This window comes from Pezoporus flaviventris, unplaced genomic scaffold (assembly GCF_033815535.1).
Source record: "Pezoporus flaviventris isolate CSIRO_AGI_PZ_B2104156 unplaced genomic scaffold, CSIRO_AGI_Pfla_v1 ptg000035l, whole genome shotgun sequence".
Taxonomy (NCBI): Eukaryota; Metazoa; Chordata; class Aves; order Psittaciformes; family Psittacidae; genus Pezoporus; species Pezoporus flaviventris.
The window spans coordinates 3,000,005-3,118,132 of NW_026892583.1; the positions used below are offsets into that span (position 1 = coordinate 3,000,005).

The 118,128-nt window shown below is 43.3% G+C and overlaps 7 protein-coding genes across 21 annotated transcripts; 4 read left to right on the top strand and 3 right to left on the bottom strand.

The window, feature by feature from the left end:
• Window positions 1–496: 496 nt before the first annotated feature.
• On the bottom strand, window positions 497–5,692 carry NDUFS3 (NADH:ubiquinone oxidoreductase core subunit S3). Its single transcript, XM_061462210.1, has 7 exons — window positions 5,615–5,692; window positions 5,465–5,530; window positions 4,235–4,332; window positions 3,818–3,967; window positions 2,063–2,188; window positions 1,659–1,778; window positions 497–742 (listed from the first exon to the last, which is right to left on the bottom strand). Exons 1-7 carry the CDS (start codon window positions 5,661–5,663, stop codon window positions 575–577), a joined length of 777 nt encoding a protein of 258 aa, XP_061318194.1. The 5' UTR covers window positions 5,664–5,692; the 3' UTR covers window positions 497–574.
• Window positions 5,693–5,726: 34 nt separating this feature from the next.
• On the top strand, window positions 5,727–13,175 carry KBTBD4 (kelch repeat and BTB domain containing 4). Its single transcript, XM_061462163.1, has 4 exons — window positions 5,727–5,836; window positions 8,101–8,721; window positions 11,243–11,349; window positions 11,931–13,175. The coding sequence occupies exons 1-4, from the start codon at window positions 5,818–5,820 to the stop codon at window positions 12,789–12,791; spliced, it is 1,608 nt and encodes a 535-aa protein (XP_061318147.1). The 5' UTR covers window positions 5,727–5,817; the 3' UTR covers window positions 12,792–13,175.
• Window positions 13,176–13,189: 14 nt separating this feature from the next.
• Window positions 13,190–16,180, bottom strand: PTPMT1 (protein tyrosine phosphatase mitochondrial 1). Its single transcript, XM_061462205.1, has 4 exons — window positions 15,915–16,180; window positions 15,763–15,843; window positions 15,054–15,245; window positions 13,190–13,952 (listed from the first exon to the last, which is right to left on the bottom strand). Exons 1-4 carry the CDS (start codon window positions 16,083–16,085, stop codon window positions 13,821–13,823), a joined length of 576 nt encoding a protein of 191 aa, XP_061318189.1. The 5' UTR covers window positions 16,086–16,180; the 3' UTR covers window positions 13,190–13,820.
• Window positions 16,181–16,307: 127 nt separating this feature from the next.
• Window positions 16,308–82,461, top strand: CELF1 (CUGBP Elav-like family member 1). Of its 13 annotated transcripts, none has more exons than XM_061462176.1 (15): window positions 16,327–16,458; window positions 34,333–34,373; window positions 52,398–52,585; window positions 53,328–53,410; window positions 53,807–53,855; window positions 57,129–57,263; window positions 57,429–57,508; window positions 57,917–58,078; window positions 59,406–59,487; window positions 61,860–61,988; window positions 69,492–69,605; window positions 69,779–69,964; window positions 70,836–70,979; window positions 71,733–71,901; window positions 77,893–80,942. In XM_061462176.1, exons 3-14 carry the CDS (start codon window positions 52,408–52,410, stop codon window positions 71,858–71,860), a joined length of 1,470 nt encoding a protein of 489 aa, XP_061318160.1. In that variant the 5' UTR covers window positions 16,327–16,458; window positions 34,333–34,373; window positions 52,398–52,407; the 3' UTR covers window positions 71,861–71,901; window positions 77,893–80,942. The 13 variants fall into 13 exon arrangements, with proteins under 13 accessions (XP_061318162.1, XP_061318160.1, XP_061318163.1 ...); XM_061462179.1 differs by lacking the exon at window positions 16,327–16,458 and adding an exon at window positions 28,859–28,945; XM_061462178.1 differs by lacking the exon at window positions 34,333–34,373 and having other exon boundaries at window positions 16,308–16,458.
• RAPSN (receptor associated protein of the synapse) lies at window positions 82,338–95,354 on the top strand. Of its 3 annotated transcripts, XM_061462187.1 has the most exons (9): window positions 82,338–82,476; window positions 85,729–85,952; window positions 88,400–88,738; window positions 89,954–90,112; window positions 90,409–90,507; window positions 90,603–90,725; window positions 93,494–93,547; window positions 94,158–94,357; window positions 95,156–95,354. In XM_061462187.1, the coding sequence occupies exons 2-9, from the start codon at window positions 85,737–85,739 to the stop codon at window positions 95,226–95,228; spliced, it is 1,263 nt and encodes a 420-aa protein (XP_061318171.1). In that variant the 5' UTR covers window positions 82,338–82,476; window positions 85,729–85,736; the 3' UTR covers window positions 95,229–95,354. The 3 variants fall into 3 exon arrangements, with proteins under 3 accessions (XP_061318171.1, XP_061318173.1, XP_061318172.1); XM_061462188.1 differs by lacking the exon at window positions 82,338–82,476 and having other exon boundaries at window positions 83,609–85,952; XM_061462189.1 differs by lacking the exons at window positions 93,494–93,547; window positions 94,158–94,357; window positions 95,156–95,354 and adding an exon at window positions 91,691–91,784.
• A 336-nt stretch (window positions 95,355–95,690) lies between these two features.
• PSMC3 (proteasome 26S subunit, ATPase 3) lies at window positions 95,691–104,153 on the top strand. Its single transcript, XM_061462185.1, has 12 exons — window positions 95,691–95,826; window positions 95,978–96,058; window positions 99,085–99,210; window positions 99,334–99,438; window positions 99,526–99,588; window positions 100,604–100,741; window positions 102,181–102,324; window positions 102,545–102,693; window positions 103,178–103,274; window positions 103,422–103,567; window positions 103,738–103,819; window positions 103,934–104,153. The coding sequence occupies exons 1-12, from the start codon at window positions 95,800–95,802 to the stop codon at window positions 104,042–104,044; spliced, it is 1,269 nt and encodes a 422-aa protein (XP_061318169.1). The 5' UTR covers window positions 95,691–95,799; the 3' UTR covers window positions 104,045–104,153.
• Window positions 104,154–104,584: 431 nt separating this feature from the next.
• On the bottom strand, window positions 104,585–115,890 carry LOC133273728 (transmembrane protein 178B-like). The gene is made up of 4 exons (XM_061462206.1): window positions 115,326–115,890; window positions 108,927–109,040; window positions 107,583–107,720; window positions 104,585–106,231 (listed from the first exon to the last, which is right to left on the bottom strand). The coding sequence occupies exons 1-4, from the start codon at window positions 115,705–115,707 to the stop codon at window positions 105,987–105,989; spliced, it is 879 nt and encodes a 292-aa protein (XP_061318190.1). The 5' UTR covers window positions 115,708–115,890; the 3' UTR covers window positions 104,585–105,986.
• Between the last annotated feature and the right edge of the window lie 2,238 nt (window positions 115,891–118,128).

The following is a 118,128-nucleotide window of genomic DNA, read 5'->3' on the forward strand; positions in this document are numbered from 1 at the left end:
ATGTGAGAAGTTACCTGCAACTCTTCCTTCTGCCAGAACAAGCACTGACCTTATTCCCATGGAAACAACACAGATTTCCACAATTGTTTTGCTCTGTATCCAGGTACATCTTGTGTTGTCCTAATAACTGTATTAGAATCACTTACAAAAGCTTTGCCTGTTTGGTATATTATTAGCTTCTTCCCAACACCCATCTTGGAGCTGAGATACTGCTGTCCCACTGCTTAAGCTAAACAGCTGCTTTCAGTACAGAGCTCAGGTTATGATTTATGCCTGCAGGGACAGTTAGCAGAAGCAGTGCACAGAAAGCATTTAGCCACAGGGAATTCCTGGACTCCACTCAATTTGCAAACCAAAAGAGACAAACCCAGTGTCTTACAGCTTGAAGCAGCAGATAAACATCTACCAGCTGGATTATCAGGATTGTAAATTAGCATCCCTCACCCTGTGCTTTTCATTGAAGACAACATTATTCATGTGACCACAACAGCAGGACTCTCATATCAATTTTTATTATTATAAATACTATGTAAGAACAGAAAGGATGGTGCCGTGCACCCGCTCCATTCTGCTGCTATTTTGCATCTTCTTTCTTGGCTCCTGCTTCTATTTTCAGGGTTTCTGGGGCTGGACGATAGGCAGGAAATGCCTCCCAAGGACTATTCAGATCAAATTTGCGAAACTCCTGAGCTAGCTCCACAGGCTCTGCCACCACCCGTTTCACTTCATCGTCATACCGCACCTAGAACAGTGCAAAGGACACAGACCAGTCATTTTCACACAGTCCCCACAGCATCCCTGCTATTAGCTGTATACAGTAACAATCCACACCACCCTCCAGTAAAGGGAATCCTACTTCTTATGCCATGGATAGGCCACAGGCCCCTGCCACAGACCTCTGGACTCTCCAGGAAAACCCTTCTCTTTGCTACCACATAGCTCAGGTGTCCTGACTAATGACCCTGAGTGCCCAGCCTACAGTCCATATGAAGTCCACATAGAATAACACATTCAGTTTGTGACAAAGGAATTTCTCCTGAGTCACTGAAATAAGGTGGCCCATCCACCTGGCATAGCTGGGGACTACGCTCATGAATCTTTATAATAGAGGTGTTGGGTTTCAGTTGTACTTCTTATTGTAACACTCAGAACATGGGACAAAAAGACAAACAGGGTGAAACTCAGGTGAGTACCAACACTAATGACTGGCTTGCTTTATCAGTGAGCATACCTCAACTAGTTTTGTAATCTGGGCCTACAAAAACTCAACAAAGTGGAGTTCAAAACTGCATTAAAACCAGTTCAGTCCTTTATTCCTCTGGGAATCTCCAGTTTTGCAGTAGAAAGTTTAATCTTTCAGAAGACGTGCTAAAAGCAGAAGCACTTCCCCTTCCTGACAATTGTCTTTGGTACACATTACATGAAATCTGCTCAATGTCTCTGGCTTTAGGCTGAGACAGATGATACAGATAATTATAGATGATACTTTGTGATGACTTCAAATCTGCATGCAAGACATCTATACAACTTTTATGGAATACACACAAGTGAAATATCCCTAGTGCTTTTTGGAAAAGGATTTTATATTACTATGGTCAGTAATAGAGAGCACAGTATTGAAGAGATCTGATAAATTTAGACATGGGCATTTCTCCTACCTCCACGTAACCAGAGAGTGGAAAGTCCTTCCGGAAAGGATGGCCCTCAAACCCATAGTCTGTGAGGATTCGCCTTAGGTCAGGGTGGTTGGCAAAGAAAACACCAAACATGTCCCACACCTAAATGGAAGAGAGCCAAGTAAATTAATTAGATTAGAGAAAAAACACACCCAAAACATCATGTATTACGTCTATAAAACTTCAGTTACACGCCTGGCTTTGTGTAGGGCCAGCAAAACTGATGCAGGAACTCATTCCAAAGCAAATCAAACACCCTTTTATCTCCTATTCTGAAAACGCAGCCAGGGAAACACTTCTCTCTTTATTCATCAGGGCCCTGGTAGTCAGTTTAATCAGGAAAAAATCTCCACAAAGACTCTGCTCCCAAGCACAATGGCACTCACCTCTCTTTCATACCAGTTTGCTGCCTTGTGCACAGACACTGCTGAGTCAATGGGTGTCAGCTCATCAGTGTATGTCTTCACCCGGATCCGACTGTTGAACCGCAGAGACAGGAGATTGTACACAATCTGAAGCAGAGTAAGAGAATACACTGGTCTTGTACGGCTTTTATGGCTCTCTTTGCAGCACAGAATTGGCTAAGAAAAGGCACACAAAGACTATTTCAAATATTCTTTATCAGCCGAAACACATTCAGTGCTGGGCACTAAAAGACAGTATTACCATTGAGCTTACACTTTGGTTCTGAGAAGCGCAACAAAAATCATGTGAGACTTAGTAAACATGACCCATGAAGAGCTGAAGAGAGACACGAAATCTTAAAGAGAATACTGAAGGGAGGGAGACACTTGACAAAGAAAACAGACGAAAATTACTCTCAGCATCCAGTGGGGAAAGCTAAGAAGAAACACCCTTAACTTTCAGTAGATAAATTGGATACAAAGGAAAATTTCTACATCTTCTGGTGATGAAGTACTAATAAAAAGGCTGCTTAGGAAGATTACTAGAACTTCCAGGGTAGGGGGCAGGAATACTTACTACAAGCAGACTGAAAAAAAAACCAAACCTTTGTAAGAAGTTGTGTAGCCCTTTGATACTGCCTCTGTGAAGAGGCCTCTGAGTTAAAGAAACTCTCTCTACAACTCTCAAGATTTTTGCCTAATCACAAAATATGTTACCAAAAGTCAAAGCTGTTATTAGCAAAGCAAGAAGGAGCTACATCTGAAAACAAAAGCCATCTGGTTAGCTAATATAGCTAAGGCAAACCTGTCACCCCTCACTTTCTGAGCAGCTGTAAACGATTTAATCCCACAAGATAAACCCAAGGAGGGAAACAAATCAGCTACTTTTCATTACCCTTGTTATTTTCTGGAAACTAAAAGTCTACCAGTTTACTACTCTTGCCCAAAAGACAGTCTACCCACATCAGACACAGTAAGTCAGACCGTCTCTTCATCCATAAGGCTACCTAAACCATAGCCAGCACGAGTCCCAGGTGTTTTGTGCCACTGCTTTTTTAAAGATCTTCCTAAGTTAAACTACAGTAATGTGAACAAAGCTTTCTAATAGTGTGAGACAATATGCTAAGTCAGAAGAATCTGCAGCTGCAATTCTTTTGCAGCTTAAAAGCAGAGATATTCAAAAGCATTTGGGGGAACCAAATCTCCAATATCCATTGAAAGGCACTGAACTGGAAGTTCAGTGCCCAAAGTCTTCTGATAGGTTCCTGAAAATCTGCCTCATGTCCTGTATGGTACCAACTTTCAGGGAAAGTTTTTTTTTAAAAAAAAAACCCAAAAAAGTATTTAGTTGTTTAAGATTAAAACAGTAACAGCAGCTGAGATGCCTAACTGGAAGAAGGATGAGCACCAGTTCACATCTGGCCAGAAAGAAGTCTATAGACAATTTGGTAAAACCAAAACGGAAGACAGAACAAACAAACCAAATAAAAAAAAAAAACAAACCAAAGCAAGAAACTTTCAGCAGAGCAGAAAAGGAAAACCAGACTAAGAACCCAGGCAGTTATCAGTTCTGCTACTGCTTCCACAATCCACAGATCAAACAAAACCCAGCATTTCAGAATGGATTTTTTTCCTCCATTGTCAGGAAGCAAAAAATGTGATCAGCATTGCAAGGGCACCCACAGCCATCAGCATTTGTGAAACTCTCCAAATCCTGTACCTATGAGCAGTTCTTACCTCAAAGCGATACTGCCGAGATGGGACATCAACTGCAGTCAAGTCAGCCAAGGATTTGAACTGGGCGTTAGTGTGGTCTCGAAGGAAGGTCAGAACTGGAATGATCCCATCTGGATGGATCAGAAGTTCCAGCTCATTGAAACTGGTCACCTGTTGAAAGGGTGAAAAGAACATGCATACAAACACCAACAGGATTGAGCATTATGCTGAATCCAGCAAAATACCCAAAGAAAGATAGTATATGGTACAGCAGACACACAATGACAGCACATAAAGGGGCTTAATAACAGCAGTAACTTTATGCAATTCTGACAGTTTTTCTTCCCCAGAACACCTTCTGAAAACAGCTAACAAAAAAGTAGTATGTTCACCAAGATCTGCCCCCCCTATAAAAAGAACTTCTCGAACAGCACTTACCTGTGCTTGCTGGATATACTTGGGCATAATCTCAGCCACATACTCCCCAAAAGCACACAGCTGCTTCTGTTCTACTTCATTTTTTGGTCTGACAGTAGCTAAGGAGAAAAATAAAGGTCCCAAGATTATGGCATGGAATACAGAAAGCTACAGAAAGAAGAGCAGCAACTCCTATCCCTGACTTACAAATCCCTTGTAGCAGTCTAGCTGTCTGTCAGTAGTTCTGGCAGAAACCAGGCAGCTTCAGGTTTAGGTACCCTGCAATGTTTATTTATGGTAAATCTGAAGTTAAAGACAACATACAGTAAAATATACAGGATGCTGCAAGAGACAAGACTACAGCTACATATATGTGTTGTGGTACACAGAGCATGGAACTAGAGACTTTAAGGAAGGAAGCTTGTGCTAGGGCTAAACAATTTTGCCTTGGGCACTTTACAGCAGAAGGAACAGCACATAAGATGATGGATTTATGGTAACTGCAAAATAAGTTTTCAGAGTGAAGACCTACTAAAATCAAAACTTTTCAAGAGGATAACAGAAGATAGCACAGTACCTAACGGGAAGATTGCGGTCTTTTAGTCATTTAAAAATGCAGATTTTATCAAGTGTTCCAGTTCACCACTTACGGCTGGCAAAAGTTGTAGAATTACAAACAAGACAGAGACTCCCTTTTTATAGGGAGTCACATGGAAAAGACAAGGGGCGATGGGCACAAGTTATTCCTGGGGAGATTCTAACTGAACACAAGAGGAGTCACAGAACAGTTTAGGCTGGAAGGGACTTTCAAAGGTCATCCAGTCCAACACCCTACAATGAGCAGGGACACCTTCATCTAGATCAGGTTGCCCAGAACCACATCCAGCCTGGCCCTGAATGTCTCCAGGGATGGTGCATCCACCACCTCTCTGGGCAACCTGTGCCAGTGTTTTACCACCCTCATTGTAAACAATTTCTTCCTCATGTCCATCCTGACTCTCCTCCCTTTTAAAACCTTTATCCCTCATCCTGTCACAACAGACTCCGTTAAAAAGCTTTTCCCAGGCCCTCATTCTTCCCAACGAGAACAACCAAAAAGGTTCCACCACACAAGAACGTCCTGAGCGCAGACAAGCGCCCCAAGCCCGAGCAGCCGGGAGATGACAGGGCCATGACACGGTCTCTTTCATTGCTCCCAACCCAACCAACGGCTCCAACCGCAAGGCCCTCGCCTCGCTCCCCCTCACTCACGGCGAGTGTCTGCGGCGGAGCTCCCCGTCAGCCGGGCCTGGACCGCCGCCGCCGGGCCTGCGCCAGCTGCAGACAGAAACGGACACGTCTCACTCACCGACCGACCCACCGACCGACCCAGCCCCGCAGCTAACCCCCGGGAGCCCTCACCTCGCAGCGCGGCCCGCGCCAGGCCCCGCGCCGCTGCCGCCACCAGCATCCCGCCGTGACACGGACAGGCAAGGGCACGGACCGGAAGCGGAAAGCGCGCCTGGAACTTCTCGGGGACGCTTCCGGCTCGGTGGGCGGAAGCAGCGGGCGGCTGGCGGCGCGGAGCGGAGCGGAGCTCGGAGCAGGCTCCCCGTGTCGGCGGCATGAAGGGAGGCGCCGCAGGTGGGTGAGGGCGGGAGGCGGGGAGCGCTGAGGAGGTGCGTCCGCCGGAGGGTGCGAATGGCCCCGGGTTGGAGCGGGGCTGCGGGTTCGAGGCGGCTCGCCGGCGGTTTCCATAGCGTTAATGTGGCCATAACGGGGGGGGGGTGTGTTTGCTTTCCTGGGAACTGGCTTTTCAAGCAGACCCCCCTCGCCCCAGTCTCCGAAGCGCGAAGCCGCTGTCGGTTGTGTGCGTGGGTTCGCTGATCCCGGGCGCTGTTAGGAGCGAGGGGGAAAAGCAGTAGGTGTGCCTGGTGTTGGTTACACCGTCATTATCCCACTGCTGTGCTCTTGTCAGGCCACATCTGGAAGACTGTGGTCAGTTTTGGTCTCCCCTGTGAGAAAAAGATGTGGACAGGCTGGAGAGGGTCACAGAGATGATCCAAGGACTGGGAAGCCACATGAGGAAGAGCTGGGCTTGTCAGCCTAGAGAAAAGAAGGCTTAGGAGAGACCTTGCCACCATGTCCCAGTGTTTAGAAGATGGAGACTTGCTTTTTACAAGGAGTTAAATGGAATAAGACAAGGAGTGATGGGCACAATTTACTCCTGGGGAGATTCCGGTTGGGCACGAGGAAAATTATTCATATTATGATAATAATCAGCCATTGGAATAATCTCCCTGGGGAAGTGGTGACTCCCGATGGAGTGTAAGATTTTGCTTTATGGGACACTTTACTGTTCCTGCACCTCTTTCTTTATAGTGGAGATGCCATGGATGCGAAGGGGAGCTTTGTGTTTACAAAGAAGGGTGTGAGGTTTACAGTAGTCTTTGTTGCTGGCATTTCCTTAGTGACTTGGCACCAGCCCTCTGTAAATTGCACAGGGCGGTGGAGGCAGCTGGCTCTGCTATGTCAAGAGGAAAGAGTGGTTCATCCATCCATATCCTGATGCTCTGAGTGGTTCCTTTGGCATGCTAGGCTGCAAAGCACCTTGACTTATTGGGATCGAGAGTCCTAACCGAAGTGGGAGCCCATCTGCAGCATAGACTTGTACTTAGTACCTGTGTGTTCTGTGCTAATTGCAGTTCCTCAGTCTCTTACAGACTAATGTACAGGTACTTTTCAGACAGACCAGAACTGTTGTAAATTCACACTAAAGGTATAATTAAGGCAGGCCATCATCAGGGATGGGATAGACTTCTAGGGATGTAGACTTCTGTGAACAGAATTCAAGCAAAGAAGGAGGAGCCTTCCTGTATTAAGTAGAGCTATTGTAAAAAGCCGCATGTTTGACAAATAAAGCATGGAAGAGTAACTGTGAATCTCCTGGAGAAGAATCCCATCTTTGGGAATCACTGTACTGGAAATCATGTTCAGTATTAATTGAAGAAGTTTGTGATATGAGTCACCATGATTGACAGTTGAGGTGTGAAAATAAGATTAAAGTGGATGAAGGCAGGCACGTATTTGCTCGTAATACTTTCAAGAGCCACGTGAAAAAGGAGCTCTTTACAGCAGTCCTTCTCTGGTTCAGAAGGTTTTTCAACCCACAGTCTTCTTGGAACTCTGCAAACAATCTCAGGTACCTACTAAGAGGTGTTACCTTTTAAATTGAGTTCTCCTTGCCCCTCGGGAAAAAGGGGCTAAGAACATCTGACAGGTTATTTTGCATGCTAAAGGTGTCTGGCACATTAACAAAATGGGTGTAACCATCAGTTATCTCCTTTGGTTAGCTTGAAGGATTGGTGGTTATGTCCGGCAGACTTCTCATGCATTGTTTGGGTAAAACCAAGTTCACCTTACTTAATACCACTGGATTGTGTTGGTTCTGGATGGTAGTTGACTCCTCCTGATGATATGAACTTCTGTCTGTGCTGTTAGTGTGATGCTGTAATCCTTTTTCCATCTAGCCCAGCTATGGTGCTGCCACTTTTTTTTTGGCTTCCCAAGTTGCCTAGGGTGGTTGCTGGTCTTTCCACTTGAATAACCATTGCTGCATTTCTTTGTGTTAGTGAAATGGGTTGTGAAAAACTATGCACATCTCCCAGTTCTGCTGGGACATGATGCTCACTGTACTGGAAGTTTCGTATATATTATAATTTTAATCATGCCAACTTCTCTTTTGTTGTTTGAGATTCTCAAGTTCAAGCAGAAGTTTCTGCCTGCACTATTTATATTCAGCATAAATATGCTGGCTTCTTACCAATATGTGTGATTTTCCCCTGTACCCTGAAGTACTGCATAATCTTGTTAGTGGAGAAAGACACGTAATTATTGTGATTTTACAGATTGCTGGAGGTCTGATCTGTGCAGCACCATGGATTCATCAGAAGAGACTGGAGGCTCCTCTGCAGAAGAAAACTACTTTGTGAACTACACCTTCACCGACCGCTCCCACTCAGGCCGTGTGGCCCAGGGTATTATGAAATTATGCTTGGAGGATGAGCTCTTTGCTGATGTTACAATATCAGTGGAAGGCAAAGAATTCCAGCTGCACCGCTTGGTCCTCTCAGCTCAGAGCTGCTTTTTTCGTTCTATGTTCACTTCCAACTTAAAGGAGGCCCACAACCGGGTGATTGAGCTGCAGGATGTTAGTGAGAGTGTCTTTCAGCTCCTTGTGGACTATATTTACCATGGGACTGTAAAGCTGAGGGCAGAGGAGTTGCAGGAAACCTACGAAGTGGCAGACATGTACCAACTGACTGCCCTTTTTGAAGAGTGTTCCCGTTTTCTGGCCCGTACGGTGCAGGTTAGGAACTGTCTGCAGGTCATGTGGTTGGCAGATCAACACAGTGACATGGAGCTCTACACAGCTGCCAAACACTGTGCAAAGTCACATTTGTCTCAACTGCAAGACACAGAAGAGTTCCTACACCTGCCTCTCCGCCTACTGACAGACATCCTTACAGGTAAGGAGTGCTTGGGACTAGCCAGGATGTGGATGTAGAAAGAGAGTCTATTAGGGGTTGAACAAAATAGATGGAAAGATCCAAGCTTTTAAATCACTGTCTATTCAGAGGCTTGGCTAAGCTAAGCAAAGCAAAACATTCTGGATAACCTGATGAGAAAAAAAACCCTATTCATGTCTATAGCATCTAAGCTATAGAAAAGGGGCACAGAGGATGCTGGTAATTCCCAGCAGTTCCTGAGTCAACAGGTCAGATGAATTACAGGCTTTTTAAACATAACTTAGTGACTTTCAACAATTTGTTGTATTTTGGTTTGCATTAAAAGTAAACCAGAGAAGCATTACCAGAAATGGACATTTTATTAAAGTATTCTTTAGTTTGTAATCATTTAACATAACAATGCAACAACTCAGCATTTGTAAGAAGGCTCGAGGACAAGCTATATTTTGAAGACTATGTTAGTGTTGTTAGCAATTGTATATAATTGTTAGGATTCTTCAGGCTAGGCAGTCAGCTGCCTGAAATTGAGGCATTGTAACATCTTAGGTAATACAGTAATTACCTTTCTTGTCAAGGTAATAGCCTTCCCCAGTAATGATGCAGTGACTCAGTGCTGTGAAGGATGCGTTAATACATCAAAAACTTAGTCCAGCTGCCACCAATCCTTAAAGTTTCTCTGCTGCCACAGAAGGTACAGCAAGTGCTTGAAAAACTCTTTATGATGCTGCAGTCACAACTTCATTTTTGTGCATTTATGTATCATTGTTACATGGGAGGAAGCAAGAATGTAGAAGCAGCTCAGACTTTCAAATGTGCTGGACTTGGGAACAGAGAGGTTGCCCCTTTCTTGCTTAAATTAAATAACTTTGTAAATGAGTAAACAGTTTGTGTATCATGTGTTTTGTATGTTGTTATGACAATAACAACAATATGACAATAACCTGCCATGACTGGCTGCTTTGGAATACTGGCAAATATGTCTGCAAGACTTAAAGTAGCCTGTAAAGTTTATGCTGTGCATATGAGAGTCTTTACAGATGTAGCATTGTATTATCTCTATTGCATTTAAAGAAATTCACAGTCAGAAGCCTACTGAGAACATGTACTGATAGCTCAAACTATTATAAAATATGAGTAATTTGATGACTAGCTGAATTTTTTAAGCAATATTGTGAGTTTATTAAGGAAAACTAAATTCCTAAAATAATGAAATAAAGCTATAGTGGTCAGTCACCTTTAACTTCTTAGGAATTCCATGTAGCAACCATAGCTTTTAGGACTATGGCCTTTAGTTTTTGTGGTCCTAACTTAAAGTAATTGCTCAATAAAACTTTTTTCTGCATCAGCTATTTCCACATATAGAATAACATTACTCACTATTTATGCCGAAACTTAGCTCATAAAAGGGATTGAAATCTGAAATATAATCCTACTGCTGGTAGGGAAAATTTTTCTTTCACAGTTCCTGCATCTTTATTTAGTTAATGGTGAACTAAATAGAGGAAGCTATTAGTGGCAAGGATTAAAATTAAGGAAGTAGTAATTTATTAAGCTTTTGTTGCACTCTAGGACCTATTTCAAAATCAGAGTTTTTCCGTTTGGCCGCTACGTGTAATGGATAGCTTATGGAAATCCCCTTTACTAATAGAGTTGAAATACCTGCTTTTGTTCCACACTCTGTTCTCTTCCCTGACAGTATAAAGAAAAGTGTTGGAATTTATCTGATGCCTTCAGCATCATTGAATTCAAGGTTTGTTGTGAGAGCAGATTGCAAAATCAGAAAGCCTTCATAAGGAAACCTTTCAATGAATAAAAAGTAATTGCTGACTTTCAAGATGGAAGTAAATACCTGAAATGTTCTAGGTAACATACTGATGACAATGATGCAATAGTTTGTGGCGTGACCAAAGCTTCCAGTTATGTCTGGAAACACTGAAATGTGATGCAGTCTGTTGAGTGTTTCCTACAGTCATGCTGCTAAGGAAAGCTACAGTAGCTCATTGGGGATTTCCAAACGTTAAGAGGATAGCAGCAACAGCAGATGGTCAGTCTTGAGGGTCAGCTGTCTGACTGCTCAGAGAAGGAAAATTTCTGCAGATGACTTGCTAGTTAGGTTTCTAGGACCAGCCAGAAAGGAAGGCGGCTGCTGAGATTCTCAAATAAGAGAATCTTTTTGCCTAAATGCTTAAATAAGAAGATATTTTTCATTATCCCAAAGCATTTAAGTTCTCTTTCCTGCTCTTCTTCTTGGACACAGGTTCTTTTTTTGAAACTCATCCAAAGTGCTTAAGATCTGGCAGCTCTGTCTTCTGATACTTATCCAAACTAATTTCATGTAGACGTCAGGCTAGCAGTGCAGATCATGCTTGCCAAAATCTATAGGTCTCTATATCCTTTTTCCCTCTCTAGAAAGCAGGGTTTGGGGTGGGAGTGGGGGAAGGGAGTCACAGGAAAAGGATGTTCCTGAGTACATACACCTTTGTCTAGATACCATAAATGCCTTTCTGTCCCCAAACCGCAGATGGCGTTCCATGTTCTCAGAATCCAACAGTTGCCATAGAAACCTGGATCAACTTCAACAAGGAGGAACGAGCGGGCTTTTCGGAGACACTGCGGTCGAGTCTGAAGGTATAAAAAGCTCTTCTGTACCGGGGTTGGTGCAGCACTTGCTGGTTTCACACTTCCCAAGGCAGGGTATTCTGCTCACAGGTGTGACTTGAAAGTCCCAAAACACAAATGCCATTGAAATCTGTGGTGCTGTGTGAGGAATACTTTCATTGTCGCAGATAGTAACCCCACTGACAGCTTTTTTTAATATAACCTGAGGTTGCTTTCAGTAGTGATTGGAGCAATGCCACAAATAACTTATTTCACGAGATGCTCAGTTACCAGAGAGACCATTCAGAAATCCTAATTGAGCATTCCCCTCATAACTCTACTCCCTCACTGATGTAATCGGCCCTTACCTAAACCACAGACGCTTGAGTTCCAGTGAAGTCTGTTGCTGTTTTGCTATGTCAGATATGACTGGTGTATTGAAAAGACTTTGAGGCTCTGAATCCCAAAGCTGTTGGGTGGCAGGACTTGGGAAGCAGATCACACACCTCAGGCCCACAGGTGGGTCCTAAGCTGAAAAATTGTGTCTTGGGCATCGCTGCTGTTTGTGTAAACAGGTCAAGTTTTGCTGACGCACTCCTTCTTTCTCTCAGGTGATAGGAGAAAATGTTCACATCTACCTGATTGGAAAGGAGTCATCACGTACACATTCACTGGCTGTCTCTCTGCATTGTGCTGATGATGACTCCATAAGCGTGAGTGGCCAGAACAGCCTGTGTCACCAGATCACCGCAGCCTGCAAACACGGCAGTGACCTGTATGTTGTCGGTGGCTCCATTCCACGACGCATGTGGAAATGCAACAATGCAACCATAGACTGGGAATGGTGTGCTCCTCTACCCCGTGACAGGCTCCAGCACACCCTCGTCTCTGTGCCAAGCAAGGATGCAATATATTCACTGGGGGGGAAAACTCTGCAGGACACTCTCTCTAATGCTGTCATATATTACAGAGTACGAGACAATGTCTGGACAGAGACCAGCCAGTTGGAAGTGGCAGTTTCTGGAGCTGCAGGTGTAAACCTTAATGGTGTCATTTACCTGCTGGGTGGGGAGGAAAATGACTTGGACTTCTTCACCAAGCCCTCTCGGCTAATTCAGTGCTATGACACCAACACAGAGAAATGCCATGTGAAGCCATATGTACTGCCTTTTGCAGGCCGCATGCATGCTGCTGTACACAAGGATGTGGTGTTCATTGTAGCTGAGGGGGATTCACTGCTGTGCTATAATCCCCTTCTGGATAGCTTTACCCGGCTATGCCTGCCAGATGCCTGGAGCTCAGTACCATCCCTCTGGAAAATCGCCAGCTGCAATGGCAGCATCTATGTCTTTCGTGATCGTTATAAAAAGGGTGACGCAAATACTTTTAAACTCAACCCAGCCACCTCTGTTGTAACAGTCACAAGTGGCATCAAAGTGCTGCTCACTAACCTGCAGTTTGTCTTGGCCTGAGCAGGAAAAACAGGCCCAGTGATAGAAAGGGCAGCAATGGTATTCTGCTGGGCAGCTCAGAGGCACCTACCACACTCGGCACCAGTCCCAATTACTATGAGTTCACAACATCCAGTAAAGACCCCATCCTCTATAGTGTGCAGAGGAAGTACAGGCTTTCTGGTTGTGGGCCTCTTCTGTTACATAGCACTGTTAAAGTTGAACGGCTGCATCTTAGATTTCAGATGGACTAAATGCTATTACTTTGATCCTTTGATGATAAGCTGCTTGTGTTTGAGGCCCAAACGGCAGCAAGCAGCCTTTTTAGCCAGGAACCAATCTGCCAATAACAAATCCTATGGCATGTGGACAATGTCTTCCTTGGCCTAGACTGCTGGTTTTAACTGCCTGTGTGCTGCCATGTCAGTCACAGACGCCCACTGTGTCCTCCAGGGATGTCCCCATTTAAGCATTCCTCCCTATTTCAGAAGGAGGGACTGCAGAAATATTTACAGCAGATACCAGAGCTGACTCCAGGTAGGTTTCATTATTCAGCACTTCTCCTAGAGGAGTGGTAACAAACTGGTAACTTGCTTACTGCTCTGTCATCACCTAGCATAAAGACAAATGTTTTTTATGATCACTGGTGTCCTTTATTGTACAGGGAATCCCAACCTCTAATGATAATGTAGTGTTGATTAAAGACAGAATTAAGACCACTTCCTCATACCCCTCTGTTGGCACTGTAACCCTTTGGGTAGGAATCTGAATAAAGTCTCTGCTGAGACAAAGTTTCCTATTCCTTTGCTGCAAATACAGAACTTCCTGTGGATTGCAGGTCAGCTCAGCACTGACACTGTGTGTGGGAGAGAACTGTGGGGCTCCAAGAGAATGAAGGTATTTGCCATAAGGAAAGAAGGCTTTCATGAAACTTTACTGTAATATATGTAAAAACTTTATTGGTGGTCAAGAAGTTCAATGCATAAATCATTAAAACGTAAGTTTCTTTTAAAGCAATCAAACCAGAGATTTTGGTAGATCTTACTGACACTATGAAGTTGTCCCAGCAATCACATTCCTGTGAAATGCCTCCAGGACCTGGACTTGCTTGTGCCGAATGAGGATGTGGGGACGGATCTTGGCAATAGCCTCTACTGCTTCCTGAGGGCTCCAGTGATGCAGCTGAAAAGGCAGAAACCCTGCAAGTGAAAATACACTCCCTCCCTGCATAAGTTAATGGAGCTTTTCTGGAGGCTACAGGCAACACTAGAGTTGTTTGAAAAGTTGCTGCTTTGACCCTTCTGTTTACTTCATGTTCCTCACAGAGGGGACTGAACATCAATGCAAGTTCATGAAATAAGTCAGTTAAAAAGAGACCGTACAGGAACCCAGAAAACCAAATTCACTTCTCTTAATCCTGATTTCTATTTATTGAAAAGCTTAGAAAGGTTCACCATTTCAGCTAACCAAGGAGAAAATCTGAACAAAAATTGATGTTTATCTGCTCAGTGAACCTACCCTCACAAGTGACTTGCTATTCTCATCTCAATCTGTTCCTCCATAGAATTAGGAACAGAAGTACCATTCAAAATCTCCATTTGCTGCATTCTACAAATCATCAGTCCAAGTCTGGACATCTAAACTGGGCCTCCAGTCCAAACTATAAAATCATGGTACCTAGAGGGGAGGGAAGAAATGTAGTATGTATAGGGCTGTACATACACATGTGCCTGTGTGTCTGTGTACACATGTAATTGAGCACCTCTCTTATGAGGAAAGGCTGAGAGAGTTGGGGTTGTTCAGCCTGGAGAAGACAAGACTCAGGAGATCTTATTGCGGCCTTTCAGTTCTTAAAAGGGGCCTATAAGAAAGGTGGGGAGAGACTTTTTTAGCAGGTCCTGTTAGGATGAGGGATGATGGTTTGAAACTAAAAGGAGATTCAGGCTGGATGTGAAGAAGAAATTCTTTACAATGAGGGTGGTAAAATCCTGGCACAGACTGCACAGAGAGATGGTGGATGCACCATCCCTGGATGTGGTTGGGCTGGATGTGGTTCTGGGCAACCTGATACAGATGAAGATGCCCTTGCTCATTGCAGGGGGGCTGGAACTAGATGACCTTTGAAAGTCCCTTCCAACCCAAACTGTTCTAGGATTCTATGGAACATTAATGCACCTGCTTATTAATGGTCAGGCTTATTAAGCAAAAGCAAACTGTAATGGTTGGCTGTATTTGCTGAGACTGTACAAAAATAAACCCCATTTAGCACTGAATACTTCTTACTTGAATTAAATATGCTGCCACCATGGTGGCACTGCGGGAGCGTCCCGCCTTGCAGTGCACATAGACACTGTGACCACACGCTCGGTGTTTCAGAATGAATTCAACACCCTTGTGGAGGTTTTCCAAGGTGGGGACGCCAGTTAGATCCACGGTGCTGAGACGCAGTTGCTCCACTCCCATTGCCTCCCATTCCTGAAATGGACATAGCAGTTAATTTGGGGGGGGGGGGGGGGGGGTGGTTGGTTGTTTTTAGTTCCAGAAAGAAAATCCAGAACCTGTTGAGACAGTTGGGAAATTCAGTAGGGTTGTAAGCAGACTTTGAATATCAATACAAACCATTCCATAAAATAGAACCACTCTGTGTATGGCTCTATGAATCCTTTAAATCAGATGTATGAAAACTTCAGTGCTAGCTATCAGAAAGGAGAAGTTAAAGGGAACTGAAAAGGTGTGGTTCAGCTGAAGGAAAGGTGTTCTTGTACGTGCACAGTGATGTACATACATTCAGTGCTGCCCTTCCCTCTCCGCCGCTGCATCTCTAATACTTCCCTTCCATCCTTTTTACCGGCCTCTCGCACAGTGTTAGAAGTTGGCTTAGGTACGAAGAAACCTCGTCTTCGCTGTCAGGATCCCGGCTAAAGCCTCGCCAGCGCCGGGACGGGCGGACCGGCAAGAGACCCTGAGGGACACGGGCAGCTCCTGGGCTCACCTGTGCGGAGCAGCAGAGGAAGCGGGTCTCGTACTCCTCATTGAGGGTGACTACGGCGCGCACGTTCTCCTCGGCCACCAGCTACGGGCACAGGCACCGTCAAGCTCCGCCGGTCCCCCGCGGCCCGGCCCGCCCCGGCGCGCCCGCCTTACCCTGCGGCTGCGTCCCCGCAGCGGCAGCGCCCCCAGCAGCACGGCGCCGTCGATGCGGTGGAACCAGGGCCGGCGGGACCCGGGCAGCTGCGCCCGCGCCGCCGTGTACAGCAGCGTCGGGTAGAAGAGCAGCCGCGCCGCGCCGGCGCCCAGCGCCTCCGCCAGCACCATCGCGGGCAGCGCAGCGCAGCGCCCCGCCGCGCCGGCTGAGGGGCGGGCGAGCGCACTGAGCGTGAGGAAGCGGGGGAGCCTGCAGCCGGAATGAGGCGGTGTCGGGCGGGGCAAGGAGTGCAAGGTCGGTAGGAGGGGGTGGCGGGCGCACAACTCCGACCCCTCCACCTCGATCCAGCTGTGGTCTCTCCCGGAAGCGCCGCCATCTTGCGGAGCCGGCCTGAGGCGGCGCAGGGAGCGGAGCGGGACGCGAGTGGATCCCCGGGGGCAGGTGAGGGCGGCGGCCGCCAGGAGGAGCTCGGGCCGGGCCGGGCAGGGACAGCGCTCAGCCGAGCCCAGCCGAGCCCGCGGAGACTGCGATTCCATCGCGCAGGTAACGGCTCTTCTCCTTCTTACCCCGTTCCCCGGGAGTCCCGCCGTGAGGCCACCCGTGCCGGGCCGCAGCGGCAGCCTCTGCGGCAGGCGCCTCGGTCCCGCCCGCTCGCCTCTCCCCTATCCCTGACGCGGAGGGGCAGAGGTCCGGCGGGGCGCTGCCGCCCTGTGTGTGCCACCCCGAGTGGGGTGGTGGCCGCCCCTCCGGGGCCCGGAACCGGAGGCCTCCGGTTGTATCTGATCCCAGCGCTGACAGCGCCTCGGGCGCCGCCGGGGCGCGCTGCGGCGGCGGGGGGCGCTGCAGGTACGAGCGCAGTCCGAGGTGGTGTCGCCATTGGGGCGGGGGAGGCGCGGGTGCTGCGGCGGGCCCTAGCGGGCCTTGGGGCAGGGGGGAGGCTCCCCCGGGCTACGGCCGCTGTTAGCCCGCCGAGCTGGGTGGTTCGGGCGCTGGGGAGCGGCCAGGGGTTTAATCTCCAGTGCGGTTACATGCTGTTGGGGGCACGTAAGAGGTCTGTCTTTTGGACTTGTGAAACGTTTGCTGGCATGCGAGGCAATTCGGGCGTGCGAGAAGCACAAGCAGGGGAATTGAAGTTCAGCACAGTGTGAAGATTTGCAGTCTCAAGCGTGAGAAGGCGTGACGGACCCCACGGGAGTAAAATAAAAAATATATAAACCAGGAGAGACAGAACGTAAAATGAATGATAAATACGTGAAGAAGCAGGGAAGGTTGATAGCAGCATGAGTTTTTTATAGGGCTGCTCATGAATAGGTAGTTGAGAGGCAGCATTATAATAAAGCGTTAAACCTTCATTCCTATAAATTCCTAAAGAATTGTGGCCCAGCCGTTTTCACCCTTAAGACAGAGGCATTCTCTTCTGCCAGAAGTTGTCAGGGAGCATTTTTCAAATGTTGAAGCTTTCTTGTATGTCCTGCTTGAGCGCGGCCTTCAGGTGTGTTTCACGGGGAGTTTACCTGAGTCAGAAAAATTGGGGGGGGATTTATATCTTTGAAGTATGTTTTGCTTCTGGTTTGCAGGAGCTTGGACTTTCTGAGTATCTTAAATTTGTTTATTCTTAATTTCATTTCTCTGCGTGTCCTTCCAGTCTTTGTACTGGTGATAGTTGTTATATATTATGTCCTGGTGCCATTTGCTTTCTTCTGTATTCCTTTTCTTCAGATTAGTTCACGAGATAGATTTTGGTGTACTGACTTGGCATTGCATGTCTATAATGAACCCATCGGATTTTTTTTCCTTACCCTCAGCTATGTTGTTGGCAGCTCTGCATGAGATATTCTGTACTTCCTAGAGTTGTGTCTGGACCTAAGCCTTTAAGGAGCAGCTTTGTGGGAATACTACTGCTGTGGTAGATGCTTAAAAATTCTGCTTACATCTTTACACTGAGATAGGAAATGTGAAGGTTGGTGCAACTTGACTCCAAACTTTAATGTGTTCAGTTTCAATCCTGCAGATGAAAAGTCCGAAGGGCAGGAGCACAGATCTCACTATATCTGCTCAGGGACATAGGTGCAGATGTGTATACAAGTAAAATTCCTAAATAGGAATTTAAAAATACAATGAGATGAAGGATTATTTTTATTTTTGAAGATGATTAGTGTTCTCTTTCAGCATATGCTCACTTTCAATATTATTGCTGAAATTTATTCTTGGAAAGTATATGCTGTTTGTAGAGTGCGTTCACCCCTTCTGAGTCATCACTGTGTTCTTCCTTTCCCTCTCAAAGTTTCTGACGTTACATTAGAGAAAAATAAATCCTGGATCCTTCCTCCTTAGTTATGTGCTTTCCCTTACGTATCTGCTGCTTTTTTAATATGAAACAAAATAACAGATGCAGGCTTAGAAAGTTGTGTTAATATGCATAGAGATATGCAATAATTTTATATCTCATCAGTAATAAATCCATAATTTATGAGACTCCTTGCAAATACCCTTTACATCATTTGAAGAATCACTAGATGAAACTAATTCAGCAGGTCAAAGGAGGTGATCCTGCCCCTCTACTCTGCTCTCTTGAGACCTCACTTGGAATATTGTGTACAGTTCTGGTGTCCTTAACATAAAAAGGACATGGAACTGTTGGAGCAACTTCAGAGGAGGCCACGAGGATGATCAGGGGACTGGAGCACCTCCTGTATGAAGACAGGCTGAGAAAGTTGGGGCTGTTCAGCCTGGAGAAGAGAAGGCTGCGTGGAGACCTCCTAGCAGCCCTCCAGTATCTGAAGGGGGCCTATAAGGATGCTGGGGAGAGACTCTTCATTAGGGACTGTAGTGATAGGACAAGAGGTTACAGTTTAAAACTTAAACAGGGGAAGTTTAGATTGGATATAAGGTGGAAGATTTTTAAGGGTAGTGAGGCACTGGAATGAGTTGCCCAGGGAAGTTGTGAATGCTCCATTCCTGGCGGTCTTCAACACCAGGCTGGATGGAGGCTTGATAGACATGGTTTAGTGGGAGATGTCCCTGCCCATGGCAGGGGGGTTGGAACGTGATGATCTTAAGGTCCTTTCCAACCCTAACTATACTATGATTCTAAATTCATAGAATCATTCTTCTTCCTTATATCTAACCTGAACTTCCCATGTTTAGGGGGACCTGCTGTGGGGTCTCCACACAGCTTCTCTTCTCCAGGCTGAACAGCCCCACCTTTCTCAGCCTGTCTTTATACGGTAGGTGCTCCAGCCTCCTGATCATCCTCGTGGCCTCCTCTAGACTTGCTCCAACAGCTCCATGCCCTTTTTATGTTGAAGGCACAAGAAATTATGGCACTTGGACATAAGAGAAATATTTATAATACTGTGTGAATTTCCTTTTGAAATATTATGTTGCATTTCATAAAAAAATAGATGTTTATGCGAATCTTAAATATTTAGACTTGCATTTAGTTAAACCGGTGTCCAACTGAACTTAAGAAACTTTATTATGAGCAGGTTGGATGTTAACTATTTCTTGCAGCTTTTTCTGAAATGCAGTTATCAGTTACTGTGCTTCTTTATTTCGTCTGTTTGTCTTCTGGGTCTCCTGCCACAAGTTGCATCAGAGGGGCTGCTCTAATTTTTTCTTTCATGTTTCTTTAGGCAGGGTGGGAAGTGATATGCATTCTCCCTGGTTTTGAGATTTTCTGATTATTAGTCTCTAATTCTGGTATCTAGAAAGAACCCAGAGCTCTGGCTGTTGAAATACTGTTGCTCAGCACATATGTCCATGAGGCAGCCAGTTTTCCAAGTTATAATGTGAGTTTTGCACAGCATCAATCATCCAACAGACTCAGATTTCTATTTCTGCATTCTTATATATCAGTCTTCCCATGAATGTCTTAAATGTTTTATTTCAGTGTAGGCATGTTCAAGTATTGCTTCTTGTCCTTTAGTTTATCATTCCTCAAGACTATGTGCAGAGTTATTCACTGCCTTGGTAACTGCCTTCAGGCAAGAAAGTATAATTTTTATCCATTGATCAGTTATTTGGCAGGAAAAAAGAAAAACAGTATGAAAGCAGGGCAAAACACGTCAGGGTTTAGTAGAACGGGAGTTGTACCTTTTCTCAGTTTATCTAGGTCCTCTAATGGGTATTTCTCCTAAAGTATCACAACACTATATCTTGAGTTGTGATCTTGTAACAAGATTTCTTGAGGCAAGAGAGATGATAATGATTGGAGAAAAGTGACCAGTAGTTTTATTGTCCTTCCTCCTGTCATTAGAGATCCTTGTGTTACATGAAAAAAAAATGCAGGATACCACCTTTTCTGCTGTTTCTGTCTACACGTACTTTAGATTGTCCTGTCCAGACACTTTATGTTTAACACTGAAAAGAAAGTGCTTTAGCATTCACATTTTCAAGAGATTTCCCAAACGTGAGCTGAGTATCATCCTGTTTGTACCTGATGTGACATTCAAGTATGTAAAGCTAAAATATGCATTAGGTCAAAGCAGGAAATGTGGATAGAGCAAGGGAGAAAATGTAAACTACTTTAAAGCTGCAGTGCAAATTAGTCTGCAAAGGCTTTGCTGTAGGGATGAATAGCTCACAAGTCTGAACTGTGATAAACAGAGCAGGCTTATTTGTTTGACCGTAATGTAGTACAGCACAGTCATCATCCCAGGTAGAGGAAGTCTTCTTCCTGACATCTTGAGTAGCATAAAACTTCCAGCCATCTTAGCTCTGTGCATTTTAAAAGAGAATTGTTGCTAACTGAATTTGGGATGAACAGTGAGCAATTAGATAACTGAACAGAAGTCTTTAGAGGTCTTCAACTATTAGTGAAGAATTTCAGTTTAGGTGATACAGTTTGTGACACAGGTATACATGTGTGAAAGCTTTATGCCAGAAATAGAATCATCCTCTACAAGCTGTCTTCTCTGTCACTTGTATGCATATTGTCCTTCAGTGTTCTTGGTATCTCATGGTCTGTTTCTTTGTTTCATTTTTAGGAAGGATATGCTGGTTAATTGGCTGCTCTGTTAAGAGGCAGGGTACTGGTGGAAAACTGACAAACTGCATGTTTTGGTAATGAGTCTGTTGATTTAGAGTGGATTTATAACTGATCTAATGATGTGGATTGCAGTGGTGAAGTTTGAGGAAAACCAGGATTATATAAACTGGTCTTAAAATCATATCTCTGGGGGATTTTCACACTGGTTTAACTAAATTACTTGTAAATGTAACTTGGAATAACTGGCTTAGATACTGCCGAAATTCGTGCCAAATGATCAGGCACTTTGGGTTCTTTGTCCTTTTCAGCAGCACACCTCAAGGAGACCTGGAATGAGCATGTGGATAAAAGGATGAGTGTTCACTGACTATCCAGTGTCATGGCAGTATGATACCTGTCAGGCTTTCCTTTGCAGACAGTTTTGGTTTTTTATGGCTGCATGCTGTGTGTTTTCTCAGAACTGACTGCTCTCCCAGTTCTTACAAGAACTCAGGTGAAGTTCTGTGATGTCTTACATTCTTTTTACTTGAAATTAATTAGAGTTTTTCAGGACCTTGGCTTTTTTTTTTCCCCCTTCCATTGTAATTATCCTTTCTTTCACTTCTGTCCAAAGGCTGTTTCATACTGTACCTTTCACAAAAATAATGTTGTTCTTATCCACTAGATTTCAGTATTTCACATGTCAAACTATCGTTCTTCAAGCATCTTATCATTTAGAATTCAGGTTTTCACTGAATACATGAATATTCTCTGTTATTTTTGCCTCAAACTATGCAGTTCAAAAGATATTCCCACATATACACTTTATCCACAGATTCTTCAGAATCTTTTGGAAAAGGAACATTCATGTTTGGTCTTTTCAAAGCAGAGTTGTTTTTTTATGAAGACTATAGTTTGAATGAAGTACTTGGCAGACAATGTCCAAGTCTACATACAAAAATGATAGCATCTTCCTTAGTTTACTGTGTGTAGAGATTTGCAGGATGAGCACCAGGCATCTTAATATCTCTGCAAAACCTTAAAAGACAGAACGTTGATGAATGATTCTTCAGAGGGCAATGAAATACAGGTCTTTCGGGAAGAATATATTTTCAATGTCACATCTAGCTTCTGTTTCCTATAGGCACAACACAATGTAAAAGTAATTTTCTCGTTTATAGTCCTAGATTCCTAAGCAGAGCATCATCTCAAAATCTTGTTGCAAACTCACCTGTGCCTTCCTGTTATTTACCTTCCAAAAATTCCTGGTTTTCATTTAAACTACTAAATAAAAAAAGCCCATACATCTTGATGACATGTCAGCTCAGAGAAGAATTGTATTTTTTCTGGGGTTTTTTTTGTCTGTCTTGTCATTTATGACTGTGCAATGTCTAGTACAATTCATGAGCAAAGCAGTAAATATTCCTTTCACATTTTTGATGTTAGAAATGTTATTACCATTGAAAATTATCAATATGCAAAATCTTTTTTTGGGGAAAAAAAGGGTTGTATAGTTACTTTCCTGAAGTAGGTTTGACTGCTCGGAAATCTGATCATATGCTTGGTGACTTAAGAAAAATATGTGAGAATACTCTGATATTTATGGAGTAAAGTACCTGTATTGCATTCTGGAGAGGTACTTTTAAGAAGGACATATAGGGACATGTAGGGCAAGGAGGAATGGCTTCAAGCAGAAAGATGATAGATTTAGATTAGATATTATAAAAATTCCTCACCATGGGGGTGGTGAGACACTGGCACAGGTTGCCCAGAGAAGCTGTGGCTGCTCCATCCTTGGCAGTGTTCAAGGCCAGGTTGGACGGAGCTTGGAGCAACCTGGTCTAGTGGAAGTTGTCTCTGCAAGTGGCAGGAGGTTGGAACTGCATGAGCTTTAAGGTCATTTCCAGCCCAGACCATTCTATGATTCGCCACCAGAATTTGATCACTGTCAAAGACTGGCTCTAGGTGGTGTTCTCTGTATTTCACAGTGTGGAAGCTTCTCTGATGTAGGATTTGCTTTGGAACTTTTGGGGGTTTTAAAGTGTTTTTTATTTCATTCAAGACTTAAGTTTAATAGGCATTTCATGACTACTTTCAGGGGAGCTGACTAGGATGCCATTGTTGATCCTGTTTTGTGAGGAAAATAATTCAGAATATGCCTTGGCATCCAGCTAATTCTGAGTATGCTCAGAATTTGCAGGGAGCCTAAACCATTATCTCAAGTCATGAGAAATTAAGAAAGAAACATACATTGATTGTTGGTTAAAATACCAGCATGTTTATATGTACTTGCAAATCACATTAACAGAACTACCTGACTAGTGCACTTCTCTGAGTTCTGAATTGGTTACTACATTCGTGATACAGCTGAAAGTTACAACTTCCACTTATTTGTTTGAAAGAACTTTTCTGGTAGCTTCTGTAAGATTGTTTCATATCACCACATAAATGTGAGATACACTAAGTATAAGATGCAGGGAGCAGAACATAGTAAAATAAATCTCCCGTGAAAAATTAGGCTTTTATATATGAACGAAACTGCTTTCCAGTTTGCTGGCTTTCATACGTGTGTACTAGAAAGAATCAGGGAGTGTGCCTTTTCCCTTCTTTTTCGCTTGGAATACCTGGGGATTTGGGTTTTCTTTCAATTCTCTCTTTCTGTGCCAGAACATAAAAAGGGGAAGGGAAGGAAGGAAGAGAATAGGATGCTGCACAGAAGTGGATTTCTCCTGTTTTTTAAGAACAAGCAGTAGAAAAAGGTTTAGTTTTGCCAGTTTTTAAACACAAAAGAATTACTGAGAAAGCAGACAGAATATAGCAGGTCACCATCATAGTTTGTATCAGCTAATTGGAAAGGTCATTCTTGCTGGTTTAGGAAAATACTTAAAAAGGAAGAAGGGTTTATAAAGTTTGCTCTAATTCCATTTGGGTCCAGAGGCAAGGTCAAACCAAGAGCTTAGTCTGTGGATGTGTCCCCAAAAGCAACAAGGAAGATCTGGCCAGTTCAGTAGTTCTGGAAATGCCGGTGGAGGGCCACAAGGATGATCTGGGGACTGGAGCACCTCCCGCATGAAGATAGGCTGAGAAAGTTGGGGCTGTTCAGCCTGGAGAAGAGAAGGCTGCATGGAGACCTCAGAGCAGCCTTCCAGTATCTGAAAGGGGCTTATAAGGATGCTGGGGGTGGACTCTTCACTACGGACTGTAGTGATAGGACAAGGGGTAAGGGGTTCAAACTTAAACAGAGGAAGTTTAAATTGGATTTAAGTAAGAAGTTCTTTCCTGTTAGGGTGGTGAGGCACTGGAATGGCTTGCCAGAGGAAGCTGTGAATGCTCCATCCCTGGCGGTGTTCAAGGCCAGGTTGGACAAAGCCTTGGATGGCATGGTTTAGTGTGAGCTGTCCCTGCCCATGGTGGGGGGCTTGGAATTAGATGATCTTAACGTCCTTTCCAACCCTAACTATTCTATGATCCTATGTGGGGATTCCCTGGAAGGGAGATTTTTATCTTGTGTCTGAGTTGCTGCACAGATTCTGTTGGATGAAGTGTGTTGGATGTTCCCCCATTGCTAAGGTGGGCTCAAGCAAAATGGACTTGGAACTTATTTCAAAACAGTTACTCCTATAAGTCTGCGCATTGATTCTTCTCCTGCACAATGTTACAGTGCATGAGAGGGTGCATGTGTAAAGGAACTTGTCTTAGCAATGGTCTCCTCCAGAGACCATGTATGGGTAAAGCAGTTCAGCCAGTTCAGCTCCCTGCTCCTCCCTCTAAGAGCTGAGCAGAATCTCTTCTGCTGAAACGGTTGTTCCGCTTTCTATATTTGTACAGCACAGCACACTAGGTAACCAGGCAGTGTGGCCAGCCTTGTGTGCATGCTGTATTGGCTGGGCACAACTGAGAGCCAGGGCTTGCAGTTTCTGTTGTTATGTCTGTCTGTGTGTCTGGGGAGGACTGGCATTCCAAGTGAAAGGTGATCTATTTGTGGATGTTTTCCTTATTTTTGTGAAATGAAGTTCATCCAAGCTGGGAGTTTAGAGCCTGGGAGTGGAGGAAGGAAGGCATTTGTCTTGCAGAGAAGGTTACGGAGTGGGTGGCATTGGCTTCAGATACAGTTTGAACCTGCAGAAGAGCTGCTGTCTGCTGGGATGTGGATTTTAATGCCCCTGCCTGCTTTGGGGAGTGATTAGCCAGTAGCTTTCCATAAAAGGTCTGTTGTTACTGTCTGCCGTGAAGATTAATGAAAGCTAGATCCTGTCCTGGAAGAACTGAGTGCTGTCTTTGCTTGTTATGGGCAGGGAGAATTAATAAGGAGCTAGACCCTGGCCAGCCTTGTTTGGAATAAGAAGCTAGTGTTGAGAGATGTGGTTGTAGGAAATGCCTTGTTAGGGAGAGCTGGATACTGTAACAGACTTCCCTGGCTGGTCATTTGCATAAACTTTGTGTTAAAGCTCTGCACACATTGGGATGACTACTCACAATTGCTTTTCTTAAGTAATAGATCAGCTGGATAAACAGTGCAGGAAGTCTGTTAGCAGCTGACACTGTAGTTAACTGTTGATCTGATGTTCTTTGAGTAGTAGAAAGGCGCTCTAAATAGCGGCAGCAACTATCCACCATTAGCATTGGCAATACATTTGATGAGAGGGAGGAAAAGGGAAATAGGTTATAGGGTACTTTTTCTGTCTTTCAGATGATGCTGTCCATTTACAAATTCTGCTCCCTTTTGAATATCTAAGCAAATAGGCATCTCACTTTTTGTTTTTGAAATTTGAATGAGGAAAACATGATTTCACTTGTGAAACAGAACCAGAAGGCAGCATTTTGCTAAAATCATTCTTGAGGACCACGTTCCATAAACTCAGTGTTTCTTTCGTACCACTGCAGTGTCTTCAGTGTCTTTCCTCCCAAGAAAGCTGTGTATCTTGAATTTGGAAGAAGCAAGTTTTGGAGGCAAATTGGGGCATTTCAGCTGCTGGCAGTGTCCATATTGCACTGTGTCTCCAGGCAGGGAACTGTGATGGGTGTGTGAACAGAGGGTCATCCTATTCTTGAGCTGCTTGAACTCAAGCAACTTTGTTGTATGCCTGTTTTCTGATCATTCTTGGTTTAATGGGGACATGCTGTGGTAGCTGTCCTTCATCTGGAAAACCTATGGAATTCATTGTGAATATGCAGTTTTCTGAGGTCTTAAGATTTTTGTCTTCAGTGCCCTGATGCGTTTCCCGATTTTTCACATCCTCTTAAAGCCTCTACCTGCCTTTCTTCCCACTATTCCACTTCCTGACTCTCCAGCTGACATCCTCTCACTTAATACTAGCCAGAGCAAAGTGACAAAAATATAATCTAAACTGTTTCTGAGTTTACAGTACCAGGACTGTGGCAGGAATATGATTAGGCAATGTCAAAGGCCTCTTATATGTAAACTATTGCATGTTTAGAAAATAGTTTGTTCATTCTGTGAAAGATGTCATGATAAATGGGTAGAACACTAAGGAGATATTTTCACGAAGTGCATGGAGCAGATGACAGATAAAGCCAGGCTGTAGAATGGCACTAGGGGTTTTAAATCTTTAATTTTGTAAGGATTGGCTGTGTTGTTACCCTGTTTGCAGGAAAGGTTTCATCCGTGTTGGAGGCAAGTGAGAAATTAACTTTTGTCTGACATTCTTTGAAGGTACTGAAATCCCACAGGAAGGGATAATTTTTTGTTTTATTCTTACCTTACTGCTTTATTCTTTACGAGAAGCATTCCTTTTTTTGATGTCATAATCATGCAGTGGAAAATTAAGTTAGGTTAGGTGTGGCAAGATGATGGGTATTTGGAATTGAGTGCAGTGTCATTTGAAGTTAGGTAAACTTATGCATCTATCACCTTTACAGTTATATGTTTCTTACAAGTATAGTGTTTTCCAAACAGAAGTAGTGGAAGCCTTATGTATAATTTGAGGCCTTTAAAAAGGATTAAGCAGAGAATTAATGATGTGAAATTCAGCACCTAAATCTTACTATGTTTTTTCATGAGTAATTTGAATGAGCATGTGCCAGTATGGCTCTGAAAGAGATTTGTTCCATCTTCCATGTGTTTCCCCTTTCCTTTACACTGCCAAGAGCATTTGTGTGGTTGTGCAGTGAATTTAATCGGGGAGCATGTCTGGGTTAAAACTATTATTTTCCTGTTGTTGGTAGGCTAGATCCAACCTGGATCATTTCCTCTCTCAGGCTTGTTACACAGAGGTGGGAATGGATAGCTGGTGATGAAAAGAGTTGTGTTCTGTTCCTTAGGCAAGAACATTGGCTTAAACTGGATCTATACTAGAAATGTCTTGATCTATTCCATTTTATTTCTACCGCATTTCTATCTAATCTTTATGGAGACCTTATAGCCAGTCCCCTCTAGTAATACAGCTCCCAAAAAATTAAGTAAGAATTGTTTGCATGTGTTACCTGTTGTGGCACCTATTATTTGCTTCTTAGGGAGGTACTGAATGTTGTCATAACATTTCTTTATGAATGTGGTATTTGATACATGCTGTGTTGGATGCTGCTGTACAGAGAAGCCTGCTGTTTGTTTGGAAAGAAATTGGTGAACTTTTCTGGTGTGAGGCAGAAAGAAGATAATGTGCTACCTAGACAGTTAATGTGAGGTTTTGATTCAGGAAGTGTAAGGTATCTCCAGAATCTAGGTAAGAGGTATAGAAACCCTGGGACTCCAGCAAGATACACTAGAGGATTTTGTCTATTTTCAGCCCTCATGCAGCCAAAACTGTATTTATAGTACTTGTTTTGGTCATAAAGTTTCTGGAGTCTTCTCTTGCTAGCAGTGGAAAGCAGCTGATGTCACACTGTGCCTTCCAGGAACAGTGAATGGAAAGAACTGATGGAGAAGTGTGTAAGTGAAGAACGTCTGAAAATACATGCATAAAACTATAAGCAAATACTGAGCCTCTAGTTCTTGGCAAAGTGTACTGACACTCCTGATCCTTCCCACCCCCTTCTCCCTCCACCCAGCTAAAGTTTAAGATCAGGTGACTGATCCAGCCTTGTACAGCAGTGAGGGTTTCTGAGGCTTTGGGAAGAGAGAGGAGTAAGCAAAGCTGAGTCTGGCACTAGTCGGTGAGCATTAATCACTACAGGCAGGCAGCCTGGAGAGGGTGTCTCAGTGTCTCGGAATGGGCCATGAGGGTAGTTTGTGGAGTAAAAGGCTGCTGGTAGCAATAGGGAAGACATTCTGATAGTCATCTTTAGATGTTTCTGACTAGGAAATAGTTAAGCTTCTTCAGACAGAGAAAAGTTCATGGTAAGGGTGGCATTGCATTTGTGAATGGTATTGAGGCAGAAATGATGCTTCAAGATGCTCACTGTGTTTAGGCATTGGTGTGTTTTCAGTAGGTATAAGCTTGTAAAGTAATGCAGATCATATTTTCTGGGTTTTTCTACATTATTTACAGTGGTTTGTATGACTCAGATTCTACACAAAGATATTAGAGGGGGTAAATACTGGAAAATAAACTAAAGTATATATTAAATGATGCTGCAAATGGTGACAAATGAGAAACCTTCAGAGAGCTGGAGCAGAAGCTTAGGAAGAACTGCTTTGCAGTGAAATGGTTAGATTTTTCTTTCATTTGGGTTTTTGAACAAAAGTCAGGACATTTCTAAGTGAACATTCCCACAGCAATGCCAGTGTTTGAAGAAAAAAATAGCACAGAATATTTTTTAAAGCTTCAGCTCTACACACCCAATATTAAATCTCTTGAAGCATTAATGAAAGTTATTTGCTGTTGGAAGTGATTTGAATCAATATTCATCCCTTAAAACAGGGCATTGACTCCAGTTCTTTGCAGAAGTAAATGAGTGTAATTTGAAGCTTGTATCCATTTACTTCTGCAAAGAATTTGTCCGTGTGCCTATTACAAAAAAAAAAACCCTCAAATAAAAGTAATTGAGCATATTTTTTTACTCTTTGGTTTGCAGGCGTGGCAATGGCAGACTCTGCATGGTAGAGTTCATGGCAAGTATTTGCCTAATATAAGCCAAGCAAGAGGCATGTACAAGCTGAAGGTAAATCAGTCTTTCTTAGTTGTGCTTCTGAAATAAACTACAAATGTTTATACTTAAACATTTTGAAAATATGGGTTTTCAAACCTACTCAGGATTTTGTGTCCAGTTTGATTCTGATCTTTCAAAATTGGGACACCTCAAAATGATGTTCCCTCTGACACTGGCAGTAGATGCTGGAAATTATCATATGCGCTGTATCCACTTCTGGTATTTTAGGTGTAATAGTACAGAATAGCAATTGCACTTGAGGATCTTTGTGAGGAGACATCGTTCTCCTTTTGGATTTGATTTTACTCTCTTTTGCACAGTGAAAAGAAAGAAGTACCTTGATATCATAAAGAAGACTTACTGTAACACTGTGCAAACTGTCTGCACAGGAATGATTTTCCCATTGACATTTTTTTACCCTGCCTTTAATGATGGGTAAGTGAAAGTGTTAGTGTTTGAACCTTGTGGGTGTGATGAATGAGGTTGTTAAAGTTCAAGTAGTGTTGTTGCTTCTAGAACTAAGCTTAGTGGTTAAGCTGAGGGTATTGTTTTTGTTCTCTACACCTCAATCTCTTTCCCAAAAAGAAGACAAAAACCTCTGTGCTACATTTGATAGGTCTTCCTGTGGCGTTTACAGTATCCATAAAACAAAACATGAAATGTTGTGTTGGTATCTACCTTCTATATTTGCAACTCTTGAGGTCTTTTGAGAGTCCCTTGACGCCATAATTTGTCATTAACAGCCAAATGCTTTGTGGAAACTTTTAATGACGTTTTTTTATTAGGCTTTCAGCTGAGATGCAGCTGTAATAACGTGATTATATTCTGGCTCTTTCGGTCACTAGTTCTCAAAACACCTTTTCATAAAGAAAATGAATGATAAGACTGTAAAACCAAAACCTCTTAGGACCATCAGGTGACTTGTCCAACAGTATTCAGTCCCATAGTTAGTAAGAGAACTGATGGCTTCTAAGCTCCGGTCTCATGTTTTTGATAGTAGACCATAGGATTGTTTTGCATTCTCATAGTGTGTGTCTCTTGACACTTCCATTGTGGGTTATAAGACTAATAATGGATCTTGGGAATCTTTAAGGTGTAATTACTGACGGGGCATGGAAGAGACATTGCAGATATGGTCTGCATCCCAAATCTGAAGTATTTTATGATATCCTGGTTACAGTAAGTTGTAGCATGGCGTTTACAATGTTTTCCTCTCTTGTTACTGTCTTAATCTGCAGTGGTCCCAAAATGTGCATCTCATCTGTTCATTCTGTTCTTACTATGTCTTAAGTTGAACAAACTTACATTCTGATAGTTGAACATGCTGTTGAAATTCAACCAATCTACTTATTAACTGTACAGATTGTCTGCTAATACGTATGCACATCAGTGCTTGTGCTGGCAGCACTGAGGAAAACACTATTTGAAAGCTCTGTGCAAGTGAAGTGAGCAGTTGCAGTGACTGGGAGCTGTTGCCTTGCATTGAGTGAGTAGCTTCTGGTGCTGAGAGAAGTTTGGGTGATGCAAACATTGCAGTAGAAGCAGCATATTTCTTAGATAAGGAAGTATGGCTGCTTCCTTGGTAAGTTTTTGGCACTAAAGGAGTTCCTTTTTGTCTTGCTGTCTCGTAAGTAGCATTTAGCAGAAATTGACGTAGTTTTTGTGGGTTGTGGCCTGAGCTCCTACAGTAATTGAAACGTATCTGATTTGTACAGGCTTCTGTAGTTGAAATCTGACTTTTGTAGTGCACTTCCTCCTTCACTCTCTGATGCACTCTTACCTCCCTTTTACTGATTCTTCCACAGAAATAGTTCCTTTTATATTTCCAGCTTTTTATTATTGGCCATAGTGGTACTTTAAATTAAACTATGTAAATCCTCAGTGAGTCCGGACCGAATGTTGATTTATGTGAGAGACTGTTGATGCCAGGATATATCTGAGGTTGAGAGCTATGTGGTCTGTTTTATCTGTTAGCCTCCTTAATTGTCAGTGGTAATCTTGACATCCCACAAACATGAATTCCTGGAAAGTGTAATGAGAAATCAGAACTAACTGATCTAGACAAGTGCTGACTACGGCAGTAATTTCATTGATCAGAATCCATTAAATGATCCAGTGTTCTCTTACAGATGGTCCTGGGTGCTGGTGAGGCTGGATTTATAGGGCTCATATCCATCGTCAAGTACTTAGTGGCTAGAGGCACTTGCCTTCATTACCAGCTGCACTTCTATTTATATTATACTGCATACCAGAAGTTACAACTGTTTGCTCATCAGTGAGAGTGTATTTTATCCCTCTTAGATCTGTTAGGTCTAAGTGTTAAATCTACATGGTAAACCTTTGTTTTTCTACATAAAATTGTTGGGTGGTGTCATAGCTCCTCCCAACTCTGTACAGAAGCAGCTGGAAGTGACATCTGTATTCAAATGCAGTATTTTAGTTGCGGGCAACTTCAGGAAGGATTTTCTTTGCAGATGCTGTGATGAGATGTTCCAGTTCACACTTGTAAATTGTTTTGCTGTTCCCACTAAGAACCTACACTCATGCACCTATGAAAAAGTTCAGTGTCAGCATCTAATGTTGGAGTGGGGTGAATCTGCTGTTTGGAGAAATTCACGTTGGAGGACTGGAAGACCTCTTGTATGAAGACAGGCTGAGAAAGTTTGGGCTGTTCAAGAAAGTTCAGGCTGTTCAGCCTGCAAGAAGAGAAGCTGTATGAAGACCTCATAGCAGCCTTCCGGTATCTGAAGGGGGCCTGTAAGGATGCTGGAGAGGGACTCTTCGTCACGGACTGTAGCGATAAGACAAGGGGTGATGGGTTTAAACTTAAACGGGGAGTTCAGGTTAGATGTAAGGAAGAAGTTCTTTACTGTGAGGGTGGTGAGGCATTGGCACTGGTTGCCCAAAGAAGTGGTATATGCTCCATCCCTGGCAGTGTTCAAGGCCAGGTTGGACAGAGCCTTGGGTGACATGGTCTAGTGTGAGGCATCCCTGCCTGTGGCAGGGGGTTGGAACTAGATAATCTTAAGGTCCTTTCCAACCCTAACTATTCTATGATTCTATGCTACACACATTGCTAGCAGCATGCCAGTTATCTATACCTTTGTCTGAGGTATCCAAGTCCTGGTTTCTTCTCAGAAGAAATACAGATTTCAGGCTTTTGGCCTTTGGGACAGGTTTGTCTGATGTATACTTAGATAAAGTATTTGGTGTATTTATGTTCTGCATGCAATTAAATGAACTATGCTAAACCGGTTTTGTTTTGAGAAACATTTATGATTTAAAAGCATTCTCCCAGGCTTTCTACAGGTGGTTGTCAGATTTGCTGCTTGCATTTTAAAGTTTTTATTGTCCTGGATTTTGCCTTTGATTCAGTGAGGTGTATATTTTTTGCCAAAGGTATCCAAGAGTTATATGTTCCTCTGGCTATGTGAGCTGTACTTTTGGTTCCTTTGAAGTTTTTGAATTAATTCTCTAGAGTGTTCCATAGTTACATGTGCAAAGGGCATATTCTTTTTAGTGTTAAGAAGTTGTTTACCAGTATATTCCTAAGCATTTACAAGATCAGCTTTTTCTGAAAGCTGATTATCAAAGAAATACAACTTGGCATTTGTGACAACTTCCACAGGGCTAAAATACCTGACAAAGATGGGGGTTAAAAGGAAGAAAACAACAATTTTGTGTTACATATTGTTTTGAAGCCAGGTCTGTTAGCAGGAATCTGAGACCATTTTTTGGCCATAAACAAATATTCTTTAATTAAACTTCAAAAAGGCAAAGGAATGTGGGTGAGGTGGAAGGAGGTGTCCTCAGGTTACATGTTTGTTTCAATCCCTACTAGGATTTTCTTAATCCAGAGTGCTATTGTGAAAAGGAAAAAATAAGCTTGTAAAGTGTTCCCTGGCCAGTAGGCAGTTTGCACTAACTAATATTCTGGAGAAGAGGAATCCATAACTTTAAAAATTCATATTTCAGATAATGGAGTTATTTTTCTCAGGATTCATGGATTGAATTTTTTTCTTGCTCTTATTAAGCATTGTAAGAAAAAAAAATCTGTTGTTGTGTTTAGGATTCCATGTTCCTTTAGAGGGTATAATACTTTATTGAAGTGTAGAATCATATCATAGAATAGTTAGGGTCGGAAAGCACCTTAAGATCATCTAGTTCCAATCACCCTGCCATGGGCAGGAATGCCTCATCCTAGACTAGGTTGCCCAAGGCTCTGTCCAACCTGGCCTTTGAACACTGCCAGGGATGGGGCATTTACCATTTTTCTGAGCAGCCTGTTCCAATGCCTCAGCACCCTCGCAGTAAAGAACTTCCTTATATCTAACTTGAACTTAGCAAATCAGGAAGAAATTAGAACAATTGAAAATTACTACAAAATAGCAATGAAAAATCCTCAAGAGATCTCCCTGTGGAAAAGAGTGCATTAGTACACGTGATAAATATCCAAGTATATTGCAATAAAAGTTAGATGAGGATATGGATCACTTATCCACACTTCTCAAAGAAGATAGGACAGAGGTTATGAAGGGGCCTGCAATGCAGTGAAATTGTGGGAACTCAGCCTTGTATAACACTTCTTGCAGACGGATGCAGTTTTTGGTTTGGTAGCTGTAGATAAGTGAACGGATGTGGATTTTCTGCAAAATGCTGCTAGACAACCATGAGGCTAGTTTTGTGAACTAACCTAGAAGAAAGCAGGGCAATTCTTTGAAAGATAACTAAAAATCCAAAGTTTGTATTTAAATATCTGCTATCTTGTGTTGTGGGGCCGTTTGAATCTGCAAAAAGAAGTCTGAAGCACAGAGTAGTGTCACCTACTTACGAGGTGTTTGTACAGAAAATCTGTGATGTTCCTGGTTGATGATTTGCTTAAGATGTAGAAATAAAACCTTTTCCCTTGTGGTGTTAGTCCTTTGTGTTCCCTAATTCAGAGCTTTCATAAGTTTTTGCCTTGCATAAGAGTACCTGTCTGCAGGTTGTCATCTGTTAGTGCTGCTGCTCTCAGAAGAATGTGATACAGGAGTTTAGGGTTGTGGGGACTGCTGTTGGTAACTCTGCTTCTGTCAGGACAGCCAAAAAGGCCAAACAGGTAGGATAAGTCCACTGAATGTTATTAGGAAGCTACAAGGCTTCTATTTTCAGCCATGTCACATTTGCAGTTCTTTCCTTTGAGCCCTTTCATGTATTCTTTATATTTTTTAAATGTGCAACTTTATTTTTCAGTCTGATGAGAGTTTTTACTACCTCCTGATGACTTCTTTTATTAGAAATATGCTTTACTTTCACAATCGTCAGCATTTTACAAGGTGGAGTTCATGTTGCAGTGATTGTTACTATCTAATTTCAACTCCAGAGTACTCAGTGTCTGTTTTTTTCCTTCTCTGTTTTAGACTGAAGACTGGAACTTCTAGAGGAAAGTGCATAGCTGCAGGTACGAACAGTCTGTATCCCTCAGTTATGTACTGGAGCTTCATTTCAAAGGTTTCGAGAGGGTGTTTTTACTTTCAGTGATGAAAGCAGTCATTTTCCACTGCAGTGAGCAGTGCTCCCTGAACCTGAAACTGTTCACACTTTCCTGCCTCTGTACTGCTGAAAGAGGTTGGGAGTGTTAACAACTTAAGACTGCAAGTACCAAGACAATAGGCTGTTTTAGCTCCATTTCTAATATAATAGTTCTAGAAACGTTACGAACCACAAAGTAGAAATGTGTGTTCTCTTAGCAATTTCTGGACCAGAGCAACTCTGAAGTACTCTGTAGTACTTGAAACACTAAAAGTGTGTGTTAGTGTAATGCCTTTTTTCATCTGGGGCGGATTTGATTACGAATGTAGTCTGGTGTGAGAATCCTTGGAGCCAAATGTGGGGGTCTTAGGGTGTAATTTTCTTAATGCCTGAAGTCCAGGAAGGGTGTGGTTTCATAAAACAGATGAGACACGTCCCCCTTACTCGTACTTGGTTTCCAACTAAGTAGTCCTGTTTGTTTTGCTTATGCTGCTTCTTGCAGTAGTTTGCCTGGTAGACAAAATCAGCTTGACAACCCAATAAAAAGCTCTTTTGTGATTAAGTTGTTATTTCTGTGGTTTAACAAGTTGAAACGAGTTGGTGTGTGGTCACAGGAGTACCAAAAGAATAGATCAGACTGTTTGTAGTTGTGCACCTGAAGCTTTTGTGTTCATTTCTGACAAATGACCTGTAACTGCTGTGTTAAGTAACACTACCATGCTCAAAATGGGGTGATTGTTGCTTGTCTGATGAATCACCTCTGCTATGGCAGAAATATTTAAGGTGTGCTTTAATCCGTACACAACCAGGGAGAGTAGAGTTTGCTGCTGTCTTGTGGAAACACTTGTTTTCTTCTGTGGTGAAATATTGTCTACATTTTTCATAAATACATTGGAAAGTACATAGTCATGTCTATGTCAGAAAGTAAATAAGATTTACCTTTAAAGTGCAGGATATCCTGTCTCTGTTACTCATCAGGGTAGAAATAGCTGAAGTTTGATTAAGAAATCCAAGAACACCTTCCTTTTCAGTGGATTTTTAGGGAACTGGTGTTCTCTGTGTTTGGAAGTACCAGTTTGAGGGTGTTGGTCTCAATGCATTGAGGGTGTTGAAAAACACTCGACTTCAGTCTTGAATGACTGGTGATAGGTACTTTGCCCTTCCTGCTCCTTTGCTGCTCCATTAGGACCACACAGAAGATAGGAAAGAGAATACTGGTCATTATGTTTGTATTTTTGTCTGAAGAGTTTTTATCTTTTGAGACAGACTAATTTGTGATTAGACCTAGTTTTCAAACTGATGGGATCCTGCCAATTACAAAACACAGGTCCAAACCAATAGGTTTGGATTACTTAACAAAATTATCAGGTTATTTACATAGCAAAATAATAAAGTTCTTATGGTTGCTGAAAATAAGTCACAAAAACACTTCCATTAGGTGAAAGAGCTGTGGTTTCTCATCTTAAGAGCAGCAAGAAGTTAAATTCATCTGCCTTAATGTGAACATAGAAAGGTGTCCAAATGAAAGAAGATTGAGTGTTTTCTTGAACATCTGATAACGGTGTATTAATATGTATGCATTCCAGTATGAAATGCCTCTTAACAATGATTAATTCTGTAAATTAATTCCACAATGATATTTCAGAATAAAACTGATGGCATTCCGCTTCTGGTCTGGTATAGAGAGTAAAATTGAGGAGTCAGCTTTACTTCAAGATAAGAAATCAATCAGCCTTTAAAAGAGCACTTGGTTTCATTCCCCACTTTTCTGATAGCTGCTGTCTTTAAGCAGACAAGTTTTTTTGTGTACTCTGAGGCTCAGGATTGCTTCTTGGATTTGGAAAATTGTATGCCACACTTTGCCAAAACAGATTAAATGTTACTCTTCTGTCAAGTATTTGAGGTCCTTTATGAGAATTGCGAGGTTCAAGACTGAGGAACTCCTACCTCTGTGTGTATGTACCTCTTGTCATATCCACATTCCCCATGCTTATACTCTGCTGGAGGACAAAAATGCCTTTATACTGCTTAAATGCCCTTTGAATACATAACACTCTAGTTTTCATATTGTTCTTACAGCCTTGCCCCTCCTTTAAGGTGATCCTGTTGTTTTCCTGAAGGTGAGGTCTAATGAAAACACCATTGAGTCAGATATGCAGGAATGTTGTGTGATGAAGAATAGCAATTACCTGGTTTTATCTGGAAGATGTCCGTGTTCAAAGACGATTTCTGTAGGTCTGAGCCCTTTCTGACATGGAAAGGAGTGGCATGGAAATGAAAACGGTCATTAAAACACTTGTAGATTTGTCTTAGAAGGAAACTGAGTGTTCTGCCACAAGTTGTCTTTCTCAATACTTCTAAAGCCATTTATATTGTAGGAAAGTAAATGTAAATCTGTTTGGTTGTAGATTTATTTGTTTGTTTGGAGGGACTGTTCCGGATCAGAGTAGTGTTCTTCATTCTTTCTGGGCTTAGCTCGTCCTGAAGTTGAAATCTACTGTAGTATCTAATCTAATGGTTATTTAGACTATTGAAGAGGAAATTTTTAGTAGGCGTAGCTGTATTTTCTTAGCTGATGGGGAAAACTGAGGTACATCTGTCAGACTGGTTTTCTTTTGTCTCTAGGGGCTAGGAAAGCTTAGGTATATTTTTGAGACATACTCTGACATTTTGATTATGGTCCTGCATGTGTAGCTTGAAAGCCAGCTTGTTTCCTCTGCTATTCTTTTCTGCCCCACAATGTATGTAGTAGATGGAATTGTTTCCCTTACCAGGGATACTACAACCCATTCTATATCATGGGCAGTACTGGAGCTATACCTTTGCAGCCTTGTGCCAAGAGCTAGGAGAAACCATGTTCTACGTTGATGCACTATGTGGAAATTATTACTGCAGTGATTGCTATTTTTAACTGCAAAGTGTGCTCTCCTGGAGCTGTCTTGGCTGCATTTGAACTCTCTGCAGGTAACATGCAACAAAAAGTTTTCATCTGGATAAAACAAAAGGAAAGAAAAATAGTGATTTCTTTTTTTTTTTTTTTTTTTACTGTAGTATTATATAAACTGATTCTTATTTGTGTCTGGTACTATTAGAAACAATTTGAGGTTAAAGGACTCTTTAAAATGGCTTGCATAGCTATGCTGATGGCTGCAAGGAACAATAACACTGGAGACTTGGTGCTTTGTTTAGTCCAAAAGTTCCCCTGAAACTTAACAGGGGAAGGGAAAAAAAGAAGACTATTATACTTCAGAAAGATCTATGAACATGTCTGAGTGCTATTCTAAGGCATTGCAGTAAGGAGAGGCTTTAAAATCATTTCATAAAATGATGTTTGTTCCTTCAAGTTAAGATGGCATGTTACATTTCTTAAGTAAAAAAAGTAACTGTCCAGTTCTTAGGGTTTACTTTATATATGCATGAGGTGTTTTGCTTGCAATAAACCTTAAAGCCATTTTTGATTCACTGTAGTTCTGCAGTAATGCAGCAATCTTCGTATGTGGTATTGTTCTGGAATTGTATAGCTATTCTGTAGTCTCCCCTGGGTCCAATATGCAACCACACAGCAATTCTCTGTGTAAATGTAGTTGTTTTGCCCATGGTAGTGCTTTGTGGCATGTTTGGCTTGCAGACAAGCAGACTGTTCAGAGCTTTCCAGGACCCAGTGGATTTCCAGCTCCTTAGCAGAGTACCTTCTGGCTCTGTTTCAAAGGCAGAAAACTAACCTAAAATGTGTAGTTGATTCTTTAAAAACCTCTCAGGCAAATACTGCTGAGGTGACAAAATGCTTGTTTTGAGTGCATCTTTCAGACTAAGTACAGATCTGTGTTTTCCTGTAGTGTAGGAAAAGACGGCAAAATACAGGCCTATTTGAAACCACAATTCTAGGTCTTGTGTTTGTATTTACACAGTATTCTGTTCCATGTAATTGCTTGCAGGGTTGTTTCTTAACAAGAAGCTCAAATAGCTGAAGGTAAGCTTTGGGCCAGTCGTAAACCCCATCATTTTTGTAAGCTGAGAGACAGTATTTGGGGAGGGAAGGAGGGGAAAGGCTGTGTAAGCACATTGTACCTCTGCTTTCAGGGCATGATAACTTGCAAGCATTAGTATTCTTATTCTCATCTACTGTAGATTTAAGTGTTGAAGTGCAAATATGATTTGTCATCCATAGTTTCTGTGTCTCATGGTCTGAATTCAGGCAATAAACAAAAAAGGAAGTAGGGAGGGGGCTAGGGGAAACCTCAAACTTTGCTGCTGCCTTAACTGTTCCATCCTGTCTGCTTTTAGTAGTTCTCTGTACTTTCACAGGGTAGAAATGCATGTCCTTGCTTCTTGAACTCTCATTTCCTGCCTTGTCTCCTGTTCTGTGTCACACTGCTGCCATTATTTCCTCTTACTATTGTTGTGACAAAGCCACTTTTCCTCCTCAAGAACTTTTTTCTGTCTACAGTGCCAAAGTGTCTGCTGGTCTTTCAGATCTCTTTTGGGTGCCTAAGATTTGCTCTTGCATAATATTAGTGGTGTTGTGTTCTAGCACTATGATAAGAAAAACTCAAAATGCTTCTCAAACTATGCTGGAATGTTGGCAGATACTTTCAGAAAATAGTACTTTTTAACTGATACTTTCATTTGCAAACCTTCCCATAGAGCTTAAGCAGTACCCCAAATACACAATTTGTACCTATTTACAAACCTGCACAACCTACAGATAGGATAAAAGGATTAAATCTTCTATAGGTTGTTTTGTTATTTTTAAAGCTTGTATCTTCATAGATTGAGGGAAAGAAACCTATATGCTTATGCTTTAAAAGCAATTGTCCTGGGATTCATACATCAATGCTTCTTTATATCAATTATTAATTGTAAAATGTCTTGCAAAGAGGGAAAAAACGTGATGTTTCCTCCTTGTCTGTGAGTAGCTGAAATGAATTATCCTAGGGAGCCTGCATTAAGGCTTTTTCTTATCTGTCCTACAAGTACAGATGCTCTAATAGGTTGTCGGGCATTTATTGTTCCAGATTCATGATTTGATCTTTTGGCAATTTCTTCATCTGCTTGTTTGCTTTATGTCTAGTAACTTTCATACAGTATCTACTCAGCCAGGCTTCCGCTGTCATTTTTGCATCACAGGAAGTTTTACTGTGTCGTGGGTTTTTGGTTTTATTTTTAATTCACTACAGCTGCCATTGCTACCAAGAAATAGCTGATAATGCTGATTTTCATCTCCCTCTCCATTCCCTTGGTCTGACTAAAGCTATGGAAATATGCAAGATAAAGAAACAAAATTTAGCTGGGAAACACAAGAATTTAACATGCATTTCAGATCACTATTCTGAAGGTCACAGCTGGGAACTTAAATAAACAAATGAAGTCTAAAGCTAGCACGAGAAACTGTCTTTCAGGATAAGGGAAAGACAACAATCCAGATACCTCTCATGTTATGTTTCTGTGAAGATTAATGAAAGTGTTTCATGTACTATTAAGAACAGGCATAACGAAAAGATAATTAAACACCAAAGAAAAGATGGACTTTCTAAGAAAATATTATAATTTGAAGAGTTTACTTACATGGACATATCTTACTTATTTCACTGTGCTGATGTAGTAGACTGCTATCCTAATGCCACACAGGTCAAAGATGTTCCTACCAGAGCATTAGCTGATTTCTGGTGCTAATGTTGGTACTTGAAAACAGGGTAGGTGGATACTGGCTGCCTTTGGAAAAACCCAGGTAAATACTTACTAACATTGTCTGTCGCTTTGTAAATGGCACTATTGCAAACTCTGATATTTGAAGTTCTTTGGAGTTTCTGACTCTGTGTAAAAAAGAATTAAATAGATACAGGTTCTGGGAATAATAGTTGTGATATATCTCAGAGTAATGCAAAAATATTTAAGTAACCTCAAACTGTAGGGCTTTGGAGGCTGTCAGCTTCCTTATTCCTTGTTGTCATAGGGTAATGAGAAATTTTATGGATGGAGAAGGGTATCTGAGGTTATCTTCAGGAGGTGGTTTCACTGCCAGTCTACTCCATTTCTTTCTCTTTGATAATGCCTGTGCAAGTCTTTGGGGTATCATCACTGAAGTAGCAGCCACAGCTGCAGTGGGTGAAGCACTGGGTGAGCAGCCTCCTGCTGCTGTGTTAGCTGACAGCTATACATTGAGACAGTGAAACTCAGGGGGGCATCATGCAGCTGTTCTGCCCTAGAGAAGCAGATCATTGTCTGCAGAGCTGTGGGTCATCATATTGCAGAATTCCAGTGCCCACAGCTCCATTAGCATATTCATGTGTCCCCTCTCAGGCAAGCATAAGAATGGACAGTATGTCAGAGAGAGGCGAGATGAAAATTGAAGAAGTTTGGATGCTAGTGTCCTAAAGTTTGTGAACTTCATCTGCTGTAAGAGAGAGATAAGTCTGCTATAAAAATGATAAATCGGCTGCTCCTGAGTTCTTGTTAGACATCCTGTTACTAGCAGTTACTGGCGAGCAGGATCTTGTTGCAGTTATTTCGACTTCTCAGATTTGAAGAGATGTTACAACGTATTTCCTGGTAGGTAGTAGGTAAGCTGTTGTATTGCAGAGCTACTGTCTGCCATTTGGTGTAAGTTTTCCTCAGGAGTGAGCCAGATATTGTGTATATAAGAGATCGAATTTGTTCATCAGTTATATAGTGGCATATTAAAAGCAATTGCAAGGCATTTTAAAAAGAGGGGAAAGTGTGGGTTTTTTTCTGTGCTGTGGCATTTCCTGTAACAAGTCCAGGGGTGTGGGTTTGGGGTTTTTTGTTGTGTAGTTTTGGGAGGGTGGTGGGTTTGCTGTTACTTACTAAAGCAATTGAATATAGTGCTGATAACAGCTGAGTGTTTATAACTAGCATTTAGTATGTGTACAGGTCAGTTCTTGAGCACTTTTAATAGGTCATATTTTTTTTCCCCTAATGCTTTTTGTTTTGTCCCAACACAAATGCACGCTCTTTGGGCTTGTTCCAGACCTATCTTTGCCAGTCATGAAGGCTATTAATCTGTGGTGTTTGTTTTCACCACAAAACTGACTCAGTGGTCTCTCAGCCTCTCTTGTTTTCAGCTAAGGAGAACCAAACTTCTTGTGGTTTGTCTGGTAGCCTCTGATGGGTCTCTTCCAAGTACTTGTCCAGTCTGTTCTTGCACTCGTTTAAGTTTGTTGTATCTGCTCTATCCTGCCAACAAGGAGTTCCAAAAATCAACTCTTCGTATGAAATAGCATGTATTTTCCTCCTCAGAGGAACGCTGTTGTATCAGTCATTAAGATCCTGGGGTTTTAGCTGTCATTTGAAAAGTGAGATTCACAATGCTAACTGCTTAAGAAGGCAACAGCTACACAACCTTTTACAGTTGATTTGTGCATTCACTTCTTTGCTTGTTGTTTGAAATAGAAGCACGAGGGACACCTAAACTGGTCAGATAAATAAACATGTGGCAGTCAAAGCAGAAATGTTTGGCATCGTGTTGGTATGTGGATAATGCTGTAGATAGGAGTCTTCCTTACTTGTTTGTGTGTTACATTGAGGTCAAAGATGTTTCTATCGGCATTAGCTGATTCCTGGACTTTACTTTTTTACTTCCAGCAAAGTGATTGCTTAAGGTCACTCTGGGTCTGTCTAAAGACCCGGTGTTCTAGACTACTTTGGTGCCCTTTGAAGTGCCTTTGCACTAGTGAACACAGCATGGGGAACAAACAAGAGGAACTGGATGCCTTTGGATTTTCATTAATAGAAATGGTAGGTATCTGCTATGGAGAGCTCAGTTGGATTTTTATCGGCCTGTTTTTAAAGGAAACAATGCACAAGACTTATACTGCTATTCTTTCCTGAAAACTTTTTAATCCACTGCTCCTATTCGGATAAATTTATCAGAGCAGTAAATGTGTTGAGGCATTAAAATCCTAATCATTTAGCATTAAGTCAGGGCAAGGTCAAAACAGAACATTCGGGTCGTGCCCTTGTCCATCAGTATCCAGGTAGCTCTGAAATGCTCTGCCTGTTGGCTGTGGTACAACTAAACAGGCAGAAGTCACTGAAGGATCTCGAAACTCATAGGATTTATTGTAAGGAGGTAAGACATATCCATGGAAACAGCTTTCTTTAGTATGCACTGGCATATTCATGTCCAGAGTTACCTCTCTAGTGTTTAGGTTTATTGTATAGTTAGATTGGATATAAGGAGGAAATTCTTTCCTGTTAGGGTGGTGAGGCACTGGAATGGGTTGCCCAGGGAGGTTGTGAATGCTCCATCCCTGGCAGTGTTCAAGACCAGGTTGGACGAGGCCTTGGGTGATACGATTTAGCGTGAGGTGTCCCTGCCCATGGCAGGGGGGTTGGAACTAGATGATCTAAAGGTCCTTTCCAACCCTAACTATTCTGTGATTCTGTGAAACAGTATTCTCATTTCTTCATGTCCCAGGAAAGCATCAGCACATCCTGGTTTGGGTGTGTGACATTTGGAAATTGAGGAGCTAAGGGAAGTTGGTTGGTTTTTTGCATCAGTTTGTTACAGAGCTGAAACACAGAGCATTCTCTTCAGCCACAGCTTGCAGTCCCCTGATGCCTCTCTGAAACTGCATGTTCAAGCAGAAGGTCTTTTCTGACCAGCTTAGTTAAGAACCCCTTCATATGGTGTCCTCCATATATATTTTTGCATGAAGTTTTGGCACTGGGTATCTTGATTTAGAAAGGTAGAAAGTTATGACTAAAGAGAGCTGCCACAGTGGACACAGTCTGGTTTGTGGTTTCCTTCTGATAATGCCTAGTACTATGTACATTAGACAAATGGGTCTAAAATCTTAATAATTATCGATTAGTCTGTATTTAAAGCTCAGGTTACTTCCTAATGTTCCTTTCTAATGTTAGCTAGAAGGTGGTAGTTCTTACGTGCAGTATTTTGATGCATTTAGCAATCTTTTTATAAGCTAAAAATTATTATTTTTTGCAAACTTTGGTGCAAAGTTTTATCTCCTTTTCTAGAAAATTATAATTAATTTTATAAAATAGGGGTTATATAAATTATTTTTAATCATTTGTCTTTGCTATTAAATAAAAGGGTACATTTAGCTGCCATTTTATTTTTGCCTTTCTTAGAGTGCTCAGGCAGAGAAAACATCATCCTGTAAGCCAGAGAGAAAGGTGACTTGCTGCTTCATCTACTGGCTGGGAGTGTTGGGATTTTCCAGGTTGGAAATCATTCCTTTTGAGATTTCAAAGGATTCATTGGAGTAGAAGTTATACCGTGTAAGCCAGCAAAGTAGGGCAAAAATATATTGATACACCTCATTCTTGTTGCAGAAACATTTTGAGGAAGGGGAGGAAAAAAGCTGAGTATAAGCTATTTTTAGAATAAAATTTACTTACCTGATTTGTGAAAATCCATCTAGGCTTGGAGGGATTAAATGCTCTCAAATAAATGCATAAGAGAGAACACAGTGGAACTTTGCTATTTCTGAGGTAGAAGCGTCATCCCTTCTATCCTTTTTCTTCACCTGCGTACTTCTACAAAAACTTCATATAAATAAAAGTGGGTTTCAGTTAATTCAGTCCAAATTGTAGGGAGCCCCAAAATTCATGTATCTTAATGATAAACTCGGCATTCTGAATGTGTCAGATTTGTGTACCCACAGTACATAACTGTCATGCAGATTGGCAAATGAAGAAATTGCCATTTGGCAATTAGGTGGAGGCTTTTTATACCCAGTGAGGCATGGGGAGACAGTTTGGATTTCAGCATGGGCAGAAAGGGTTCTGACTGCAGGCTCGCTTTATCAGCAGTGAAACAACAGAATATTGACAAATACTTACTGGATTTTGATGCATGTAACTTAGGGGTTATCTGTTCAAAATCAAAACTGCAATTCAGCAACACTGTAGGGGTCTGGATATGCACAGATAATCCAAGGGGAAGTTTATTCTAGGACCTGTCTCCTTCAGAGCTTCACAGTGTCTGATTTCCCCATAGCCTGCATCCTTTCCCATCGCTTGCTCTCACCATCCCAGTAGTCCCTCAGCTTCACATTTGTGTATGTTGTCTGAGGTTCAGAAGGTATCAAATAAAAAGTGGTCTTATCTTTAGCTTTCAGAGTTATGTCCTCATTGAAACAACCAAGGCTTTCTTAGGAAGGAAGATACAACACAGGATTTGGGGGTTTGTGGTTTGTTTTTTGGTTTGGGTTTTCTTTTTTAGATTTTATGCCCCGGGATGTGATGTAATTCTGTAAACGTAAAAGCAAAACTTTTAGCATTTATACTCTACAGTCTGAGGAGCATATATAGCAATAGATCCTGCAGCTGAATTTAGGACTTCAGAAGCACGAAAAGAAAGATTTAATCGGTAGTATGTAGAAGTTTTTGATGTTCATGTTGTCACATTAGCATCATGTTTAAATGTGTAGCTACAGTCCATAGAGCTTGGAATTTCAGACATTGTTTCTATTATCCTTTGAATAGAAACAGTCAAAGAATGGATCTGGAAGCCAGCAGGAATTTGACATCTGAGCAAAAAATAAGTGTGTTTAGCTCTCTTATTTTTCTTTCTTTTTCTATGAGGAATGGCTGGCATGACTTTTGTGAGGTTTATAATTCCAAAGAAACATTGCTTCCTTCTTTAATTCTCTGTGCAGTAGTGAAATACCATCTTCTTCCACTCTTTGCAAGAGTGAAAAATTCCTTTTCACAAGTGAATTCTGCAAGTCTTTTAATTTCACAAGTTTGATGCCTTCAACTAAATAATGTTAAAACAAACCTGGTTGTAGTGTTTTGTCACTAAAACTGCTATCATTAGTGCAGAAGTATGGTACCCTGAGGCACTGAATCTTGGCTAACATACCTTCAGATATTTATTCACCATTACCCCAAACTGTACGTAACAGCATGTGAATTTTTTGGCACTGCCATTAAAGTGAGCACATAAAAGGAGAAATTAAGTATAAGAAGAATTAAAAATTATTATGTAGCAGGATAGTTGCACAAAACTAATATTTTTATTATCAAATCTGTAGACTGAATTTGACATGGAGTGTTATCACAGTGCCTGAACTTGTTGGAGTTCTGTCTTAACAGAACAAGCAGATATGACTTCCATTTTGAGGAACAGAGATACGAGGAAAGGGGTGTGCATAAGATCATAATAACTTAGGGATTTTCTTTACTAATCAATCTAACTAATTGATTCACTAATCAAACTAACTAATCAATCTCAGTAATCTCTTTAAAACCCATTTTCTAGAGTGTCTGTTGCCAGCATCATCTTTCATCAGACCTACAGTGGGCATGGCTGCTGGGGTATTTTACTGGCTGCTTAACAAAAGTAAAGATGACCAGAAGGAATGAATTCTGGTCTTCACAGCTAGGTTCAGAATTTAGGGTGTTGGTCTATAGATCTGTGTGAACAGTGGCAAGAGCACCACTACATCTTCTGCTGTCCTAATAATGTAAATCTGAAGTGTTTCTTTCTGTGGGCTCATTTGTAACAAATCCACCAAGTGGTCTCTAGGGCTTAGTTTAACGTTTGAATATGATGTGCTCTCCCCAACATGGCATTTTTCAAGTGAGAAGCCTGTAGGATATGTCTAAAGGTAGATATGAGTAATTTCCCGAAAGCTAGTAATTTGACCTCTGTTCCTTAGTGTTTATTTGCATGCTCTTAACAGTGGTGCTTAGCAGATAGCTCACACCTTTTTCATTAAAGTTTCTTGTATTTAAAACATGGTAAGAGCATGCATAAATCAGTTACTGTTGACTATCTGATGTATGATGACTGGAGTGTTGAGATGGAAGAATTAGAGGCTCTTCAGGAAGGACAGCCAGGAAAGATGAGGAGGGGGTGTCACCCTCTATGTCAGTGATGAGCTGGAGTGAATGGAGCTCTGCTTAAGGGTGGATGAGGAGCCAACCAAGAGCTTATGGTGGACAGGTGACATAGTGGGGATCTGCTACAGACCACCCAACCAGGAAGACTGAGTGGATGGAGTCCTCATGTTCATAAGCCCTGGTAATGAGGGGGAGATATAACCATCCCGATTATCTGTTGGAGGGACAGCACAGCAGGGCATAAACAATCAAGGAGGTTTCTGGAATGTGTTGATAATAACTTCATTCTCCAAGCGATAGAAGAGCCACCAAGGAGAAGGGCTGTGCTGCACCTTGTTCTCACCAGGAAGGAGGGGGTGGTGGTGAATGTGAAGCTGGAGAACAGCCTTGTCTGCAGTGACCATGAAATGGTGGAGTTCAAGATCCTTAGGGCAGCGAGGAGGGTATGAAGCAAGCTTGGTACCCAAGACTTCAGGAGAGCAGACCTTGGCCCTGTCTGCTTGGTAGAGTACCACAGGATAAAGCCCTAGAGAGAAGTTGGGCCCAGGAAAACTGGTTGATGTTCAACAGTCACCTCTGCCAAGCTTAGGAGCAATGCATCCCAATAAAGAGGAAGCTGGGGAAGAATGCCAGGAGACCTGCGTGGCTGAACAAGTAGCTCCTGGACAAATTCCAGCACAAAATGGAAGCCTATTTCCTTTTTGTGGAAGAGGGTGGAAGCAAGGACAGGTAACGTGGGAGGAATACAGAGAAATGATGGCCTTAAGCTCCCTTCCAGCCCGAACCATTCTGTAATTCTGTGATATGTGGTAAATTCATGTCTTCTCTTATTTTGCAGAAACATGCAGATCTTTTTGTATTACCAGGCCTAACTCCTTTTAATAACCTTTTAATCAAACCCACTATAGGCAGAAGAATGTTTCTGGTTTGGGTTTGTTTTGTTTCTTTTCAGAGGCTGGAAACAGTTCTTTATGAAAAAAATAACTGACATGCTGTAACTGTGCAAGTGTAAAGCAAGCTGTATATACTGGCCAGCCTAAATAACTGCAGGTACATGTTGCAGTCATGGGCAGACAAGAAAGAAGTGATTGCAGCCACCTTGGCATGCATTCCTTGATGCTTTTAAGAGTTTATTTTGTGGTTATATTAACTGTATATGTAAGGCTCATCTGGATTCATGTTGGACTTGAATTACTGATCCCTCCTGGAGTGTTCGGGCACACCCAGCTGCCTCTGCAGCACTTCATCCCTACAGTCAAGTATTTCTGCATCTCCTAATGATTCCTGTATTAGTCAGATTATCTCCCCAGTCATTTGGTATTGGAGAGTTAACAAGAGGTATGTAATGTAAATACATCTCACAGTTCTTTGAACATGTTACTCCTGTTATAAGATGAAGCAGCTGATGTAGAATCATAGAATAGCTAGGGTTGAAAAGGACTTTAAGATCATCCAGTTCCAACCCTCCTACCATGGGACTGTTGGCACAAGTCCAGAGGAGGGCCACGAGGATGATCAGGGGACTGGAGCACCTCCCATATGAAGACAGGCTGAGAAAGTTGGGGCTGTTCAGCCTGGAGAAGAGAAGGCTGCGTGGAGACCTAGCAGCCTTCCAGTATCTGAAAGGGGCCTACAAGGATGCTGGAGAGGGACTCTTCATTACGGACTGTAGTGACAGGACAAAGGGTGATGGGTTCAAACTTAAACAGGGGAAGTTTAGATTGGATATAAGGAAGAAGTTCTTTACTGTGAGGGTGGTGAGGCACTGGAATGGGTTGCCCAGGGAGGTTGTGAATGCTCCATCCCTGGCAGTGTTCAAGGCCAGGTTGAACTTGGGTGGTATGGTTTAGAGTGGGGTGTCCCTGCCCATGGCAGGGGGGTTGGAACTTGATGATCTTAACGTCCTTTCCAACCCTAACTGTTCTATGATTCTATGATTCCATGGGCAGGGATTCCTCACACTAGACCAGGTTGCTCCAAGCCCTGTCCAACCTGGCCTAGAGCACTGCCTGGGATGGAACATTTGCCACTTCTCTGGGCAACCTGTGCCAGTGCCTCACCCTCACAGTAAAGAACTTCTTCCTTATATCTAACTTGAACTTCCCCTGTTTAAGTTTGAACCCACGACCCCTTGTCCTGTCACTACAGTCCCTAATGAAGAGTCCCTCTCCAGCATCCTTGTAGGCCCCTTTCAGATACTGGAAGGCTGCTAGGAGGTCTCCACGCAGCCTTCTCTTCTCCAGGCTGAACAGCCCTAACTTTCTCAGCCCATCTTCATTCAGGAGGTGTTCCAGTCCCCTGATCATCCTTGTGGCCTCCTCTGGACTTGTTCCAGCAGCCCCATGTCCTTCTTATGCTGAGGACACCAGAACATGTTCTGATTGGTGTTTTCAAAGATTATCAGTTTTCAACAAATGACTGAGTTTTTTCCCCTTTATCATCTATAGGCTCTGTATATCTCTGGATTTATAGATGCATGATTGGCAAAGCATTATTTCCAGAACAATGTATGTTTTGCTTTTATAAAGTAGTAGGTTTTGATGCTCTATGGTAGTTTTGAATAATCAAATTTTTTAGCTGTGATTGTTTTGGCAGGTTCAGAGAACCAGGTAGCGTTCTCCCTAGAAGTTAGGAGAGTATCAGAAACAGTGCACAAGGTAAAAAGAGTAAAATTGGCCGTTGGAAATGTTGATGGTGAAGGAACTTCTTGGCTTCACACCTTAATTTTGGCAGTTATGGGAAGCATCAGTCTAAACCTCACGGCCTTGGACTGCCTTTTTGGGAGGCAAGGAGTTAGTTGGGGATGGAAAGACTGTAGTTTGTATTCTTTCTGCTCTGTTACCCATTGCTATCTTCATGGATCTGACACTCTGTTTATCTGACAGTGCACTCAGTACTGCTTCGCCAGGAAAAATTGCACAAAACAAGCCCTGTGCATCAGCACTTTCATTGTGTATTAAGCTGAGCCTCCCTTCACATGGTCACATCCCCTTTTTAATCTGGGATTCCATGTCCCTTTCCCAGTCCAGCCTTGTTTCTGTGGTGTCTATTGCTGGTCTCCCTGAGCTTCTGTGGTTTGAGTGTTTTTTGTGTGGCTGAGTGTTAAGACCTGCAGGACTTTTGGAAGTGGCGTTGTTTGGGGGTTAGGCAATACACTGATTTAGTGTTAGTAGTTTGTCACAGACTGAGGTGATGGCTGCGTTCAAGTTGGATTTTCTCCCAGAGATGATGGTGGACCATTGCTCATTGAATGCCAGCCCTGTGTAAGTATTTCTGTCTTCATGTCTAAGTTTATAACTGAAGTGATAGTTGGAATTGCTGTCTCTGGAGCCTGAGTTGTCTGATGAGCTCCCCTTGTGGGGAACGACATGGGGGAAAGAGATAGGACAGCCTGCAGCTTGTTTTCTTGAAAAAATCCTACTGGTGTTGACAGTTGATGTTGGATCCTGCACAAGAGGAAAAATGATCTTTACAAGTTTGGGGATGAGAGCTAAGGAGGTGTAAAGCTATTTGGCAGTATTGTTTATAGTATGCTACAGGCGCTGATGTTATAAAATTAGTTATTTAAATCAGTCGTTGGGAGAACAGCTTCTGTTCTTCCCTGTTAATGACTCCAGACTAGACCTTTTAACTAGGAATGAAAGATTCCTTGAATACTGTAGAGATCATGTGAAGAGTTGCCCAATTAATAAGAGCCACGCTAAGCTCTTGCAGTTACCCATTGCATAGAACACAGGGCTGAAGATTATTGCTGGAAGAGGGTAAATGTTTCCAGTTGTTTTTCTTTGTAAAAGGTATTGTTTGCCTTGACTATTTGGAGATGTGCTCACCCTTTCTGAGTTGAAAGGTAGAGAGGAGTAAAAGGATTTATGATGATTTCCTTTCCTTTTTAGTAAGAAGCTTTGTTGCTTTTGATCTCAGGGGAGACCTTGTAAGTCTTCAAGTACCTAAAGGGGGCCTACAAGACGTCTGGAGAGGGACTTTTTACAAGGGCCTGTAGGGACAGGACAAGGAGGAAGGGCTTCAAGCTGAAAAAGGATAGATTTAGATTAGATACTGGGAAAAAATTCTTCCCTGGGAGGGTGCTGTGGTGCTGACACAGGGTGCCCAGAGAAGCTGTGCCTGCCCCATCCCTGGCAGCGTTCAGGGCCAGGTTGGATGGGGTTTGGAACAACCTGGTCTGGTGGCAGGTGTCTCTACCTGTGGCAGGGGTTGGAACTGGATGGGTTTAATGTCCCTTCAAACCCAAACCATTCTGTGATTTCTATGTCTGTTCTTACAGCTACAAAATCATGAGCTTTCCCTGGCATCAGTCCTTAGGCTCAGAACATCAGCATACTGAGGGGGGAAATTAACTAAATGTTACCTGGTTTGGAAATCTTGTTTTACTGAATTTTTTAAGTTCTCTTCAAGGAGGGGAATATGATTGCAGATGGACAGTGAGTAACTTAAACACGTTTAATGTGTAAATAAGCCCTTCAAAACCTATCTTTAAAGTTAAAAAAGCAGTGATGAAGAGAGCTGACTGCTGTAGAAGAAGGCCACCTGTATTCCTCAATGAAGAGACTAGGGGCAGTGGGGATCATTGTGTGGTTACTGTTCCACTCGCCCCACATGCCTTCTAGACTATGCAGGGACTGGTCAGCAATTCTAACCTACTAATCACTATAGCGACAATAGGATGTCGTTACAGTCAGTCTTCCACAGAGAGAGGTCCTGTGACAGCTGATAACAAGACCTCACATTGCACTTGCCAAGCAATGAGGGGTCAATACAGGCAGCTGTGATTGTCAACAAGCTGTGTGGAGTATAACACAGTTTTATAATAGGCTGTTCATACAGTTAGAGCTAATGCCTTGTAGCCTATTGAAGATTTCCATACTCAAAACTTCTGTATTGTTGTAGTCTAAGAAATAACTTTTTCTGTATTAACGCCCTGCCATTACTCAACTTGATTCAGTGTGCGGCTGACTGTAGATTGTTCAATCCCAACCTCTTCATGTACAACCTAAGCCTGTCTTTGCTTGCCAAATATTGCTGAAAGCTCCCTAGTTTCACAACGAGCTATTGCTTGGTAGACCTTTAAAGAAACTTCTCACCTGTTCAGTTGTACCTGTTTCTCTGTGTTAAGATGGATGTTCTCCTGGGATATAGTTCCAGGTAGCCACATTTAAAAACAATGAAGAAAATATTATCCTCTTACTTTCAGTGGCTACTGGTAACTTCAGTGATCTGTGGGTAAACTGAGTCCAGGTTCCTTCCTGCTCTGGTTTCCTTTTCATGTAAAAATTTACACGGTTCAACTAGTGATACTTTTTTAGTCATCTCAACAGACTTATGTTCTGAATCCCAGATGTTGACTACAAATAAGAGCAAGCTTTAAGAGAAGTTTTAAACAGCTGTGTAGAGAGTGCTTGGTTTCCAAGTACACACCTTGCCAGTGAATGTGAATGATTGTCCTGTGTTTGGCTGGAATATGGGTTAATTTTCTTCCTAGTATCTGGTGCACTGCTGTGTTTTGCCTTTAGTCTGAGAATAATGCTGGTAACACACCTGAAGAAGCCAGGAGGGAGCACAGCAAGGACAGCTGATCCAAACTAGCCAGAGGGGTATTCCATACATCATGCTCAGGATGTAAACTGCACGGAGTTAGCTAGAAGGGATCAATAGCTGCTCAGGATAGGCTGGGTATCAGTCAGTGGATAGTGAGCAATTGTATTGTACATCAGTTGTGTTTTCTGACATTTTATTTCTTGCTTGTTGTTGTTCCCTGTTATTATTATCAGTATTGTTATTGGTGGTGTTATTGCTATTATAAATTATTAAACTGTTCTTATCTCAACCCATGGGTTGTACATTCTTCTGACTTTCCTCCCCAAGCAGCTGCGTGGTACTTACTTGCCAGCTGGGTTTAAAACATGACAGTGGTGTTTCTGAATATTCTCTGGTATGCAGGACTGGGAATACACAGGAATCTCTTTATATGTATATTTTAATCATGTACATTCATATATGTTTAGAAATCAATATTTTAATCTCACTGTAAGCATTCTTCTAGCTGCAACAACATCTGAAATCTGCAGAAGGGTACAAACTAGAAATTCATTCTTGATTTCCATAGTGCAAAGAAAATGAATGGCACACTGGATCACCCAGACCAACCTGATCTAGATGCTATCAAGATGTTTGTGGGTCAGGTCCCACGGAGCTGGTGTGAGAAGGATCTAAGAGAACTTTTTGAACAGTATGGTGCTGTCTATGAAATCAATGTCTTGAGAGACAGGAGCCAAAACCCTCCTCAGAGCAAAGGTGAGAACTTCTGTACTTGAGACTAGGAGTGTTAGCTGCTTTCATGTAGTTAGTCTTAGTTGTTTAAGTTCGTTAGCTTATTCAAACATCCCTGTGAGGAGCTTTATGTGACCAGGTGTCCATGATAGCCCAGGCTTTATGGTCTTTAAGCCTGTGTGTCTGATTGTAGTTGGACTGCTGTCCAGCCATTAAGTGATCAGGATGCTTGAAAAGTATGGATTATAATTGCAAAACAGAACATAAAATTAATACTGTGTTGCTCCAGATCAAATTTGTGATGTTACAGTATAGTGAAAATGTTGCTGAAAGCATCACAGTTTCAGATAAAATATAAAATTGAGGTCTTAGTCATTTGTGTGTCATCAAATACTTGTGTGCATTAAATACTAAATGGATTTGCAGTTCAGTTATATGCAGTATCTTATTTCCTATGAAACTAGGTAAATTTTTGGTACTAGCAAATAATTGTTGAGTTTGATAATAGAAGTAGTCAACAATTATTTGGCAAATGTATCTAAACTTTTGTTCTAATAGTGTATTGGTGATGTTGGGTCAGTTCTGAATGTATCCTATTTTATTGCACTTAGTAACTGTTTAAAGAAGATTTCTATCAGTAGTACCTCCAGGTTTCAATGTCTAACCTCTTCTATTTGTCCTAAGTTTTGCATTGGAAGGATAGAGGTGGGACTTGCATGTCAAGATTCATAGTTCTTTCTTGGCTAAAATCTTGTTTCCATTGCAGGGTGCTGTTTTGTTACATTTTATACCCGTAAAGCTGCACTAGAAGCACAGAATGCTCTTCACAACATGAAGATCCTCCCAGGGGTAAGAGAAGAGCCATGCTTTCTTAACACAACTGTTTTATTGAGCTCTGGCACCACTGATGTACAAACATACATTATCCTGCCTTCAAATCGTGTTCTAAAAGAACTATTCAAAAGAGCAATGTTATGAGATTTATATGATAACAGATCTTAAGGGAATTTTTGAGCATATGGTAGTGAAGTGGGTGGGCATGGCTCCTATAATACTCTCCAAGGAGGAATGATGGCATATCCTAAAGAAGGCTTTTCTTTCTTCTAGAAATCTGTGTGTTGTTACATATGCATTTCTGTAGAGGCAATTTAGGCCTTCTTCCTCTTTCTTGCACAATTCATATGGGATGTATTTTAGAGTATAAAGTGAATGTATCTAGGATTAAATAATCTTTTTACATTTCAGATGCACCATCCTATCCAGATGAAACCAGCTGACAGTGAAAAGAGTAATGGTAAGTTTTAGTATAGTCTCAATTAGGTGGCATCATTTGCAACATTAGGGAAGCTTGAGTATTTTCCTGTTGTTAACAGCTTCTGATGAAGTGCTCTTGAATTGGAGACAAAAAAAAACCTGTATTTTTAATATAATAGCATAAATGATGTCTCTCAAATTCTGTGACTCTGTATCTCCCACTGCTGCTGCTTGTGGTAGAACCACATTGTCAGTTAGGGAAACATCCAGTGAGTTCTTCTTTGTACTAAGGTGGTTTCAATATGTGTTGGGGACGTTGACAGTGGGATTGAGTGCACCCTTCAGCAAGCTTATGGGTGACACCAAGCTGAGTGCTGTGGCTGGTACCCTAAAGGGAAGAGATGCCATCCAGAGGGACTGTGACAGGCTAGAGAGCTGGGCCCATGTGAACCTCATGAAGTTCCACAAGGCCAAGTGCAAGGTCCTGCACGTGGGTCAGGGCATTCCCAAATAAATGCATTCTTGGTGATGACTGGATTGACAGCAGCCCTGTAGACAAAGACTTGGGGTATTGGTGGATGAACAACTCAATATAAGCCAGCAATGTGCACTTGCAGCCCAGCAAGTCAGACATATCCTGGTCTGCATCAAAAGAAGGGCTAACAAGTCAAGGGAGGTGATTCTCCTGCTTTACTCCACTCTCGTGAGACACCACCTGGAGTACTGTGTTCAGCTCTTGAGGCCCCCAGCATAAGAAAGACATGGACTCACTCGAGCAGGTCGACAGGAGGTCTGTGAACATGATCAGAGGGCTGAAGCATTTTCCCCAGGAAGACATGCTGAGAGAGTTGAGGTGGTTCAGCCTGGAGAAGAGAAGGCTCAGGGGAGACCTTACAGGAGCCTTCCAATAGCTAAAGGGGATCTACAGGAAAGACGGGGAGGAATTCTTTATCAAAGAGTATAGTGATAGGATGAGGGGTAACAGTATTAAACTGAAATAGCATAGATTTAGATTAGATATTAGGAAGAAGTTCTTTACTGTGAGAGTGGTGAGGCACTGGAATAGGTTGCAGAAGAAGATGTGGCTGCCCCATCTCTGGCAGTGTGCAAGGCCAGGTTGGATGGGGCTTGGAGCAACCTGGTCTAGTGGAAGGTAGCCCCGCCTGTGGCAGGGGGTTGGAACTAGATGATCTTCAAGTCCTTTCCACTGGAAACTATTCTATGATTGCATGAAATCTAAGAAATGCTTTTTCAGGTGCTTGACCAATTTGAAGCAAGGCCTGTTGCGTCTAGGGTGGGGGTCAAAACTTATTGTAGTATATAATAGGTATATTAGTATACAAATATATATAGTATATACTGTATATATACAGTATATACTATAGTATACAAAAGGGAGATTGAAAATTCACCACTTCTTCAGTAGAGAAAAAAACTGTGAATATTTCTGCACATTGGCCATTTCAGATGGATTAAGACATTTAGCATCTACCATTGGGTAAATGATCATTTTTCCATGCAGTTCTGTTATGAGTTTATAGATATACATGCTCAAATGATTGTGTGCTTGTATAAATTGCTGCAAGATAAGCAAAGAAACTGTTTAACATCTTGTAGTTTCAGCCTTTCTAGGCTTAGCTGAATTTATTTTTTCTTCATTTGCCATAGTTAATATAAGATTAGCGTTACATAATGGAGAATTCAGTCCTGGCTCGAGAAAACTTACATGTCAAGATAATTGAAAACAGAAGATGGGATATATGGGTAACATCTAGTAGGAGTAATTCCATCTGCACATTCCTCTGTGTGTATACAGAATATGTGCCTATATAAAAACATCTAGAAAAGGAGTAATTCTTTTCAACTGTTGTTGGGAGGAGAACAGAATAGGTTCTTTAAATTAAAATTGATCTTGCATCTCACACATATCCCACCCACACACAAATATCCTGGAAAGGGTTAAAAGGTATTTAATGGAATTTTAGGGTGACAGTTCTGAGGCCATTATGTAATTACATGAGTTTTAGTAAATGGTGTAGGTGAAAATGCAAATTGGAAAGCATCAGTTAAAGTACTGTAATGTGCCACTAATAAAAGGGATTCTGGGTCTCTTGAACTAAAATGGATGGCAGAAAGTATTTGAAAGTAGCTTTCTGCTCTAAGCTTGAAAGTGAACTGGGTACCACATAAGATTTAATAATCAGTTAAAGTCATATTCATGGAATAGTTTGGAATTTCCCTCTTAAACACCACAGAAGACTCAGCAAATAAGTTGATTTCCCCTCACCATGGCACTTAATAGAAGACTTTCTTGAAGCTTCAAGTTGTGCTGTGTTTTTCATGATACCATGTCTTATATTGTGCTGAATAATATATATATAATATCAGACTGATTTATATTTCCAAATGGTATTTGGTATAATTTGCTTCATCCTTTAAAAGCAAGTATTTCAGAGGTGATTAGCATCCTTAAATAAATAACAGGTCTGCTCTGGATTTGAATTTACCCCACTCCCTTAAATGACCTTAAACTGACATTCATAACCACTGACTGGAAAGCTAAGATAAATGTCTTTCTGCACCATTTATTTTAAATTGGTCTTCACAGTGAAAGGTACTATTCAATTCTAATGTATCTGGTAATATCAGCATTTAGAGACAAGGTACAGTAGCACATGGTCTATTGTTCTGATTTGAGGTGTTAGTTTCACGCTCTTGGTACAGAACAGAATGGATGGATCTGAAATAGAACTAAAACTGTTCTGGTTTAGTAACAGATGTCGCTTCCACTGTTGAGACAGGAGTGTGAGAGAACAGGAAGATGTAAATTTAAGTGGTTGGCATGATGAAGAGGCTAGAAAAAAGATTTCTGCATTTCTCTATCAGTTTAGATACAGTTAGGTATGTTGGTAGTCTAAAGATAGGAGAGACAGAAGTGAGAGAATGAAAATAGCCCAATAAAACGCACACAAGTCTTCTCTCACTGACCAGGAACTGAACTTAGGAGATACAGGGAAGTGCTGAATCTGATATATTCTTTCGTTATGTTCTTGCAGTTCACAGGCTTGCAAGGGAGAAACAGTCAGCAAAATGTAAGCACAAACCATCCTAAAATGTGCATCCTTGAGGTTCAGTGAGGTATCTTATATGCATCCTCTTAAATTGAAGAGATACCATTATTGGGAATCTGCTTTTGACAAGCCACTACCTTCAGTACAAGGGAAATAACTGCAGCTGGTGGAGAAGGCTCGACAAAGTAAGATCTAGTAAGCACATACTTGCTGGTAATACTCTTTTTCTTTTGCTTTCTTAGCAGTAGAAGATAGGAAGTTGTTTATTGGAATGATATCCAAGAAGTGCAATGAAAATGATATCCGAGTGATGTTCTCCCCTTTTGGGCAGATTGAAGAATGCAGGATATTACGTGGCCCAGATGGCCTGAGCCGAGGTAAGCCAGAAGCTTTTCAGACAGTTCAAGGCTCTCCACTGGATGCTGCCTTTTGCAGCTCAAGGTGGCATTTTTTTCCTGCCCACCACCATTTTCATGTCTTTATTGATCCCAGTGATTGTGGGTGTAAAAGAACGACTTGATTTCTTTCTGTTCTTTTCTCAGGTTGTGCATTTGTGACTTTTACAACAAGAGCCATGGCGCAAACAGCAATCAAAGCAATGCATCAAGCACAAACCATGGAGGTAAAATAAGTTAGTGGGTGTCAAGAGATGATGTAATTTGTCAGGCAGTCACTATGGATTTTGGAGGACTAAAGGGCAGAGAAAGGGCTAAGTGCAGTGTGTGTTTCTTCACAAATGCTACTCCTGGAACTTTGTGTGTGTTCTGCTTCTGTTTTTAGAGCTTGAGATAGAAACTTCATCTGCAGAGAAAATACACCAAACAGAACATAGGATTAGAAGCAAAAGAGATTTTGAACCTTTAATGAAATGTGCTGTTTAAATATATATATGTATATATATGTGTGTGTGTATGTATGAATGCATGTAGAGGAAGGGAAGAGGAATGCTTCCAATGACTGGGTCTGAATGCAGTATTTTTGTGACTGCTGGGGATAGCAAGTATGTAATCGTTTGAATTGCTGTTCGCAGGGTTGCTCTTCTCCCATTGTGGTAAAATTTGCAGACACACAGAAGGACAAAGAGCAGAAACGAATTGCTCAGCAACTCCAGCAACAAATGCAACAGATCAGTGCTGCCTCAATATGGGGAAACCTGGCTGGTCTCAACACACTTGGACCCCAATACTTAGCAGTGAGTTTCTGATTTGGGTTCTTTTCATCTCTTCAGAGATTGCAGTGTCTGCCTGTCTTGTAGTGTTTAATGGATTAACTTTTTAGAAGGCTCCTGGTAGATATTAGCAGGGTTCTTAATCCCCATTTAGTGCATGAGGAGGCTGAAATTAAGTTATGTGCTAACAACTAGTCGGGATACATTTAGGTGAGGATTTCAGCCCCATTCACTGTAGCCCTAACTATTGAAACTTCTTTGTTTCTTTCCTGTCTTCTGTAGAATGACTTTGCGCTGGGAACATTTTCTTAATATGTTATGGCTTCAATGCAATATAAATGCCTTTTTCATACTTATGTGATTTACGTAGTTCTTGTATTCTTCTTCCAATGTTTTTCAGCCTTTATTTCTCTCATCCACTTCCAGAGAAACTTAGAATAGTAGTTGGTGCTGCCCAGATAGAAAAGGTGATCAGGTTGGACGTATCAATCAGACAGTGCGCAGTCAAATAAAGAGAAGCTACTGTCTTTAGTAAAGTTGACATAACAGAAAGTAGTCTGCTGTTTGCCACTGATCTGAGTTGATTTTGCTGGGTCCCTAAAGTGTAAGCTTTCTGTAAACTGATGAGCTGTGGCTAGAGTGATTGTGGGAACTGTATTCATACAATATAAGGTCTAGGGAACAGAAAAGGAAAATTTCATGGCATTCTTGGTATGGTGTACTGTTGAAGTGGGGGCATTCTGTCTTTTACTACTGCTTTAGGTTTGGTAGTTTGGATTTTTTTTATAACACCGCCTAGTTAATGGAGGAATGAATTGGAAATCCCTCTGGCTTCTGAGCTGAGGCTTGAAATTTCTCTCATGGCTGCTGTGCTTACGGAAAGCAGAGTGGGTTCTCTCTCATGGTGTGTCTTTGTTTTTGGTATGGTATTTGCCATTTGTTCTTTGCTGGCAGTGTCAGCTCTTAAGTCTGGCTTGAAGTATCATATACTTAGGGGTGGCAGTCCTGCCTGAAGTGCTTTGAATAGGAGCTCTCTCACTACTGATTCCACTGGTTTTTGTCTTGGTGTATTAGCTATAAACTTCCCTCAACACTGATAATGTTGAGTGAGGAAAGCATTGTGCTATTGCTTTGGCTGTAATCTGCATGGGCAGTGTGGATTTTCACTGTGGTGGTGCTCTGGCTGTAGTGTGTAAGGGGAATTCTCTTTACGCTTTGTTACAGTGTGGTGCATGGGCAGTGGGAATTCCCCTTGTGACGGCGCTCTGGCTGTGGTGTGATGCAGTTTCTCCCAGAAAGCGGAGCCAGCCCTCACTCTCACTCTTGTTTTGTTTTTTGGTGTAATGTCTAGCTTTATTTGCAGCTCCTTCAGCAGACAGCAGCTGCATCATCTGGGAACCTGAACACACTGAGCAGCCTCCACCCAATGGGAGGTGAGTTTTTTATACCAGAACACAAATTCAGTGCCCAAGAAAAGAGGGTAGAGAAAGTAGACAAAAAGCTGTAGACATGTTAATCTCATTTGAAATAAGTAGTCCTGTGTTTACCCACTCCTCTGAAATGACAGGAATCGGTTACATATGTGGATCTTCCTCCTTAATTTTAGTTAACCATTATCCCCAAGGTAAGTTGTCATATGCTGGTAATCTCCCTACCTCTGCCTTTAAAACTGTCTTCCCTTATGGGTGCAAAAAGATGACTCTCTTATTTTATCCAAACAAGTGCATATGTGAAGCATTATGTTTTGAAATAAGCAATAATGCATGTGATAATGGATATTTAGATTGCCCATTTTGAGTTCTTTGTTCTTAAATACTTCAAATTTGGAGATGCAGTGTGATCAAGTTCTTCATTTAGGTTCTTTAATTCCTTCATTTGAATCATGATTGATTATGCTATTGCTGTTAGGGAAATACCATCTTAATATGTATGAGCTAAATTCCTTGCTGTGAACTGCTAGTCAGAACATTCATTAAGTATAGCTGTAAGTATGAGTGCAGCCATTAAGTACTGGGCTGCAAATTGATTGTCCTTTCTGTCTTCACAGGGTGAGTAATAAAAATCCATGTGTTAGTAACTCCGTTTATCACATGCTCTAAATTCTTCTGATGGCAAAAAGAAACCCTGTAGTTTTGGTTTTAATACTCACAACATTAAGCTTTTAAAATTGCCTTCAGGAGTTGTACAGTAGTTTGCAATATCACGTGTCCTGTATTTGCAGAGGTTGATCTAGAAGTGGTAAGGAAGTGTCTTTGTACATCTGACTTTCTACTGGTGGGTGTACCAACACAGTCAGAAGCTTTTGCAAAGTGTTATATTTTAGATTGTAAGAACTTTGATTTATACTTGAGCAATCATTGTAGTGGAAGATGTCCCTGCCCATGGTGGGGAGGTTGGAACCAGATGATCTTTAAGGTGCCTTCCAACCCAAACCATTCTTTGATACTTGAGCTTGATTCTAACCTTAGCTTCTTACGCTTACTGTTTTCGTATTAGACCTCTTCAGCTGATCTTTCTTGAAATTCACAGGAAGAAAAATTAAGTAGGTAATTATATCCCAAACTACAATAGACTTTGTAGACAAAATTTAATCTTGATGCTGTTTGAAAGCAGATGGGAAAACAATATGATCATGAGAGGGCAGGTGCAGAGTGAGCATGCCATTGCTTCTAAAAGGAAGCAAGCTGCTTTGTTCTTCACTAGCTTTAAGATTTGCACTCTTAACCCTCTGCATGTAGCACAATAAGAAGTGCAACTTCTTGATTTTAATTTAATCCTTTTTTTTACAATGGCACTTTGAGAATCTAAATAAAGGCAGATCCTCTTGTTTCAGGCACTAAATGTAGTTAAGGAAACAGACTGTCACAAAGAGAAAACAATTGAAAAAGATTGTAAAAAATGAACTATGCTAATAGTGGAAGTTTTCTTTGGAAAATAAATAGTTTATACTTTCATTGCCATTTGCAATCTTTTGTTGTCTGCACATACTTAAATTGCAAAACTGAGATTTTGCTTATTTGAGATATGTGCTTTGTCACCAAGTACTTACAAACTATCCAAAAGAAGAGGTGCCGTGTCTTGCCAAGGACATTTTGATGTTGTAAATGAATGGTAATGAAATTAATTTTGGTTTTAATTTTGTAGGGAAGAATTTGTAGGGATTGTCTGAAGTCAGATGAAAAGAAGAGAAATTGTTAGAATAAGTAAAGGTAGAAACAACAAAGGGAAATAAGGGAAAAGGCTTGAGAGGCAGAATTGGAAGAGTGGAGCTAGCCTACCAAAGGATGGCTAAAATACAGAATTTAGAAGAATGTTGATAGGGATGATAATCTCATGGCAGGAAAAGGGGGCAAGCTACAATGATGAAGGTGTGACTTTGTGGCCACTGTGGTGTGTAGGCCTGCTTGAAAGAATTCTGCAGTTATTGCTGTTTGTTTACAAAGAGTATAGAGCAGCATGAGAAAAGATGTTATTGGCCTGATGTCTAGGCAAGTTGTCTACCTTGCAGATGAGCTATCAGATCCTGTCTTGACTCAGTTAAAGCTGCTATGCTTTTGTCTACTTCTTAGGATAGTGACTACCTGCTCTTGTACTGAAAATCATCTATCTTGGCAAAGAAAGACTTCTTTTTTAGTTATAATGAGGAATATCAATGTGGAAAAGATCAGTAACTACTATTAAGCCTCTTTTTTTTAAGCTTCTTTCCATCCCTCCCTTGCAATGTGCTAAGACTGCTGGATCTGTTAAGCTTGAATGATGGTGACCATTATAGGAGATACTCTATGTATTCTTCAATGTGTTGCAGGACTGAATGCAATGCAGTTACAGAACCTGGCTGCACTAGCGGCTGCAGCCACTGCAGCTCAGAACACACCAAGTGGTACCGCTGCACTCACTTCCTCCAGCAGTCCCCTGAGTGTGCTCACCAGCTCAGGTAAGATAACTTCTTATGCTGTACATGGGTTGCCTTAGGAATTGTCTCAAGATAGATGTCATCTGTTTTGTCCATCCCTTTTTGTCACTTTCATGTTGATTTCTTAATAGATAAGCGATTTTACTTAGTAGATTCACTTGCCCTTTTTTAGGATAGGTATCTTTGCCATCAGCAAAGGCTTTTTTTACCTGCTGTGTTCCTTCCTCCAAATGGTCAGATTAATTTAGAGTAAAAGCAGTTTTTGAGATCATGATGAAGCAGAAAGGTAGGTGACCTCTTTAGAGTTATGTCATTACGGTCTCATCACATACTCCGTTTACCTGTGATTTTGGGCAGATAGACCCTGTTCTTCTGGACATGGAGATAGAAGATGCCTTAAGCATGAAGTAAGGCATTCTGTGCACTAGAACAGTACAGTTTATATTCCTCTGGCATTAATGAAGACAAGGATACTAGAACTACCTCACAGCAGTAGAATAAACAGACCACTAGTACATTTATTGGAAAGCAGATATCTAGAACTGAGTGTACGAGTCGCAAATAAAAATCAGTATCTTCCTCTTCTGTTTTGTTTTGGGTTTTCTTGTGGTGGTTTTTGTTTGGTTTGGGGGGATCTTGAGGGGATTTTTTTTTGTTTTTTGCTTTTTGTTTTTAGTTGGTGGTGTTTTTTTGTTGTTGTTGGTTGGTTGGTGGTTTTTTTTGTTGGTTGGGGGGGGGGGGTTGGGGTTTCTGTTTTATTGTTTGTTTGTTGTTTGTACATTACCCAGAGAGGCAAGGATTCCAAGCAGTGCTCTTTTGCTGCCTTATTGTTAAATGTGATCATTAAATACAGCAAACAAGAAAAAAAAAAAGTAAATTAAATTGTGCTTACATCAGACATGCTCAGGTTTTACCACAAATGAGGATCAGTATCCTACTCAGTTATTTCTGTCGTACTTTCATTTATTTCTATATCCTGACATGGAAGGGAGATCCTGTCTTTTCAGGGTGTCAGTTTTCCGGCATCTATGCTGTGGTATGTGGGGTTGGCTGGTTTTTGGTTTTCATTAAAAGCCAAATTGCTTACCCAGTTTTGAAGTCCAGCCTACGGAGTCGACATCCTCACCTGTGGTTGTGAGAGACCAAATGGGGGTTTCAAATTTCCAGAGGTAGCTTTTTGTATTGTATAGAAGGAGCAAGGTGCTGGACTAAGAGATCATAAAGAGATTACAAGGAAAAGCTGTTTAGAAAACCTTATGTCACATGCTGAGGAGTTAAACCATGGGTGCTTTGCACAGTTTTCTACTTAGAGAAATCCCCAAGAAAGAATTCACCTCAAAGGGGGTTCTGCTACTGGACAGGGTATCTCTGTGGTCTGCAGTTCCTAAAGATGAAAATGGCAAAATTCATCTTGACTCCCAGCTATGTTATTCTATCTGTAATTAAAACAACAACAACAAAGAGTTGAGGCTACAGAAAAGCTTCATTTATAACCCACTAATGCTGCTTCATCATAGACAAAGCATAGAGATGAATATATCTGAGAGTTTTTCCTATATTTCCTAATGTAGAAGCAGAGCTGAAATTGTCAGGTTAAATTTTGCTATGACTGGCTTTTACAAGTATGGTTTCCCTGTTGGCACTTTCATCTGCTGACTGGAGCAAGCTGCTTCTCTGATTTGTTGAGGTGGGGAAACGGACTGGCAGGTTATGAAGTTCAAATGCCAGAGGTGCTAGAAAAGGCAGAGACAGCCTCTTCTCAGAAGTGTACAGGGAAAGGACAAGGGCAGTGGACACAATCTGCAACAGAGAAAATCCTGACTGGATACAAAAGAAAAATGAAATGAATGGTGAGAGTGATAAAGCTGAGGAACCAGATGCCAGAGGGGCTATGGAATCTCCATCATTTCAGCGATTCAGAATGCAATTAAAAAGATCCCTGTACAGCCTGACCTAACTCAGAGTTTAGACCAGCTCTGAGCAGACCATTAGACTATGTGATCCGTAACGGTCGCTTTCGACAGAAGTTATGCTACTGTTCAGGGATTCTTTGGAATTGTTTTTACCTCCATGAATTTTAGCTATTTCATAGCACTCTGTAGGTTCCTTTTCCCTTGATGAGAGATGTATCTCAGGACTTACCCACTTTTGATCATACTGGTGGAGGGGCTGGGGAATGGGAGCAGTCCATTTTTAAGTACCTTCTGCCCTGAATCCAAACAACTCTGAGTGCCGGTCATATCAATAAATGATTGTTGCCAACAATCAGGTAATCATGATGGGTTATTTGAATTAATATCCTATACAGATGTATTAGTTCACTCTTAAGGGGGGCAGGAAATCTCAATGTGTACAGACAGCATTCAATCTCATGATACTTCCTATAATTATACAGCTTTTTAACTCGAGTCTGAGCTATTATGTCTTAAAAAAGCAAACTCAGAATTCTCTTGGTTAATATTTGTATGTGCATTCGCACTGTGTATGTTCATATAGAAGGCTGTTGGACTCCACACATTCAGGGCATCCCTCCTGAACCATACCTAGACCTTAAAAAAACTCGGCATACTGTTCAGTACCATCTGTTGGTAAATGCCTTCCTTGTCTGTGGGACGTATGGCAACATCTACTTTGATAACCTTTTAAACCTAACTGCAGATAGGATGACTGCCACCTTGAATTCTATCCATCTGTCATCCAGATGTTCACCTGATGCTTATTTGGGCATCTCTTCCAGATTGTCCTCAAGTTGCATAATTGGTGGAAAATCCAGACAATCATCATGCCCAGTTACATTTTTTTAGTTTCTTTCACCTGCATTGATATCTTTTATGTTTGGGAAACTTTGAAGTCTACACAGTGCAGTCTGTGGTCTGTGGATAGGTTATATGGCAAAATGGTTGAACTCAGAGGTGCTAAGTATCACTGTTGTGTAGTCTTCCTACTCATTTCATGTGATTTTGTTTAGATATTACCAAGCACTGTTGTGTATGTTGATGGAGCAAAGCTTTCAGCCTTGCAATAAAGTAGGTACTCTTTGAAACTGAAAAGACAGCTGCTTCACCCACCTGTAGGTAATCCATGCTACAGAGACTGTGGCCTTAGATAAATTCATTTCAACTGATAGTTTGTGAAGGGAGATTCAAGAAAATATTATAAGAAGTAGCTTGCAGTTGGAGTGTCCTGTCTGTCATCTTTTTGACTCGGATATCAATAAGAATTGTCTGCTTCAGAGCAAAACAGAATGGCTGCAAAAGCTGGTTTAAGTTTCTATTTCTCCTCCTCTGAAAGGCAACCATCAAAGGTCCAGCAAAGACTAGGTGAATTTGCTGGCTTTAGTGTGTATCCAACAAAGTTGCTTTCAGAGAGTGTCTGAACACCTTTTCTGGAATTTTCAGCTAGTTCTTGTAGAGTTAATCTCTCTGACTGGCTAGGACTCGGTAGATGGATCTAAGAAAACATAATTTTGGTAGGAACCAAAAACTGCACAGAAACAATGTTAAGATTTGGGTATGGAGTAAAGAACATGTATAAAGCTATATTGGTTTTCCATCTCCGCTATTTGTGCTGTTTTTCTGGTCTAAAATAATACACAGGGTGGCTAGAACTGTGGAACTCCTTCCCTGTTAGGAGCAAGGGAGCTTGAAAAATTGAAGACTGGCCCACAGGGAGGATACGATTGAAGCTTAGAGGTACTTTAGTGTTGTGATGAAGATGAATAGGGAAAGACCAGTCATGAGCTCTTTCAAGACAAGAATTATGGGTTATCAGATGAAGTTGTTAGCTGACAGTTGACAAAAAAGCTGTTTCTTTGCATAGTGCACTATCAAATTGCAGAACTTGTGCCTTAGAACATAGCAGAGTCAAACAAGTTGGGTTTGTGGACTAATGGAGGAAACTAGAAACCACCTCCCTGCTCTCCCCAGTCCTCAAAGTTATTTAAGTACATTAAGTTATTTAAGGGAATTTTAGGGTAAAATGTAGCTGCTACTTCTGGGATGAAATGCAGTTAACATGCAAAGCGTCTACCCTGAAACAGTTCCACTGGCAGTCCTGCAACCTTAGCATATGAGAAGGTAAACTGGACAGAGTGGAGCAGAGTGAAGACACAACCACCAGACTCTGTTTTATTCCATGCAGGTGTGGGAACGTGCAAGTGCCATGTACTAATAAACCACCTAGCAGCTGACAAAGAAGGTGCTAGAATTTCACACCAAAATATGTATGACTAGAGCCACTCCAGTTCCATATGCATATGCTCAAGCTCCTTGTTTAGTTAAAGCTCCGTAATCATATACTTAAGCTTTATAATCATACATATTTAAAATTGCGTAAGTATTCAGTTAAGAAATTGAAACTTACGTTGCTGTGAAAGAGCCTGAACAGATACAAGGGCCTTTTGTATCTGATGCTGTCTCAGGAAACCTGAGAAACAACAGTGATTCACAGTAAGAACTGATAGCTGGAGAGGCTTTGGCCTTGTTGGCAGGCCGAGAAAAGACTAACAAACCTCTAATCAAGAAAGACTGTCCTTGAAGTCTGCTGCATTCTGACAACACCTGGATGACCATCAAAGTATGTGAGGAAAAACATGATCAGATGTCCTTTTGGTTGAAATATCATCATTATAATGTTATTTTAATACTAAAAATCCCATTCACAGGTCAAAAGACCTCTGCTCAGGTGGGAGACTCTCTGCATAGCATGCATTATTAGGCATTTAGTTATGTGCTCCGTATGCAAATTAGCTGAGTTAGTAATAAGAATTAAATCACCTAAATATGTGAAATTAAGGAGGAAGGGAGGGGGGAAAGTTACAACTTCATTGTAACTGCTCACATCCGTTGATGGGCTGAGCGTGTGTTCTCTCCCCCATAGGGATGCCTATTGGGTAAGAGCTACACAATTGATTTTTAGCTGGCTTTATATATTATTCTCATGCTTGTTCTTGCAGTTAGTATATTATATTGTCACCAGCAATATAATTCTCAGTTAAGATCAATTTTGTATGAGTTACCATAGACTTAAATTGACTTAAAATTGGCTTAAAAACTTTAAAAATGTTTTAACTTGATGGGTGAATCTGCGATAATGTACCCTGAATAGGATGGTTGAATCACCCTCTGATGCACTGTGCTGCTGCCGAGGGCTCTGGCAGGCTAAGTGGGCTCAAGGATCTCTGGGGTGGTAACAAACCTGTCAAACTTACAGGTGAGGGGGTAAAATCTTCCACCTTATTGGGGGGGGATAAACCCCTTATGCAGGTTAAGGCCCTTTTAATGTGACAGTGTTCAAAATGCACTGAAATTAATGAATGAAAATTGTAACTTCAATACAAAAACATTGTCCTTGGCTGAAAAAAATCCTAGATTCACAAATTGCTGCTTTGGTAAATAGACTATACCCAGGGTATACTCCTGTATATTTGTCCTATGTTTCTGCTCTACTGTTACTTATCTGCCATTACTCATCGTCAGAAATGGGTGCTGACTCAGTACAGCAATTCCTAGATACATATGATAAAATAAACCAAAGGGTGTTAAATGCTCTTGGCATTTGCAGTACTAAAGCATATCTTGTTTTGCTTAAAGAGATTTCTGATAAAGTCAGCTAAGCTAAAATAACTGCATGCAGTTTTTTGTAGTGGTTTAAGTTAATTTCTTTAAAACCACATTCTTTCTAAAGTAGGGAAGGCATCTGCTCTCTCTTACCTTGCTCTTTAGCTTTTCATTCTTTTTTTTTCCCCATACCACTACTGTTTTATAGTGGGGTTGCCCCTTTTTAAAAGGTGTTCTCATCTGTCAAATGTAGCATTTCAGTGTTGCAGAAACAAGTGATATTCTAAAATCAAGGCAGCTGTATCATATCTGAACACTGGCTTTTATTCTGTCAGCTATACTGGGGTTTTTACCAACTTGAGGGTTACCCTGTTACTTGGTCTCTGTATTTTTCCAGTATCTAATACGCTACTGATAGTAAGATGGGAAGTGTCTCCTTTTCTTCTGAGAAAGTATCTTAAGATATAATTTGGGACACAGTCTTTTAATTTCTGACTTGATTGAAGAGTTTGTCTAGAACTTTACCTAGAGGAGGTTTGTCATGTCCTCTGTCAGTTCAAAAACTAAACAGTGATGAGAAGTGCAGCTCGCTGGGTTCTCATGCAGCTTTTGTCAGGTAGAACTACTTTTGTTGGGTACAGCTTTTTCTGGGGGCTCATTAGGCAGGCTTGCTGTTTTCTGTTTACTACCATATTCCACTCCAGCAGAGGTTTTGTGCCACATGTATGAAGTGGGGAATACGCAGTGTGGGTGAATCTGCTTGAAAGGTGCAAACCATTCTTTTAAAAGTTTTAATGGATGCATGCAGCATAACTGAGAATCACAAACACACAAAGGAAACAGAAAATGCCTGAATTCCATTTCTGTGGCTGCCCACTTGGTGAGACAGATAATTCCTCATGAAACCAGACTACAAGATGCCTTTACAGCACTATTCTGCAGTGTCTTTTAAGCTATAGAAGCCATAGATATTTTCCAGTGTATCTTGTGCAGTAAATTTAAACTGCATCAGTAACTGTATCCGTAGCTTTTCTTGTTTACCTTCTTTAGATTTCTAAGTAGTCCACAAACCTCTTAGGAAAACCACTACTATATAATCATAAAATAAGAAAACAATAGTATTTTTTATCATATCCATAACTTTTGTAGATGACTTTAAATTCTGTTTCTTTTGATATACCAGCAAATGTTTTTCTTGTGGTTTTGATGTCTGTCTCTGTAGAACTGACTCTACCTGTTGTAGAATTTGGCAGGCAGTGTAAGCTGTTAGTCTGCCAAGTACTATACCTGTAGACGTCTCTTACTGAGTAAACATGGTTGAAGATGTTAGTGGCACACCAGCAGAGGATAGGCTGTGTATTTTGGATGTACATTCCAAGACTTCTCATGGCTCTAGCCCCAGCTGATGCAGCAAGATTTTTAATGGGAAATCATTTAATGTGTCGAAATAATCTGGGCATTTGCTGTTCCTGCTCTGTCACTATGGGAAAACCATATGTTCAGTTTGACTGGAGCTTTCTTTACTGTCCATAACGTACCTGTGTCAGGCTTTTTCAGCTTGTGTGATGTTTTGAGGATAGATGCTAATATGCAGCAAGTCATTCTTACTCACTTTAGTCAGCAGGAAAGAGGCACTGCTGCTGGTCACCTTATGTTGAGGTAAAAAGCTGTATGTTGTCTAACTCTTGGATGTCTTTTTATTTTCTACTAGTTTTCTATTATCTACAAAGAGTGGAAGTTATGATGAACTAGAAACGTTTTGAAAATGTGGGGAAAGATTAGAAGATGTAAGCAGTATGATCAGTCAAGTTGTGTGGGTTTGGGTTTTTTTATTATTGACATAAAGTATACTGCATTGCCTTGATCTCTTCCTTACCAGCCTTTTCCAGAGAAAAACCTTAATGAAGAAGTTGAATTATCAGGCCCACAAAATATTGCTTGAAGTCTAATTATCTTATTTTAATAGCAGGTTCCTCACCTAGCTCCAGTAGCAGCTCCTCTGTTAATCCAATGGCTTCTCTTGGAGCGTTGCAGACACTGGCAGGGGCCACAGCAGGCCTCAACGTTAGCTCTTTAGCAGGTAAGCTGTGTGTTTTAGTGGGTTGTGGGAGGAGCTGAGCATCATTCCTCAGTCTGTGCTGCTTCCCTGGGGGTTTTCCTGCCCCCTGCTTTTTGTAATAGTACAGAGTATTTGAAAGGTAATTGATCTGGCTCAGTGGAAGTACTTGGTCATCTCTGTTTTCTCTTGTACAGGAATGGCAGCCTTAAATGGAGGTCTCGGCAGTGGTGGTCTCTCAAACGGGACAGGTAGCACAATGGAAGCTCTCACACAGGCTTATTCTGGAATCCAGCAATATGCTGCTGCTGCATTGCCCACCCTCTATAACCAGAGTCTCTTAACACAGCAGAGTATTGGTGCAGCAGGAAGTCAGAAAGAAGGTAGGCAAAAAGGTGTAAAAACAGCTCAAGAGGGGTTTTCAAAAGGGCAGGCTTAGCCCTTGCAGCTACCTTATCTGCAGAGGTTTTTATTTGGCAGCATTTTTTACAGTTCTAGAGTTACTGAAGGAAAAAGAAGGAAAGGAAGAAGGAAAACCTGTGAGGTGTCTGTTAAGGGCTGTCCAAAGTAATTTTTATACAGTGGAGTTCTCTCAGGGTTTGTCTATTCTTAAATGCTTAGGATTGTACTCCTCCACTTTCCTGGAGTACAGAAGAGTGTGATGTATCAGGATGCAGCCTGAAAAATCCCACTGTCAATGAATCGGTTATGGTTTTGTTAACCTTGTTTTCCTGGTCCTTCCTTTCTTCCTGCAGCTACTTAATGCCAATCTCTTCAGCTTCAGAATCAATTTAACATGTAAAGTACTGAAGAATGTAGGAGTACATTTTCAGCAGAATGTAGGATGTTTAGAAAAGAACCTGTCAGATTACAAGTAATGCAATTACTTGTAGTTTGTATTGAGATTTACTTAATTGCTTGAGCTGCAAGCTTTGCATAGCCATTTTAGTTGGCATGTGGGGCTCAAACTCTTCAGCTTTCATTACAGCAAAGATCTGTGAACCAGTTTTGACACAATGTGGAAATCTCACATAAAAACAGTGAGAAAGAGCTGGAATAGTTGAATGGTCAATCCCAGCAAAGGGTCATGCTGACTTATTCTGGAATCAAGTACTCCACAGGAGTGCAGACAGCAGTTTCATTGTTTTACCTAGAAAATGTGGCTCAGATGGCTCTTTCACCCTTTTTTTTGTGAAGTGGGCCTATGTTATCCATGCTGTTTCTGAATTTCTGTTCCTGTTTGTTGTTTTCAAGGTCCAGAGGGAGCCAACCTGTTCATCTACCATCTCCCCCAGGAGTTTGGGGATCAGGATCTGCTGCAGATGTTCATGCCGTTTGGAAATGTCGTCTCTGCCAAGGTCTTCATTGACAAGCAGACCAATCTAAGCAAGTGTTTTGGTATGTTTGGTCTAATCATTACCTATAGGAAAGGCAGTTTATTTCTAGTAATCTCTTTTCCAATATATTGTTTAGTCTGGCTTTTAAGTCAAAGCTAGTGACTTTTTTTCTCCATATTCCGAATAAATAACTCAATCCAAACTCTTCCAGCAATGAAACTGTATTTTCTCCCCAGTTACTGATTCCAGCCCCATTGACTGGAGTTATTCAAAATAGGCTCATTCAAAACCCTGGAGAAGTTTATTTTGAGGATGCTCTTTCCCTGGAGTTATATACAGCTTTTCATCTGAGAGAAATCTAAATATAATGGTACAAGTGTCATGCTGCCTTGACAGCTACTTCACTCCAACCAAACCTACTCCCATATAATGCCAAGAGGGTGATTTCAGTCTTGTATCTTTAATGAGCTTTCATATATAGATTAAAATTCTCCAGGCTTGGTGTTCTCGGGTATGAGTTCTTATATATCAAGCTCATTTTTGTTGATATATGTTCTGTTGGACCAGAAAATGTTAATTTAACATCCTGAGCTTTGTATATCTTTTGGCCAAAGTTCCATACATCAGAAAGCAGTGCTTTGTCTGAGAGCCCTTTAGTAAGAGGTTCTTATGAAGAGTCTGCAACAGTTGGGAGCTTCTGAATATGGCATTTCATGCAAACCTCTCTTACCTTGCAAATACCTGCATTTCCAATCGTGAGTACCTGTTCTGAAGAGCTTTGTCACGGCTTAATTATGGGGTTTCCTTTCTTCAGGTTTTGTAAGTTACGACAATCCTGTGTCAGCACAGGCTGCCATTCAGTCAATGAACGGCTTTCAGATTGGCATGAAGCGTCTGAAAGTACAGCTCAAGCGCTCTAAGAATGACAGCAAGCCATACTGAGCGCCCCTCCCCTCCGGGACTGGAGTGAGAAGGATCTTCTGGTAAGTTGGAGAGGAGCGCACTTAGTGATTCGAAGCCCTAAGGCTGTGTTTTTACAGTCCTGGAAGCTGATCCATGCCTTCTATCTGGCACATCTTCCCCTGAAGACTCGGCTGCAGCCTCTGCTGAGAATCCCGCTTCGGATGGAGGACAAGTTTGTGCTTTTGTTTCCAGTGTTTTACTTTGGAGTTTAGGTGCCATATCGCTGAGGTGTTTCTTTTTTATTTTATTTTTATTTTACCTTATTTTTATTTCTCTTTTATTTGAAGTTTGCTGTGTTTGTAACCAGTGTGTGTTGAGAAGGACCAATGCCAGCTCCTTGGGGGTGGGGAGGCAAGGTTAAAGGGAGCAGCAGAAACTGACACCACACTGCCTTGGGCTAGAGAGGAGAAGGGGGAAGCAGAACTGACACCACACCACCATAGGCGAGAGGAGAAGGGAAAGCAGAAATAACACAGACCAGCTGATGAAAACAAAAGATGGGGAAAGAGAAGTGAGTCCATCCAACTTTGGGTGAGCAAAGAATTGACTCCATGTAGCCAGTGTCATACCCCATCCACTCTCAGAAATTTCTGCAGCTGTATGCTGTGGTTGGGGTTTAGTAAATCATCTCTAAAGCAAGAGGCAGGCTAGAAGGGTGAACACATTAACAAGCCAAAGGAAAACTGCAGTGATTTTATTTTGCTGTATATAAAGTAGTGTTTATATAGCACTGTGAATGTACACAGCACTTTATAAAATTATTAGGTAGTATCCCTGCCCTGAAAATTTCACTGTCAATTTACAGTTGAATATTAATGAGATGCAGTAAATTACTCCATATTTAAGCAAACTTATTCTATGTACTCTACCTAGGTTTTGTAGAAAGGTATAGAGAGACAGCTTAGTCTGGATGAATACATCTGGGGCTGGAAACGAGAAACTTTTGATCCCTGATAATTTACAGATTACTTTTTTTTTTTGACAATTTTCTTCTTAACAGTTCATCACGTTCCCCATTTCTGTGGAATTCCCCCTATTCTGTGGAATAATGTCCTTTTTGCAGAGTATTACTTTGAATTCATTCTGATAAGCGTAATATAAGTGCTGTTTGTTTCTCTATTAAAAATACTTCCATTGAGACACAAAGCCCAGAGTTACCCTAACACAGCTCTTGAGGCTCCTGTTTCATACATGTTTTTATAGGATTTGATTTCTCAGTTTTAATTCTGTTGCAAAGATAACTTCCTGTTGTGTTTTGTTTTCTAAACAATTTGTGCAGTGATTTAGTCTAGTAATTAGGTATTTATTTATACTGCAGTTTTCCTTTAAGGTGGTGTGTACCAATGCAAAACAGGCTAACACAGGAGCTGTGGAACCAGAGCAGAGCATTGAGCCATTCAGTCTTACTCTGCCTTTTGGTACTAGCTGTTATCTTCTATATTGAAGGAAAACTGAACACACCCCTTCAACGAACACACACTTTCTCTGCACACTTGTGAAATTGCTAATGCGTTGCTAAGGGCCTTTGTTATACACTGGTTTTAGGGGGCTCAAAGGATTTTTGACACTCTGGCCTGAGTTGTTCTAAGAAATCAAGAGTAGAGTCCCATTTTATAACCACCAAATCCACCTCTGTCACAAGAGGAAGTTTACAATTTTTGTGTGTCTTTAACAGAAGTTCCATTTACCTCATTTTTCTCCTTTTTCTTGTTTTATTTGTATTCCTGGTTCGTGATGCTGTTTCCCAGTTAACACTGTAGTCTGGGAGCCAGACTGTGTGGGTCAGACGTAGGGTTGAGACTTCCTGTTCTGCTCCAGCAGGAGGAGCACTAAACCCAACAAACCTGAGATCTCGTGGTCTCTTGGAAATGTCGCTGGTCTGTTGGGAGTGTTGGTGTTCCCAGGGACAGGGCCTCTTGAGATCTCAAACCTCAGAAGTACAAGGCCTCACCTGTAGCATCCAAGAAGAGCCCTTTCCATTCTTAAATTGAAACTCAAACCATTGATGCCAGTCTGTCTGTACTGATGGCAGACAGGTAAATCTATCAGTATTACCCAAATCATTTTGTGGTGGCAAAGGTTCAGAGGCCAGATTGCCAAATTTCCCAGTTATGCTGGCATGTGGTATCCTTCTATGTTAATTATTTGACTCTCTAGAAACGTGAACATACACTGAAGTGAACCATGTACGCTTGAATTCTGCATGATGGGAAAGATGCGTCCTGGTTTTCTGAGAACAGAGTGTTGGAGTGTGAAGGCCTCCAGGGTGACAATGGGATTTTTTTTTAATATAAATAATATACTTTTCAAAAAAAAGGAAAAAAAGAAAAAAATAAACCAACAACATATTTGGGAGCAACTGCTCCAAGTGCAACCTGCTGTAACCAAGAATGTTGTTTCTATTTTTATAGAAGTTTTATACTGCTCCAGGGTGGAGAATATTTATTACCTAAATTATTTCACTGGAAAAGATTAAAAAATAACCAAGGCCAGGGTTTTGTAGAATCCTGAATGTGATTGTTTTACACACATAATGATGTGCATGATTGAAACTACTGATTTTCAGTGGCCTGTTTGCAGCCCAACAACTGCTAAAGGGGGAAGATGAACGCTGTGAACCAGTGGAGGAGAGCACTGTGCTCTGGGGTCTCTACAGTCACTCTTACCTTCTTTGCACCCTACCCCACTGTACTATCCAAGACCTTCGTCCTGTCTTTCTTTTAACCTGATGCTCTGGCCTCTTTACAAGTCATTTCAGTTGCCCAAAAGTAGGTATTTTAGCTTTGCATCCTGTAATGTGTCCTCAATACTGTAACTTACGGATCAAGCTTGGCATTGTTGCAAATAGGTGCAACTCCTATTGACTTTAGGAGATTGACCAGTTTACCCTGTGGCTTAGTTTGATCAGTGACTCCTCCCAGACATAATCACCCTCAGACACCTAACTTGGGCTAGCTCTTGTGCCTTACTGGCATAACTGTAAGTATTGCCAAAAAGCAAAAAGAAAACAAAAAACCAAACAAATCTATGCAGGTTAAGTTTTAAAAGGTGTGATCCTCAGATGGTTTGAATCAGTGCAGTTCTGCTCTGTTCAGAAGAGCTGCATCAGTTTTCACCAGCTGAAGATGTTGCCCTTTTCGTGTATTTGTTTCAGATTTCCCTTTCTTGGTGTATCTATGTATATGTTGCCAAAGTTAATAAATGTATTGAGTTTGTGAGTTGGGCAGATTTTGTTCTGATAACAGAACTGATCAGATGAAGTCAGCATTTCTGTGTCTGTTCGGTGGCTGCCACTGACTGTGGAGATTTAGGCTCTCATTCACCTTCCAGTCTTAAGTCAGGTTTCTTCCTCACTCATTGGCAAGGAAGTCTGGGATTTTGGGGACTTGGGGCTTTTAAATTTTATTGTCTTTTTAATTCCTATCATGCTCTCATTCAAGTGCAGATCAAATCAGTGTCAAATGCTTTATATCCTGGATAGGAGGATAAGGGTTGGGTGAGTTCAAATGAACTGCAGAAGGATTGGCTTAACTAGCCACATGGACAAAGTATTCTGTATGCTTATAAACCAAAGAATCCGAATTTTCTAAACAAAAGCTAGTAGGTCTTTTGATGGAATGGAATTCCATGTGCCACCAGGAAAGCCTGGAGAAGAGAAGGCTGCGTGGAGACCTCATAGCAGCCTTCCAGTGTCTGAAGGGGGCCTGTAGGGATGCTGGAGAGGGACTCTTCATTAGAGACTGTAGTGATAGGACAAGGGGTAACGGGTTAAAACTTAAACAGGGGAAGTTTAGATTGGATATAAGGAGGAAATTCTTTCCTGTGAGGGTGGTGAGGCACTGGAATGGGTTGCCCAGGGAGGTTGTGAATGCTCCATCCCTGGCAGTGTTCAAGACCAGGTTGGACGAGGCCTTGGGTGATACGATTTAGCGTAAGGTGTCCCTGCCCACGGCAGGGGGTTGGAACTGGATGATCTTAAGGTCCTTTCCAACCCTAACGATTCTATGATTCTGTGAATATTTTTAGAAACAAGATAAAAATGGTCTACTTCATACATTTTATTTTTCTCTCACATTGTTTTTACTAGAAATATCATAATAAGGTATATGTATTGTGAACAATTGAAGTCTTAGTCTGATGCCACTTCGTATCAAGTACTGTGGTAAAGAAAATCAGTCTTCAGTCCCCTCAATAAGTAACAGTCCAAAATAGGATTATCTCTTTGTAGCTTAGTTTTTTCTTCCAGTAATACAAAGCTTGCATTATTAAAAATGCTTTTCATAATTAATGATTAAATTTTAATCCTAAACAGAATGAGGATTGGAATTTTTCAAAAGTACCTGACACAGTGATGGTGAATATCGCTTCATACTTTAATGGTGAAGCAGTTTGCTACCTGTAGGCACTACTCACTGGAGAATAGGAGCCTCAGAAAATTTCTCCCTGCAAATACAAGGAAAAAGCCTTTAACCTGAATACTGAAGATCACGTAGCAGCATAGATTCTGCTTGCATGCTAGAATTAATTGAAGTGCTTCTTCTGTTAATGGTTGAGAGTTAGGGAAGAACAGCCAAGCAGAATGAAACTGTCCCATTTCATTTGGAAACATCTAAAAGCAATTTGGATAAAGCAAATTTCAAATAAAGGATGCAGCTTCTTCTTCAGAGCTTCTTGTTGCAGACCTTTAAACACAAGGATGTTTATGTATCCCTGAGCGTATCTACCACAAAATGTAAACCACAGAAGGCAGAACTATCACAATTGTGAGAATAAAACAAACTGGAATAACTTTCCGCAAGTCATTTAAGTTCTTATCCAGCATCTCATGGCTCTGCTCTTGCAGGCCAGTCCTTCCTCAGGGCTTTAATGAAACTTTGTCTTTCTTCTCAAAGTTGCTGAGTGAAATAATTGGAAAATCTCTATCAAAAAACCCCAAACAAATCACACAAAAGAATTTCTGTGGTGCATGCTTAGATGTCACTTGATTTCGTGCCTCTTGTTTCTCATGCCTCAGTTTGTGATGAATTTACCTTTCTGGTTTAGGATCCCAGAATGTTCTTTGTTTCTTGCACAGCTCACAAGCTGAGGGGAGGAAACAAAGGTATTTATAACACTTAATAGAACAATTATTTTATTTATAAACTCGTCAAGAAAGCTTCAGAAAACACTTTTTTTTTTTTTTCTATTCATCAAACTGGCAACAGTGACTGTAGAGCTTCTCAGAGCCCAGAATCCCCTCCTCATGAAGTCAGGGAGCTGGGAACAGAAAATCCCTGTGTAGGTCTAATGGCATGAAAAGTACTCAGCTAGGACAAGTCTTAACTTGCAGTCAAGTCTTAAGGAATTCTTCTCTCATCTATGGAGGGTTTGTCTTGTATAACTATTTTTCCCCCTCCCCTTTGTTCCAAATCACCCACCCCAGTTTCATGGGCTCCTAGCGAATGAGAAGGGACTGTAGCTGAAGGAAAGAACATGATTTCCTGGGCTACCAGTGCCGAAGAACCTCCCACGTTAGGGTGTAGGAAAAGTCTCAGCTGTCAAACCACCTGTGAATCCCTTATGTCCTCTGTCTTGTCTCTCATGGTCTCAGTCTCTGTGGGCAAATGTTAGCCCTGGAGCCATATTTTTTGGAGTTGGTCTCCTGGGGAGGGAGCTTGCTCTGTTCTCCTCCTAAACAGAGCTAGTGCAGACACTGGGCACAGGGCAAGGTGAATGCATGCTAACCAATGTGCCACTGGGCTGTGGAAAGCTCCCCAGACTGGGTGTTGAGAGGGAAATCCAGGCCTCTGCTTTGATTTGATTTCTGGCAGTTTGATGTTTACTTGGTGTCCTTCATGTACTTTGACTTTTACTTGTCCATCGTTGGCATGTGCTGCCCTTCCCCTGTCAACTCCCTTCCCCAGGAGATCTCATTGTACAGTGCCCATTCTTGTTCTCTCTCTCCGTGTTTGGATGTACTGCTCTGTGTAACTCAGTGGGTCTCCCTCTTTCTGGTTTGTTTTTTTTTCTAGATTCCTGCCGTTTGTTCATCGTTGTGCCTAAAGCATGTCGATGTGGCGTTCAAGTACATCGTCCAAATCCTTGTCTCTTCAGCTTCTCTGATGCTTGAACTCTCACCTTTGACCTTGTGTTCACCTTTGACGCTGATGTGTATTTTTATTACGTTTGTTTCTTTCTTTTTATTTTCTTTTGGTTGGGTTTTGTTTTATTTCCGTGCTGCCAAATCGGTTTTGCTAGAAAGACTGCTGCAGGGGAATATTTAAACTTGCATTTGAATATAAAAGAATTTCTATTTTTCTAGACCTTCGTAAGATAACCACTTGATTTTGTGAATCTGATTCTTTGTAATTGTCTTCAGAGCAGCCTTGCTAGCATACCTTGTGAGTATTTGTATTTCTGTGAACATACAGCCAATCACTTTCGAGACTTAGGGTTGTTTGGTTTTTTTTCCTGTGTGCTTTAGTTGGGAAAACCACAAAACAACACAGTTTCGAAGAGAAGGTCAAATCTATGGTGTGACTCAAATCTTTCAGGAGACTTCCTAGTCACATTTTGCTGATCTGGTTTCTGGGCTTGAGGAGACAGCATGTGTTTTTATGAGTTCAGACTTGTGACTTGAGTGGCATCAGCAGAAAACACTTGAACTACATTTTTCTTCTGATTGTAGCTACATAATTTTTTTGCCCTGATTTATTGATTTTTTTAATTATTATTTTTATTTTTTTCCCCTGCTACCCTGTGTGATTATCAGTCTGCAGTGAAAAAATGATCAAAGTTGATGTTGTATTTTGTTAAGCTCCAGCATGCTTGGGTTTCTTTTTTTGTAACTACAATCTCCTCAGCAAAATGTGATGTTTCTGTTTTAATCCTTCAAACTAAGATAGTGCCCAGAAATGTTCTGCATGTTTCCTGCTGTTTTCTTCACACCCTCGTATATATCACCTTCACCTCTCTGTTTTCTATAGTTTGTGCAAAAACTGAGCAATTTAATGGGTTTCAAAGGTATCCTTTAAATTGGTGTTTTTGGTAATGACAATTATATGATCAGAAGCCACCTGAGGGCATCTACCTGTGCACTTAGACTGTCTGCCTGACAGAGCACCTGGACCTTGCTCCATCTCCAGTGCTGTCAGAGGCACCCAGGGGGCTTGGCTGTACTGTTCCTGTACCGGAAGTTTTGGTGGAAGGAGATAGCTGGGGAGCAGGAAGGTGGGGGAACTTCACAGTGTTTCTGTTCCCAAAGTTATCTGAAGCTAGGGCTCCTTTGAAACAGCTTTTGTAGCATTCAGGGCACATTAGTGTCACATCCAGCCCCAGTTTAATACCATCAGTCAGACCTTGATGGCAGGATCCTGGAAAGGAGGATCTGGGTTAGCTCTTGAAATAAAGTGATGGAAATACCCCAGAGAAAGCACTTGTAAACCTGGTCCCACAACTGCTGGCTCTTTTCCCAAGCGACAAGCACAATACAACAGCCTCTGCAGCTGTTACCTGAACAGGGTACCATCCCCAGCTCTCTTCTCAAGGGCCTTAGCTGGGGAATCTCTCCGGAGATTTTTTACTTTTTGTTTAGTTTTTAATTGGGTAATGAGCTAAGCAGTTTTTGTTTCTGGCTCGCAGAATGAACTAGAACAGGTTACTGCTTTCTGGGTAGCAGGCTTTCCCCCCACCCTACGTACCCATCTGCACAGGTAGAAACTGGGATGTAGCTTCTAGACGAAGAGCGTGTACTGTGATGAAGTTTCAGTCAGAAGGAGAAGCAAGCTTGTGTAGGTATCTTTAACAGTAGAAAATAATGTGAAATGAAATCCCAGGAGAAAGGGTTTTGTTGAGAAAATAAATCGTGTTTGATTGGATGGAAATCTCACTTTTGTCCAGTGTTTGGGAGAATGCAAAGATGCAAAAGGGTTTCTTTTCTGTCCTACTCAGTTGGCTGAGGATATCCTCAGTAGATGCTGGCTAGAGTTGCAGAGACAGTCCTTAATCTGCTTATAGGAAAGACCACGTTTGGATATGGTAAATACACCTGGGAGTAAAGCATGAGGCTGGATGATAAAAGGATAGAGCCTTGTTTATTTGGGAGGTAGGGTTGTGGGCTGGCTGCTGTTAGTCCCACAGTCTGAATGCACAGGGCTGTGTGTCAGTGGGGGGCACTGGTACCCTGCAGTGTATTGAGTAACTGCCAATACGTTTCTGTACGTGAGCATTTGGTTCCATCAGGAACTTTGGAGAAACCTGTGGAAAAACTATCCGAAGAAAACCAAAATGCCAAACGTTGGATGTTTCTTTCCTTTCTTCTTTCCTTTTCTTCCTTTGGTTGTTTTAATTGTTCTGTGGTGGTTTTAATGGATTTGAGACAGTGGAGCAGCAGCTGCCTTTCTGATTTTTGGCTGCTTTTTGTGAATAATTTAAAAAGAAAATTTACATTTTGGAGACAAACCTGTGGGCTTTTTTATTGGTACAAACATTGTATTTAACACTAGGGGTTTTGTACAGTTTTTTGCCTTTTCTACTAGAAAACAATGTAAAGTGATTCACAATGTGACGAGAAAACAAATTGCCACTATGACCAAATGTAGAGTCTGTTCTGCAGTAATGGGATTTAATCAACTCGAAGTCGTGGTTCAGTCGTAGAAATGCTTTTCTTTACCTTGTTTTGAGCTGTTCCTTTCTTTTTTTTTTTTCTTGTTTTGATTTGCAAAACAAAAAATGTCTTTTTTTTGTGTGAAATTGTGTTGTACTCTGTAGAGAATTACAGATTTTACTTTAATGGTTTAAAACGCAGAGGAGCACGCGTTGCTTTTCTGATCTGATGGCAGAGTTCGTGTAGTGGATTTCAAGATGAAAAGATTTGTTACAAGTTTGGAACGAGCGAGTATGTGTTAAAGGAATTTTCTTCCTTTTGTGTGTGTGTGTTTTCTTTTTTTTTCCTTTTAGTTTTTGTCCCAAAGGGCAACTTAAAGCTGTTTTAATTGCACAGACACACCGACAACAAGTCATTTTGTATATGCCAAGTGTGGTACCTTCCTTTGTTTATTTGCTATTAAACTGTTTGAGAAGAGTCCTTGTGTGTTGTATTTGTGTCTCAAACTTGAGGTTCTTTCTGGGTGGGAAGATGAGGAGAGATGAGGGAATCTTCCATTTACTTAGCTGTGAGCTTCATGGTCCAGTACCACTTGTTCTGGATGTACAGTATAGCCCTGGATGTAGAGGAGCTGCTTTGGGTAGAAATGGGAAAGGTTTTGGGGTTGTATAGCCTCCATTTTGTAAGATTTGGCACTGTGTAGCCACTTGCCTGGCCACGCACTGTGCTTCATGGTCTTTCAGGGGCTAAATAACTTCAGTGTGACCCAGACTTCAGCTATATAGCAACAGCACATGTGCGTGGTGGTGTGTGGGATTAGACAGGCACCAGCTCATACTGCTCCTATGAGCCCCATACCTGCCACTGCCTCCTTACCCCTGCAGAACACTTCCAAGCTTGCTGAACCTGTCCTGGTTCTGCCTCAGTACTCCCAGTCCTGGAAATACTATACAGGGAAACCAATAGGTTGGGATTATTTCCTAGCTCAGGTTTTGTGATAAGGAGAAGTTTACCCGCTTTGCTTTTAGAACTATGATATGTTAATCATGTGAAATGAATACTAAACAAGTATTTGGTGTAGGCAAAGTATAATCCGTTTAGAAACTTGCCATGAGTTTGACATGAATATTGCCTCTCTCAGAAGGAAAGTACCACAATGGCCATGACTTTGACACATTTCTGAAAGCCCAAATTCAGTGACGTTCCTCTTTCCTTCTCCTGTCTTGCATCTTGGAGACTGCAAGCGCTTTCAGGGCAGCTACGTTTCTCCTCTGTGTCCTTTTCCTGTGTTATCTGGCATACTCGGTTCCACCCCATTACTTCCTACACGACTGTAAATCTGAGAGCACTTGCAAGCATCGGGATTCAGCGCTGCATTCCTGTCCCTGCAGCGCACCAATTGCGATGTGAGGCACTAAGCCATCTGTTGCAGAGTGTGCTGGGATCCCTGCGGTTAATTTGCAGCTGTTGAGAAGGGAGGCTGGGGAGATTTCAGCTCAGATACGTCTGAGCTGAAGGATGGAGACAAACAACTGAGTCAGAAAAAAGGGGTTGTTTAGGCAGGATGGAAGATTCTTGCTTATGCAAGAAGTTGGCAAGACTTCCCTTACATGAAGCTCTGTCAGTTGTATCTTACAGAGCTGACACTAGAGCCCTGGGGGTAGATGTGTCAAGAGCCAGTGTGTTTATCTCTGATAAGAATCTGCGTTTCACATGAGTTGTTATTTTTGTCAACATCAGTAGGAAAGACACAAACCTGCAGATTAAGTCCTGATGTTGAATATTTTAGAAGTAGTTTCTCCTCTCACATCCACCTCCACCTTTCACTACTTGTTTTGACTCCAATCTTCCTGACTTTACCAGCCATGTTCTGCTGTCTTCATATGGCCAGGAGTCACCAGGATACGTTATGAAGACCAATGGGGAGGAGGACAAGCAGCTCAGTGTGGTCACTCTGAAGAAGTGACTGTGTGATTAGCTACACTGCGTGTATAGCTCCACTGCATGACAGGTGAGATTCCCTAACTTGGAGTTTCCATGCACCTTCCAGGCTTACTTGTTTGCAGTTCCTGAGAAGAAACTGGACCATCCATTTACAGTAGAAGCTGTACCTCAGTCTTGCACAAACTAGAGCCACAGACTGATGATCACTCTGCCATTACTCTCTCGAAGCAGCACAGGTAGTCAGTGTCTTGGTGATTCTACCCATTTACCCCTCCTTATTTAGGCAGCTGCACTGGGCTTGGGGTGAGATGTTCCATATCAAGAATATATTTCTGGTTTCTGAAAATGACCAGTATGAGCTTGATGGAGCTCAATCTTACTTTACTAGGATAAGTTTTTATCTCACTAAGCGAGTTGTGAGTTGATTCTTAAGACACTAAGCATTGTTTCATAGGAGAACTCAAAAACAAGAACAGTGTGATCAACAAAATGCAGGATAGATGGATCATTCCCCTCCTGTTACATGGGGTTTGTCAGACTGCAAGGCATCCTTTTCTCACTTTGCCTTTTTCTCTGTGCAATCTGACAGTGAATACTGAGGGGAGAAGTGCTTTGGTGAAGTGGTCCGAAAGCATCAGGATGAGTTTGAGGTACAGGCAGGTCACTTGTGGAAGGTCAATTTAGAAAGTCGTCTGTTCTGCAGACATCATGTCATTTCTGGTTTTCCCTTCCTTGAGTCCTGGCTTGATCCTTTTATGTAGCAGACTCCAATGTTTGCTGTGCCTGGCCTCTTCTCCAGTCCTGAAATGTGATGGCCTCACCATTTTCAGTGCATTCCATGTGGCTCAGTCTTCTGCATCTTGTGTCCATCCCACCACCCTCCTCCAGAGAGACACATAAGAATTACTGCAGGGAGCAGAGACTTAAAATTCTGAACTGGACCTTTATGGAAGCCCTAGAACCTATAAAGTACCTTGATAATAACTTAAACAGTGCTGCAGAAGTGATTTTGCACAGTGACCAGCTGTCCCTCAGCACTCTTGTGGTGTTTTCCCACAGTTCCTACTTCCAGAGTCTGAGAGTACACGGAGTCTGTACTGGAACATCATCTGGCACATCAAGGCTCTGAAGAAACAATGCTAAACTTAGTAATGCAAATGTCATGGAGTATATAAACTCCCAAAAGAGAATCAGTCTTGACTGGAGCAAGACTTTACTATTTAAATTGCTTTGCTTCTAAAACTTTTTCTAAGGATGTTTTGGATACAGGTATGGATGGAATCTCTTAAGATCCTTAAGATCATGAGGATGATGTAAATCCTTTGGGCAGACTGGTTTCTTACTCTTGCGTGTCCTGCTCCCCTTAGGGACATTACCTCAGGAAGGCTCCCTTGGGTTTGTGTTTCCTTAGGTAGCCATGATGTGGTGGCCTGTGGGATGATGCTGTTGGTATTTACCTTTGCTTGTGGAAAAACCACCACTAAATTCACATAGAAGCAGGGAGGCAGCTGGAGACATCCCTGCATGTGCGTCTGTCATTAAAACCCTGATTTGCCATTTCTTCTCTTTGGCCTGTAAAACGATCCCAAAACACGTGTGGGACTTCTGTATCTGAAAAACACAAGACTTCCCTGAGGCATCCCCCTCCCTGCCCTTCAAGTTTGGCTTCTCTTCTTAGGAAGGACAGAGTAAATCTATAGATAACCAAGACCAGGCCCATAACAAATACAGCACATCAATGGCTGTATGAAACTGGACTCCTAGAGGAGCCAGTCTACCTGGGTTTTTTTTACTCTTTCAAAGGTGTGTAGGAGAGTTAAAACTATCTCTAATTGGGCAAACAATTCTCATATACAATCAGAAGGTGCAGAAATCTGTTGCTTTGGGTCATTAGAGTCATTTTGGTCATTAGACTCATGAGAGTCCAGAAGGCCACAAAGTTTCCCTGAGGGCTGGAGCACCTCTCCTATGGAGACAGGCTGAGAGCTGGGGTGGTCAGCCTGGAGAAGGCTTTAGGGAGACCTTACAGAGGTTCCCAGTGCCTAAAGGGACTACAAGAAATCTGGAGAGGGGCTTTGGACAGGGGGCTTTAGGGACAGGACAAGGGGAATGGCTTTAACCTGACAGAGGGGAGGTTAAATGTTAGGAAAGAATTCCTCACCTTGAGGGTGCTGAGGCGCTGGCACAGGGTGCCCAGAGAAGCTGTGGCTGCCCCATCCCCAGCAGTGTTCAAGGCCAGGTTGGACGGGGCTTGGAGCAACCTCCTCTAGTGGAAGGTGTCCCTGCCCATGGCAGGGGGTTGGAACTGGATGAGCTTTAAGGTCGCTTCCAACCCAAACCATCCTATGATTATTGTCATTCATCATAAAAGATCAGCAAGTTCTGGATGCAGAATTTCAGCAGTGCCTTTGGCATCTTCAACTAAAAACTCTTGGAGAACCGTCACAGGTATCAAAAGGCAGCGAGCAAGTCAGTCATGAACAAAGCCTTTCAGAATGGTTAGTTTCTTGTCCCTGAAATTCAGAATTCAGTGCCATATCCAGGAAATCTGTGCCAGAGCGGAACTTTGTCCGTGGAAAAGGCCAGCTGTACTCCCCAAAAGCAGAGCTGAGTTTTGTGCCTGGTAAAGTACCCGGCACATTGCTGCAAGTGTAATACCGCACATGTGTAGCTGCTGGAGCCCCAGTTCATACCTTCTTAAAGGCATGTATTGTTCCTAAAGCTACTCTCCCAGCTGAGGCTGCCACCTCCCAGCTTAGCCCAGCACCACCAGAGCTTGGCAAACGGGATGGTTGGAGGGAGAGGGAGGAGACAATCAAGACCTCCCTGTGACTGTGCTGTCTCCCCATGGGGTGTTTATAAGCCGTGTGCTGGCGGGCAGGCGTGGGCAGTTGGCTCACCGTGACCTTGGGAGCTGGGAAGCCTGAGTAGCATTCCTGGGAGCCACGTGAGCCAGACTGGCAGGCGCAGCTGCGGCCAATGGGGAGCAGACCAGCACTGGCTGCTCGGGTTGAGTTTCATTCCTCTTGCTTGGGATTTTTCTCTTTCCCTCCCTGTTGTGCTTTTTCCTCTTTGTTTATGGGAATGGACAGGCAGATGCACTGATGGAGTCCTAGCAAGCAAGGCATTTGCCCACTGGATTTGGGATTCTACAGTGCTGAGCAACCACTTCTTGCCATTGCCTACCACAACTCCAGCCCCCTGCCATGGGTGGGCTTTTATGGCTCCAAACCTTCTGAGCACACAACCCGCCCTCCTCTTATCAGGGCATTTTATGTTGTGTTCTCTTCTATGCACTTGCTTTTTGTTGTCCTTATAGGTTAGTGTATGAGGCTTTTTAATGCATGGGAGATGGGTCAGGACCAGACAAAGCAACAGATAGAGAAAGGACTCCATCTTTACCAGTCTAATCAGACCGAAAAAGCCCTGCGAGTGTGGACGAGGGTGTTGGAGAAGTCTGCGGATCCTGCTGGCAGGTTTCGGGTTTTGGGTTGCCTCATCACTGCTCACGCAGAGATGGGCAGATACAAAGACATGCTGAAGGTAAGGAACTGGAGATGAATGCATGCCATGATGTGGTACCCACTGCGGAGAATGGCTGGAGATCAGAATGTGAAATCGGGGGGGGTATTTTGTATATAGTAGAACATACCAGCTATTGAGTGTAAACTGTGGGCTGCTGTAATCACTGTGTTTATCAATAGCTCCAGCCCACAATGTACACAGAATACTACTTTTCATTGGGTCTGGTCCCTCAGGATTCCCAGGTTATTGTGGTTCTCCAGTTAATCACAGGGACCTTTCTTAACCTGTTCCCCACATGCAGGCACACCATACAACCAAGCTTCAGGAAAAGAGATGGAAACAGGGCCTTTACTGCACTTGAAGCTGTTTACACTGTATGTCTGTAAAAAGATCTCCATGTGGATTCTGTAGAATAAGCAGCTGTCTACATTGTAAAGACATATCTGTTATCTTGTTCAGATGATGTTTGACATCTAATATAGATGTTACATTGGTTTTATTACAGTTCTTTGTTTGCAAGGGGGCTGATTAAATGGGGAAGGAGGATGCTTTTTTGGCAGGGGGACGGCAACATTCCAGGAGAGAATGTTGAGGTCAGAGAGGAGCTCCCAGTTGTCAAGACAGCATAGAAGAAAGGATATACAGGGCTTGATGGAAGAGTGGTGGAAAGAAGCTGAAGTCGCATTTCAAGAGTATGAGGATAAATGTGTTTGATTAAATGAGCCAAAAAGCCAACGTGTGGATGCAAGAAGTAACAGAATGCACGTAGAGAGCAGCAGGCAATGTTTGGGAGGGTGACTCGGGAATCTAGGAAACGAGGCAAGAGGATGTTGTAATAGTCTTAAGAAACCATCACAGCCTGAAATAGGGTCTTGCTAAAGGGTTTTGATATTCTTCTCCTGGAGTTTTGGTTTGCTTCTTACTAGGTTAGTAATTATTCAGCATTTAGCACAAAATGTGAACAGGAGCCCACATCTCATTGAAAGGATTTTGGTAGCTCTGTTTAGAGAGGGGGAGAGCACATCTTACTAGTAAACCCATGCCCTGTCTTAAAACCAAATACTTAGGGTGAAGAAGAAAAGAGGGTTATTAATACACTTGGAAAACATCTGAAGAGAAACAATTCTGATAATGATGTGGAATTACGTGGTGGCAGAAACAAGAGACTGATTAGGGAGAAGTAAAAGGTTAAGATGTGGCTACCTGAAGGAAATAGTTGAAGACTTCTTAGGAAAGCAAGAAACAAGCAGAGGAGTGGGGTCAGTATAGAATCATAGAATATGCCTGAACCCTAATTTGTTATCAGAGAACAGAAACTGGGATCAGAATAGGTGAATTTTAGTTCTTCCCAGTATTAGGAAGAAAAAGTGGCTTCAGTCAAACTGAAGATTTTATACCATGAGTAATCAAAAATAGAGGAAGGAAAACTTTAGCAAAGGAAAGAACAGGAGAAAAGGAGGCGGAATTAAAAGCATGAAATGAACTATGATTTCAGAAGGGTTATGATGGAGAGAAAAATTACTTCACACCAAGGAAAGAGGCTGTGGCAATCGGGAAATAACGAACTTGTACAAAGGTAAGGGAACGCAGGGAGCCATGAACTAATGCACAGTACTGGGTCCATACATCAGCTTTCCTACAGTGTGAAGGAAACTGAGAACATACATCCCCAAATACATGCAATTGTGGTTGGGTTGTTTTTTTTTTGTTCATTTTGTGAAGAATGTAAAATGTTCTAGTAGCTTCAATTATTATGTGTTGGCGCTATAGAAGAAAAGGAAGTAATTGGTGCCCTTGGGAATTGTTATCCATAAACCTAACTGATAATCTGTAACAAAAATACATACAGAGAAAATTGCTATATATTTACCTTTGCTACTGGTATTAATTCAAGCCAGCAGTGTGCTTGGTTCACCACAGAACACTAAAGAGTTGCTGCTCAGAAGAGTGTGCAGTCTAAAAGAAAGAGACTTCAAGTCATTTAAGAGAACTGTATGCAACAAATCCTGAAGGTAACAGAACAAAACCTGTGAAAACTGAAATTTGTTAGTGGAAAAACTGATGAAAGTAGCAGCTTGTTTACTCTTATTAAAGGGTACTTTAATATCTTAAGAGTTCAGAGAAAGTGGAATAGATTAAAGTGAGTGAAAGAAAACTGAGCAGTGGTGTGTCAGATGTGTCCTGCTTCTCATTAGGGATATCTAACAGCTTTCTTCTACTAACCACCAGCCGAGTTAATGTGTGGAGAGAGGGAGAGGTTTCTTCAGGCTGCTCACAGACCTTTTAAACCATCAGATAACTGCTCAGTGTAGACAATGCTTCTCAGTGTGTGCTGCTGGACTTTGCCCTGCTCAGAGATGAGCCATTTCTCCAGTACGCGGTGCTATTCTGTGGGTGTTTGAGCTGCATTTAAATCGACTATATGCTTTTATAAACACTGTCTACACTGTCTTTTCTACTTCAAGTTTGCAGTGGTACAGATTGACACAGCACGGGAGCTGGAAGACCCAGATTTCCTTACAGAGAGCTACCTGAACCTGGCTCGCAGCAACGAGAAACTCTGTGAATTCCAGAAAACAATCTCTTACTGTAAGACCTGCCTGAACATGCAGGGTACCACAGTGAGCCTGCAGCTGAATGGCCAGGTGAGCCTCAGCATGGGCAATGCCTTCTTGGGCCTCAGCACCTTCCAGAAGGCTCTGGAGTGCTTTGAGAAGGCTTTACGCTACGCACACAACAACGACGACAAGATGCTGGAATGTCGAGTCTGCTGCAGCCTTGGGAACTTCTATGCCCAGCTAAAGGTGAGGTCACTAAGGGACAGAAGGGAGATTGTGCCATGGATTCAGGAAAGAACTGGATTTCAGGTTATTGCTTTGCTGTAGGAAGTGAAGTACTGAGAGAGCATTGTAAGCTACTATCTCTTTGCAAAATCACCACCCTTCAGAGTAAGGATGGCAGGATTAGTGCAGTGTTTATATAGCACAGCAGAAGCAGCTGTGACTATTCCTGTGTTGAAAAGATCAAACTTAGCTACAAAGAAGATCACATCAGCGGACGTACTGTCTGTACACAGGGCTGGCAGCCAGAACGCACAGATTCTCTACTTCCACCACTACTACAGGCAAATAGCTATTGATGTGAGCAAAACAAGGCAAGAGCTGAGGATGGGGGTGATTTGCCAATTCTGACTTCTACTGCAAACAGCAACAAATACGTTTTCCTCACAAAGTCTTGATTTTTGTCACTAGTGGAAAACTCACCAACTGAAGCATTGAGAACTATCTGTAAACCTCGCTCATAATACCAAAAATAAAGACAATAACATTGTGCTGGATACTTTGAAGGTATGAAATAAGAAGGGAGAAAGGAAACTTTTAAAGTTGAGGTTTCCTATGTGCATCTTAGAGAATTAAAAGACATGAGGACTTCTTCAGCTCTGCAGTCTCATGTAACTTACCCGAGAATGGGTTTAGAAAGATAATAGTTTTACATAATTATTGTAAAGTAAGATTTCTTTTAAAAATGCTTTTAATCCAGAAAGATGCCTAAAAATGAAAATATGTTACGTTATTACTTCTTCTGGATTTGGTGAGGCCATGATTCTTTGTTCCTCTTTCCTGCAATATGATGGATAACCAGATTCTGACTTTCCATATGGAGAACATAAGGGCTCCATGTAGATGTTGAAAGCAGGGATGATGTCAGAGAAGAGAAGGTTTTCGGCCTTTGGTTATAGAGGAGGGTAAATGGTTCCTGCAGAGTAAGGCTCACAACATACCTTAGAACATTCATTTGCTCTTTCATTGCCCAGTGTCCTGAACCCAGAGGGTAATAATAACTCCGTATATGGCAATTCCACCTTCCACAGTTTGATATCCACTGAAAACATCTAGGGAAATGCAGCATGTGGAAGGTGAGCAGCAGCAGTTGAAAGGTGTACAGAAATATTAGTAAATAAAATATTGCTTTTTTAATCTTTATTTTTGCTGTAACTAGTGGATGTGTCTGTCTTACAGGACTATGAGAAAGCCTTGTTCTTCCCATGTAAAGCAGCTGAGCTGGTGAATGATTACGGCAAGGGCTGGAGCTTGAAGTACCGTGCAATGAGCCAGTATCACATGGCAGTGGCCTATCGGAAACTGGGGCGCTTGGCAGATGCTATGGACTGCTGTGAGGTACAGGGTGCAGGCAGATGCAGAGCTGTCACAGGTTTTCTGCAAGGGGATCTTGCCTACAGGACTGGGAGGAAGAGATATCCATGGCATTTGCACTTGGCTCTACATGTTCCTGCTGCGTCCCAGCCTTAGAACTGCAGTTTCAATAGCCCACGGGGGCTCAGAAGTTTGGGTCTATGAATTCCCCTTGGTTAGGAACATGTGAACAAGACTCTGTGGCTGCAGTGCACAGCCCCAGCCCTGCTGTTTTGAACCAGGAATAAGCTCTTTTACTGACCAAAGACAATTTCTTTCAGGAGTCCATGAAGATTGCCCTGCAGCATGGTGACCGGCCTCTGCAAGCGCTGTGTCTGCTGTGCTTTGCGGATATCCATCGCAGTCGCAAAGACATACAGGTACAGCTCCTTCCTGCCAGGAAGGACAGAGAGGATAGCAAGAGGGTGTGCAAAGCAGGCCATAGCAAAAAATGTTTTCCTCCCTGCTTCTACAGACAGCCTTTCCTCGGTATGATTCCTCCTTGAGCATCATGACAGAGATTGGGAACCGCCTGGGCCTGATCCAGGTGCTGCTTGGAGTGATCAAGTGCTGGATGATCCAGAAGGAGCTGGACAAGGTCAGTTACAAACTTGTTTATTAAACAAGATTGGAGCAAAATGGCTTTTTCTGCACTGTGTGCCTATCAACGTGCAGTAGACACCTGTACCTCTTGGTTCTATCAACAGGGTCTATTGCTTGTACAGTTACACTTCTCCAAATGGTCTCTTTCAGCCAGGAATTTGTTACTAACAGTATGAACATCCATTCTGAGTCAGACTGCTAACACACCAGTGTCTCATCAGTCAATCCTCATGACTTTAAGCACTACACTGAGAAACCAGCACTAAGGGAAGGAAGCCTACTCCTACACTGTAGCCAATCAGCTTCTGCTTATGCTCTGAAATAGATTCCACTGCCTACTTAACAGTTATAAGTTAAGCTCGTTGTAATAGTGATGATGTTTAAACAGCTCTACAGCTCCACCATGTGCTTTGCAGACAAACGTGGCATCAAATTCCTAGAGAAACTTGTCTGCCTGGACAAGTTCCTGTGTGATGTACTCTAGGTTACCCTGCTCTTGCAGGAGGGTTGGACTAGATGATCTTTTGAGGTCCCTTCCAACCCTTAGGATTCTGTGAAACAGAGAAATGAGGGCAGAAAAATCATCTGGGAATAAACAACTGGTCAATATAATGCAAGGGGGTGATTTTACTTACTTTGAAAATGCTTAGGCAGCATATATAAGTTAAAATCCAGATTGCACTAGATACAGCAGATTGCATTGCAGGAACACTGCTGGGCTGCAGAATGAGATGCTCAAAAGGCTAGCCTTGAACTAATGCTGAAGAACCTGGAATGCCTTTGCAGTGCCACATCAGGATGCTGCTTTGGGTGTAGATATGGTGAAGATTCACACTTATCACTCATATGAGACACAAAGAATTTTGGCTTAAACAGAGAATCTCAGATATTAGGAAATGAAGTATGTGTCTGTTAGAAAAGACAAGCTCAAAGTGCTGTCGGCATCTGTTTTGCCTACAGCAGGGAATCAGTTGGGTGAGGTACACCTTGCAGTCTCAGCAAGTAAACACTGTTTGCAATGGAAGAAGAAACTGGATTTAAAAACTCAGCTCAGTGTAATAATCCCTTCCCAGCCTCATCTCATGTTCAAAAGATGGGACAGAACACAGCAGGTAGACCTCCATGTAGAGAACATTCAGAGCACTCATCAAACCCCTACATCTGCTGATCGCACACCCAGCCATTGCCACCCTCTGGTACCACAAGCAGTTCTCACTTGTGAGAGCCTGGTGAAGGCACTGCACAAGTCTTCACCTTACCAAACCCAAGAAAATAAATAGATGAATCTTATATTCTGCTCCAGGCATAAGTGGGGAATCTGCCCTCATGGGTCAGGGACCTTATTCCCATTTTCCAAATGTGACCTCCTCAGATGTCACAGCTCTGAATACTCACCCAAGCCCGTTCCTCAACTTGCCAATCCCGGTTTCCATTTCTCATGCTCCTCATTTACCTAATAAAGCAGTTTGCTAACTCTCCGCTTACAGATTCCCTATTCTTGTCCTAGCTTCCTCCATCTTCCCAGTCTCCTCAGCCAGTTAATCCATTTCCTTTCATTTGCATGTGGTTCCTGCTCACAGCAGGGGGGTTGGAACTGGATGATCTTAAGATCCTTTCCAACCCTAACTATTCTATGATCCTATGGTCAGTACTATTGCAGATCCTCTCAGGCTGCTCGCCCAAACTCTCGTACAGTCTCACATTCCTCTCCAAGCCAACTGTCCCCTGAGCTTCTCAGCATCTCTCCCCCCACCCCACATGCTTCACTTTGCTTCTTAGTCCCAGTCATTTTCAGGGTTTTCTACACAGACACTCTTCCCTAGGCACAGCTTGCAGTTATGTTCTAACTGGTAGCCTTCAGTTCCTGCTTCCTTCTTCTGCACATTCCTTATCCTAGGCTGTTGCTGCCACCACAGGTCTAATGCCATCTCCTCTGTATTCAAAGTCCTTTCATCTCATCGGGTCCCCATCTCCTAGAATAGTTAATGCCAAAATATAGGGTAGAAGTTTTATAAACTACTGCATCACAAGGGAGACCTCTTCTTCCCCTTGGACAAACCTGAAGCAGATCTGAACAGTTCTGGAAAAAGAGACCGATGCTGAGAACAGTGAGGAACACTATGGCATCTAGCAGAAAGTAGGGACTCATTTTGGATAACAGCTGCTCTGCTAAATAACCTTCCTTCAGACTGAAAAAGATGGATAGCAGTACACTCCTGTATTACACCATGTGCAAGTAGGACAAAGTGGATATGTAACAGCAGGGGGAAAATGGAAGAGCTTGGTGTGTTGGTGGTGCTGATCCCCTTCCTCCACTCTTGTACAAGAGTAATTGGAGTTGCCCAATAACTATTGAACCTGTAGGGCTGGAGGGGGAAAAGGCTTGGTTTGCTTGTGCTTCATCCCAACACCTATGGCCATGTGTGACTGAGTTTAAGTCTGTATTCCTCCTGCTTGGAAATGCCAGCCTCTGCCGACATCATCCCCCCACTTTGCACCCTGTGGCTGGAGCAGAAACACAGCTCTTGGGATTATTTGTGGTCTTTCAGAAACCAGGCTTTTCTTATGGATGAACTCTTAGGAGAGAGGGGAAGTCTGCCAGACAGTTGTCTTGCATCTCCAGAGTTTAGTGGTGCTTGTTTATGTCCAAATTCTACTCTCTACCTGTTTATCTCTCTTTTAATAATTCCCATAGGACATTCACACAAGTCTGGTCTTAATATATCAGACTGAGAACTGATGATGCGTGCTCTCCATTTACAGGCTCTGGAAAGCATTGAAAAAGCACAGGAGCTGGCAGACGGACTAGGGAACAAGGTAGGATCCTACAGCTTCTCTTCAGCACTTTCTGTAGGTTTCAACACAAAGCCAAGTGTTGAAATATCCAGACTTGTTCTTGCTGATTATTGTGTCTGTGCTAACAAGTTGACGCTTGGAACTTGATTTGTTGTGTTTAACTATGGGCAGTTGCCCAGATGATCATCAGTGTGCAGGTCTGAAAAACGAGGGAGGAGTCACAGTGGGATGAGCAAAGGGGAACAGGAAGCAGTAAAAATGGGATATTAAACAAACAGAGAGCTACAGTATTGGGGTTCTGTTCTTTAAAAAGATTATTGTCCTGAGCAGCAGCTGAACTGTGTGTTGGCTGGAGGCAAAGTGCAGTGGATGTCATGGATCGCTGAGGAAAACCATGAGGGAAAGAGCTGCAGATGTCCTCAAACCTGGTGTCCCCTCTGGTGATACAGAGAAGCAGGGTTAATGGCAGGAAGTGCTGAGAGACCAAATGTCCTTATGCATGGTCCTATCCCTCAGACAAGTTTCTGTGCTGGTGTTTCTCTAGCTGGCTGATGGGGCCGAAGTAGTTCCCACTCCTGTTCCTGGTCTGTCTTCACCTTGTTCACTTCTCGTTTCCACCCTTTGTGTGCAGCTTGGCCTGCTGAAGCTCCACTGCCTGTGTGAAAGGATCTATCGCACAAAGGGGCAGCAGCAAGAATTGCGTGACCACGTAGTGAAGTTCCATGAATGCGTGGAGGAGATGGAGCTGTACTGTGGCATGTGTGGAGAGTCCATTGGGGAGAAGAACAACCAGCTCCAGGCGCTGCCTTGCTCCCACTTCTTCCACTTAAAGTAATGAGCTGGAAGTACTATGACATTAGTTGTAAGAAAGAGCTGTTGATGACCAGAGTAGGACAGCCCTATGCAGGCTGTTCCCTAGGTCTTTGTCCTGCTTTGCCCTACAGGATCCCATTGCAGTGCTGTGAATCTCATGGCTTTGAAGGGTGAGATTCCATAGAATCATAGGTTTGGGTTGGAAAGGACCTTAATGATCATCTTGTTCCAACCCTCTCCCATGGGGGATGGATTTAGCCATACTGCCCATCTCACTCCTGTCCCCTAAATGGTAGCTCAGCAGTGTCCTCACCTTGCAGGTGCCCAGCCCAATTCAGACTCTTAGTGAATTACTCCACACCCAGGGTAGTTTGGATTTGTTCCCCTGAATTCCCCCCCCCCCCCCCCCCCCCGCCTTTTCTCTCTCATGTACAGACACAGAGGTGAAGGTGTCCAGTCTATTACTGCGTTACTGCCATGAAAGTTTACCACTATTTTACTTTTAGGGGGAACGTGAGTGTAACAGAACACTTGGTGCTGAAAATTAACAATGTAAAGACACACAATTTAAGAATTTAAAGCCCCCCAGTGACACCAGCGTTAGGATCAAACTACTGAGCGCTGAGAGATGCTCAGTGAGCCCTCTGGGTTTGTCTCCAGCACTACAGCAGCTTGTGAAAGGGGCGTGCTGAGGGCCCTCCGCGGCATGGCTGGAAGGGGGATCATAGCGGGAGGGCGCATTTTCCATGCGAGGGGGTTAATACAGGAAACGGGAGCAGAGCCTCCCCCCCCCCAACCAACCTCCTCCCTTTGCAGGTGCCTCCAGACCAACGGGACCCGGGGCTGCCCCAACTGCCGCCGCTTGTCGGTGAAGCCCGGCTACGTCTGACCTTGCCGCGGGGGGGGCTCGGGCTGCGCCTCTGGGACTGCGGCAGCCCCGCTGTGCTCGGGCCCCTTCGGGCTGCGCCGGCCCCGCCTCAGCGGCCGCCGTGCTCGGGTGAGCAGCCGGATCCCCTCGGCCCGGCCCGGCTGCGCTCTCTGTACGGGCACTGACCGCAATAAAGCGCACGGCCCGGCCTGTCCCGGGGCAGCACCACCTCCCTCCGCTCCGCTCCGCCTCACGGGGCAGCACCGCCCTGGGCCGGGCCCCGCCATTACCCCGCCCCAAGATGGCGGCGGGGCCATCACTCAGCAGATTTACCGGGGCACGTGATCCTCGTGGTGATTTCCCCTCACCATCCGCGCTCGCAGATTCGCCACAGCCGTCGGGCCGCTCTGCGGAGGAGGGGGGGTAGCGGAGGGGCTGCGGCCGCGGTGCGGTGCCGAGGAGGAGGAAAAGGAAGGGACGCGGGGCCGCCGAGCTGCTGGTTCCGCCGCCTCCCGCCTTGTTGCCGGGGTGAGGAGCGCGGAATCTGCCGCCCGGAAGTCGCCTTGTTGTGCGGTCGCTCGCTCGCTGCAAGATGGCGTCGGTGTGGGATGAGTCCGAGGTGAGGGGCTGGGACCGCGGGCTGGGGCTGCCGCCGGGCTTGGGGCTACGATGGTGGGGCGGGGAGCGGCGGGGCTGGGGCTGGGGCCGGGGCCGGGGCCGGGGCCGGGGCCGGGCTGAGCCGAGGGTGACGCTGCCGCTGTGCCCCGCAGGACGGCGTCGGCGAGGAGGTGCTCAAGATGTCCACGGAGGAGATCGTGCAGCGCACGCGCCTCCTCGACAGCGAGATCAAGGTAGCGGCCAGGGGCCGGCAGCCGCGGGGGGAGCAGGGCAGGGGAGGGGACCTGAGCCGGGCCGGGCCTCGGGAGCCCTGCGCTGCTGCTGCTGCATTGAGGGGAGGGCGCGGGGAAGCTGAGCAGTGGGGCAGGGACCAGGGCAATAGAAAATAACATGCGGTTATCTCGATCGTGAGCGGTAGGCTGGGGAATGGTGAGCCCCGAAGGCAGGGTCGGAGTACTGAAAGAGCAGGGAGTTGACGGGTCGGATGTTCTGCAGAGCTTTGGAGGCACTTGCTGAAGGCCTCCCAACTCTTGCAGGCCCAGGGGAGGGGGGGTCTGTTCCGCGGCCTGGTTCAGGTGGGATCATCGAGTAACTCAGCTTAGAAGGGACTTGAGAAGATCTCTGGTCAAACGTCCTGCCCGGAGCAGGGCCAGCGGTAACCCAGGCTGCTCAGGGCTTCATCTGCTTGGATATTGAGGGCGTCTCAACAGAGACTGCACCACTGCTGTGGGTGTTCTGTGCCACAGCCTGACTGTCCTTGTAAGGGTGAAGATTTGCTTTACATACAGGCTGAACCTTTCTTGTTTTGGTCTTTGTTGTCTCATCTGCCCACCGTGCGCTGCTGTGAAGCGTCTGGTTCTGTCTTCTTTGTACCTTCTACAGCAGTTCCCTTCTCCAGCTGAAGAAGCCTCAGCTGCTTCTCACAGGTCCTGTGCTCCACTTGCCTTGGCCATCTCAGCGGCCCTGTGCTGCACTCAGTCCACTTTATCAATGTCTTTGCTGTAGGGGCAGGGGAACAACACTGAACAGTTGCTCCAGACGGGATCTAACACATGTTGAGTAAAGGGGGGTGATCACTTTTCTCCATCTACTGGCTACACTCCTGTTAGTACAGCCCAGGGTGCTGTTTGCCACCCTTGCTGTCAGGGCATGATGCTGCCTCCTGTTCAGTTTATTGCCCATGGAGACCCCCAGGTCCCCTTCCTCAGAGCCAGTCAGGAGCCTGTGTCACTGCAAGGTGCTCTTCCTTCCCATGTGCACTCCTCCTCTTCTCTAGGCCATTCATCAAGGTATTACATAGGACAGACCTGGGTAGACCTGGCCCAAGACAGACCTGTTTCACACAAGAGCTCTCCTAACTTTAGTATAAGCTTGTCTCTGCTGCCTGATTTTAGTAGTATTGAGATAAATTGTTTCATGAATTCTAGAGAGCAACTTGATCCTAGTGCTTCAGAGGCCACTAGCGATTCTGACATATTAACATACCTGGTTTTTAAAGGCAGCAACGTTAAATGAGTGTCTTATTTTGAAATTGCAGAACATAGTAAGGAGTAAAAGTTGTCTTTATTTTATAGTAAGAGCATCGTAATGGAGAAATGTTTATTGGCACCCTCCCTTCATGCAGTTTTCCTTGAATATTTCTCAGACTAATGCTAAATTATTCTAATAATTCCATTATTCTGAATGTTTTGCATTTGTATGTGACAGGTACAGTACTGACTCCTGTAACAGTCCTGTCCTGTGAGTAAGTACGTGTTACAGCACAGTATTAAGCTTAGGTACCAAGAGTTTTAAGAAGATAATTTTTTAGAGAGGAACGGATAGGACAAGGGGTAACGGGTTCAAACTTAAACAGGGGAAGTTTAGATTGGATATAAGGAAGAAGTTCTTTACTGTAAGGGTGGTGAGGCACTGGAATGGGTTGCCCAGGGAAGTTGTGAATGCTCCATCCCTGGCAGTGTACAAGGCCAGGTTGGACAGAGCCTTGGGTGACATGGTTTAGTGTGAGGTGTACCTGCCCATGGCAGGGGGGTTGGAACTGGATGATCTTAAGGTCCTTTCCAACCCGAACTATTCTATGATTCTGTGATTTCCCCATTAAACTGAATCACATAAACCAGTTCAGATGTGACCAGTTCTCCTGAGATCATATGGGACTACAGTTGCTTCACTGAGGATCACAAAACTGGTGCGTTTTCAAACTCTGAGTAACCAGGAAAGGGAGGAAAAGTATGTGGGTGTCAGCCAGACAGCACTGAGAAACACCTGTATTGTGTGCATTGGTCTTGGGTATAAATGTACTGACTGTTGGATGTACAGAGCTGCTTTTCTGACAGGTAATAGAATCATACAATCATAGAATACTTTGGGTTGGAAGTGACCTTTAAAGGTTAGCTAGCCCAACACCCTCGCAGTGAGCAGGGACATATTCAACCAGATCAGGCTGCTCAGAACCCTGTCCAGTCAGACCCTGAATGTACAGTTGTCTGTCTGGGCTGCAAGCACACACTGCCGGCTCATGTCCAGCTTTTCATTCACTCCAAGTCCTCAGCAGGGCTGCTCTCAATCCTTTCATCCCCCAGCTGCTATTGATATTGGGGTTGTCCTGACCCATGTGCAGGACTTTGCCCTTGTTGAACCTCATAACGTTCACATGGGCTCATTTCTCAAGCTTGTCCAGGTCCCTCTGGATGGCATCCTGTCCCTCAGCCACACCACTCAGCTTGGTGTCATCTGCAAACTTGTTGAGGGTGCTCTCGATCCCACTGTCTGTGTCATTGATGAAGATATTAAAATAGTATTGGTCCCAATTCTTCTCTAAAAAACATAACTTTAAAATAGGTGTGTGTATATGGACGCATATGGATATGCATGTGTATGTGTATATCTAGTCACCTGGTTATCTGTATGTCTGTATATATTAAAAAATGCAAACCAAAACACAGCTGCTTTATCTAGGTCATATTGCAACCCTGTAAGCTGCTGCATTGATCAGGGTAAGGCTATCCTGTGATGCTGGGAAGAAACTATTTCAGGATATTGATTAGTAGGAGACCAGAATGGATTGCGTAGCCTTGATTCCTAACCAGTGCTGGCTAATTTGCTGCGTTTCCTCTTTTTATATTAGGTTTCCCTTTATAATCACTATTTCCTCAGATTTAGGTTTTCATAGCTTTTACTTTTGGAATAATGTATGAATTTTATCTTGCCTTGGCCTTCTACTCTGATCCCTACCTCTTTCATCTGTGACTGATTCCAGATTATGAAGAGTGAAGTATTGAGAGTGACTCATGAGCTTCAAGCCATGAAAGACAAGATTAAAGAGAACAGTGAGAAGATCAAAGTGAACAAAACCCTGCCATACCTTGTCTCCAACGTTATCGAGGTGAGAGCAAGGCACTCTTCTGCAGCAGTGTGACAAGTGTGTGCAGTATGGACAGGAGGAGGGCATGGAACTCGTCAGTAATTTCAGACATGGTATGTTCTTAACTGTCATTCTGATTTGCAGCTGCTGGATGTTGACCCCAATGACCAGGAGGAGGATGGAGCAAATATTGACCTGGATTCCCAGCGAAAGGGCAAGTGTGCTGTGATCAAGACATCTACACGTCAGGTAAGATCCACGTGCCCAGCTAGGTGTGGTGAATGCTGAAAAGGACCACCTTCTGCTGGCTTTGCTTACTTTGATCTTTTTCCGCAGACATATTTCCTGCCTGTTATTGGGTTGGTTGATGCTGAGAAGTTGAAGCCTGGAGACTTAGTGGTGAGTGAGGCTGTTGTGACTGTTAGATACGATGCTTACTAGAAAAACTGCCTAGATCTTGCCCTTCAGAAAGGAGACAAATCTGCCCTCTAAGACCATTTCTATACTAAAATCTTAATAAAAAGATATTATGGTGTCGTGGTTTAAGTGCAGTCAGTAATTCAGAAAAACCACGTAGCAGTTCGCTTACTCCCCCTTTTCCTCCCTCGGCTCCCGGAGGGATGGGGAGGAGAATCAAAAGAATGTAACTCCCACAGGTTGAGATAAGAACAGTCCAGTAGCTAAGGTATAACACAAACCACTGCTGCTGCCACCAATAATAATAATGACAAGGGAAATAACAAGGGGAGAGAATACAACCGCTCACCACCTGCTGACCGATACCCAGCCTGACCAAGCAGTGATCTAACCCTTCTGGGTAACCTCCCCATGTTTATATACTGGGCATGACATGCTGTGGTATGGAATACCTCTTTAGTTAGTTTGGGACAGGTTTCCTGTCTCTGCTTCCTCCCGGCTTCCCCTCTTCCCTGGCAGAGCATGAAGCTCAGAAAGTCCTTGTTCAGACTAAACATTACTGAGCAGCCACTAAAAACATCGGTGTTATCAGCACTGTTCCCAGGCTGAAAGTCAAAACCACAACGCTGCACCAGCTACTAAGAAGGAGAAAAATGACTGCTACTGCTGAACCCAGGACATATGGGTTCAGTCATATCTGTAGTATAGAAAAGTAGTTTAAGGGCTGTGTTCTTTATACATACAAGTAGATGCTGAAAATTTGGGTACCATCTACTAAGCTTTTTAAACGCAGCCTTTGGTATTGTAAGTAGATTGAACTCCTCTTTTTTGGCATGTGCTGAGGAGCTGTGGTGTTGTCCGCTGTGCAGTGAGGGATTTTGTGAATACCAGTGTCACAGCTGATTATTCCTGCATCCTTGAGTTCTGGTGAATCATCTGTGATTGCATGTTTGTTAGTTGTTATCTGAAGTGCCTGTTAAAAGATTTGTGTTTACAGGGGGTGAATAAAGACTCGTACTTGATCTTGGAGACTTTACCTACTGAATATGATTCACGAGTGAAAGCCATGGAAGTGGATGAGAGACCCACAGAGCAGTACAGTGACATCGGGGGGCTGGATAAGCAAATCCAAGAGGTAATACTTCATATTTAGTTCCTGATGTGACTGAGAACACAGTATCACAGTATCACAGTATGCTAGAGATTGGAAGGGACCTCGAAAGATCATCTAGTCCAATCCCCCTGCCGGAGCAGGAACACCTAGATAATGTTACACAGGAATGTGTCCAGGCGGGTTTTGAATGTCTCCAGGGAAGGAGACTCCACAACCTCCCTGGGCAGCCTGTTCCAGGGTTCTGTCACCCTCACTGAGAAGTTTCTTCTCAAGTTTAAGTGGAACCTCTTTGTACCCATTACCCCTTGTCCTATCATTGTTTGCCACTGAGTAGAGCCTGGCTCCATCCTCGTGACACTCCCCCTTTATATATTTATATACACTTATAAGGTCACCCCTCAGTCTCCTCCAAACTATAGAGACCCAGCTCCCTCAGTCTTTCCTCATAAGGGAGGTGCTCCACTCCCTTAATCATCTTCGTTGCCCTGCGCTGGACTCTCTCCAGCAGCTCCCTGTCCTTCTTGAACTGAGGGGCCCAGAACTGGACACAATATTCCAGATGGGGTCTCACCAGGGCAGAGCAGAGGGGAAGGAGGACCTCTCTCGACCTACTAACCACCCCCCTTCTAATACACCCCAGAATGCCATTGGCCTTCTTGGCCACAAGGGCACAGTGTTGGCTCATGGTCATCCTGTCGTCCACTAGGACCCCCAGGTCCCTCTCCCCTACACTGCTCTCTAACAGGTTGTTTCCCAACCTATACTGGAACCTGGGGTTGCTCCTGCCCAGATGCAGGACTCTACACTTTCCCTTGTTATATTTCATCAAGTTATTCCCTGCCCAACTCTCCAGCCTGTCCAGGTCTCACTGGATGGCAGCACAGCCTTCTGGTGTGTCAGCCACTCCTCCCAGCTTAGTGTCATCAGCAAACTTGCTGATAGTACACTCAATTCCCTCATCTAAATCATTGATGAATATATTAAATAATACTGGTCCCAGTACTGACCCTCGAGGCACTCCACTAGTTACAGGCCTCCAACTAGACTCAGCCCCATAGACTACAACTCTCTGGCTTCTCTCCTTCAGCCAGTTCGCAGTCCACCTCACTACCTGATCATCCCGTCCACACTTCCTCAATTTAGCTGTGAGGATGCTGTGGGAGACTGTGTCAAATGCTTTGCTGAAGTCAAGGTAGACCACATCCACCGCTCTGCCATCATCCATCCACCGTGTTATTTCCTCATAAAAGGCTAAGAGATTGGTCAAACATGATTTCCCCCTGGTGAAGCCATGTTGACTGCCCCTCATAACCCTCTTATCCTTGATATGCCTTAAGATGGCACCAAAAGTGCCAGAACAACAGTCTTTGAACTACAGCTCAGAACTTCAGCTCAGAGCAGGCAGCCCGAATCTGTGAAGGAGAATGGCTTTATCTGTTAATATTTTCCTCTTGCTGTAGCTCGTGGAGGCCATTGTCCTGCCAATGAACCATAAGGAAAAGTTTGAGAACTTGGGTATTCAGCCACCCAAAGGAGTCCTGATGTATGGGCCTCCAGGAACAGGGAAGACACTGTTAGCTCGAGCGTGTGCTGCCCAGACCAAGGTAAAAGAAACCTTAGAAAGCATGTGCTGCTGTAGAGTAGTACCTGAAAAAGAGTAAGAACATCTCCAAGGGGAGAGGGATTGTACATATAAATCAGTGTTACAAGGCTGGGATCTTCTTGTCTGTTTTCTTGCTTGGGTCTTTTAATTAAGGGTTTTCTGTAGTACTCAGAACTGACCCTGTTGAGACACAAGGGATAGGATTCTTTTTCACTTCCCAGGCCACGTTCCTGAAGCTTGCGGGTCCACAACTTGTGCAGATGTTCATTGGTGACGGAGCTAAGCTGGTACGTGATGCTTTCGCTCTAGCCAAGGAGAAAGCTCCTTCCATCATCTTTATTGACGAACTGGATGCCATTGGCACTAAAAGGTGAGGTGTAGGCCATGTGTAAAGCTCCTGGGAGCTGCCCAGCAGCCCCCTTTACCTGTGTGTGTGAGGGAAGCCTAGCTTAAAGCATGGCCTATTCAGAAACAGTGTAAAGCCCACAGTCCTTGGGCTCATGAGTTAATTTCATGAGACTTGGGGTCTATCTGATAAGACTCCTGCTGTATAAACTGTTTTCTGATAACTGCATCAGTAACATAGAGATGATGTTCATCATCATTTACTGCTTGGGCCTGGACAACAGTAGCTCCATTTAGCTCTAAGAACATAATAAGACTTAGCTGCTGCTGACAGTTATTTGAGTCGCAGTCCCCATCAGGGTAGAACTTCCTGTAGTTTCAAGTTGGAATTCGTAAGATCTTGGCCAGTGAGCATGAACTGCATTCATTCTGTCTTCTTGTGTGATTAAAAGCATAGGGACAGGGTTCATGCTGATAGTTCTACAGTTCTACCCTTGTTTTCTCCTCAGGTTTGACAGTGAGAAGGCTGGTGATCGGGAGGTGCAGAGGACCATGCTGGAGCTGCTTAATCAACTTGATGGTTTCCAGCCCAACACACAAGTCAAGGTTGGGATCTAGCAGAGAGTGCTCCTGAGGCCCAGGGTGCTCTAGCTGGGGATGGAAAGCAGTGTCTAGGAGGAAGCTTGGTGGATCCTTGTGGAGGAGAGGCCTGTCCTCCAGATGTCTCAGACTGATGACCCTACTTCTACTTAGGTGATTGCTGCAACCAACCGGGTTGATATCTTGGACCCAGCTTTGCTCCGCTCTGGACGATTAGATCGCAAGATTGAGTTCCCGATGCCGAATGAGGAGGCCAGAGCCAGAATCATGCAGATCCATTCACGCAAAATGAATGTCAGGTAGGGCAGAGGCATGGCCTTCTGGGGCTGTGTTTATCACTCATGAGGGTGCCTCAGTGGTAGGCGCTTCTGTTGAGAGCTCACTGTTGGGTTTTAAGGCAGCTCCATACCTGTGTTTCTATTTGGTACCTATTCTCAGATTTACTGTTTTTTATCTCTGCCCATCTCAGCCCTGATGTGAACTACGAGGAACTGGCTCGCTGCACAGATGACTTCAATGGAGCCCAGTGTAAGGCTGTGTGTGTTGAAGCAGTAAGTATCCCTCCTCTAAAGCAGCAAGTACTGACAAGAAGGAAGGGTGAGAGCTAGTGTGGAGTAGTTATTCTGAACTGATGTGGTGCTTATGTGCCCTCTCTAATCATCTAGGGGATGATTGCCCTCCGCCGTGGAGCCACAGAGCTCACCCACGAGGACTACATGGAAGGAATCCTGGAAGTTCAAGCAAAGAAAAAAGCCAATCTGCAGTACTATGCCTGATCTCTGCCCAGTCAAGGTTGTGGCCTTGGCAGAGGACAGGACTAGACTGGACTGTACCACTTACTTTCTGTCTGGAAAAAATAAAGCATTTTTTCCCTCTAAAAACAAAGCCATGATGTGTTGGGGCTGTTGCCCTTGCGTGGTGGTCCTGCATCTGCAAAAGGGAAGGTGAGACCCTCCTGTCATGGTGCCCATCATGCTGCCTTTTGGAGCCTCTTCCTAGAACTGGATTAACTCCTAGTCTGCTGCTTCTGAATGAGGACCAACAGGTTATACTGCAGTAAGTAAGTGTATGTTGAAGTGGATGAACAGCAGCTCAGACGGCAGCCTTGGTTTTGCCTGTTGTGAGTGAACAGACTGTACAGCTTTGTTAGTCTTTGAAACTTCTGAACACCCATTTTGCAAGGGAGAAGTGACTATGATTCATGTTTTAACTTTGTCATTTCACCTCAACTCTGGAAGCTTTAACACCATCGCTGATGTGAGATCTCTGGTGAATCAGTTGGTAATTAGTCAGAAAGAACTGAAGGTTTCATCCACTGAACAAGTCTTTCAGTACTTTTAATACCAGTTGCGAATTACAACTTCCATTTAAAAATTACACTTTTCATAAATACACTGACTTTAGCATTAAGTATCTTACATGCCACTGTATTGTATTTTAAATACAATGTAAACATCTCCAAATGCTGGCCATCTCATCTTTACCTGTGCAGTTTTTGGACACTTGGGAGAGGGACGGGGATGTGAGGGAAGAAAGAATAGATGAATGAAAGACAAATGCACCCCAGAGTACTTTGGCTGATGTTCCTGAGTTAGCCCTAGTACTTGCACTGATTCTTCACTGCTCGTTTTGGAGAGGGAGCTTGTTCCTGCAGCATGTGCATGTTCTGGATGCGCTGTGCTCAGAGGGCATCTGACATTAGAAAGGGCAAGTGGTGAAGTAAGCAGAAGCCACACATTCCTGAGGAAAATACACTGTGGTTCCTTTGGATGTTAGTATGAGAGAGGGGGTTGTGTATATCTGCTGCTTTAGCAGTACTGCTGTTTGAGCTCAGGGGGAATTACTCATCTTTCACAGAACAGGAGTTGCACCCACAAATTAGTTGGGGCTGAAGTTTAATCCCAGCAGCTCAAACTATGACATACTTTCTGAAGTACACCCTCTCCTCTAGTGGAATAATTTAAGCTGCACGTTGCATACATCTCCCTGTTAAAATGAGGGTATGGTAGTTAGCCAAGTGAGTAACCTTACCTGTGTAAGAAGCTGAGGATAACTTTCCCCTCCTTTCCTAAAGCCAGTGGAGTTCTTTTGCTGCTCAGTTACAGCTGGCTCCTTTTGGAAACGGCCTTAGAAGTGAGTAAATAGCTGATACCACAGCATGGAATAGAACAGATTTCTGATATAAATTAATTAATACTAAGAATGGGCTAATTCTTTGGCCTAAACCTCGGCTTAGATCAAGGTTGTTTTGGAAAATGATGGCCTGAGCCAACACTAGACACGCCTGTTGCAAAAGTGTTCAAGCCAACTTCACATAGCTCCTTGCCCTAATTTGGGTCTGAATTACACAGACCTGCAGCAATAGAGTTGGTGCGTAAACATCCCTTACAACTGGACAATAACAGGACCATGGAGGTACAGTTCAAAAAAACGGCACAAAAAAAGACACAGCCTTGGACTTAATCCCTTGTAAACAGAAGAAAAATCAAAAGAACTGTCCCCCTTAAACCATCAATGAGCAAATCACCAATAATTCAAACCTGGAGTTACTTGCAATGTCTGTCTCCGCGCCTAGAGGCTGTAGCAGCATCCCACAGGCTGGTGTTTCCACAGCTATGGCACTGCTCTCCACACGCTGACATTCTACCTCTTCCTGGTGTTAACCCACAGCTCTGCCCAGGCTGCGCTTCCCAGAGTCTCTCCTCGCTCCTGCCGAGGTCACACAGCCCCATTTTCTTGTCTGGGTTTTTGTACGGACGCCCGCGAAGTGTTGAGGGATGGGGCCAATGTGCAGAGGAACCCAGCCAGCAGGGTGAGGCCCAGGCCCCCCCAGGCACAGAACATGGACCAGCCATAGCCATGACTGATGTCCTCTGGCAGCCCATAGACGTAACGAGGATAGCGAGATAACTCAAAATTGATCCCAGCTACGCATGTGCAGAGTGAGATGATACAGCATGTACCTGCAGGAGAAAAGCAAGAGGGTTCTACGCTGCCCTCAGACAGGTTAATAATACTGGTTTTTTTTCCCCCTAGGTGTTTTCAAAGTCATGAGTTTTCAAAATCAAGAATTACCCAGGTTTTTTTTTGGTAGTCCTACCAGTCACTCTTCTTACAAGGTGGGGTGGCGGTGCTGGATGCAAAATATGTAGGCCTGTACTTCACACATAACCAGTATTGCCTTAGCTCCCTCTGTTGCTTTTTCAAACTCAAGTCATGTGTTGTTCATCATGTTTTGAGTCTCCTGAGACTTTATGTCCAATGATTAATGTCATCAGGTTTCAGACAGGACTTGGGCAGTCTCTCCTATGGAAGATGAATAGCTGAAGCCCAGGGCTGCAAAGTGCAGCTGTGCTTGGTTTCTACTTGGAACATCCAGGCTTGCTCCAAAGACAGTGCACAGGCTTTTGTCACCTGCTACATATTCCTTAAGCATGCTGAGCATAAAGGAGCAAAAAAAGCTAAAGAAATATAACACAAGGCTCTCCAGTACCTCTAATATACACCAGGCTCAAGGCTGAGGTGATCATTTTATTCCCTCCAGCTCTGGATCTCTGTCTAAATATTAATAATAGCTCTTACTGCTGATAGCAGTACTTATGCGTATGGTGCCCATCACCGTAAGTGCAGAGCACTCGATGGGGCCCCAGTCTACTTGTTCCACTTATGCTACTTTCCTCTCTCACTGTTCTGCTATAGAGAAATGAAAATGTTCCCAAAGGAACCTGCAGTTCAGCAGCACATAAGATGAGCAAGGACAGCACAAGCCTAGCTTCCAGCCTTTCTAGCATCATGCTGTGTCAGCAGGGTGGTTTTCTGTGCAGCTCCCCAGCACCCTTGGCAAGCACTGAGCTCATGTCCTTAACCCTGGGTCAGTGCTCTCCAGGCTTGGCTGGGTTTGGACTTCACTGTTATTGCAAGCATCTCTGAGCAGCACAAAGGCACTCTACATTGATTGGTTTGTTTGTTTGTTTGTTAAGATTCCCGAAGGAAAACTGAGCTGTCTGACAGGAGCCGCAGGCTCCACACAGCACAGATCAAGCAAGAGGACTATGCTCATTGTGTCCCTGTGGCCACACATCACCTCTCCAGAGCAGAAGGCATGTATGCATACAGTGGGGGTTTACTCAGAGGCATGCAAATATCCTTGCAAGCACGGGTCCTGGCCAGTGGTAACTGCACTGTGCTGATGGGGTGCTGCACTATAGAACTGCTTCTTGTGTTTGCTGTGGGCTGACTTTACTTTTAAGAGCACCTCCCCAGCCAACGATACTGACTGTGGGGACTTCAGGAGTAGAAGCGAAAGGCTCTCACCTCCCATTAGGAAGAGCAGCCCAGCCACATACTGCATGAGCTCCTGCTGTTTGCAGCAGCCCAGCACACCAATGATCCACCCAAACAGGATGATGGACACTGCCATGCCAATGAAGCCCGCTGTCATCCTCCGCAGATCTGAGGAAAGAAAAGCAAGAAAGAAGACATGAAGATGGTAGCAGCCAGACAAGACAGCCAAGGGAGAGATTTAGGTTTGCTGCTTCTAACATTTTTACTTCACTTACGGACTTCTTCTCCTGTAGCTTCTTTGAGATAGATAGTGTGCCCATTACATTGAAACTCATGGAATCCACCCAACCTGACTCCCTTCTCCTGGGCACTTTACAGCTAGAGGGCATTCCTGTCCTGATCAAGAGGAATACTGGCTTACATACTCGCCGAGATGGGACAGAAGGGGAACATCATGCATTGGGCAACAATTTGTAACTGTTTGTTTGTTAGTACTGCGGGGGCTTTGGCTTTTCATGTGGTGTGTTACTTTGGGATGGAGTTTGTTGACTGAGTGTCAGCAGAAAATAGAAAAGAAGTGAGGGGATGCTGAAGAGAACTAAAGGAAAGTGCATGGAAGTCAGATACTTTGAACAGAAAAGAGGACTAGTGGGAGGACAGCAGCAGACAGGAGATCAATACAGTATGATGGGAACAACTCCAGTAACAAGCGCTAAAATAAACCTTGGGCACCACTGATACGAACAGCACTTTGTCATCCATACTAAAAGTGCTGTTCTTGTCTCCTAGTTCAGCCTCCAGCTGGATTTCCTCAGCACTGAGGCTCACATGGCAGGGTCTAGGCAGAATTATGGGAGGCAACAGACCAGAAAACAAACAGAGAGAGAAACAGGAGCAGAAAAAACTGATTAAATCATTCTCAGTGACAGGCTACAGGTCAGTCATCTGTGTGGGAAGGACTTGGGGATGAGGCAGTTTGTGGGCCAGGAGCTGGTAACAGGAGGTTGCAAAGACAAACTGAAATGTTGGCTGCAAGAGCTTGTTGCCAGGGAACTGCACCAGGGCACTGGTGTGCACACAGAAAAACCCGATACATACAGACGGTTTGGTGATTACCTTTGCTGTAAGCTGGCTAGGAATTGCCTGTTCCCAGATGATTACATTGTGCAACACACTAAATACATGCCTGTATTCCTGAATTCACCACTTAAGCCCCTCCAGATCTCCTGCCCCAAATTACACTGTCAGCTGCTTGCCCTTCCTCACTAACAAATAGGTATTTATGCTTAGCGCCCAGTGATGGCTGAGTGAGAGCCCACACTTGGCACTGCATTACGGCATTAAGTAAGGCAAACACTCCTGTAGGTTACTTACGGAGTGCGTGCCACTCATCCTGCCGGATGGTGTTAGTGATGTTGATGGGTAAATTGCGAGGCAGAGAGCTGGAGGTGTAGTGGTACTTCACAGCAGTGCAGCGCTGAATAACTCCTGTAAGAGAGACATGGGTGTGAAACAGCATGAAACCGCCGTGCCTTGCACTTGCTGCCGCGCTGGCTGCCCAGCACCGCTCACACAGCCTTAGCTCAGTAGCAGAGCAAATGTAAGTCAAAAAAGAGAGCTATTTACATCAAAAGCCTTGGGGATTAGAAGGGGATGAAGCCTTGCTGAAAAGAGGGAGCAAGGTGCTGACCCAGGCAGGCTCCAGGAAGGAACAGTTAAGGGTAAACAGTAACAGTCACTAAAAACGGCTCCAGAAGCTTCCTAAAGTAACTGGTACAATGTCTTTGGGATGGCTGAGGAGACAAGAACGTGGCTTAGTACTAACAAACAGCACTGCTTTGTCTGTAAGAAGACAGTTGAATAACTTTGAAAATTTTGAGTAGATGCTAGGAGGTGAGCTTTATGGGAGAAAAGTCTGAATTCACTCCAGTAGTCAGTGGCTGTTTGCTTTACTTTTGATGAACAGTAGTACCCAAGTAAGCTTGTTTGCACTTCCATTTCCACAGCTTAAAGAGAAGTGTACCCAGATGGAAAGGTGAACTTACATCCATGCTCTTCTTGAAAGGGATTTTTCGTTTAAAAAATAACTGATAACAGAGCAGATACCAGGGGGTGGAAGGAGAGGAGGCACCTTTCCCTCCCTGTTCAAAATAAAGCCAGGGCCAGGGGAAGAATAAACATGGGTGGTGGGATGGCAGAGAACAGCAAAAAAGGTGAAAGAAAGAGCTAAATAGTACAGAAAGTTCCCCTTAAACAATGGCTGTAGGATCAGTACCACTATTTGAATGCTGGGGCAGAAGAACCACTCACAATCAGTTGGCCAGTGAGCTAAGGAAGCTGCTGAGCAACCACTGACAGGGAGCTGCAGCCTCAATGATAAGCTTTACAAAAGACACTAGAAACCACAGGAGAGAAAACGAGCTCTGTGCTGCTCCCACACCAGTGGGAATTGTTATTCTACTCTCTTCACTGGGATTGTACTGACCTGGTGACACACAGAGTTGCTGCCCTTCACCCTCATGCCCTGGAGCAATGCTCCCTCTTTGTGATTTCACAACAAGTCTGTAGTCCTGCCTGAGCAAATGGACCAGGAAGACCACAGAGAATGCCAGCTGACATGCAAAAGCTCTGTACACATCTGCATGAAGAACTTAGGCCATGTACAGCACATCACAGTATCTAATTACATCTCACCTGTAAGTGTTGACCGACTTCAGTTTCAATGTTGACATGATTTACATGTGTTGTTGAGAAACATATATGGTACAAACTAGTGACATGAGGTCTTGGATTACAGTGCACTGGATTCATGAAAAGGAAGATCCACACACATAGTCTGATTATAAAACACTACGTATGAAGAAGTAATTTATATAAGAGCAAGGATTATTACTTTTACAGCTCATTAAAGTAAAATTCAAAGACTAGAGAAGTACATCCCTTATGATCAAAGCAATGGACTCCACAGTTAAAACAGCACTGACAAAAATCTTTGCTCTGTGTTATTACCAGAGTTTACCTGTAGACTAAAAGGAAAGCTTCTCCACCTTCTTATGCAAATCTGGTTATTTTGAAGTTTTCAAATATCAATTCATTCTGCCTCTGGTTTAAAAACTTCACTCCTAATCCTTTCTTGCCCGGAATTCCAAGTGCTAATTACCTGAAATAGGTAGGCAGGGATGGGGGGAAAAAGTGAAGGTGATGGCTCAGCTCAATCCCTATCCACTTTCCTACCAGAAAATCATAGCATGCACCCAGGCAGCCATGGCCAGATTTTGCACCTGCAGTTCTTTTCTCCAATATTCTCAGTGAATCTCTAATCCTGCACACAAATATAGTCAGGCTCTCCAGGGGCTGCACTTAGAGTGATACAACACTTTGTTCTCCAAGTACTCAAGAAAAAAGGAGAAAAAACCAAACCCAACCCCCCAGTCTCAAAATGATAGTCAAAGATAAAGGTGCTCCTGTAAGTCCTTTGCCCTAAGCCCTTGCATACCTTAAATCACAGCCGATAAAATGGGGACAGCATCCTGCCCTCCACTTCAGAACCCCACTAGCAAAGTCATTTTGCTTTGTTTAGGACACACATGAGAAGCACCGTAAGAAAGCCTGCCAAAATTAAGAACACGGCCTTCAGGCAAGGGCTCGAATAGGATGGAGTCCTGTGGTGAACAACAAGTAACAGAGCATTGTCTTTTTTGGCACACCAGTACGATCAGAATACAGAACAGAAGGGGGCAGGTGCTCAAGTCATTAACGTCCATTAAGCACATGTACAAAGAAAAGGTTATCCAGGCAGCCTGATCCTGGCATTTCTTACGGCATTAGAAGAACACTATGCAGATGTACTGCGTGTGCAATCTTCTTGATTAAAAAATAAACATAAGCAGCGATGAACTGCACCCGTCAGTGTCACATTGACACTGTCACGGCTGAGCCACATCCCTGTGCCCTCCCACAGCCATCATTGTTTTCTCACACTTTGTACTCAACGTGGGCTTTTCTCCCCCCTCAGGACTGCAAGGCAGAGATGTTCCCCTTCTGTACCCCCTTACAACTCTTGGGACACTACATCTGGACAAGTGCTGCCTTCTGACTGAACACAAAGGCTGGGAAAGATCAGAGGATGCTAGCTAGATGCAGGCAGAACACAGGCCCATTGTCCCTGAGCTGCCAGACACCTGGAGACCCAGATCCAGGCCTGCTGTGACATATTCCATTTGTAATCCTGGCTTCAGCACTCCCTAACTTTCAGCTTAGCTTTTGTCTCTCTCCGACTTTGAAACATGCAGGTTCTCTTCTCTACACTTCCTATGTGCCAGTGTCATGAGGAGGAAATGGAGGGGTTCTCATTTTCAATCCTTCTACCTGGCCCAGTCCTATCTTAGAGCAGTCTGGCTCTCAAGGCCAGGGAGCAGCCATGTGCAGTTAACACTGAGCTGCCATGAGGTCTGGCCCTCCCTCCCCTCATGCCCCAGGACCAAGTGGCCACTGAAGCTCCCTGGCCTACCCCTACCATTTCTGCCCAGGACTGTGGAGAGCATCCCAGCTATGGGACCACTCTGTCCACATCGTCACCCAATGGCTACTGAATCAACCTTCCTTTAAAACACCATGATAACTCTTACAGATCATATTTACTTACAGATCACACTTACTAATGGCCACTACCTAACAGATTGAGTTTATTAAATATGCCACTACAATACATGCTCTACAGACCTAACAGTCACTCCTGTAACTCTTCCAATTGACCACCAGTTGGAAAGGATGGGAAGGACAGGCACCAGGACTGAGCAGTTTTCTCCCAAAGGCCTCACTACTGCCACAAACCAATGTGTTCCTCTGCTTAAGCATCCAGTGGTTCTCACTTCCTCAGCTACATCATGGTACTAAGCAGTCACTTCTGCTCAGTAAATGTGAGACGTACCATTCTCACCGCAGTGTTTTCAGAGCAAGCTTGAAAAGCAGTGAAAGCCCCAGCTTAATAACAGCGTTGAACATTTTCTTTGTTAATTCCTTCCATTTGCTGGTGTTAAAATGCATACAGTTCAAGCTATCCAAAGCACCAAGCCCACCAAGCGATCCAAACCAGCCTACTAGAATGGATCTTTCCCCATGAATCATTTTCTACTGTCACCATTTTGTAAGCAACACTTTCTTCATATTAATAGAGAAGATCACTAAACAGCACATAACAAATTCCTGCAGGACCTCGATGCTTAAGAATTCTCCATGCAAAAGGTTTTTGTTGCCTCATCAGTTATCCAGTGTGTAACCCACATAGCACAGGCTCTATAAGATGATGCATACTGCTCAAGTTCTTACACTCACAGTCCCTCCCTTCACACACACAGATCCTCTTAAGTTTCCCCAGCAGTGTTTCAGTTCTTTGGCTGCTATCTTTTGCTGCTTGCTAATTTCCATTTCCCCCATTTGGTTTGTACATTTTCTCTTCTTTTGCTTTCTTAATTGTATTTTTAAAATGAAACTCTCTATTTTTTTCACAGCTCCAAAATAGTGATTTTGCATTTTAAGAAAAATCCCACACATCGTTGCCTCTTACATTTCACCATTTCCCACCTCCCAGTTTTGCACCACATTTTTTGACTCCTGCTTTTTTCTTTTAAATAGATGAAGTGAAAATATTTTACATTTAAAAACCACAGAAATGTATGCATGTATATGTGTCATCAGCTAAAAGGCTCAGGTATAAAAGTTTAGGCAGAGCTGCTTTGTATTAACAGCAGCTTAGGACAGAAATCCATGGCATTATCTAAATGGATAAGGGTATTTATTAGTCATGTATTCAGAATTCATGAGAGACCCAGAAAGGAAAGAAGCCTTATTCCAGAGGTACTAGAAAAAAAGGAGAATATAAATATAAACCCAAGCCAAAATTACCACAGGCCTGTCACCAAAAAATTTACTCCTCTGTCACTAAAACCCTATGAAAATCTGCAGTTTAAGGAATATTAGGAATATAAGAAGGCTTCACACATCGCCAAAATGCTGGCTGAAAACTTAGCGCAAATGGAGGAGAAAGTAGGCCTTTCAGAGGTGCACATAGTGATCTTCAGCTCACACAGGGGAAAAAACACCCATTTTTTTTCCTTTTGGAAGCCCCAGCCCTAGTATTGTGCCTGAGAGAACAACTCAGGCAGAGCCGCACCTGAGTGTCAGAGGGAAAAGGCTGCTTAATCACAGCTGTCAGAGAAAAGAGACACGCAGCAGGAGCAAGGCAAGGCTGCTAGTAAAGCAGGTCAGGGGAAGGGATAAGAAGAGAGTCGTATCTATTTAAAGATCTGACTCCACAAGAACTATTATTAATAATTTCCTTCTATAAGATGACACATAAATCTTTACAGTAACAACTGCAGACCCAACAGGCAAAGAAAATGAGGGAAGCAAGGCTTGTAGGGAAAGGCAAGGTCTTTTATGAGGACAGCTGTAATGAGAAAGAAAGTAGGAGAACCTTTTAGATTTAGAACCCATGGAGTTTTACACATCAGACCCTGAGGAAGATCATTCACCACCCTGTAATGTCCTTGTGCATGCACAATGCAGGCTCTAGTGTCTCTGTCTAACCATTACCTTAAATGGGAAAATACCTTAAAAACATAAGTACTGAGGACCAAACTAGTATTCTTCCTAACCCTTTCCCCCGTCTTTGCTAATCTAAATGGGAGCTGAAGGCATTTAGCTTGATGTGAAGCAAAAAAAACCAAAAGATAAATATTTTACATGACAGGCACAATTAATAGAAAGAAATTAATGAGCTGCCGTTTAGTGAAATGAGACCAACACGGAAATGAAAGCACATAAAATGGATCCTAGGAGATTAAATAGAGAAAGAAGCTAATCACACAGCACTAGAGTTGCTACAAGAGTCACTGCTGCGTGCTGGAAAGAACGGACAAAGATGAGCTGAGCTTCACAGTGCCAGTCTATCCATCCTCTGCTGTGCAGGACTGGCGTCACAGTTGGAAGCCACACCGAAGAACTGCTCCCACTTTCTTAAGATAGCATTTCCATTTTGTGCCTCAGTGGAAGCACTTCTCCCAACTCCTACTCTCCCTGTCCTAATATGTACCTGCTGGAACAATAAGTCCTGTTACTTATCATTAACCATACTTTAGACATTGCTTGTTTTGCCTTAATGGGTCAGGCCACTACATCATTTATACCATCCAGCCTAGCAATTTTATTAATACTTCCTGAACTGCTTGTCTTTGAACCATGTGCCACAACAGAAGATCTACAGCTTTCTGTCCTGTCACCCCAGAAGCCCTGAGGGACACCTGTCACAGTGAAGGCTTGGCAATCCACTGCAGCAAGGAGCACTCCCCCATGCTAGAAAGGAACAACAGGTCCCTTTCCCCCAGCTGCAGGCATCACAGAGCCATAAACAATACTTGTTTATATCCAAAACTCTCAGTGCTCAGTAACACGAAGGTGTCAGGGGTAGGAAGGTGCCCACCGAGCCCTCACTCGGCCCACAGAAAGGGCTCTCTGAGGACACGGTCCCACCCAGCACTGCAGCATTTAAAGCAGAAAGGGACGCGTACGAGACCCGGGATGGGGCCGGGGCCACGCTCGCCGCCCTCCCTCACGACAAGCCCAGCCGGAGACACCCGGGGCTGCACCCGCGCCGTCCCGAGCAACCGCAGCCGTGGCAGAGCGGCCGCACCCGCAGACCCGGGCTCCGGCGGCGGCCTCAGCACCACGGACAGCGGCAGGGCCGGAGCCGCCCTCGCCCCCGCTCCCCGTCACCTTTCCGGATGAGCTCCTCGCTGTCCGGCTCGTAGCCCGCGCGATGGCAGCGCCTCCAGAGCCCCGACACGGTGGAGTTGAAGCGGCGGCCGCAGTGCGAGTCCAGAGCGGCGGCGGCGGCGGCTGCCGGGCCAGGGGCCGGGGGCCGGCCGGGCAGCAGGGCCCGCGGGGGCCGGGCGCGGAGCGGCAGGTGCGAGCTGGGCGCCGACATGGAGCCGGGCGGGTCGCTGCGCTTGTGGCCGAAGCCGCGGCAGCGCTCACGGTGCCGCCGCGCGTCCGTCTCGTACCAGGAGTCGGTGCCGATGGCCACGGCCAGGAGGGCGAGGGCAGCGGCGGCCAGCAGCAGCCCGGAGCCGCTCAGCGCCTGAGCCGCAGCCGCCATCTTACCGCGCCGGGGGCGGCAGGGGCGGGCGCTTCCCCTGCAGCCCGGCTGGGGGCCTCCGCCTGCGGCGCCGCCCCCGGAAGGGAAACGGGGCCAGCGGGAGCCGGTCCGAGCTCGGTACCGCACGGGTGCAGCCCCCAGGGCGCTCCAGACGCCGGCTCAGAGGGGTCCCGGAGCCGCTCCTCGCCGTAGCCCCCGCGTTGCTCCGCGGCACGAGGTCCCTCATGGCCTGCGCTCGGGGCAGCGGCCGCGCTAACGGGCAGCAACGGCGCGGCCCGTGTGGAGCCCGTGCGAACGGGGCCCGACCGTGCCGGCGGCCTCCTCTTGCCCGGGACTCGGCCCTCCGAGGCCGGAGCTGCCGTGTCCTGGCAGCACTGGCCCCACGGGATCGAGCCGTTCTTAAAGCATAGCTGAAATACAAACACACTGGCGGCAGCGGTTGGGTTAGTACTTCTCCTCAGCCCTTCATTACCAGTTAATGGAAAACAAGGCCTGAAGAGCTGAAAAATGGCAATCGAGTTTATGCAATAAGAAGCAGGCTAAAGCCAAGCCATTAGTTAAATGCAGCATTTCCAAGGGCACAAAATCCTTTGTGATCCTGGTTGTTCCGTGGGACTTATTCCTCCGGCTGCAGCAGTATCAGTCTCCAAGGCCAGTTGTTAGGTTATTGCGTTTTCAGTTCTGGCCCTAGCTAAAATGATCTAGTGATACAGTAAGTCTAAACCGCAAATTTAATGTGTTAAAATTATAGAATCACAGCATGGTTTGGGTTGGAAGGGACCTTAGAGCTCATCCAGTTCCAACCCCTGCCACGGGCAGGGACCCCTTCCACTAGAGCAGGTTGCTCCAAGCCCTGTCCAGCCTGGCCTTGAACACTGCCAGGGATGGGGCAGCCACAGCTCCTCTGGGCACCCTGTGCCAGCGCCTCAGCACCCTCACAGGGAAGAATTTATTCCTAATAGCTAATTCAAACATCCTTTTTGTCAGCTTAAATCCTTCCCCTTTGTCCTGTCACTACATGCCCTCATAAAGGCTTCCTCCTTAGTTTTGTTAAAAAGGAGCATGACCAGCAGGTCGAAGGAGGTGATCCTGCCCCTCTACTCTGCTCTTGTGAGACCTCACCTGGAGTATTGTGTGCAGTTCTGGTGTCCTCAACATAAAAAGGACATGGAACTGCTGGAACAAGTCCAGAGGAGGCCACGAGGATGATCAGGGGACTGGAGCACCTCCTGTATGAAGACAGGCTGAGAAAGTTGGGGCTGTTCAGCCTGGAGAAGGCTGCGGGGAGACCTCATAGCAGCCTTCCAGTATCTGAAGGGGGCCTATAGGGATGCTGGGGAGGGACTCTTCATTAGGGACTGTAGTGATAGGACAAGGGGTAACGGGTTAAAACTTAAACAGGGGAAGTTTAGATTGGATATAAGAAGGAAATTCTTTCCTGTTAGGGTGGTGAGGCACTGGAATGGGTTGCCCAGGGAGGTTGTGAATGCTCCATCCCTGGCAGTGTTCAAGACCAGGTTGGGTGAAGCCTTGGGTGGCATGGTTTAGTGTGAGGTGTCCCTGCCCATGGCAGGGGGGTTGGAACCAGATGATCTTGAGGTCCTTTCCAACCCTAACTATTCTATGATTCTACTTTAAATTGTTCCCCAGAAAAGAGCAACTGTTCAACTGCAGGAGATTCAGAATCCCCCCCCCCCCCCCCCTTGTCACTTCTTGGTCTCTCAGCCTAAATGTCCTCCTTAGGACTTCTCCAGGGACCCTGCCCAGAACAGGGTACTACCACTGTCCCCAGAGCACTAAGCCTGATGGAATCATGCAAGAACCACAGCTAAAGCTTGTTTTAACCACATTTCAGCATGATCCTCTTTAGCAGTTTGCCCTGGACAGATGAGATTAGCATCCATGCAGCTGCACATTAGTGCCTTCAAGGCAGACAAATTGAAAAGGGCTGCTGTCAAAAGGATTTTCTTACACATACCAGTTAAATTGTCTTCTACATCAAGAATGGAAAAAAAATAATCACATACAATCACTCTTCTAGATAATATGGACAAATCTTTCCATTGTAACAGCTCATTCCTGGAAAAATCCCAGTGTTCGTGCTTCCTAAATCTGCAATCCTATTGTGACACCCTACTCTCTACATTAGTTCCTCGGGCTATAGTTTTAGAAGACAGAAGCTTCAGCAAGATAATCACCCTATAATGTTCTCATGTATGAGACTCCTTCCATTTGCTCTCTGTGCTGCTGCAATTGTCAGAGCTGCACTTTGTGGAGCTGATTAATCCGTGCTAATTTTGATTGCTTTTGAGAAAGGGGGAGGGAAGCTCATAGCACAGCCCTGCAGGCAGAGGTACCAGCACAGCCAGAGTATGGCAATGCCAGGGACAGAGATTCCAAAATGTAGATTGCTGGCAAAAT

What these genes read in the sequence shown, in the direction of transcription:
- NDUFS3 (XM_061462210.1), bottom strand. Translation starts at nt 5,663, where the DNA reads ATGCTGGTGGCGGCAGCGGCGCGGGGCCTGGCGCGGGCCGCGCTGCGA. An exon ending in GGCGCGGGCCGCGCTGCGAG is followed by an intron (nt 5,531 to 5,614) that starts GTGAGGGCTCCC and finishes TTCTGTCTGCAG; the next exon opens with CTGGCGCAGGCCCGGCGGCG. An exon ending in CTCGGCAGTATCGCTTTGAG is followed by an intron (nt 2,189 to 3,817) that starts GTAAGAACTGCT and finishes ACTCTGCTTCAG; the next exon opens with ATTGTGTACAATCTCCTGTC.
- KBTBD4 (XM_061462163.1), top strand. An exon ending in ACTGACAGACATCCTTACAG is followed by an intron (nt 8,722 to 11,242) that starts GTAAGGAGTGCT and finishes CCCAAACCGCAG; the next exon opens with ATGGCGTTCCATGTTCTCAG. An exon ending in CACTGCGGTCGAGTCTGAAG is followed by an intron (nt 11,350 to 11,930) that starts GTATAAAAAGCT and finishes TCTTTCTCTCAG; the next exon opens with GTGATAGGAGAAAATGTTCA.
- PTPMT1 (XM_061462205.1), bottom strand. Translation starts at nt 16,085, where the DNA reads ATGGTGCTGGCGGAGGCGCTGGGCGCCGGCGCGGCGCGGCTGCTCTTC. An exon ending in TGCGGGGACGCAGCCGCAGG is followed by an intron (nt 15,844 to 15,914) that starts GTAAGGCGGGCG and finishes CTGTGCCCGTAG; the next exon opens with CTGGTGGCCGAGGAGAACGT. An exon ending in TGGCAGCATATTTAATTCAA is followed by an intron (nt 13,953 to 15,053) that starts GTAAGAAGTATT and finishes CTGCCTTTTCAG; the next exon opens with CTGCATCACTGGAGCCCTCA.
- CELF1 (XM_061462168.1), top strand. Translation starts at nt 49,469, where the DNA reads ATGGCTGCGTTCAAGTTGGATTTTCTCCCAGAGATGATGGTGGACCAT. An exon ending in ATCAAGCACAAACCATGGAG is followed by an intron (nt 57,509 to 57,916) that starts GTAAAATAAGTT and finishes TGCTGTTCGCAG; the next exon opens with GGTTGCTCTTCTCCCATTGT. An exon ending in CAGCCTCCACCCAATGGGAG is followed by an intron (nt 59,488 to 61,859) that starts GTGAGTTTTTTA and finishes AATGTGTTGCAG; the next exon opens with GACTGAATGCAATGCAGTTA.
- RAPSN (XM_061462187.1), top strand. Translation starts at nt 85,737, where the DNA reads ATGAGGCTTTTTAATGCATGGGAGATGGGTCAGGACCAGACAAAGCAA. An exon ending in GATACAAAGACATGCTGAAG is followed by an intron (nt 85,953 to 88,399) that starts GTAAGGAACTGG and finishes TTCTACTTCAAG; the next exon opens with TTTGCAGTGGTACAGATTGA. An exon ending in TCCAGAAGGAGCTGGACAAG is followed by an intron (nt 90,726 to 93,493) that starts GTCAGTTACAAA and finishes CTCCATTTACAG; the next exon opens with GCTCTGGAAAGCATTGAAAA.
- PSMC3 (XM_061462185.1), top strand. Translation starts at nt 95,800, where the DNA reads ATGGCGTCGGTGTGGGATGAGTCCGAG. An exon ending in TCAAGACATCTACACGTCAG is followed by an intron (nt 99,439 to 99,525) that starts GTAAGATCCACG and finishes CTTTTTCCGCAG; the next exon opens with ACATATTTCCTGCCTGTTAT. An exon ending in TGAAGCCTGGAGACTTAGTG is followed by an intron (nt 99,589 to 100,603) that starts GTGAGTGAGGCT and finishes TTGTGTTTACAG; the next exon opens with GGGGTGAATAAAGACTCGTA.
- LOC133273728 (XM_061462206.1), bottom strand. Translation starts at nt 115,707, where the DNA reads ATGGCGGCTGCGGCTCAGGCGCTGAGCGGCTCCGGGCTGCTGCTGGCC. An exon ending in CGAGGAGCTCATCCGGAAAG is followed by an intron (nt 109,041 to 115,325) that starts GTGACGGGGAGC and finishes TCTCTCTTACAG; the next exon opens with GAGTTATTCAGCGCTGCACT. An exon ending in GCTGCTCTTCCTAATGGGAG is followed by an intron (nt 106,232 to 107,582) that starts GTGAGAGCCTTT and finishes TTTCTCCTGCAG; the next exon opens with GTACATGCTGTATCATCTCA.